At 42.2% G+C, this 144,179-nt stretch overlaps 2 protein-coding genes across 3 annotated transcripts; one reads left to right on the forward strand and one right to left on the reverse strand.

The window, feature by feature from the left end:
• Positions 1–12,875: 12,875 nt before the first annotated feature.
• Positions 12,876–76,988, forward strand: GOLIM4 (golgi integral membrane protein 4). 2 transcript variants are annotated; one of them, XM_084638456.1, is made up of 17 exons: positions 12,876–12,973; positions 13,899–14,136; positions 52,645–52,719; positions 53,775–53,824; positions 54,649–54,702; positions 56,447–56,597; positions 57,063–57,145; positions 57,785–57,868; positions 61,254–61,430; positions 62,926–63,267; positions 64,910–65,133; positions 66,781–66,860; positions 67,302–67,420; positions 68,429–68,596; positions 69,384–69,452; positions 72,805–72,885; positions 74,953–76,988. In XM_084638456.1, exons 2-17 carry the CDS (start codon positions 13,950–13,952, stop codon positions 75,109–75,111), a joined length of 2,103 nt encoding a protein of 700 aa, XP_084494582.1. In that variant the 5' UTR covers positions 12,876–12,973; positions 13,899–13,949; the 3' UTR covers positions 75,112–76,988. The 2 variants fall into 2 exon arrangements, with proteins under 2 accessions (XP_084494582.1, XP_084494583.1); XM_084638457.1 differs by lacking the exon at positions 57,785–57,868.
• Positions 76,989–113,978: 36,990 nt separating this feature from the next.
• Positions 113,979–122,966, reverse strand: LOC311525775 (acidic leucine-rich nuclear phosphoprotein 32 family member B-like; the record flags this gene model as incomplete). The annotated part of the gene is made up of 5 exons (XM_084638114.1): positions 113,979–114,109; positions 116,424–116,621; positions 118,064–118,206; positions 118,582–118,700; positions 122,873–122,966. The coding sequence occupies 5 exons, from the start codon at positions 122,964–122,966 to the stop codon at positions 113,998–114,000; spliced, it is 666 nt and encodes a 221-aa protein (XP_084494240.1). The 3' UTR covers positions 113,979–113,997.
• Positions 122,967–144,179: the final 21,213 nt, after the last annotated feature.

Below are 144,179 nucleotides of genomic sequence, written 5' to 3' on the forward strand. Positions count from 1 at the left end.
GTGCTTAATTTGTGCCAGGGCTTGCCACGGCTGAGCCTTGGCATCTGTGGGCTTGCTACATCAGTTATCAATGTAAAAAAATTGCTTGAGCCCCGGCACATCTTTCATTACAAATTAAGCACTGGCAATGAGACACCGTCCCTAGCACAAGGATTTTCAACCCAGACCAAGGTGACTGACAGGGTCTCCCCAGACAAGAAGGATAGTCTCTGGAGTATTCACAGCTCAGAATTTGCCACTACAGCCAATGCTTACTGGCTGTAGCTTTCAGAGGCTGGCTGGTGAGAAGGAGTAAATGTGCTGGAGCTTGGTGCTAGCAGGCCCCGCAGCTGCACTGTGGCCTTAATACCAGTCATGTATTGAATGATTTGACAAACTAGAGTCGCCCAAATCTCCAAAACCAAACACAGGCAACTGCTACTAGCTCCCATCCCATTGGATATTCAAACCTGGCAAATCGGCCCAGCTGTTGCAGGCCTCCTTTCTCTTCCAGCCTCCGTTAGCCCTTCAGTCTCCAAGCCTATCAGTGCAATCCCTGTATGATCTATTGACTTTCCACTTTAGCCCAGATACAGGATCACAGACCCAAGTCCAAAGTGTTCCCCCAAAGTACCAAACCCTGCATCATCAGATTTGTAGTCCTTACAGTGCCTAGCCCCTACGATTCATTTGGACGTAGTTTTAGTCTTCTGGATCCAATACATAGTACAGACAGGCCTAATCAAAACACCCCGGCCAGGTCTGAGGGCCCTCATCATGGGAGGGGCCTACAATATTTACAATCTTACATTGTGCATACTTATAACATTATGGAGACCATTAGAAACACAGAAGGAAGAAAAAATAAGTAGAGATCACTCCAAGAAGAAGACGCTGGGCTAGGCTTCCTACCCAGTTGTCCCATATCATTGTTCTGATGTCCCAGCTAGGGATGGGGTTGACAACCTTTTATATACCTTTTCCCATTCTACCTACATACATCCAGGACTATATCTGTTCAAGTCAAGTCTCAGCCCCCTATTCATATTTAGTAGTCTTGAAGACCAATTTTAGGATTCCACTTGCCCATAACTACATTTCTGACAGTTAACCCAACCATTTTCATCAGTCCCTTTCCCAATTGTTTTAATATGTCAATGGGGTTAGCTCTTATTGCAAAAAGCTCCTAAGATGCTACCATATGTGGGTTTCTGGTTTACCTATTTAAAACCAAATGTATTACTAAACTGTCACAAGATACATATTGATAAATTTTATACCCTGAAGTCAAACCCTGAGACCTTCTTTGACTAACTACAAATCAAGCCTTCAATCTAGACCTTAACACATAATGCCTAATAGTCAAGCCAATACAGATATGTTGGGTCTTGTACTTGCTTGTTACAACTTTATTAACTTCCCTTATTATTTCTATTTGCATGCTTAGATTATAGTTTGATCAGAGATATACACCTCCCAACATCATGTCAGTGGTCAACGGTAAACAGCACACAATTATTAGCAAGAATAGCCTTAGCCTTTATTTACAATAAGCCATAGTTTACACAGTCCTTTACAAAAATATAAAAAGTTGATTGCTGTGAAGCATTTACAAGCTGAATGGGATTTATAAATAAGAGATAAATATATTTGTGGTCAAATGTAGCTTCATGACATTTCAGAGCATATTTCAATTAGTCTGCATAACATCGCGGGCAATTGTTCCTCAAGCAAAGTGCTCCTCTATAGAGACTGAGCAGTGCTGTTCGGGGTTCCTTTGTTAGCTAAGCAGTTAGTTGACTCAATAAACAACTCAGTTCCTTTATTACAGAGCTACATCAGGGACTTAATTAACCCTAATCCTTTTACCCATACACAACAGCCACACATGCTTTGCCAGCTGTCACCCTCTCTTCTCTCACACTTCCCTCCTTGGCTATTAATGCTGCTTAGCACCCTAAGGCTGCTCAGTGATTCCTCTGTCTCACAACATGTCCCCTACTACTTGCACATCAAAAATGTAAAAGATCGCTTTTCTTGCATGTCTATCTCCAGCGTTCCACTAGGTGGCACTCATCCTCTGGGATTCTCCATGCTGTCCTGCAGGCTGGCTCATATTTCCTTGCTTAAGAAGGTCTCCTCCTCCTTCTTGCATTTTTTCCAGCCACTGAGTTCATCAGTTTTAATATTTGGGGGAAAAAACAAACAGCTTCAGGGTTCTCTTCTCTTCCTGCTCAGACAGTGGTGTGGCCTGGGGAAGCGCAAGGCAAACCAGATTTTTTGAGAACTAAGGGCCAGTTTCTGATGTCAATTAATAGAGCCAATTCAAGCACATCAGGGGTCCTCTCATAAACACTCCATTTGGGACTCCCTTCCTATCAAAGGTCTCTCTGCCCTCTCACACATCCTGTTAGAACAACTGTACAGAAATAATAAACTAAACTTCTATACATACTCCTATGATCCCCAGAGAGAGCTGGCTAAATGGGGAGATGAGGGATGGCTGTGAGGAGAAGGGGTGTGGAGACAAGCTGAAAGCAGAGGGGTTGCAGGCAGGCAGGATTAATGGGAAGGAGGAGATAAAGGCAAGGGTTGGAGGAAGCCTCCTGATGGGTTACAGCATCTGGTATCTGGAAAGAAAACCCCCTGAATGGGTGGGCCCCAGCCCCAGAAAAGTGGATATTTAAAATATTTTGGTTTATAGACCAATAAAACAGCACCTGTTCCCAGGCTCCAGATGCTATTGGCAAGGATTTAACATGCCAGCAAACAAGAGTCAAGATGGTTTGTTTGCAAGCTGAAATGCTGTGTAAATGTAAAGAACCCAAAGCAGCTATAATTAAAAACAGACTGCAACCAGGGCCATTTAAGTTTATTAAAGAAACTGTGTGTGAATCTGTTCTTGTCCTGGAAAATTGTATTTTTAATGTGTTTTAAGTCTGGATCCTACAAATGCTAACCACAGGAGTAGGCTGAGTCCCATGTGTGTAAATGTTGGAAGGTCTGGGGCCATAGTTGGGACCTGAAGGCAGAACTGCCTGTATTCTTGCTCCTGTTTGCAAGCAGCGTTGTGTAATGAGATATGAGGCATTAAAATTATACGATAGATCCATCAACCATTTAATTTATAGGCTACCTTCATATAAAGCTCTTCAGAGCCTTTCACAATACAGGTCATAAAACCAAACAATAAATAAAACACAGCTACTGTGACTGGAATGCATAAACCAGAACACAGATCAGAGCAAACTATCCAAGCCAACATAACGGCAAGAGAAAGCCCAATCCTATTCTCCTTGAAATGAATGGCAAAAAGCTGATCACTGAAGTCACTCGGGTGCCATGTGGGCACTGTGGGGGCCCCACCACGTAGTTTGTGACAGCCCTGCTGACACACATGACACTAGCAGCACTTGTTGTAGAATCATTATACTAAACTCCTGCCCCAGCACATCACAGTCATCAAACTGGACCACTCTCCCAGCACGGCTAGCGATACATTTCTCAGGCCTTGCTCTTAAATGGACCAGCTGCCAGATGTGATTTGTAAAAGCAAATGAATTGTAGTAAGACTGGTAAATTCGTCTTTTTTTTTTCTTGCCAGAACGTAGTTCAGAATATCACCAAAATAACTACATCTATAGAAACTAATTAATAGTGCTTTCAGTCCAACAGTGAGAATAGACTGACGTTTGTCAAGTCTGAACCCAACTACAGGATTGTGATGGCCATCAAAACCCCACATTAGGCAAGGGCAGGCAGAGATTCATGAGCTCACCCGCAGGGTCTGCAGTTGGCTCTGTCCTATAGAGTGGAACAACTGCTTGCAAGTCCAGTGAAGGGGATCTGCAGATCTTCCTGAGGGAAAGGGCCATCCATTCATCTGTGTAGCAACATCTCAATGGCTCATTCATTAGGACTGCTTAAGCTTCTTTCTGAAAACTCGCATGAGTCTCACAATAAAGGAGGGCACCGTGTACATTTCTATCATTCTGTGCTTCAAAGTCATAATATTTGCTAGTCAAAAACAAGCCATAAAGTCGAAAGTCAAACCATAAAGGCTGGGAGAATGTGGGGAATGTCAAAGATTTATGAAACCTAACAAATGTATTGGGTTTTGGGAAGAAAAATAAAACTACTTTTTCAACCAATGTTCAGTTCATTGCCATGCAATGCATTGCAAATTAAGACCCTGATCTTGCAAACACATATTTGTATGAGTTTGTTTATGCATGTAAGTGCCCCATTGATTTCAATAGTGGTACATACATAATGTTATTCAGAAGCCTAGGTGTCTGCAAGAAATTAGCATAAATGACAGGTCTTCCCCAAATACAGCAATTCTCTCCACTCTGCTGTTCTCCTTTATATTTCTGAATAAATCTGTAAAGCTCCTTTGTCTAGAAATATACATTATTTGATTTTATAACTTTAAGCAACTAAAGGTGGTAATTACGACAAATAGTTGCAGTCTGTAAAAGATGTTCTTATGTATTTTGCTCAGCATAGCAGCATGAAAGTTAAAAAAATAAAAATAAACGGTTCTTGCCAGGAATAAACATGAGCTGGATTTAGAAAATTGTTTTGTATTTTTGAGCTGCTTCCTGGCAGGGATAATCTTGCTAACCAGTATGACATTCATGATATTGGATAGCTGAAAGTGATAGTGGACCCACACTAAAGTTGTTAGGCTCATGACCTATATTTTTATCTTGTTTAAAATTGCGGGTTTATCTGCATTCATTTAGATTTTACAGCTGCAGTACTGTGTTTGTTTTTCTAGCCTCAGTTTATTTCATTCTGCAGTTATGTAACCGGTTGTTAGCAAGCTCTGTCTTAAAGTCTCTATTTCAGATGCTTAATGAATTATAGAGATTTTACAAATAAAACATGTTGATGAAGTATTCCTCTGATTTTGCTGTTGAGAATTAAGTATAAAGTGTAATACTAGTGGAGACAATTTTGGGGATGAGATTTCTCTTTCCTGGAAGTTGGATATCAACTCTTCCTGGCTTCTGTTCAGGCATTGTAAAGCCACATGTGGTTTTCTAAAGAGCAAGGCAGTCTGAGGACAGAACTGGAATCAGTGGGGATGGAAACACTCAAAATTCGCTGGTCTACATATTTCTCCATCCGCCAAGGTCTTCATGTAGGATGGCCCACAGTGAGGCACAGCCATGTGGGATTACCTAATTTAACAGAAAATAACATTTGCTATCACCAGTTTCCTGGTTCAACATTTCTCATGTAAGCCTTATAAAATATTAACACCACATTTGGGCCCAGCTTCATGAGGCAATGAGGTGGGGACAGTCTGTATGATTTTCCTTAGTTTCATCTCAAATCCTCTGTCACTGGGGAGTGGGATCTCCCAACCCCTCTGTGATGTTGCACTTCATATGCTTTATGGAAATATGCTTATGAATATGACATAACTGGAATATGGTTTATGCTAACTACCCCTTGTATGGTGTCATTAAAAAGCTTGTAATCTACTAGGTGTGTTCATCCTACTTGTTTGCATGTATTATTTCTATTTCCGGAGTTAGGAGAATAAGATATAAACTTGTATCACTGATGTAAACATATTAAGTGGAGGCCCTTAATGCTGCTCCAGAACAATCAGTTGTAAATGGCCTTAGTTACTTGAAAGCCTTCCTGTGTATGTGTGTGCCAGTCCATGGGGAATGGAGACTAGGGGTCTTACAGTGACATGTGACCATGTCACCTGATAATGAAATCCATCTTAAATCTGGTATTTTTCCATTTAGAAGGAGGAGTAGGGGCCCAGAGAGATAAAAGATTCCCGCCTTGTGCCAAAGCTGTAAAAGGGGGTGGAGCAGGACAAAAGGGGCAGCCAGTCATGAGAAAACCCCTGCTTACCACCTGAGATTTTTCGCTGGAACTAACAAGAACTGTACCGGGGAAAGGATTGGGCCCAGACTAGGAAGGAGTCTAGTCTGTGAAAGAAGCTTATTGGAACATCTCTGAGGGTGAGATATTACCTGTAATCAGTTTCTTTATGTATTTGGCTTAGACTTGATTGTTTTTGCTTTATTTTGCTTGGTGACTTATTTTGTTCTGTCTGTTATTACTTGAAACCACTTAAATCTTACTTTTTATACTTAATAAAATCACTTTTGTTTATTAATAAACCCAGAGTAAGTGATTAATACCCGGGGGAGCAAACAGCGGTGCATATCTCTCTACGGTGTTATAGAGGGCGGACAATTTGTGAATTTACTCTGCATAAGCTTTATACAGAGTAAAACGGATTTATTTGAGGTTTGGATCCCATTTGGAACTGGGTGTCTGGGTGCTGGAGAGGTAACCTGCTGAGCTGGTTTTGGTTAAAGTCTGCAGCTCTGAGGGGCATGGCCCAGACCCTGAGTCTGTGTGGCAGCAGGCTAGCATGTCTGGTTCAACAAGGCAGGGTTCTGGAGCCCCAAGCTGGCAGGGAAAACGGGCTCAGAGGTAATTTCAGCACATCAGGTGACAGTCCCAAGGGGATCCCTTTGACCGAACCCGTCACACCCTCCCCAAAAAAGGGGGGTTCTGCTTCCACGTCAAGTCATCCCCCTGAGATTGGTCTGGAACTCTGGGGTCTGTCATGGGCACAGGGACATCACATAGAGCCATTTCTCTCTACACTGATTCTGGACAGCTATGCTCCCTGCTTTGGCTACCACAGCATAAAAGGAGGAAGGCCACTGTAGGGACAATGATCATCTCGCTACATGCACAGAAAACACAACTCCTTTCTCAAAGTCCAGGGCTAGGTAGATCCATGATTTAGGGGCACGCAACCCAGGTGACTGCCTGGGGTGCCAGGCTTGAGGGGTGCTGGGCTCAGGGTGTTGCTTTTCTTGTTAGCAACAAAAAGGGAAAATAGAATGTTTGAAGTAAAATGTTTCAGGTATTCTGTATGTGGATTCATTTTTCACTAACCTCCTAGAATGTTCTGGACCTTTGTAGAATCTCATGGAAACTTCCAGACTTTCTGAGAACTACATTTTCCTCGAACCTTTACCTGTTTCTGGTCTGTGGAAAAGGCCTAACAGAACAGTTAATGAATGTTGAGAAAGAGAATAATAGCCAAGACTACGACAATGGTGCAAATGTGAAAGGAAGAAACAGTGGCGTGCAAGCAGGGATCCTTGTGCTGAATACGACAGCTTTCTTCATGCCTTGTGGCTGCCATTCCCTCAGCCTGGTTTTGTCAGATGCAGCATCATCTTCTTTAGATTCAGTATCTCTCTTCAGAGTACTGCAAAGGATATAAATCCAGTTTTCAGCATCAGCTATCAGGTGGAAGAGCCTCACGGGCAATCTTACAAATCTGACTATGAAGCCGCTAAGTTACACCTGCTGGGAGAGCTGCATTGACAGCACAAGGCCAGTGAGGTACCATGTGACTGAGGTTTACAACACCCGGATGGAACTGGGCGAGTAAAGCTGAGGCCAGAATCCAACACGAGGCACAAAGCCTTGCAAATTAGATCACTGACTTCAAATTTCTGGTCTCAATTGTGGTTTGGCATGATAGCCTGTTCCAAGTAAACCTTGTAAGTGAGGCATTACAAACTCAGTTGATGGACATTGTGACTGCTACTGCCTTGATTTCATTGTGGCCTATGGAGACAACGGATTTGAACATGCCATCACTGCTGCCAAAGAAATGGTGGAAAACTTAGGAGTTGAGCCTGTCTTCAAGGAAACTTGTAAACATTGGAAGAATAGACAGTTTGGTTACAAAGGCAGAGATGAGGTGAAGCTCGGAAGAAAAATTCAAGAGGGTGTGTTTTTGCTCGCTCATTGACATTGTTCAAATGTCCATCAAAGAAAGGTTCAGACAAATGAAGCACCAAGAAAATACCTGGGGTTTTGGTATGACCTTAGTAAGCTGCCAGCAGACAGAAAAACACTCTTGAACACTTATTTGCTTACATATGGCATGAATAAGTACAGATTTACAGATTCTAGCATGCAAATTTATCACTTTATATGACAGAGATAAATCATGCATCAAAATCATAAAATGGGCTACAAATGCAATAAAAAATAAGGTATTAAAAATTTAACAAATGAAGTGGAGGGCGCTGAAGACGCACCTTGCCGTGGATGCCATTTGTTTTAGGGCTGGCCTTGGCTGTATCTCACTAATTATGTTAATAAGATGTTTTATCCCTCGCTACAAAATAATTGGGGAATCAAGCTTAGGAAAACTGACATTAAAAAAGGGAGGGAAACCACAGGAGACTCACAGTTCATGGAAGAATAATAGCGATAGTTAAAAAAAAATAAAAATGAGTAAACAAACAGGATGTGTCACATTGTGCAATCTCAAAGCATACCTCCTATGGCACTGCACGCACTCTGCCTTCAGTTCCTTCCTGGTTTCCCCAGTAACTCATTCACAGCCCAGAGTACTTAAAGCAATATTCCCCTCTTGGGTTCTTGCAGAATACAATCACTTTTGGTCCATCAAACTCAAACCCTTCCACTGGAAGTCAGTGGGCGGGACAGGAAGTACAAAAGGCAGGTCTGCAAGGTCAGCTGGGCTGCAGCCACTGAAGGAGTCAGATGCCTCCTGCTTGTACCTGAACTGGGAGACTGCCACTGATCCTGGCATCACTGACGACTGGCTGACGCTGCTGGAGCCACTCACTGACCAAGCCGAGGAGGAGTTGCCGGGACTGCTGCTAACCTTCTACCCCGCCGAGGCAAAAGGACCCCTTACAAACCCAGGTATGCCCCAAGGTGGAGATAGGAAGTAGCCCAAGGGAACTAGACAAACTTCTAGTTGAGAGCTGGCCTGTGACCAGGTCAGCGAGTTGCAGGAGGATCCCTGCTGACCCAGTGGCGGACCCCTCTGCCACTTTTAGGGCCCTGGGCTGGGATGCAGTGGAGTTGGGCAGGCCCGCATCCCCCCTTCCGCCCCAACCCTGGGGTGGCAGTACTCTCCTTCCATAGGCCAGAGGGCCTACATCCATCTATGGTCCACCGACTGAGGACGCTAGGCTTAACCCTGCTGGAGCTCCCCTAGACTCTGTGTAGGTGCTCTACCCCGGCCTGAGCCCAGAGGACTTGTTGCCCTGCCCTGACTAAGGGCTTGGGCTCTGAACTGTTGGTTTGCTGCTTGGCCCTGAGTGCAGGCCTGAGACTCAGACTCTGTATTGCCCCGCCCTGATGAAGGGCTCGGTCTACTAACTGTTTATTTGCTGCTCGCCCCTGAGTATAGGTGTGAGCCACCAATCCTTCACTGCCCTGATTGCGGGCTAGGGACCCTGACTGCCTGTCGCTCTACCCAGATTGCTGACCAGAGCTACAAGCCGAGAGTGACTTCTCCAACCGTGAGCAACGCCCCGTGATGTAGTGAGGTGGAGTGGCCTCCCACTGACCCAGAGGGAGAGGGGCTATCACTAACCCACTGCACTAATATCTAAAAGTTTATTTATAAAAAGAAAAGTGATAGTTAAAATTAGCTAAAGGAATCAAATATGTACAATAATTGCAAAGTTCTTGGTTCAGGCTTGTAGCAGCAATGAAATAAACTGCTGGCTTGTTAAGTCTCTGGTTGCTTCCAAATCACCGGAAGGTCCTCAGTCCCTTGTTTAGAATGCTCCCATTAGTATAAGCCTTTTATAGCTTCCGCCAAGTGAATGGAAACGCATTGTTCTCACTGTGGAAAATTACAGGCAACAAGATGGTGGTTGGAGTCACATGGCAAGTCATATGTCCATGCATGATTCGCTTAGTCATAGCAGAATCCATTATCCATACTCCAGTTAGAATGTTCACAGGAAAATTCATTGTGTAGATAGGCATCTTCCATTGTGAGTTATGTGTTCTTTGATGGGCCATTTGACTTGAATGGTTCCTTCACAATGTGCTGACTAAACACCTTGTTGGTGTTTCCACATGAACAAACATTTGAAATACAGGTACTGTTAATATTCATAATTTCAGATACAAAAATGATACATGCATACAAATAGCATAATCACATTCAGCAAATCGCATTTCCATAGACACCTTACTTGACATACTTTGTACAAGATTTGTTGCAATTATATAACAGTAGCAACAATTATCTACATGGTCATATTTTAATCAGATAATGTCACAGTACTCTTCCTCCACTTCAGTGTAACTATTCTTGGAGTAAGGTAATACTCAAGGTGAGTAAGGGTGGCAGAATCATGCTCACAGGTGCCACAACAGAAAGAAACAAAAAGGCCAAATATAAAGCTGCTGAAAGAAATCTGAACCCAAAAATGATGTCGGGGTCAGTTCAAAAAGAGTCTTCAAACAAATCATTTGGGAAAGGGGAGGTGCATTAAACAAAAGAGATGGAAAAAGTTCTTGAAGAACCCAATTCTCCTATGTAGTCTTCAAAGCACAGCACGGTGCCGTTGCTGTACACTTCAGGGTAAAGTACTGAGCCAGCCATTCAAACTAATAGGGACATTGGGGCCCGAGCCTATGAGATGCTGAAGCACACCTGCAAAGAGCATTCGCCACACATCTTCTATGTGAAATCCATGGATACCCAGGACCTCAAAAGGAATCCACTACCTGGTGTGAACCCCTTGATGACCAGCATTTCCAAAACTCTGGGTGCAGAGCTTGATCATGCAGAGTGTTGAGCACTTCCTAACAGCTGCTGAGAGCCCAGTAAGGCTGGCAACACCTGTAGCTGTAGCCCACGAAAGCTCATGCTCAAATAAATGGGTTCGCCTCTAAGGCGCCACAAGTCCCCCTTGTCTTTTTGCGAATACAGACTAACGCGGCTGCTCCTCTGAAACACCCCTACTGAGGTTCTCAGAGAGTTTAAGAGGATCAGACCCTTCGCCATCATGTTAATTGGATGGCTGTATGCATAGCTGGGACTAGTCAGTGATTGTAGTTTATAGCAGTGTTCATCAACCTTTTTGATACCCAGGACCACTGGTCCACGAACCCGTCATTGAGAAACATTAGTTTACAGGATATCCAGTATTCCAGCTTATGTCCGTTCCAGGCTATAGAAGAACAGAGTCCTACAGTATAAGAGAACTTTAAAAATAAAAATATTCAAAAGAAATGTTTTTAAAAATCATATTAAGCAAGCTGCTTCTTCATCCCACATTGCTCCCTCCCTGAATACTGTGTTCCTCCTACTCTGCTCCCTATCCAGGCTTCTCTACTTTGCTCCCTGTCCCGACCACCTTCATTCTGCTCTAGGAGCACTGTGGGTCTTTGGGTAGAGCCCAGTGAGGCTAAGGGCAGCAATTTCTTTGCGGCTTCACTTTCCCAATAAGCATGTGCCGACGCTCTGCTCACACTCCTTTGGGCTTCAGCACAAGTTCCAGCTTGAAACTGTGCAGAAGCAAAGAAGGCACCCAGCACATTTGTGCCTGCAGCTGGCACCTACACACCCATCTATGTATGCAGCTGGCACCTACACACCCATCTATGTATGCAGCTGGCACCTACACACCCATCTATGTATGCAGCTGGCACCTACACACAATACTGCGTATGCAGCTAGCACCTATACACACACGCAACGTCTGTGTATGCAGCTGGAACACACACACCCATCTATGTATGCAGCTGGCACCTACACACCCATCTATGTATGCAGCTGGCACCTACACACAATACTGCGTATGCAGCTAGCACCTATACACACACGCAACGTCTGTGTATGCAGCTGGAACACACACACCCATCTATGTATGCAGCTGGCACCTACACACCCATCTATGTATGCAGCTGGCACCTATACACCCATCTATGTATGCAGCTGGCACCTATACACACACGCAACGTCTGTGTATGCAGCTGGAACACACACACACAAAACATCTGTGTAGACAGCTGGAACACACACACCCATCTATGTATGCAGCTGGCACCTACACACCCATCTATGTATGCAGCTGGCACCTACACACCCATCTATGTATGCAGCTGGCACCTACACACAATACTGCGTATGCAGCTAGCACCTATACACACACGCAACGTCTGTGTATGCAGCTGGAACACACACACACACAAAACATCTGTGTAGACAGCTGGAACACACACACCCATCTATGTATGCAGCTGGCACCTACACACAATACTGCGTATGCAGCTGGCACCTATACACACACGCAACGTCTGTGTATGCAGCTGGAACACACACACACACACAAAACGTCTGTGTAGACAGCTGGAACACACACACACACACAAAACATCTGTGTAGACAGCTGGAACCTACACACCCATCTATGTATGCACCTGGAACTGACACACACAATACAACCATGTATGTACCTGGCACACACACACACACACAATACATCTATGTATGCAGCTGGAACCTACACACCCAGCACCTGGAAAGAAGATACAACAGGAATGTGTGAAGCTGTATGTACTTGGAAGGTACACACACGCCATTTCTTTCTGCAGATGGAGTGTACAATATTCTAACCTTCACAAACTGTCCTGTTGCCACATGCACACACTACGGGTGTGCACAGCTGGAAAGCACACACACAGCCCAGACCAGACGTGTCCCTAGTTGATTTGCACAACATAACAACCTGCAGCTGAAAAGCGTGTGCACCACATACAACCTGTGCCCACAGCTAGGAGCTGTCCACACCGGGTCTGTTTCCGCAGCAAGAGTGTACACACACACACCCCGCTTGTGTGCCAAGCTGGAACGTGTAACACGGCAGGTACACGCACAGCGCTCGTGCGTGCACATGGATCTCCCAGCTCTCAAGCGTCCTGTCTTCCAAGGGGCGGCGATCCAGGAATGGAGAAGGCGGGGAGAGGGAAGGAGAGCGCCCCGTGGGCCGGACGGACACAGCGGGCACCCAATGCGCACAGACACCGCTCCCCGAAGGGAGGGGAGTGGGCAGAGGCTGGGCCCAATGAGGCAGCGCCCGGAGCGGGACTTCCTTCGGGGATTCCACTGCAGAGAGCAGCCGAGGAGCGGAGGTGACACGTAAGTTAAGGGCTGGAAGGTGGCCAGGGCAGGCAGGGAAGTTTCCTTTGTTTCCCGTTCAGGTGGCTGCAGAGTAAGGCGGGCAGGAGGGGAGAGAGCTGATGCACAGAGACCTCCCCCCCCCCCCTAAGGCGGGCAGGAGGGGAGGGAGCTGATGCACAGAGAGCCCCCCCCCCCGTAAGGAGGGCAGGAGGGGAGGGAGCTGATGCACAGAGGCACACACCCACCCCCTCCTCCCCGTAAGGAGGGCAGGAGGGGAGGGAGCTGATGCACAGAGCCCCCCCCCCCGTAAGGAAGGCAGGAGGGGAGGGAGCTGATGCACAGAGACGCCCCCCTTAAAGCGGGCCGGAGGGGAGGGAGCTGAGAGAGAAACACGCTCGCCCTCTGACCCTTCTGCCAAAGCAACCCCGGCAGGAGAACAGGGGAGCTGCTATACAGAGTCCCCGTACCCCAGCACCCACAGACACACTGGTAACCTGGGGCAGGGGCACTGCAGCGCACAGATCCCCCCCCCTCGCCCCCCAAGTCCCGCAGACAGCATGGCAGGGACCAGGAAAGCTGCTGTGTAAAGAAACTCTTCCCCCCCCCCCATCCTCCAGTACGCGCCCCGACACCCCAGCAGATGAGCTGCCGCCCCCACCGCTCCCCGCCCTGGAGTAAGACAGGCGGGGGGGCAGAGATCCCCTCCCCCCACCCACCATCCGTCCCCGGGCGGCCCCCGAGCCCCCTTCCCGCGGCGGAGCGCCCCAGGGCTGCAGCATGCTCCTGGGGCTCCCGCAGCCACGTGGGCCGGACGGCCTGCGGAGAGCGCCCCGGGCTCTAGGGCAGCAGCAGTGGGAGGGGGCTGAACTAAGCGCTCAGGGTCCCCTCCTCCTGGCTCTGTCCCTTGGTGCCCAATGCTGCCTCCTCCTCCTCCTCCCTCCAGCTGCTGCTACCCCGCCTGGGGTGGGGGGGCTCCGGGACCCGAGGAGGGACTATGGGCAACGGGATGTGCTCCCGAAAACAGAAGCGGATTTTCCAGACCTTTTTGCTCCTGACCGTCGCGTTTGGCTTCCTCTACGGGGCCGTGCTGTACTACGAGTTGCAGAGCCAGCTGAGGAAAGCCGAGGCGGTGGCACTCAAGTACCAGCAGCACCAAGAGTCGCTGTCAGCCCAGCTACAAGGTAATGTTGCTTGCAGTGACCTCTGCGGGGGGCTCACACAAACCCTGCCCAGTCCCAGTGGCTCCTGAATGCCTCCCCCCCTGGAGAGCCCTGGGCTGCAGCTCCCTAACTGCTCCCCAAGCTTACTGCCCTCCCCAGCCCCCAGGTTTTGCTAACTACATGCCAGCGTGTTTCCTCTTGTGTCCCTATAACCAAGTGTCCCTGAAATCCTGGCCCCATTGAAGTCAATGGGAGTTTCTCCAGTGACTCTGATGGGGTCTGGATTTCCCCTACCTCTTAATCCGGAGGGATCCCAAAGCACTTTACAACCTCCTAATTTCAAAGGAACACTCCCAGCGTCCCCCTGTTCTTATTCCTGCACACAAAAACACTTCTTACTTTTGCCAGTTGCTTTAAATTGTCTTGCCTGTTTTATTCAGTCTGCTGAGGTGAGACTCAGCTGTGAGATTATGTGGCTGCTGTGCATTACACCTGTCATGCAGCTACACCAGGAGAGGAATATTTTAATAATAATAATAGGTATACTTTTGTAGAACATCCTTACAGGGTTTTTTTTATAAAGATTTTTTAATAGCACTGGGGGGGGGGTCTGAATTTCTTGGCTCAAAGCACCACGTTTTAAAAAGTACCTATTCATCCTGTGTGTTGGTTTTAGGATGCCCCAGACTGAGCTACTTTGTACCTGATGCTGAGAACTCACAGCTCCTATTTACTTCAGCACTTCTGAAAATTAGTTGCAAGGTGTCAAACTTATGCATGAAACATCAATTCAGTGGGAGGTATGGGTCCTCAGTACCACTGAGACTCCAGCCCTAGTGGTTTCAAGACAGGCACACACACATTTGTGGGTGTTTCTGAAAACTTTGGCCTTACTATGTAGGTTTCCTTTCAAAAACTTTTAAAAGTGGCTAGAAAATGAATATTGATCATGTTATGATAATTAAACATCCAATCACATACATCAATATGTAGGATGAATACTATAGATTTACAGCTTTTACACAGCAGCAGGACTGGGCTCACAATGTATTAACTTCAAGAGAATTAGTTCATGAACATGTTTAGCTATGGTCTAAAACCATCACTACTTAGTTTTATTACCTCAAATTGAAATACTGTAATGACATGGAAATTTTTTGACAGAATCTTCACTCTAGTGACCAAGGATGTATAAACATTTGGCTGGGAGATGGGTATGTGGCAGATGGCTAAAGGGTTCCTTTAGCTAGTTTGTATTTTTGCGAACAGTACTTGAAGAGGAAAGAGAGAAACAGGAACAATTATTGTTTAGTGAAATAAAAATTCAGTAAGTTTTCTGCTGCTCTCACTAAACTGAAGAAAAGCAGAACGTGCTACCCAAATAAAGGAGAAGGGATCTGTAGATGGTACTCATTGGGGCTGGTTTATAAACATCCACTTTCTAAACATTTTGTTGAGGACCATTCTCCTATCCAAATAAACAAATACAAATACATAAGAACTCCATTAAAAGGTCATCATCATGGATCATGCAGCATTTTATGTTATATCCCTCTTACCTTTGATTACTTTTAAACAATTAAAATATGAAAGAAAAATCAAATATCAATTATTTTGATTTATAATATTTTTTTTAAAGAAGCACTTATCCAGGACTCTGGGAGCCGTTGCCAGAACATCTGCTATGTAGATAAGATTTCCTACTGAAAGACGCCCTGTTTGGGAGTAATAAACCTTTTACTACAAAACACATATGAACACTTCATACAGAAAAATGAAGCGATCCCATCAGTTTAGAAAACACACAAATAGCATTTTTTTTGGCTTACTATTTTTACAAGTAACACCTAAGACTAATAGAAATGAAAGAGATTAGAAAAAAAAAGTTTACTCTGCCCGCTGTCGCAGTCCTCCCCCCCCCGCTCCCCCATTTTCTCTATCATTTGCATTTGACAGTCCTTAGAGCCTGATTGTGTACTGCCTTGAACCTTCTGTAGTCATTTTTAGGGCCCTACCAAATTCACGGCCATGAAAAACGTGTCACGGACCGTGAAATCTGGTCTCCCCCCCGTGAAATCTGGTCTTTTGAATGCTTTTACCCTATACCATACTGGTTTCACGGGGGAGACCAGAGCTTCTCAAATTGGGGGTCCTGACCCAAAAGGGGGGTTGCAGGGGGTCACAAGGTTATTCTAGAAGGGATCATGGTATTGCCACCCATACTTATGTGCTGTATTCAGAGCCGGTCAGCCAGGGAGCAGCGGCTGTTGGCCAGGCACCCAGGTCTGAAAGCAGCGCCCCGCCAGCAGCAGCACAGAAGTAAGGATGGCCTGGTATGATATTGCAATGCTTACGTCTACACTGCTGCTTGCAGAGAGTCAGCAGCTGACGCTCTCCGGCTGCCCAGCTCTGAAGGCAGCCGTGCAGATGTGAGCATTGCAATACCACACCATGCCATCCTTACTTCTGCGCTGCTGGTGCTGGCAGCAGCTCTACCTTCACAGCTGGACTCCCGGCAAGCGGCCGCTGCTCTCCAGCTGCCTAGCTCTGAAGGCTGCATAGTAGCACCACAAAAGTAAGGGTAGCAGTACCACAACTCTCCCTACAATAACCTTGTGACCCCACCACAACTCCTTTTTGGGTCAGGACCCTTACAATTACAACACTATTGTTGTATAACAAATTTCAGATTTCAATAGCTGAAATAATGAAACTTACTATTTTTAAAAGCCTCTCACCATTAAATTGACCAAAATGGACCGTCAATTTGGAAGAGCCCTAGCCATTTCTACTTATGAAGAGTGAGTGTACAATGCTACCACTTGTATAAATGTGTGGAGAATTCTGATTTGGTGGTATTTTATGACCTCTTAGCACAAATATAAACAACTACACAAGCTGGACAATCCAGTCTTTTGTTTATAGTCCATTTCCCCTGTTGTTAGTCACAAAGCAACAGGGGAGAAGAAAATATTTTTAAAGGAATATATGCTTTGAACAACACAAAACAAAAATATTGGCAGAGAAACTCAAGGGCAGTTTCCATATCTGACCGTACTTTGAACTTTTATTTTTAAGGGACTTATATTTTAAATTGACAGTGTCCTTTTAAAAAGCTGGTGACTACAAATATTTACTTTTCTAGGTTTCCTTTCTTTGGAGCTCTTCCTAATGTACAGAGCCCCAGTTCATCCTGTGGAAGAGTGCTAATTACTTTAATGCTAAAAATAAATAAGACACTATTGCCAATGGCAAAGACTTTTGATTTAGAATAAATAAACCTATTTATGTAGAAACACTTGGTTTTGAATTATTTCATTCACTATTTTTAACTTGGTGAGATAATTGAGAAGGTTATTCTTATTAGAATAGTGACAGAATCTATAATTAGTAAACCACACTATTCCCATGTTTCTTTTGGCATAATCATTTCTCTTAGGATATGGTTGTTGGTGTGATAATTTTGGAAGTATAAGTATGCTGAAATACTCTAAACAGGAGCTAGTGAGGGGTTAAGAAGGGATTGCAAGCCCAAACTGGGTCCAGTAGACATACATTGCATTTGATTCAGAAAAGAAGTTGGGTTGGGTGGGGGTGCGGGTGGGGGTACAGATAGGGGTGGAGGTGGCAGCAGCAGGAGAGAAAGATTCAGGGGAAGGGTGATGGATTTGCTGGCCACTTTTAGTTTTAAATATATGGGAGGATCCTTTTCTGGGAAAAATATTCAAAGCAGAGCCCTATTTTCTTTCTTACCTACATGTCATTCCTTTACTTTTAATATTTGCATAGCTTGCAGAGCAAGGGTTTGAGGGAGGGGGAGCCAGTAGAAATGGTTGACTCCACAACTGTGAGTAGGATAGCTGTTTTGGAAGGAGTGGGGTTCTATGGCCTCTGCTCACATGGGACGAGTCTTTGTATTTGAAAATTAACCTTGGAAACTAGGGAATTGAGAACTGCAGAAATGAACATGTTTGAGTTTTATCTGCTGAGTTTTACCTCATAATATATTCCTATTGGACTTTAGAGGAAGCAGTGCAGCTTTTGTGACCCACAATGTAATTACTGGAAGCAAAATTTAGAGATGACAGGTACTGGCTTATAAAATTATTCAGAGCACATTCAAAAACCTATTACATTACTCTATCCCTATACAGAATATCTAATTGTAAAGTGTTTTATAACTTCTGATCTTCCCAGGAGACTGATGATTTTTAAATCTTATTCTCTTAGCATTACATATTCAAAATTTGGGGATAATCTTATTTAATTTGCCTTAAAGATCTTTCATGTTGTATCATATTGAAGAGTTTAATGCGTAGCTTGACATTGTTTGGCTATTGACTAGATTGGAACAGATTTCAGTAGCTACAACAGGGGTGCATTGACATTTGTAAGAAAACCCAATCTCATCTTTCTGACGGCTTCGAGTCTAAATGGAGCTGGCAGTGGTTTCTAGAGCTTAAAAATTCCCAGTCTCCCCCATCCCAGGCATAAACTAACTTTATTAGAATGTTTATCTATCCTGTTTTAATCCTTTATCCCAATAACCATCCTACTTCTAAATGCCTTTGACTATCTTATTCTTGGTACTCATTATTAGAGAAGAACCCCAATTATCTGAAGGCTTCAAGCATTCTTCTCTTTCCAAGCCTGAAATCTTACTATAATTTGGGGAAGTGACACAGCAGAAGGACTCCTGGCCTTCAGATTTCAACCTTCTGGATGGTTTGCCCTATTATAGACAGTTTGCAAATTTCCCCAAGCCTGTCCGACCCACCAGGACTTTAGCTGCCACATCAGCTAAAATGCAAGCTGATAGTCTACAGAGTCGATTGGTTCTGGGGAAGCCACCAGACATAATTATCTGAAACAGATAATTGCTTGCTTCAGCTGGTGATGTGACCCTGTTCGGAGTAGTCCAGGTGTATTGTGATTAAATATATATAAATACAAACTTAAGATCTATCTACTGATGAAAAGTGATACATAAGAGCTCTGCATTATTACTTTTGTCTGTAATGTGGTCTGTTAAAAATGTTCTTAATAAAATATGTGAACAAAAACATCAATTAATCTGACTCTCTCACACCAAGCAGGCATGCTAGGAGTAAGAACTGAGAGAACTTTGATCCATCTCTTCTCTTCCCAAGCACCATCCAGTTCAACTTCATCTGTGTTGCTGTTGCATAGGGTTTTCCCCTTCCCCCTCCTCACCCCTCACAGCAGCATGGGTCTGAAACAGAACGTTCTGTGATTCCAGTCAGTTTCACACGGCTGCTGCCTATTGCGCAGCATCACAGGTGCACTAGTGCTGAGGGAGGTATTCTTGTACTTAGGGTGAGGGATAATATAAACGTAATATTCCTGGGCTGCATTTAAACTCCTTTTCGTGCTCACTTTGACTATTGAGCAAGGCACGTTGCACCACCCTGAAACAAGTCAGTTTCTGCAATGAGGAAGCAGATATTTCACTGTTTCTACCTCAATTCTCCTTGCAAGTACAAAGAACTTCTAATTTAAAGGGCAACTTGAACCTGGTAGTGAGACATACTGTCACTTTCTCCCTGCCTCCAGCTCTGCACCATCACCACGACTCAGCTTGCGCCATTCCAAGCATTACTGATACTGCTCCACCAGCCTCAGAGCAGGTTCCACAGCAGTCCTTGTGATGGTGCTTCTTGCTATTCATGCTTTCATGAGAAGTTCTGCAAGACCCCTGCTGGTACTGTTACAGATGCATTGGCAGTGCTCTGAACAATCTAGGGCAGCGGGGGTTAGGGAGGTCAGGAGCATTGCGCTAGCGTGCACCAGGCTGAGCTCAGCTGTGGATCTGGAGATATCTTTGGGGTGTTGGCTCTGTTTATGCTGTTTTGAGATTGAGATTTGTTGTTTTATTGACCTGGCTACTTTGTGTGTATTGTACTTCTCTTAAATAGGCATCTAGTTTTCAACTGGAACACCAGGTCAAAAAGGGACCCTGGCGGCTCCGGCCAGCACTGCTGACCGAGCCGTTAAAAGTCCAGTCGGCGGTGCAGCGGGGCCCAGGGCTAAGGCAGGCTCCCTGCCTGCCCTGGCACCACACGACTCCTGGAAGCTGCCTCCAAGTCCTTGTGGCCCCTAGGTGCGTGGGCGGTCACAGAGGCTCCGTGCCTGAGTCCTGGCTAAGCACCTCCCATTGTCCGGGAATCGCAACCAATGGGAGCTGCCGGGGCGGTGCCTGCAGGCCCGAGGACAGTGGGCAGAGCCTCCCTGGCTGCCCATGTGCCTAGGGGCAGCAGGAACCTGGTGGCCACTTCCTGGGAGCTCGCATCCCCAACTCCCTCTCGCACCCCAACCTCCTTCTCTAGCCCAGAGTCCCTTCCTGCATTCAAACTCCCTCCCAAAGCCTGCACCCCACACCCTCCCCAACACCCTGCCCCAGCCCTGAGCCCCCTCTTGTACCCCAAGCCCCTCACCCCCAGCCCCATACTCAGAACCTCTAGGCCCCTGCCTGGAGCCCCCTCCTGCACCCTAAATCCCTCATTCCTGCCCCCACACCACAACCCTCTACCCCAGCCTGTATCCTGAACCCGTCATTTCTGGCCCCACCCAGCTCCTCCACCCACAGCCCAGAGCCTATCTCCACACACACACACACATACCCCCCCTACCCCAGCCCGGAGCCCTCTCCCACACCCCAAACTCCTCATCCCTAGTCCCACCCAGAGCCTTCACCCCCCCTCCCACACCCCAACCCTCTGTCCTGGCCCGGTGAAAGTGAGTGAGGGTGGAGGAGAGTGGGCGATGGAGGGAGGGGGGATGGAGCGAACAGGTGCAGGGCCTCGGAGAAGGGGTGGGGAGGCACGGCGTTCAGTTTTGTGCCATTAGAAAGTTGACAACCCTACTTAAAAGGCACCCACTCAATCACTCCAGAAGTGGCAAAGAACATCATAATGAAGGATAATAAATAGCTACCATATTATGATCAAATTATGAACAGCAAATAAGGCTTCCTAATTTTGCTATCTATATGATATCTTGCAGATTCTCAGCTCACTGAAAGTTATTTAGCCTCATCTGAGAATTTCAGTTCTTTTTTCCACTTATTCCCATGTCTCACCTTGTGTACAAAGATCTTTATTTTAAAAGTTTAGAGTGGAGTTGGCAGAATTCAGTTTAGTGAACACTTTGACCAAATTCCTTTATCCACTGTACATGGGAAGAATTAAATTTTATCATGTGAAACATGACTGTATTCCCATCTAAAGTGTCTGTTTTATTTCTAAATCTGTTGTTTAAGGTAAACTGGTTGCCAGTTTATATATAAATAAGAATTTTTAATAAGATTTCATACTGTAAGTTCAGAAATGGCACTGGGCAATTAGGCCCCAATAGATGAAGGAGCAGGCTTATTACCTTTTATCAGATTTCATATTAAATGAGAGGATCCCTGGTTCTGGCAGCTGAATTCCAACAATGGAAAGAGTTGATTAAGGCAATGCATGCGTTACCTATTTTACAGTATTTGTAATACATGTCCATGTTTGGAGGCACTAACACATCTCCTAATGGGGTATGGTACAGGCACTAATTAATTGATACTTTCAGGAATAATTGTTACCAGTGCTGCAGTCTAGTCCCTGGGTTCCATAGCATGTGCTCTGTCTTTATCCCATTCACCACCACCCGAATCTTAAACTATTTTTTTTTTCTTCTGAGTTTAAAACTGGCCCTGGTCAACGGTCAGGTTTTGTAAAAATGTAGCGCTATAATCCTGAGTCCACCTGTAATTAGGGTGGATTTAGATTCTTTTTAAATTTGTGAACAGTCTGGCCAGGGTCATGAACAGTTCACAGACTTGAGCAGATGCTATTTTGAAATCTCTCAGCCCTCTCAGCCCTCCCGTTCTCACTGTTGTCTATTCTCTGTTGACTATTCTCTGGCTGACCAACCAGCTCTGAGATTGAGTGAGGTGGGAGTTTGGGCCTCCTGACCCAGCCTCTGCTCTCCTTAGAAGACAGGAATAGTGAGTCTGGAGGTTGGGAGCTGCCATGGGACTGCTGTTCCTTTAGGAAGAAATGGTGCCATGGCATGGAAGGAGACGTGTGCACTTGCGGGGTGCCTCTGGAGGTTCAAATTCTGCATACACTGGCAAGCCGACTGTCAGCCTCTGCAGCTGGACCCTGCATCGCATTCACTATTAGCAGTTAACTGAAAGTTCAGTGGCCCAATTGTTTTTTGGTGGATAATTACTACTACCATTACTACAGGTGCTGATGTCGGCGCTCAGGAAAGAGGCTGAGGACGTAATGGATGTGGAGACCAAACCTGGTATCCGTACAGATGGTTCCTCCATACCAGGGGTTTGTCACACATTAGGAATAGGGTGTAGGAAACCTTCTTTACTGCTAATGTTCAAGTTGTACTATAGCTAGTAGCATGTATTATTCTTTTGTGTCCTGGCATTTTGTATTGCAGAGGTGTCAGATAATTAATCTCCATGCAATTAAGAGCATTATCCACAGTGCAGGGGTGAGCATGAAGACAAACCAAGTGGCCTGCCATTAGAATTGGATTGTTTTGAATCCTGGATTGTACCATGCATAGTTTTATGGAACTGGATGCGGTCCTGAGAAAAGAAAGTCCGCAATAGTTTTGCCTGTATAGATTTACAGTAAATTAGCTCTGATTTTCAGTGTATCATTTGGGGTTGGCTTACAAAATAGCTGTTTAATATTTCTGCTAACAGGAAGTACAGTAATCAGTTTTAATCGCTCCTTGTGCTTAGGCAGGTGAGAACTAGTTTTGCATTGTATAGATGTTAACATTTTTATCAATGATAAGTAGACTAGGCTGACTGTGGTGGGCTTGCCCTCTAGGTGTTAGATACTTAAAAAGAAATCAGTGCTATTGCTATGGGAGTTTCTTTCTGAGCACGGTTGCAAAAGATACCTGACTGCGTTTGTATCTGGGGGTTCCAGAAAGGACAGGAACTTCATATAGGTGATTAGTTTGTTGATGAAGCACTTGTGGCACTAAAATAGTACATGCTGGATTGGTTCACGTGTTGATTAAATTTGGAGCAGCTCCCTGGGTTTATGCGGGAGAGGCAGCAGTATAAGTGTGGTGTGTATGTTGTGCCTTCTAGGGGATGAAAAAACTGAAATTATTCCTCTCCCTAAACCGAAGCAATTTACTTATTTTCCCCCCCATCTCTTCCCCCCACCCCGCAATTCCTTTAGGGAGTCTGTCTCTCAGTGGGAAAATACCTCTGTACTACCCCTGCTGCTGAGAGGGAGGAAAAGGTAGCCCTATAGCTGTGATGGGGCCAAAGCGTGGGGCTCTCTCCTCCTTCCACATGGTTATCCAAAGTGGCCAGGGGCAAACATGAGTCCCTTTTCCAGCAAGACAGGTGGGATTGGAGGCTACACCCTCTGCCCCAAACCTCCAGCCGAAGAAATAAGTGAAAAGACAGCTGAGGCTGCTTTAGCATGTTTGACTCCTCCCTCATCACTCCCTCTCATGGAGCTATCCTGGGTGGCTGGGCAGCCACACCTGTTGGTGGGGAAGCTACTGCAGCCCCAGAAGCTCAACACAGGCATCTCCCATGATATTTCAACTGCCCAAACCCTTTGATTACAAAGTAAGTCTGAAGCCCTGTAGTCTATAGCAAGGTGTATTAGAGTGAACTTATTGCTGACACATGCTCCTTGTGGGTGGGCACGGCACACCAGGCTCCTCTTGTCCAGTGCCACCTGCTGACAGCTCATCCAGCCCTGTGGTGGTCTACCTCTACTTGTGATGGCCCTTCAGCCAGATCACTTTATAGTTTCTCTCTGTCCCTTCCGAGATACCAGAACCCCAACAAACAAACAATTTCAAGACTTTGGGTCGGGTCTCCAGCGGTCCTTATGTAAGCCACACACCTCCTGGGTGTGGTGTTCTGTCCCATCTAGTGGCACCGAGACACCTCTCTGTGTGTGTGTGTGTGTGTGTATGTATGTGTGTGTGTGTGTGTGTATATATATATATATAATATGCGCAGTAGAGGCTCATACACTAAGCTCCAGAGGTCCCAGGTTTGATCCCGACAACGACCAGGGTCTGTCTTACATCCCTCATGTGAGGATTCATCACCTTTTTCTCTTCCCAAGATGCATGTTTCTTTCATGACAGGAGCCTGGGGTCCTTCAACAAATCCCAAATGAAAATGCAAATTTCAACAACTTCTCCCTTCCTTGGGTTCAAACTTGTATCCCTCGAGTTTTTCTTTGGCTATGTTCCTCAGTCGAATGCCTCCCTGGAGGTCCAGGTCCTGCCATTTTGTCAGGGCTCACTTGCTCCACCCTAGTGACTTTGCCATCTCTCCTCTGGCCTCTTGCCAGAAATCTTTAATTAGGAGACAATCCCAGGGCTAACGCTCCCACTGGACTTCCTCTTCAACCCTGTTGGTCTCTATTGCTAAAAGCAGCACTGCCGAATTCTTCCCCTCTCTACCTGCAGCCATCTCTGGGATTCCTCTCTTTACAGTGACCATCCAGCTGCTCCCCCAGCTGGGATTTGTCTTTAATTGGGCCTGACTCCCCCTCCAGGTACAATCAGGTGCTCTAACTGAGCTCTCCAGCTCCAGTTAATTCTTTTGGAGACACTGTGGGGTTCATACCCCTTCACACAAAGCTTGTGCTATTATGGTTTTACTAAGCTATTGTATTGTCAAACAAGATTCTGCTTCCAGAATGGGCAGGGTATTAGGACAGTGCCTTTCAACCTTTTTTTTTCATTTGTGAACCCCCTAAAATTTTTTAAATTGAGTTGCAGACCCCTTTGGAAAACTTAGATATAGTCTGCGGACCCCCAGGGAGCCATAGACCACAGGCTGAAAACCACTGCCTTAGGAAGAGAGTCTGTCCTCCTGCACAGAAACAGTTTCTTGATCATGCCAGCAGCTGCTTGAAACTAGCTCTAAAGTGGTTCAGTCTGAAACTGCTGCTCTGATCTCACAGAAGAGTATACACAATTGGTCTGAGTGGAGATTCCTCTGAGTGTATAGAATTACTTCATAATATATTAACTGAACTCTCATGTCAAGATGATAATGTTCCAAATACATTACCTCAACAGGCTGGGTCAGTGACTCTCTTGTTTAATGTTGTGTGTTGTCCCGAGAGAAACCCAGTATTTGGGCATGATACAGGCCATTCACCCTTGTGTGGAGATGGGGAAGCATCATGAACACTATCTCCACACTTACTCTGGAAGTTGAAGTGAGCTGTAGCTCACGAAAGCTTATGCTCAAATAAACTGGTTAGTCTCTAAGGTGCCACAAGTACTCCTTTTCTTTTTGCAAATACAGATTAACACGGCTGCTACTCTGAAACCTGTCTGGAAGTTGAGTACACCCTGTAGCATCTCTTAACAGTGGTGGGTAGAATTCCAGGAGTTTAGGGGTGAGATAAATCTTATGCTTGTTTTGGAATGGGATTATTGTATGGGAAAACTAATTGATTAAATCTGTTATGTTAAAGCAAATTAAGGAGCAGCCTGTTAATATTTATTGGTAACCATAGTAACTAAATAATGCAGCAGTCATGTGCATACTCTCCTGATTAAAGAAGATCTTTTTGGAATGATTTTCTGTTTTTAGATGCCAGGTAGGCCAAATCCTGGTCCCTCTGAAGTCTATGGCAAACTCCTATTGAGTTCAACCTGTTGATTTGACCCTGTTGTTTTTATTTTAAATGAGTGTCTTTCAAAAAGAAAGATGCAAACTGGAGAGAAAAGGTTGTCGCTTTTTGTTGGTGACCTTGCTTAGATTGATAACTTTTTTGTGGTTTTAGAGTTGTCCCTTTTTAAGTTCCCTACAGAAGAACAGAACTTTGTATGAACTGTTTTGAGGAAGTGGTTTAACAGTCTTGGAAGGTGATAACCATAGTTTCCTCCCAGGTTTGGTTTTATCATAGTGGAGTATGCCAAAAGCTGATGTATGTTTGAATTGGGTAAGACCAAAAAATCCCACCCCAAACCAAAACCCCCAATTCAACCCTCACGCACTGCCTTGAACCTTGAGTTTTTACAAAACATTCAGAATCCAATCTCACCTCAGCATCTTGAGGAGGCAGTTGCTGCTATGTCCCATCAAAGGAAAAATTACTCTAAACATTGTTGTTTGCACTGGTGTTGTAGCCGTGTTGGTCCCAGACCTGAAGAAGAGCTCTGTGTAAACTCAAAAGTTGGTCTCTTTCCCCAGCAGAAGTTGGTCCAATAAAAGAGATTGCTTCATCCACCTTGTCTTGCTAAGCAAACTAGGCAAGCAAAGTCCACCATTTAAAAAAACCTTATTTAAAACATAGGGCCAGATTCTGTTTTTAGTTATTGCTGGAGTAAGCCATTCTGGTGTAACAAGAGAATTTGGCCAATAATGCAAAATTTGTTCTGATTTTCTTATATACAACGAGACTCTGGATTTGTTGCTTATTTGCGGTGGAAAGGAAATGTAGGAAGGATGAACAAGCTCTTGGGATGGTGTTCCATGAAGGAGGAGTGCTGGGCAGAGACGGGCTCCACCTTACGAAGAGAGGGAAGAGCATCTTTGCGAGCAGGCTGGCTAACCTAGTGAGGAGGGCTTTAAACTAAGTTCACCGGGGGAAGGAGACCAAAGCCCTGAGGTAAGTGGGAAAGCGGGATACCGGGAGGAAGCACAGGCAGGAATGTCTGTGAGGGGAGGGCTCCTGCTTCATACTGAGAATGAGGGGCGATCAGCAGGTTATCTCAAGTGCTTATATACGAATGCACAAAGCCTTGGAAACAAGCAGGGAGAACTGGAGGTCCTGGTGATGTCAAGGAATTATGACGTGATTGGAATAACAGAGACTTGGTGGGATAACTCACATGACAGGAGTACTGTCATGGATGGTTAGAAAATGTTCAGGAAGGACAGGCAGGGCAGAAAAGGTGGGGGAGTAGCACTGTATGTAAGGGAGCAGTATGACTGCTCAGACCTCCGGTACGAAACTGCAGAAAAACCTGAGTATCTCTGGATTAAGTTTAGAACTGTGAGCAACAAGAGTGATGTAGTGGTGGGAGTCTGCTATAGACCACCGGACCAGGGGGATGAGGTGGATGAGGCTTTCTTCCGGCAGCTCGCGGAAGCTACTAGATCGCATGCCCTGGTTCTCATGGGTGACTTTAATTTTCCTGATATCTGCTGGGAGAGCAATACAGCGGTGCATAGACAATCCAGGAAGTTTTTGGAAAGCATAGGGGACAATTTCCTGGTGCAAGTGCTAGAGGAGCCAACTGGGGGGGAGCTTTTCTTGACCTGCTGCTCACAAACCGGGAAGAATTAGTGGGGGAAGCAAAAGTGGATGGGAATCTGGGAGGCAGTGACCATGAGTTGGTTGAGTTCAGGATCCTGACACAGGGAAGAAAGGTAAGCAGCAGGATACAGACCCTGGACTTCAGGAAAGCAGACTTCGACTCCCTCAGGGAACAGATGGGTAGGATCCCCTGGGGGACTAACATGAAGGGGAAAGGAGTCCAGGAGAGCTGGCTGTATTTCAAGGAATCCCTGTTGAGGTTACAGGGACAAACCATCCCGATGTGTCAAAAGAATAGTAAATATGGCAGGCGACCAGCTTGGCTTAACGGTGAAATCCTAGCGGATCTTAAGCATAAAAAAGAAGCTTACAAGAAGTGGAAGGTTGGACATATGACCAGGGAAGAGTATAAAAATATTGCTTGGGCATGTAGGAATGAAATTAGGAGGGCCAAATCACACCTGGAGCTGCAGCTAGCGAGAGATGTCAAGAGTAACAAGAAGGGTTTCTTCAGGTATGTTGGCAACAAGAAGAAAGCCAAGGAAAGTGTGGGCCCCTTAATGAATGAGGGAGGCAACCTAGTGACAGAGGATGTGGAAAAAGCTAATGTACTCAATGCTTTTTTTGCCTCTGTCTTCACAAACAAGGTCAGCTCCCAGACTGCTGCGCTGGGCATCACAACATGGGGAATAGATGGCCAGCCCTCTGTGGAGAAAGAGGTGGTTAGGGACTATTTAGAAAAGCTGGACGTGCACAAGTCCATGGGGCTGGACGAGTTGCATCCGAGAGTGCTAAAGGAACTGGCGGCTGTGATTGCAGAGCCATTGGCCATTATCTTTGAAAACTCATGGCGATCAGGGGAAATCCCGGATGACTGGAAAAAGGCTAATGTAGTGCCAATCTTTAAAAAAGGGAAGAAGGAGGATTCTGGGAACTACAGGCCAGTGAGCCTCACTTCAGTCCCCAGAAAAATCATGGAGCAGGTCCTCAAAGAATCAATCCTGAAGCACTTATATGAGAGGAAAGTGATCAGGAACAGTCAGCATGGATTCACCAAGGAAAGGTCATGCCTGACTAATCTAATCGCCTTCTATGATGAGATTACTGGTTCTGTGGATGAAGGGAAAGCAATGGATGTATTGTATCTTGACTTTAGCAAAGCTTTTGACACGGTCTCCCACAGTATTCTTGTCAGCTAGTTAAAGAAGTATGGGCTGAATGTATGCACTATAAGGTGGGTAGAAAGTTGGCTAGATTGTCGGGCTCAACAGGTAGTGATCAATGGCTCCATGTCTAGTTGGCAGCTGGTGTCAAGTGGAGTGCCCCAGGGGTCGGTCCTGGGGCCGGTTTTGTTCACTGTCTTCATAAATGATCTGGAGGATGGTGTGGATTGCACTCTCAGCAAATTTGCGGATGATACTAAACTGGGAGGAGTGGTAGATACGCTGGAGGGCAGGAATAGGATACAGAGGGACCTAGACAAATTGGAGGATTGGGCCAAAAGAAATCTGATGAGGTTCAATAAGGATAAGTGCAGGGTCCTGCACTTAGGACGGAAGAACCCAATGCACAGCTACAGACTAGGGACCGAATGGCTAGGCAGCAGTTCTGCGGAAAAGGACCTAGGGGTGACAGTGGACGAGAAGCTGGATATGAGTCAGCAGTGTGCCCTTGTTGCCAAGAAGGCCAATGGCATTTTGGGATGTATAAGTAGGGGCATAGCCAGCAGATCGAGGGACGTGATCGTCCACCTCTATTCGACATTGGTGAGGCCTCATCTGGAGTACTGTGTCCAGTTTTGGGCCCCACACTACAAGAAGGATGTGGATAAATTGGAGAGAGTCCAGCGAAGGGCAACAAAAATGATTAGGGGTCTGGAACACATGACTTATGAGGAGAGGCTGAGGGAACTGGGATTGTTTAGTCTGCAGAAGAGAAGAATGAGGGGGGATTTGATAGCTGCTTTCAACTACCTGAGAGGTAGTTCCAGAGAGGATGATTCTAGACTATTCTCAGTGGTGGAAGAGGACAGGACAAGGAATAATGGTCTCAAGTTGCAGTGGGGGAGGTTTAGGTTGGATATTAGGAAAAACCTTTTCACTAGGAGGGTGGTGAAACACTGGAATGCCTTGCATAGGGAGGTGGTGGAATCTCCTTCCTTAGAAGTTTTTAAGGTCAGGCTTGACAAAGCCCTGGCTGGGATGATTTAATTGGGGATGGGTCCTGCTTTTGAGCAGGGGGTTGGACTAGATGACCTCCTGAGGTCCCTTCCAACCCTGATATTCTATGATTCCTAGAGCTGCTAATGCCACATGGGGGAATTTTAGGGGGGAGAGGTTCTGTTTAGGGACTGTTCTGCTTTTCTTTGAAAACACGTTAACAATTAAACATAATTAATAGGTCTAGATTGTGGTGTTTAGGCGCAGTTTTAAGTGAAGGGTGGCACATGGGTGCGTTGTTGCAGGAGCTATTGTGACTCCATTACCATTCCACCCAGGACATAACTCTTGTGCCAAGAGGGAGAAAAGTGACTTACTGCACCCCTGAAAAGGGTGCAGCCAGCTCCTTGGTCACCGCACAGAGGGAGATGACTAAGCTATTATTGCCTGCTTCCCACACTTTCCCCTCCCACTTGTTGCATGAGAGTCAGGGAAAGTAGCAGCAGTCATGCAGCTGTGCACAGAACCTGGACCTGAGTGGCTCTAACCCAGCTGTTCAGGGGTGAGGTAGGAGCTAGTCCCCTCTACAGCCAGGTGAGGGCTAGGAAATAATATTGCCCTTCATGATAAAATTAGCAAGATGACGAAGAGAAAAAGGACAAAGAAAAAACAAAACTTAAAATGACACCCTCAGTAATTTAAAGAACAGTCTAAGAAACAGCTAGTCAGTTTACCAGCACAGAAATTAAGTAATTATCATAAATATGTTGGCATATAAAATGTCTAATTTATAAAGCAGTTTAAACACAAAACAAAAGTTATTAAAAACCAGGGACTCTGGAATCATAAAGCAAATGTTGATCTGAACCAATGGGATCATCATCATCATCATCTGACAAATCTTTCATCTCGACTGTTGTTTGAACTAAAGAATGTAATATCATCCTACTCCAAGAAATGGCACCAAGTACCCATCATAAGCTGCTGCAGTTTAGTAGGGAACACCCCCTAAGGCAACAACTCTCTTCAAAGCATTATTTTCGGCAAAATATTAAGAAAGACTCTTATTGCTGCACAAGCATAAAAATTCCACTTGTGGCTAGCAGCGTCATTGATTTAAAAACAAACCCTCAAAAAAGGAGGAAAAAAAAAGTGACCTTGAAGGCTAGAAGGCAGGGGCAGCTGCAGCGCTCTCTTCAAGGAGTTTGTGTGCAGGGGACACTGGTCAATCACCCTCTTCATTGATCCCCTCTGGAATGAGGCGATGGGTGGCCCAGGAAGTAGCACCAGCAGTGGCAAGCTCAGCTATAATAAGAGGAGTTAAAAATTGAATGGGCCAGAAGTTGGTGCTCTGAGGAGTAATGAATGTCTAGAATCCTCACAGGTTAGTTCTGACGGGGGGTTGTCACCAAATTGTCCTCAGGAGCCCTGGAAGGAGAAACAGCAGCCTTCTTGTTGTACCTTTCTCTCCCTATTTCTCCAGCTAAACCACTCCAAGAATGGATTAAATATCGTAGCCCCATGGTTCTGTCATAATGAATGTGTCTGGCAATTTGTCAGTTACACTTAACACACAGGGTGACCAGATGTCCCGTTTTTAAAGGGACAGTCCCAATTTTAGGGACTTTTTCTCATATAGGTGCCTATTTACCTCCCCCTCCCCGTCCCGTTTTTTCACAATTGCTATCTGGTCACCCTACCCAAAGTGCTCTGTAATCTTTCACTTTTGAGGGAAGACGAGCAACTTGTGCCACTCTTAAGCAATCCCAGCAAGTTTTCCAAGGATTAGTATCCAAGGGTTCCAAACTCTAGGAGCAACACTGAAGAAAGCTGTGACCCAAAGGTCTGTTTGGTGGGGGGAAATGGGGTGGTCCCAGAAATTTATTTCTCAGAATTCAGCAACTGCCTATTCCTTCCCCCTCTGTCTGTCCCTTCCTGAAATGCTCAGACTCTTTTTGATTGGAGAGTTGATTGCCTTTAAATATATCTAAAGTTACAAACTGGGGTGGGGGCGAGCCTTGAAAGTATAACCACGGTCAGTGCATTGGGAATCATATGGTATAGACTGGGAAGGGTCCTCTCAGCCACATGCAGCTTTGTTTACTTTGTGTTGCTGCTTTACAGTGTTTACTTTGTGGTAGTTCTTTACCTTACTGAGTAAGAGGCCTGTGTTTTTGTAGCCCGACACAGAGATCTGTCCTTGATGCAACATAGTACGATTGGCAGCCTATTGTATCTGTATGTTTGTAGTTATGAAATGGTCTGGCATATGAGAACTGGTAGTGCAAGGCTAGTAGTTTCTGGAACGCTGATGACTTTCCTGCTACGGCTAGTGTATCTTTTACAGAGGGGAAATTAAGCCCTGTTCTGAAGGGTTGTGTGTATTTCTCTCTGGAACTGATCACAGTGCTTGCGTTGGCCACAGGGCTTGCTAACAGTGGGCATAAGCTGCTGAGCACTCTGCATGGAAGAACTACATAAGCTGTGGCTAAGATTTTCAAAAGTGATCAATGATTTTTGGATGCTCAATTTAGGCTGTCTCACTGGGCCTAATTTTCAGACGGGGCCGAGCACCCATCCTGCCATAATCAGACCCCATTGAAGTGTATCATGTAGGGTACCCAAAAATTCAGGCAACCAAACATGAGTCATATTGAAAAATCTTATCCATAATATGCTTGATCCCGAGGAAAAGGAACTGTTTCTGGGGAGGGTTTTTCTTACTGAACATATGCATACATAGGCCTGATTCTGTTCCCACTTATACCAGTGTAAATCCTGATTAATGCTGTTGAAATGACTGGATATACCATGCATAAAACTAGTGAAAGTAAAAAATTAGGCTCTTTATAGGGGAAGCCAGGTCACATACATATATTTGTACCTAAATAATAAAGAAGGAGATACGCCTTGGATTATATGCAGTCAAATACAGAAATGTATTTGAAAGGGTCTGACATGTAGATTCATGGCCAGTTTTTGCAAGTCTTAGCCCGCCAGCCACCCCCAGCCCCCTACAAAATCAGACAGATGCTGCTGTGCCTCATCAAGGATGTTATTGAGTAGATTCACTATTATGTGGAACAATAATGCCCTGTTCTTAAAATAAGCACCTTGTTACCATCTGTTCCATTTTTCAAGGAATGCAGTAATTGTACCTAGAGTATTAATTTTAAAATAATGTTCATCAGAATAATCAGCCTTCTGAAGCTCTGTTGGGGTAAAAGGCCAAACTTCTTTATTGAATGTATATTTTGTACCTTGGAAAAATAATATGTCCATAGTTTGTCTGTTCAACCTTTCTGCCTTCACCCTTGGTATTTAAAGATCCCACTTCTCACAGCTGAAAGAGTCATAAGTGGATGTGCCTACTCCTCCTGTTCTATGACCGTGTGGGTTCCTTGCAAGATATTTTTTGTCTCCTTAGAGAAGTATGTTTTAGCCTGGACTGTTTTGGAGGCTGAAGATGAAAAATGATGTAGCTAAATACAGGCTCCACTCAGGGAACATTTTGATGGTGTACGCTTAGCCAGGCTCAGGATGGTATGCCTGACAGTGTCCCAATCCAACCCTAGAGCCTTGCAGATATTTCCACTGCCCATCCAGCAAGGGGCTGCAGGATCATTGGGCATCCACTAAAATACAGATTGGAGAGCATAGAAAACTAAACAGTAAACTAGAGTTAGAAGAAAAACTAGAGCTGGCTGTTTTTTGCAGGGAAAGATGGTGTTTTGGCTGAAATGAAAATGTTCATTATTTTGAAATTTTCTGGTTTTGATGAAAAACTGAAAAGATGGGATTTGAGGGATTCCCTCCACTCCCTTTTTCTGCCCTTTTTCTGTTTTGTCGAAAAACTGAAAAATGTAAAAGCAAATGTTTCGTTTTGTTCATATTTGTTTTTGTGGAAAACTCCCCTTTTTGAGCCAACTCATTAGAGACAGTAATACTATATCTTCAAAGCCGGATTCACAAGAGTGCTCCCATTGATTTCAATGGAATGATTCTTGAATAAAGGTTTGCAGATATGGGGGAAGGGGAAAACCTGAGTGCAACCTACCTCCTTGTAAGGTACTGAAAAGGGGTCATTCCCCTAAGGCTTCCACTCAGGGGATGATATTTTCCTCCTGTCTTTTACTGCAGTTTTCAGTTGGAAACACTGCTTTTAAAGTAGCGTTTGGCACTGCCCATCTTTCAATACTGATGATATGCAGGGCTGTGTCACAGGAAGGTGACGCTCATGCAGTAATAGCCCATTTTGGATGTACCGGTATGTGTATTTTGTTGCCTCCAGCTTCTGCAGAGCCCTCAAGCTTTTATGATTTCTCTTATCGCTGTAACCGTTTTGTTTTTTGACAAGAGCTATAACTATGTACAATGAATGCATAGCATATACAAGATGATTAGGCTTTCCATGTTCTTATGTGAGTGTGGTTCTTTTTACTTAGTTTTTATTTTTAGTGACTTGTGCCTCCAGCAGGTTTAATTATTGCATCCAGTTGTGTTTTGTGTTTTCTGTTAGTTCAAAGCAAATGTTTCCTTAATAATTTACTACTAACCAAACTTGCAGTATGTCATCTGGCTCTCTCACTTCATCGTGCGATCGAGGTAAAATTTGATAATCTGTTTGCGGTAACGTCTGTAGGCCTTACCAGCTCAATGTGATGTATTGGCTACTACGTGCATACTGAAATAGCCAAGTTAATTAGTTTTTTTAAGCTTTCTAGAACAAGGAGGCTTTTTAGTTTTCAGTAACACTAAATCTCAGTTTAGCAGTTCATATTGTACTAATTCACACTCCTTAAGAATGACTGACATTTATAAATGGGTTAGCAAAGGGCTAACACATAGGCAGTCCCAAAACAAAGCCTCCCAGAATGTTAAAATCAATGGTTATAAACTATTTAGGAAGGCTCAAGGGGGCAAAAGTGGCACTAAAATGGCACTCTAAGTCATAGATAACTCAAAAGAAAATGATTTTCAGTGCATATGGATCAGTGACCTAATAGGTAAAGCATAAGCAGGTTTTAGTTGTATCTACTATAGACCACCAAATCACACAATGGAACAGATGACCGCCTGCTTATGCATCTGTCTGTAACATTTAGAATAAAAACAAAAGCTATGTGATCATGGGACTGCAAATTACGTGACATATGCTGAAGGTCTCATGCTGCCAGTGCTAAAACATCCATGGAATTTCTAAATATTATGGCTGATAATTTCCTAACTCAAAAAATGTTACATATAAGCCAGGGGAATTCTATATTAAACTTCATCTTGCCAGTGAAGAAGAATGGATCACAGAATTAAAATTAATGGTAGGTTAGGTACAAGTGATCATGATTTGATCACATCTATAATGTACAAACAGAATAAAGTCCAGATCATTAATATGTACTTGGTACTTTAAAAGGGCTAATTTCACAAAGCTGAAAATAATTATGAGCCCGGTCAGCTCTAAGAAAGAATTTAATCAGAAAAAGTGAAAGATAATTGGGAATTGTTTAAGAACACTTTACTAGATGTCCCAAAAGCTACTATCAAAGAAGGCTGTATTGGTTAAACAACCTAGTTTAGAGCGGAAGTGAAGGCAACTATAAAAAGTGTGTGTATGTGTACTATCAAATTCCCCTTTCTTCCTTTTTATAAATATATATAAATAAAAATAAATGGAAGAAAGGGGAATTTGATAGCAATGAATATAAATTAGAAGCTAGGAATTGTTGAAAATTGATAAGGGAAGCAAAGGGCCACAAGGAGAAATCTCTGGCCAGCAATGTTATGGACAATAAGAAGGCATTTTAATTATATTAGGAACAAAAAGAATCCTAACAATGGAACTGGTCCATTACTGGATGGAAATGGTAGAATTATCAATAATAATGCAGAAAAGCCACAAGTGATCAGTAAATATTTCTGTTCAGTATTTGGGAAAAAATAGATGATGTCATATTGTATGATAGCATTCCATTCCACTGGTATTTCAGGAGGATATTCAACAGTGGCTACTAATGCTAGGCATTTTTTAATCAGCAGGTCTGGATAACTTATATCCAAGAGTTTTTAAAGAGGTGGCTGAGGTGCTCACTGGACCATTAATGGTAGTTTTCAATACGTTCTGGAACTCTGGGAAGGCTCCAGAAGACAGGAAGAAAGCTAATATTATAGCAATATTTCAAAAGGGTAAATGGGATGATATGGGTAATATAGGCCTGTTAGTCTGACATCAATCTTGGGTAAGATAATGTAGCAGCTGATATGGGACTCAATAAAGAATTAAAGGAGGATAATATAATTAATGCCAATTAATGTGGGTTTATGGAAACTAGATGCTTTCAAACTAACTTGATATCTTTTTTGATGAGATTATAAATATGGTTGATAACTGTAATAGTATTGATGTCATATGCTTGGACTTCTGTAAGGCATTTGATTAGAGACCACAGCTATTTCTTAGCAATAGGGGGATGTGTTTCTGGGATAAGCCTACCAGTTAAGAATAAATAAATAGTAAAAAAGGTTATTTCTGAAAGCCCCAATCTTCTCCCATTTCTAGAACTGGACTCAAACCAAGCTTTAGAATGTGCAACCTTTGGCAGGTTTTTTAATGTTTTGTGGGTTGTTGTTTTTTTGGTGGAACCAGAAGTGGAAGTGCTAAAATACTATGATATGCAAAGCCAAGGGTCCATTAAGCATCTCAGTCGTCAAATGCTTATCTGACCTACACCCAAACTCTGAACCTTATGAAGTTCTTTCATGATTAGCTCCAATATCTTTATCTATTACCGAGCTCTACAAAATTAGACTATGGAATACTCCTAGATGTGGATGGGATAAATTTCACAAAGTGTTTCTGTAACTACCACTATCTTGGCCAACATACCAGGGATTGAACAGGGAAATTGTAGAACTGAAAGAGAAAGTGAGCTAAAGAGCCGGCTGGGGACTGTAACAAATGCTTATCCTCTGGATCCAACACAGAGGGGGATACAGAACACAGACTTCAAACTATTAATATGAGGTTTTTGTACTGACATTCATGTATTGGAGTGCTTCCCCCATACAAAGCTTTGTCGAAAATATATATGAAGGAAGGGAATTTTGCATGGAAGCAGGAAGAATCTGCAATAAAAAAAAAAGTTATACAACCTTGTAGAGGGGACCTTTTATAAGTAAAGTTGGTTGTAGTATGTCTCTGTCCTATCTAATTTATATGAGTCACTGTGGTATTTGGGTGTTAACAGTTATATATAGCAAAAACCAAAAATATGATAGAAGGTCTCATGTTCTCTAGTGTTACTTTCTTGTTCGAATGTTTGAAGAAAAATAATTGTGTGATATGTCCCTTTCTGGTTCCAGGGACAAGTAGGTATCAAGAGACTGATTTGTGAAGGACTTTTATGGCACACGGGCAAGTGATGTATGTCTTGCTTTCTTTTTATGCATCTACTGTCAACAATAACTCTATGACAAATACATCACGAACACTTGATTTTATAAGATAGATATAAATAGTGAGTCTCCTTTAAAGAAAATTAAAACCATATACAACATTTGTGACAAAGGGCTCTCTTATTGTACAGGACATCAAAAGTCAAAGCAGTGTTTACTTTTTGGGAAGCGCTGCTGCCAGCAAGTCATTTTGCTTGTCTTGAAAAGCTTTGTGTTCTTCTTTTGTGATAACTGGTTGTAATTTATTTAACAGATGAGCAATTATCTGAAAATATAAGTCTGTATTGGGACAAATCTGTTTCTCTTATATAAGCAAATCTGATTGTTATAGAATGTAAATGAGGTTCTAAAGAATTACTCTGGGTTTTTTGTTTTTTTTTTTTAGAAAATGTAATTACAACACTGCAGGCAATTCTAGTTTTAAATTAACAAAATAATAGTCTGCCTCTGCACCAAATCTTTCCATGCATAAGCTGTAAAAATGCATATTTTTACACAAAAAGTTTGTCCTTTATGAAGAAAATAAGTGTTGACTATAAAATGAAAAAACTTCAATGTTTTTCAGCATTCTTCTTTCTCTGTAGCACTTCTCTAATGTCACTTCCTGCACTCTAGATAACGAAGTAAAATTTTCCTACTTTCAGTGACTTGAAATACTACTGCTTTTTACAAAATCTGCTTTTCACATACATTTCAAATGTAGTTGTAACTCTGAACTGTGCAGTTGTGGTGCACAGTCTGACCACAAGGAGCTGGATTGCAGGGGAGAGTGATGATTCTTTCCCAGGATCCACTCACAATCTCTGAACGTGGATAGCTGAATGTTTCTGCTAAGACGGTCAGCAGTAAAATAGTGGATCATGCTATTTGAGCCACCAGGACTGGAAAGACGCATAGAGAGCAGTCCCATCAAATTCACAATGAATATTCACAATACATGAAAAACAACAACATAATAGTAAGCAAATGCATAAGGCAGGGGTGGCCAGCCCGTGGCTCCGAAGCCACATGCGGCTCTTCAGGCGTTAATACGCGGCTCCTTGTCTAGGCACCGACTCCAGGGCTGTAGCTACAGGTGCCAACTTTCCAGTGTGCTGGGGGGTGCTCACTGCTCAACCCCTGGCTCTGTTACAGGCCCTGCCACCACTCCACCCCTTCCTGCCCCCTCCTGTGAGCCTGCCATGCCCTCACTCCTCCCCCTGCTCCCCCCCACCCCCACCCCCACCCCGAGCCTCCTGCACGCCACAAAATAGCCAAATTTGCTAATCGGGAGGTGCTGATCAGCGGGGCTGCCAGTGGGTGGGAGGTGCTGGGAACGGGGGGGTGGGAGCTGATGGAGGGCTGCTGACTTATTACTGTGGCTCTTTGGCAATGTACATTGGTAAATTCTGGCTCCTTTTAAGGCTCAGGTTGGCCACCCCAGCATAAGGCTTTGTGATTTGTGGTCTGAAGAGTTACCATTAAGCTTCAAAGTCAATCCCACATTGGTATGAATGGATCTCTTCATGTCTCTTAGAACAATTGTTTCTTTCTGTCTTCAGAATTAAGAAATAAGAGAGCACTGCATTGATTTACATGTGGATGGCTCTCTTTCCAATCAATAGGGTTAGAAACCGATAGGGTTACCAGAGAAGTGCCAGTGTGGCTTACCTCATACTGCTGATTCAGTCCAACTCTGACAGTTTGTGCGAGAATAAATACTGAGTATTGCCAAGATTACTACTGCCTGCTACTTTCAGACCAAAGAAGATTTTTTCTGCAGGCACAGAGAACGTTTGGAAAGTTATGTAGCACAGTAGCCATAATATTCAGTAGGATAATTGATTAGTATTCTGTATGATTTTAATATTTTTCAGCCAAGATGGAAAGTTACTTTTTCAATGCGTAAAGCAGTGTGTTAGGGTGTTCCAAACTTTACATCTCTCAGATCATCTTTCTGGCATACCAAGAAAGTGAGGTACAGTATTGTAGTTGTAAAAGAATTGATAATGTAATATTGAAACCACTGGCTTTTTAAACTACAAGAATGTCTTTAATTGAAAAATTGGATTACGTTTTCATGAGTACACACCAAAGATGAGTGAACTAGTCCATGAATGCCAAGTAAGCTTTCTTTCATCAGATCACTTTCCTCCTCTGTTATAATTAATATTATGTCAGGGGGATTGCAGCAGAGCAGTTTTTTGAGAACTTGTTATTTAGCTAGAATGGTGTGTGGTCCCTTCCCCCCCTCCCCCCCCCGCTTTTTTTTTTGTCACGGCAAATTTTAAATAGAATATTTTCGTCTGAGATGAATTCAAGGAGTATTGAATGCCTCCCGTTCTACCCCCTCCTCCGCCATTGCATTGACAAAACATTTTGACTGTCCATGACAGTCAAAATGCTAGTAAATAAACACAACTATGTCATATAGTTGGCATCACAGAGACTTGGTGGGATATTAGTATGGAAGGGTACAGCTTGCTCAGGAAGGACAGGCAGGGAAAAAGGGAAGGTGTTGTTGCCTTATATATTAAAAACGTATACACTTGGACTGAGGTAGAGATGGAAATAGGAGACAGACTTGTTGAAAGTCTCTGGGTAAGGATAAAAGAGGTAAAAAACAAGGGTGATGTCATGGTAGGGGTCTACTACAGACCACCTAATCAGGAAGAAGAGGTGGATGAGGCTTTCTTTAAACAACTAACAAAATCATCCAAAGTACAGGATTTAGTGGCAATGGGGGACTTCAACTACTCGGACATCTGTTGGGAAAATAACACAGCAGGGCACAGATTATCCAACAAGTTTTTGGAATGTATTAGGAGACAATTTTTTATTTCAGAAGGTGGAGAAAGCTACTAGTGGAGATTTGATTTTGACAAATAGGAAAGAATTGGTTGAGAATTTGACGGTGGAAGGCCCTTGTGGGTGAAAGTGATCATGAAATGGTAGAGTTCATGATTCTAAAGAATGGTAGGAGGGAGAGCAGCAAAATAAAGACCATGGATTTCAAGAAGACAGACTTTAGCAAACACAGGGAGTTGGTAGGTAAGATCCCATAGGAAGCAAGTCTAAGGGAAAAAACAACTGAAGACAGTTGGAAGTTTTTCAGACACATTATTAAGGGCACAACAGCAAACTATCTCACTGCGTAGGAAAATATAGGAAGTATGGCAAGAGACCCCCCCTGGCTTTGCCAGGAGATCTTCAGTAATCTAAAAATCAAGAGAGAGTTCTACGAAAAGTGAAAACTAGGTCAAATGACGAAGGATGAATATAAATAACACAAGTATGTAGGGACAAAATTAGAAAGGCCAAGGCCAAAAAGAGATCAAACTACCTAGAGACCAAAAGGGTAACAAGAAAACATTCTACAAATACATTAGAAGTAAGAGGAAGACCAAGGACAGGGTAAGCCCATTACTCAATGGAGGGGAGCTGTGAAATAATAACAGAAAATGCGGAAATGGCAGAGGTACTTAATGACCTCTTTGTTTCTGTTTTCACCAAGAAGGTTGGTGGTGATTGAACGTTTAACATAGTGAATGCCAGTGAAAATGAGGTAGGATCAGAGACTAAAATAGGAAAAGAACAAGTTAAAAATTACTTAGACAAGTTAGATGTCTTCAAGTCACCAGGGCCTGATATTCAAGTTGCTGACTGAGGAGATATCTGAGCCATTAGCAATTATCTTTGAAAAGTCATGAAAGATGGGAGAGATTCCAGAGGACTGGAAGAGGGCAAATATAGTGTCCATCTATAAAAAGGGATATAAGAACAACCCAGGAAATTACAGACCAGTCAGCTTAACTTCTGTACCCAGAAAGATAATGGAGCAAATAATTAAGCAATCAATGTGCAAAAATCTAAAAGATAATAAGATAAGTGACAGTCAGCATGGATTTGTCAAGAACAAATCATGTCAAACCAACCTGATAGCTTTCTTTGACAGGGTAACAAGCCTTGTGGATAGGGGGGAAGCAGTAGACATGGTATATCTTGAAATTCGTAAAGGTGTTGATACCCTCTCACATGACCTTCTCATAAACAACTAGGGAAATGCAACCTAGATGGAGCTACCATAAGGTGGGTGCATAACTGGTTGGAAAACCATTCCCAGAAAGTAATCAGTGGTTTACAGTCACGCTGGAAGGGCATAATGAGTGGGGTCTCACAGGGATCAGTTCTGGGTCTGGTTCTGTTCAATATCTTCATCAACGATTTAGATAAAAATCTCCTCTCTATGCCATTAAGAGCAGATTAGACAAACACCTGTCAGGAATGGTCTAGATAATACTTAGTCCTGCCATGAGTGCAGGGAACTGGACAAGATGATCTCTCGAGGTCCCTTTCAGTCCTATGATTCTGTGATCATATTGGTTCTGCTTTGGGCTTTTTTCTTTGAGGCTATACTGCTTGCTTCTGTACAGTCATCTGTGGATTCCCGAGGTGCCTTTTTTCAAGCATGCAGGTAATTTTATAGAATTAACAGCTATGCATATACCAACTCCATCTATGTGCAGGCACTTGAGTTAGATGTACAATACAGCAGCCATTAGTGACACCAGCAAAGATGGATAAGGGAGAAAGAATAGTGTAGCCAATTAAAGTAACACAGAATGTAGTTACTAAAAGTTAACACTGGGCCAAGACCGGGTTAGACCCTCTACACACTGTAAGAGCTAGCTTATAACTTTACATACTGCCCTGAGTAAGGGTGTAGCTACATGCCTTCTACCCCAGAAGCAAACCAGACTAGACAACAAATTGTGACTCAGTCACCATTTCTCCTCTGTTTCCCACTTGCTCAAGGGGAGGAGTAAGTTATTTCACGCCTTTTCATGAGGCAGTTTTCCTGACTTTCATCCGAACCTGCCTGTGATTTGACAAAAGTTGATCCAACCACCAATGCTTCTGTGAAACATTTCAGGTTTGACAAAGCAGCAGCTTACACTGAAACTGTTTTGTTGTAACATTCCCGATCAGCTGTCCTAAGGAACTTTGGGTTCAATTCCCTGCTCTGGCACACACTTCCTGAGTTGATCTCAAAGCAGTCAATCTCTCTGGGTCTCAATTCTTCATCTGTTAAAATAGGAATGACAGCACTTAACTACTTCACAGGGGTGTTGTGAGGATAAATATCTAAAGATTGTGAGGTTCTCAGATACTATGGTAATAGGGGCCACTTAAGATCAATAAGATCTCTAGTGTGCTAAGGTGAGGCCGAGGTTTGGAAAGTAAGAGGAAAGCAACCATAGAAATTTGAAAGGCTTAATCTTCGGTTGTGCCAAATTCTGAAAAGAACAGTATGGAAAATGTAGTAACACATTTTACAATTTCTTTCTTAATTGGAGAACTTAGAAAGCCATGGATTTATTTTTCCCTGGAAAAAAATCTGTTACAGTCAATAAACTGGGAGAAAACAAATCTTCTTAACTCTTCTTTCCCTGCTCTTCGCAGTTACATTTTGTGCTTCTGAAACATCTGCTCATCTGAGACACTCAAAACATTACCTCATCTCTGCACTTGCTGTTGCTGATTTATTACCAACAGTTTTGACTGTGAATCTCCTTCGAGCAACTTCTTCATTTTGTCCATATTAACATAATAAACGTTTCTTAATTAAGGCAAACAAACATTCTAATTATCCTTGATTTCTATATTTCAACCCCCTCCCAAGAAATTGTGTGAATCTTTATTGGTGAATGTAAAAAACATATTTTAATGTTCCAAAGGGAAATGAGGTGTCGAGAAGGGCATGCAGTGTGGACTAGTGTTTTTCAAACTTGTTGAGTCCAGATACTATTTACACTTCTGCCTCAGTCACAAATGAGGACTATTAATGAAACCTCTGTCCCTTTATATTTACTGCTAGTATAGCTTTAGACTTTCAGGGCTTTGGGTAGCATCTTCTGACAAGACTACAGAATATAAGTAATTTGTAGATTGTACATAATCAGAATCCAAAACAATTATTGAAATGCCAGTCCTGATTCAGAGGAGAGACTGATCACGTGTTTAAACATGGCATAAGAAGTGGAGTACCATTAGCTTAGTCTCTAGGTAATCTCCTCCTTTCTCTAGAAGGTCCAGATTCAAAAGCTTCTCAGACAAGGCTGGATTTACAGCCTCGGGGCCAGCAAGATTAGAATATAGTGCTGGGTATAGAAGGAGATACCAATTTATGTCAACTGAGTATTTGGATCTAAAAGTTCAGTATCTTATTTAATTACTATCAAAACTGAACATTTTTCCTGTAAAAAGTCAGTTTTTTCCCCATGCATATTTTTTCCTCAACTAAATTGTTTTTTCAAAGGAGCATTGAAGGTATAAAATAGTGTAGTCTAAGAGCCAAACCACTGAGTTCTTTATCTCCTTTCTTTCTGCCCACCTCGTTGTTTTTCACCCTTTAAATCAAAGTTTGCTGAGGAAGTTACAATAGCAGGCAAAGTAGAAGAAGAAGTGAAGTGAAAAATATTTCTGTGGAATCATGTGTTTATGGCTTAGCCTCTGACTGCTGAAAAGCCTACTTCCACTCCTGATAGCATGGAAGGAGAAAAGCATTATGGATTTTAATTTTTCTCATGAGTTGCTATGCTACAAGCACTGTTCCTTTTGCAATGTAATTCTACATTCAAAGTCTTTAGTGCCAAGATGAAACCATTACTACAGTTCTTCCATTTTTTTTCTCTGCTGAAACTTAGTTCGTGGTGACTTTGTGAATATTCATTCTACGATTGTTTTTGTTGCAGTGGCTCTTGATACATTAGTTCATCTTCACTGATGCCCTTGACTTAGGGGATAAATAGCAAAGTAGAGGTAGGTGACAAGGATTGATTAGCAACCCTGCTTCTAAGCAAAAATGTAAACACTTCTATATAAATCACTAGCCAACAAGTCTGCAGAATGCATGTTAGAGGAATTAAGAACAGTTTTTAAGGCTGTAAAGCCCTCTTTTAGAACTGCCAAAATGCAAATCTTTACATGATATTTCTTGTTCATGGTTCACTATGCCATTTGATACCTACTTCACTCTTCGGTAAAATGCATTTTCTATTTTTATGGAAATTCACAATTTTCAGTTATTCGTTTCATAAGTTGCAAGGACCCTTGCAAGTTACGGTTTGGAAAGGGAACAAGAAGTCTTTCAGCACAGTGTGGTCAGTTTGTCTTAAGCACAGCTGTGTAAAACTGCACTTTTACTTCACAGGGGATTTGTGTGAACATTTTCCTTCTATTTCAGATATATCTGGGTTTTCATCATGAGATTATGTTTGAGTTTGGGATTTGTTCATACCTGAAACTCAAAAGAGGAGAGCCCCTCAAAATTGCTATTTTTTTCCCAATCTAATTGTGATGTGAAATCAAAACTGACCTAGTTTGAGCAAACCTGGGACAAGGTTCAAAAACTGTCTAGAATCTTTCAGTGAACTTGCTCTGGATTTGGCTTCACAGATTTGATTTAATTGTAAACATTTTGCACAGCTCTAGTCTTGAGCTTCTAAAAGGGTTAATTATTTCTGATGATGGAGCAATTTTCCCTTACAGGTGTACTGTCTGTACCCAAGGCATTGAGCATATCATCATGATGTATAGATACATAAGATGTATTATCTCACTTGTCTAAATACAATTGGAAGTAGAATTATTACATAGCAAAGGCTCTTAAACTGTGACCTGCAATGCAAAGCTGACTGGTCACATAGTACCGATTCTACTCCTTGTTTCAAACTGCCTTATTGCACCAAGGTAGCTAAATATACACTCATAATACTTCCCTGATGTAACATTTCCATCTAATCAGTTGCTTTAGTAGCCATAGGGATGTCATGCAATCACAAATGCAAGAGGAGAGGGTCCTTGTGATCACCTTTGGAAAGATGTGGTGCACACTATGAAAAGACTTGAATCTAGAGTATATAGAATCTCTTTCGCACAAGATATCCCATAACTGAAAAAGAGAAGTCTTCTATTGACTAAGAAGAATCTTGTTTGTGTCAGAGCAATGCAATATTCTGTTTCTGGCTGCACAAATCCAATAAATGGATGTGGAACTTTTTATTTTTACTTGTAGGAAAATGGGTTGTCAGTAGACCGTAAGCGTTTACTGTAGAGTATGAGGGCAGTAATATCACAAAGCATACATGCTGGCATGCTGGCTGAATTACAAGAACACCAAAACATAATGAATAGGAAAAGTTTGATTCGTAGTTTTTGGTGACCAGACTTGGACTAAGATACTGAAAGAGAAATTAGTTGGTGTGAATTCTGTAGCATTCAGTGAAGCATACCACAAATCACATTGTAATCTATGGAAGCATGCTATGAAGCCTTGGCAAAGACAGCATAGTGGCTTTGCAAAGAAGAATAAGTGATTTAGAGGTAGCCAGTGATTATTCCAGAAGTCCAAAAATGACATGTGACACATGCTTTTGCTACTCAGACTGTTGAGGCTTTTGCAGGATGTTTGCCACATATGTTTATGCTTGAAGAGATTATGGACCTCAGTTGGTTTCAAAGCAATATTAGGTTTTCCTAGGGAAATACAGTCGCACACTCTGCATCAGCTGCTTATTACTCAATGTCAAACTGGCTGGCAAAATGCTTACTGCAAACACTTACAGGGGTATTGGAGAAAAATGAGGGAAGACCCCTGTAACAACATATAGCAAACTTTTTTCATTCAGGTGTGTATCACAAACTATCCTCCAGAACACTCCGAAGAGTTATTTCTTCAACATCAGTTAAGATTGAGAATTCATTATCTTAGCTCAGATTTAACCAAAGAACTAGATGATATAGCACAGAATAAGAAATCCACAACACAAACAATGCCAGATGTTTTTGCCTAGACCAAAAGGTGTGTTGATTTGAAATTACAAGGTCAAAAGTAAATAGCGTTATAATATACTGGGACATATCTGGTTGAGTTAAATGGAGAAGTAAGGAAAATATTGATCAGTTATTAGAATAAAAAGAATGTTTCAGAGAATAAAAAACTGAACACTGGTTATTTCATTTCTCTTAAAGAAAATTATCATCTTTTTTACTGGCCTTGATGATACCACCAGTGAAATGGAGTCTGAAAACGACAGTGATATTTTAGATAACTAATCTGAATATATAGATTAGCAATAATATCCTGACATCACCTCCAGCCTGAATCCAACCAATTTTTATTGTTGAATCTTTTGGAATTCAGTAATATTGTGGTTAACCATTTCTCCATATCTGTCAGATCATGCGCACACATGGCTGACTGCAGATGAATTCAGATAAACCTCAGAGGGCAACAGTTATTTTTCCAGGCTGCCAGTTTCTTTAAGTAGTGTAGGGAAACGTGCATAAATTGCCATCTAGTTGGATGCAATTCCAGGACAGTTATTCGAATGATTGTAACAGTGAGCAATGCAGTAAATTCAATTGATTAATGCAAAATAAATTAACTAGATTAAAAAAATCAGTTGTGATTAATCACTGTTTTAATTGCACTGTTAAATAATAATAGAATACCAGTTTAAATGTATTATAAATATTTTTGAATGTGTTTCTACATTTTCAAATATACTGATTTCAGTTACAACACAGAATATCAAGTATAGTGATCACTTTATATTTTTGCTTATAAATATTTGCACTGTAAAAAACAAAACAAAATATTTTTCAGTTCACCTCATACAAGTACTGTAGTGAGATCTCTTTATTGTGAAAGTGCAACTTACAAATGTAGACTTTATTTTTTTACATAACTGCACTCAAAAACAAAACAATGTAAAACATTAGAGCCTCCAGGTTCACTCAGTCCTACTTCTTGTTCAGCCAATCGCTAAGACAAACAAGTTTGTTTACATTTATGGGAGATACTGCTGCCTGCTTCTTATTTACAATGTCACCTGAAAGTGAGAACAGGCATTCGCATGGCACCCTTGTAGCTGTGGTTGCAAGGTGTTTACATGCCAGATATGCTAAACATTCATATGCCCCTTCATGCTTTGACCACCATTCCAGAGGACATGCTTTCATGCTGATGTCACTCATTAAAAATAATGTGTTAATTAAATTTGTGACTGAACTCCTTAAGGAAGAATTGTATGTCTCCCGCTCCAGGGTTTTACCTGTATTCCATCTTATATTTCATGTTATAGCAGTCTTGGATGATGACCCAGCACATTTTGTTTGATTTAAGAACACTTTCACTGCAGATTTGACAAGATGCAAAGAAGGTACCAATTACTCCTGTGGGATTTCTGCGCCCCTCATACCTATCGTAGATTTCTTGGATTCCCCTCAGAAAAATAAGGGAGCAAGAAATCTGTGGGAAACACAAACCCCTTCTCCAGCAGCCTGGGTGCATCTCCTGGGAGCAGCTGGCAGCAGACAGCAGATTACGATGGGGGGAGGCTGGGCGTGCGTGCATCTGTGAAGAGACATGGGTGTGGGGCTGGGTGCTTGCCTGCGTGCAAACAAGCGAAGGAGACTCATTCTGTCCCTCTCACTTGCAGTTGTACTTGCTGCATCCCAGGTTTGGAGGTGTAGGGCTGAATGAAGTAGGCTCTGTCCCTTTGGCAGAGCAAAATGTAACAACTAAGCAGGCAGGCTGCTAATGTTCCCATTGATAGTTAATTGTTCCCATTCTTAGTCAATTAAGGTTTCAGAGTAGCAGCCCTGTTAGTCTGTATCCGTAAAAAGAAAAGGAATACTTGTGGCACCTTAGAGACTAACAAATTTATTAGAGCATAAGCTTTCGTGAGCTACAGCTCACTTCATCAGATGCATACAGTGGAAAATATAGTGGGGAGATTTTATATACACAGATTTCAGAGTAACAGCCGTGAACAGTCTGTATTCGCAAAAAGAAAAGGAGTACTTGTGAAGTGAGCTATAGTTCACGAAAGCTTATGCTCAAATAAATTGGTTAGTCTCTAAGGTGCCACAAGTACTCCTTTTCTTTTTGTATATACACAGAGAACATGAAGCAATGGGTGTTACCATACAGACTGTAATGAGTGACCAGGAAAGGTGAGCTATTACCAGCAGGAGAGCCGGGCGGGGGACGACCTTTTGTAGTGATAATCAAGGTGGGCCATTTCCAGCTCTTTACAAGAACAGTAGGAGGGGAAATAAACAAGGGGAAATAGTTTTACTTCGTGTAATGACCCATCCACTTCCAGTCTTTATTCGAGCCTAAGATAATTGTATCCAGTTTGCAAATTAATTCCAATTCAGCAATCTCTCCTTGGAGTCTGTTTCTGAAGGTTTTTTGTTGAAGTATTGCCACTTTTAGGTCCGTAATTGAGTGACCAGAGAGATTGAAGTGTTCTCCGACTGGTTTTTGAATGTTATAATTCTTGACGTCTGATTTGTGTCCATTTATTCTTTTACGTAGAGACTGTCGGGTTTGGCCAATATACATGGCAGAGGGGCATTGCTGGCACATGATGGTATATGTCACATTGGTAGATGCGCAGGTGAACGAGCCTCTGATAGTGTGGCTGATGTGATTAGGCCCTATGATGGTGTCCCCTGAATAGATATGTGGACACAGTAGCCAACGGGCTTTGTTGCAAGGATAGGTTCCTGGGTTAGCATTTTTGTTGTGTGGTGTGTGGTTGCTGGTGAGTATTTGCTTCAGGTTGGGGGGCTATCTGTAAGCAAGGACTGGCCTGTCTCCCAAGATCTGTGAGAGTGATGGGTCGTCCTTCAGAATAGGTTGTAGATCCTTGATGATGCATTGGAGAGATTTTAGTTGGGGGCTGATGGTGATGGCTAGTGACGTTCTGTTATTTTCTTTGTTGGGCCTGTCCTGTAGTAGGTAACTTCTGGGTACTCTTCTGGCTCTGTCAATCTGTTTCTTCACTTCAGCAGGTGGGTATTGTAGTTGTAAGAATGCTTGATAGAGATCTTGTAGGTGTTGGTCTCTGTCTGAGGGGTTGGAGCAAATGCGGTTGTATCGTAGAGCTTGGCTGTAGACAATGGATCGTGTGGTGTGGTCTGGGTGAAAGCTGGAGGCATGTAGGTAAGTATAGCCATCAGTAGGTTTCCAGTATAGGGTGGTGTTTATGTGACCATCGCTTACTAGCACCGTAGTGTCCAGGAAGTGGATCTCTTGTGTGGACTGGTCCAGGCTGAGGTTGATGGTGGGATGGAAATTGTTGAAATCATGGTGGAATTCCTCAAGGGCTTCTTTTCCATGGGTCCAGATGATGAAGATGTCATCAATGTAGCACAAGTAGAGTAGGGGCATTAGGGGACGAGAACTGAGGGAGCGTTTTTCTAGTCAGCCATAAAAATGTTGGCATACTGTGGGGCCATGCGGGTACCCATAGCAGTGCCGCTGATTTGAACGTATACATTGTCCCCAAATGTGAAATAGTTATGGGTGGGGACAAAATCACAAAGTTCAGCCACCAGGTTTGCCGTGACATTATCGGGGATACTGACAGCTTGTAGTCCATCTTTGTGTGGAATGTTGGTGTAGAGGGCTTCTACATCCATAGTGGCCAGGATGGTGTTTTCAGGAAAATCACCAATGGATTGTAGTTTCCTCAGGAAGTCAATGGTGTCTCAAAGATAGCTGGGAGTGCTGGTAGTGTAGGGCCTGAGGAGGGAGTCTACATAGCCAGATAATCCTGCTGTCAGGGTGCCAATGCCTGAGATGATGGGGCATCCAGAATTTCCAGGTTTATGGATCTTGGGTAGCAGATAGAATACCCCTGCTCGAGGTTCTAGGGGTGTGTCTTTCCGGATTTGTTCTTGTGCTTTTTCAGGGAGTTTCTTGAGCAGATGGTGTAGTTTCTTTTGGTAACCCTCAGTGGGATCAGAGGGTAATGGCTTGTAGAATGTGGTGTTGGAGAACTGCCTAGCAGCCTCTTGTTCATATTCCGACCTATTCATAATGATGACAGCACCTCCTTTGTCAGCCTTTTTGATTATGTCAGAGTTGTTTAAGGTTCCTTTTCCTTGCTAGAGTGGCATAAAGGAGCCGTATTATAAATTACAGTAATGGAATTTTCAGCTAGGAAGAGCTATGTGCTTTCTCCCTTTTTTTTTGTGTGCCAGAGAGGCACAGTGGGGTTAGATTATAGCTCAGAATCTATTTTACTGATCCATTTAAAAAAAAAATGCAGGACAATTATTAGCAAAGCTGTATAACTTGCATGTGTGAAAGTCTGAGCCATTTAAAGTGACATTCTACTTTACAAAACACCAAAATAAAATTAATGTAATTTAAATGAAAATCCAGGATTACAAATGGAATACAGGGTATTGGTTACCAAATATTTGTAACTTAACCTTCATGTGTTTAGAAAATGCTGAACAGTTATTGTGATTTTTTTTTTCTGTATGGTAGTTTAAATAAATTAAATAAGTGAAGTATTTAAGTATTAAGAATTAAGTATTTAAGTATTAAGAATTAAGTATTTCACCAAATAAGTGAAACTGGTGTGATTATATTGCATTATTTTGACAAATAAAATATGTAGAATTTTTTATTTTTGGCACAGAATTTTGGATTATTTTGGTGCAGAATTTCCCCAGGAGTAACAAATATATGATTTCTAAAGATAGCTACAGCACTCAACCCAAGGTTTTAGAATCTGACATGCCTTTCAAAATCTTGAGAGGTACAAGGTGTGCAATATGTTGTCAGAAGTCTTAAAAGAGCAACACTCCAATGTGGAAACTACAGAGCCCGAACCACCAAAAAAGAAAATCAACCTTCTGTTGGTGGAATCTGACTCAAATTATTTAAATGAATGTGCATCAGTCTGCACTTCTTTGGATCGTTATTGAGCAGTACCCATCATCAGCACTGTATTCTGAGTTGTAACTGAAATCAGTATAGATGAAAACATGCAAAAATATTTAAATAAATGCTATTCTATTATTGTTTAATAGTGCGATTAAAACTGCAATTAATCACAACTATTTTTTTAATCTTGTGATTAATTTTTTAAAATCATTTTATAGCCCCAAACAATACATATATTGATTTGATTTGTCTTGATGCTGGTTTATTGTCACTTGAGGTAAATAAAATTTTGCTGCTGATACCCAAAGCAGTATCTGCTTATTATATATTGTCTTACAGTATTTGTTTATGTAAGCAAGTATGCCTCACTTTTTACAATAACAAGTAACCAGAGGATAAAAAGATAGCATCATTCCTAATGCACTCAATTTAAATAAGTAAAAGTGATTTCAGCGACTACATATATCTGAGACCATGCAACAATTTTTGTGGGTTTTACAAATCATATTTTCCTATTTTAAATATTTTTCTCACCCCAGTTGCTCTGTGCAAGACCCATACAAATAACTGACTGTCCAGAGGAAAAAGCAAAGCTGACTCAAACAAAATGCTGTTAGATATACAAAGTAAACAAACAGGAAAAAATGGAGATAAAATTGTATCTCATTTCCAGTTACAGTAACTGTAGGTATTACTTGTAACAATTGAGGATTGAAAAAAAATTCACACACATGAGATTTGGATTGAAATTATATCTTTAACTAAAGTGCTTAATTGCTACTAGGGCAATAATTAATATAACCTGTGAAAAGCAATTTAGTTTTGAAGTTTTGACCTCTATTCAAGAAAGCACTTAAGGACATGCTTAAATTTAGTCATAGGTTTAAGTCCCATTGAAATCAATGGAGTTTAGACGCCCTTCCTGAACTGAGATGCTCTCCTAAATTAGGGATTTTCACACCTTGGACTGATAATGTGAAAAAAAAAAAGAGATCGCTTCTCTGAGTTAGTGTTACCGTGAAGGACGACAGGGCCCATGTATTCTGCAACAAAGTGGATTCAGACATCAGCACCATGCATTTGCTGAGAGTGGGCACCCAAAAGACAATCAGATTTTATACAAGATGTCCCACTCAGCTGGGGGCTGGGATAGAAAGAAGAGATCACTTGTATCAGACATTGTTTATGTCTGAATCCACTTTGGGGTACTTATATGGCCATATTTGAGTCTCCCCGTATTTGAGTCTTCAATGTAGTTATCCTTACTGAGGTATGGAAGAACTATTATCCTAATTTTACAGATAGGAAACTGAGACACAAAGCAACTAAGTGACTTTCCCAAGGTCATGCAGTACATCTGTGGCAGAGCAGAGAACTGAACCCAAGTTTCCCAACTTCAAGGCTAACCCGCCAACCACTGCACTATTCTGCCTTTCTCATCTGCCCTACTACTTTACCTGCCTATTCCATTCTTGTGAGCAAGTGGAGTGCTGCAAGAATTCGGGTCTTGAGGAATCTAAGCAGGATTTATTTCGTTGTCTTTTTCACAAGCAAGGCCGAAGAGATTGGAAATTCACACATGCTACCAAAGAAATAAAGAAAAACTGGTAGGTCTAATTTTTGGCCTACCAGCATTGACCGTCCCCATAAACAAATCCAGTGTATAACTCGCTTGCCACAGATAGAAAAAGATATAGCACAAACAGAATTTGAGTAATAAATAAAAGATTAAATGGCTAGGACTAAAGTTTAAGGACCAGATTCTCAGTTGGTGTAACTGACTTTGGATTGTCCTTGTGCATTCTGCACCAATACTATTTGTTAAGTATTGTTCCCCTTTCTATTATCTGTGAAGTGAATTACTATGTTCAAATCTTTCTCTTTTCAGTTGTCTATGAGCACAGGTCAAGATTAGAAAAGTCTTTACAGAAGGAAAGGCTTGAACATAAGAAAGCAAAAGAAGGTAAACTCTTGTTTTTCATTTTTCTCAGTTATATATGTTAATTTTATAAATTATGGATCCCTGTAATTCACTGGTAGGTCCAGTGCTATAGACAGGTTGCTAGACACAGCATATTGAATTTCTATGATATAAATATGTGCACAAGTCCTTTTATTGGATATTTAAAAACAAAAACAAAAACAAACCCTCCATTTCATGCATGCCATAAAGTACTCAGCTTTAAACACACAAGTTTCTGAATTGGGGCCTAAGTACATGCTTAAAACGCCTGTCCTGAATAGAGATGATTTGTGAATCTGGATCTTAGTTAAATGTCCTTGAATAACACAGTACTGGACATATGCTGTGTTTGATTATGCAAATAATACATGTTTTTCTTTTTAAAAAGACACCCTCTGCAAAAGTTTTAAGAGTACAATACTTTTGTTAACTTTTCTAACTTATTTTTCATGGTGTAAATTCCTTGGTTGAAATTTTAAGGCATGAGGTCATGAAAGTCCACCCTGTACTCTTCCTAAAAATAGTTCCTGGTAGCTAGGCGATTCATGGCCCTTCAGTTAAAGTAACTTGTTTGATACAAAAAATTAAAAGGCATTAAAAGCTGTTTGGGGTTTTCTTGCCCTAAAATCCTAGATGGTTTTGTGGTGCCATCTAGTGGACAATAAATCGTTAGTTTTGTAAAGGGCAGGCCATCTTTTTCAGAGTTAGAAAATAAATAAATCTAGTACATAAGACTTCTGAAACACATTTTGTTTCCCACCAGTAGTCCCAGGCTTGCCTTGGCATACGTTGTACAGTACTGGTATAAACTGTTTTATATGCAAATACTTTGACAATCAGATATAAAATTCAGAGTATTTCCTTAGTTTTTATAGTTCCTCAGGAAAGCTGTAAATGCAACATTCCCCAACTTTGTAGCTACTTTGTATTCAAAATACCTTCTTGTAAATGGGAATTCCACACACAGAGTACCTACGGACTCTGGTCCCCAAGCTTTTTTGTCAGTGAAATATTTCTTTAATAGTCTCCTTTTTTTTATTATTATTATTTCCTAGACTTTCTTGTTTATAAATTGGAAGCACAAGAAACACTAAATAAAGGAAGGGTAAGTAAAAAAAAAAAAAAAAAAAGACACTATTTATTTACAAAGGAAAGGATAGGGTATGTAATTAAAACCATTCAAAAAGATAAGAGACTTACAAAACCCTATTGAAATAGCCTTGACTTATTCCACTTTTGTTACGTATGTTAAATGCACCCTGTTAGAAAGATCCAAAAGATGTGAGTTCTAGTAAGAGAGGGAGTTTCTTTCTAGGGAATTACTTTGGAAAAACACTCCTCCGCTTATACTATAGTAGCTGAAGTTAATGGTACTCTTTTTATAATAGCTGTCTCCTATCAGCCAATCTTGACTGGAGAAAACTGAATAGGGAGAGAAATAGAGATAAGAAGGTATCATAAATCCTGTTGCTGCTGTACTTTTCTCATTGGACAGAGCCAGAGTCTTGTAACCAGTGGTTTTTTGATTGGCAAGTTAAAATCCCCAAGAAAGTTTGGCTTGTGCAATAGCTGCCAGGAGGAAAGCTGAGACTGTCATTGGAAATATATTTGAGGTCTGTAAAGAGCTCTTTGTAATGATAATAAGTGAAAGCATATTGCTGTTTATTTTGGGTCTAAAGTGGGAAGGAAAGAGCGGGAGGAATAGTAGTGTAATTAAAAAATACATTACTACTGCACCTATTGCAGAATTGCTATCCCTGATATATTTCAGAACCAAAGGGAGACCAGATCAGGTAGGCTCCATGCTGAATTATAATTGCTAGTTTACAGCTTCTGTATAATATCCTTTACAAAGAATAGGAACATGAAAGTGCATCAGGATATGAGATTCTGCTGTCCCTAATTAACGTTAATATTTTAATTTCTCAGCAAGATTCAAATAGCAGATATAGCACACTGAATGTACAACACCAAATGTTGAAGGTAGGTACCAGCGAGATTCTCTTTTGGGGAGTAGCAATATGGGATATAAACATACTAATTTTTCTTGGCCCATCTCTAAGAGTCAGTGTATTGTTTCAAAAAGATATTTTCCTTTCATGAATGTACTTTAAGGATAAACTGATTGCATCATGTATTGAATAGCTGTGTTTTCTGGTGAGTTACGTAATTATTTGAGGAGGCCATTGACATGCATACCACTAGGTAAAATTGGAAAGATTTTGCATATTAGAAATTGTACTCAATATCCAAAGTAATAAATACTTTGACATACATTCTGGAAATAGTTTCAAGAAATTTTTATAGTTGGGATGCAGCAATCAAATAATTACTCCTTTTGCCATTGTTTTGCGTCAAATAGAATGACTTCAGTGCAGATATTATGCACAGATCCATTGAAAAAGGTGGAATGCGTTATTCAGTTATGCTTGTTGCAAATATAATATGTAGTGGGGAACATGTACATTAAAATATGCAGTGGCAAGTAACTTTGTGTACACAATTAATAGCCCTTCTTAAATGGCAGCTAGCTCTGCTTCAGTATATTTTATTAGACGAATATCTTGTAATTTAATAATTATAGTCTTCTGGTGTTTAGTAATTTTTCATCTTAGATGCAGCTATATGCATAGCAAAAGATTCCTGGAAGGTAATGAAAAAGAGAAGCTTAAAAAAATTAAATGGCGTGTTTAGCCAGTGAAAGTGGGTTTATTTGTAGGATTGCAATTTCAATAGCTAGCCAACGTTGCGTGGTTTTTTAAAGTTCTTAATTGAAGAAGAATGAACGCACAATGCAGGTTAGTTTTAAACTTGTACTTTATGACATGAGCCTTTAAGGTTACTACAGCAAAAGAACTAGAGTTAGTGTCATAGACTCATGCCTTTAGGGTGGGATTTTTCAAAAAGTGCTCCACATTGACCTAACTCTGCTCCATTGAAATCAACAGTTAAACTCACCCTGACATCCGTAAGGACAGCGTATTAGTGTTTTTGAAAATCCTGTGCTTGAGGGAAATTTTCAGAAGTACCTACAGGATTTAGGAACACGGTCCCATTGATAATCATGGGAGTTGTGCTCCTAAATCCTTCCAGCATTTTTGAAGTCTTTCCAGCTCCAGTGGGTTTTCTGGTTACTCTTGATGAATACTTATGAGAAACTTTATTCACCATTATAGATTAAAGGGTTCCCTTGGATTTACAGCGATATCTCTGCTATTGCAAGTCTTTTGTATGGAAACTGTTAGCCAGTCCAGCACCACTGAAGTCAATGGGAACTTTTGCCATTGACCTCAGAGGAGCTGGATAATGTATGTAAAGAAACCTTTGGGAGCATGCTGTAAAGAATTTTCTGATGTTTCCAACAGAGGTAATATTCCAGATTGGCTGTAGAAACAGCAGACAAGTCATTGACAATATTGACTTCTAATATTGCTGTGGATCCAGATTATTAATGGAGAGTTTCTGCCTCTGAGAAAGTGTATTCAGCAACTCTCAGAGGGGTATAACAGCTGCCAAGGGGGATGGTAAGTCCCTGGAACAGGGAGCTACAGAGACACAGAGGCAATTTTGTGTTGAGTAGGAACTGTAGTGTACCGGCTTTGAATAATAAACTTCTTGTTATGAATGCTTTCTATTCATCTGGATTTAATTAACAAATTGCCAAAGATGATAATAGCCAGATATGCAGGTGCAGAACTCCTTCCAGTGTTCAATTTGGCATTTGCAGAGTCAACATGAAGAATTAAAAAAACAGCATGCAGACCTCGAGGAGGAACACCGAAAACAAGGAGAAGACTTTAGAAGAACATTCAGCGATCACAAGCAGAAATATGTACAAATACAGGAAGAGAAAGAGCAGGAACTCTCCAAGCTAAAGGGTATATGCAGCCATACTCAGTCATACCACACAGCTTAAAACTCTTCACCTGCCACTGCTTTTTTAAACAGAAATCAGTACCAGTGTGTGTGACCGAGAATGGGGTTGGGCATGCGTGTACATGCTCACTCACGCACACCAAGCATAAGAGGTCATCGTTCATGCTCACTCAGCATTAATGAACTTGGCCTTGAAAATTTAAGGTTGTGTTTTTGTATGGGGGTCAGAGCAACACATTAATGTCCGCACAAGCTCCTTGGATTTCTGTGCACTGATCTCATGTATTTTACTACTGCAGTTATGTGGCATTTTATGCCATTTATATAATAATCCTTTTTTTGTACATCACCTTGAATTAGGCTTTCATGGTATTTAAGAGCAAATACTTTAAAACTTGTGGTATTAAAATTACGATAGCATAAATCTGATTGAGTTCAGTCTTTGCATTCTGTTTTGTTTTTAATAGAATCTCTGTATAATTTGCGTGAGGAGAATAGACACCTGAGAAAAGCACACCAAGATATTCATACCCAGCTACAAGATGTCAAGGTTGGTTTCTGTTCCCTAGAAATAGAACCTCCTCCTAGTGTATGTGAAATTCTTTGCCATTATTTCAACAACTTGGAGGTAGGTTATGAGGGAAATGTTTAACTTTTCTGAAAAAAATGACTAAAATATAGTCATTTGGTTTGTTTACCTGCCGCGTCTGTAGGTTCGGCCAATCGCGGCTCCCACTGGCCACGGTTTGCTGCTCCAGGCCAATGGGAGCTGCTGGAAGTGATGGCCAGTACATCCCTCGGCCCATACCGAGCATGATCCAACATGGTTCTGTCTATAAGACTGTTTTATTTTATTTGCAAAAGGAAAGGTTTCTTCATAAACTTCCATGTGTCTTTTGGTAAATAATGTTAATATTGATGTGCATTCCATTTCAGGTCCTATCTCTCCACATCTGCTCCAACTTTCAACTGTGGTTACAAAACTCAGACTTTAAATTTGGTGTTTGCTGCTACCACTGATATTGAACTCCACATTAAACACACATTAAAAAAATTCAAAGTGTGTGTTATTCCCAGTTAGGATTTTTAAATTTGAAAAATCTGTGGGGATATATTTCAATTGAAGGTTAAGCTGGTGCAACCCAGAACAAACAATATGAAACATGTAACATTCTTCTTTTTTATGTAGCAACAGCATAAGAATTTACTCTCCCAACATGACCAGCTTGTAGTGACGTTGGAAGACCACAAGAGTGCACTAGCTGCTGCACAGGTCAGAAAGGAAAACAGAAATATCAGCTCTCCTTTTTATGAGATCTGTTTAATCTTCCTGGATCTTTTTTATCTTACCTCAGCTGACTATAATCTTATGCATGCAGCTTTTTGCATGGGAATCTGCAGTTAACACCTTGCTACACACTCAGGGAAAAATGCATGCCTTGACGTGCTGCTGCTAAATTTGAAAATTATAGCAAATTAAATAATTTTTTTTGGTCTTTGGCAGCTCCATTATGGGTCCAACTGAGCATATGCATTACTGATAAGAGTGATAGCTTTCCAGTTTGATAGACTGCAGAAGGCTTTCCTTTCTTTCTCTTTCTCCTATAGAACTCTGGTTAACTCAAGGTGTCAAGGCTCTGACACTTGAGGAACATGTCACGTTTAAAGAACTGGTTCACTTAAGCCGATGAGGTCTAGCTTTGTGTATGTTCTAGCATAACAAAGCAGGTGGAATGTAAGTGACTAGCTGGTTCAGTAGAGACAGAGTGTGCATGGAGGAACATAGAACATCACATGGGCTTTGGAGACACTATAAAGGAGGAGCATTAACAAGCTTTAAAAAATTCTATATACACAGCCAGCCAGCTATTCCAGTAGTAGCCACATGTCCCAATAGTGAGGTATAGGTTGTCTGCTTATCTTGGGGAAACTATTACCAAAAGATCAAGGAGGATAATGATGAAAAGAAAAGTTCTGGGGGAAGCTAGGATGGTAGTTAGTATGGTAAGAGAAAGGATCAGGAAGGAAAACAGGAATCTAGTGTAAGTAAAAAAAACACTTATCAAAATCTCTGGAATCATGAGTGGGAGCTATATGATTGTATGTTCCTTTCTAAATTTTGTTTGCTGTTGTAGGTAGGTTATGTACTAATAGGCCAGTGTTTTGATGTTCTTCCATAATTGTATTTCATGGACTGAAAAAAGTAAAAACATGTCATTTCAGATAGCAATATGTGCTGGAGGCCAATTTTTCAAAGTAGCAGGCAATAATTTTTCTTCCACTATCGGCTAAAATCCAGGGGGTCCGTTTGCTAAACTCTTCAAAAATAGGTCTCCTGTAATCCCACCTAGGGCCTTAGCCAAAGTCTACTGAAGCCAATGGGAAACTTTTCATTGATTTTCGCTGGGCTTTGGTTCGTCCCCTTAAACACAAAACCTACACTTGCTTTTCTTTAGACTTTATCTGTCCACGTACATAATGTTACATTCATCTTATTAAACAGAGTACTCATACATCTTGTGAATTCTCTGAAATCAACAGGCGATACTTAACACAGTTTGCATAGCTTTTCTTGCAGACCTGCTGAAGAAAGGATTCACAGCAGTACCACTCAGACAAACCATTCAAAAAGGCACCCCATTATTGTTGGACATATGGTAGATATTTAAAAGGATGGATAATGTCAGCAGTCAACACTACATTGATATTTTGACCTGAATCTTTAAAGTACCACCACTTACCTGGATTTCTATAGCTCAAAGAGCTAGAAAAGTTAATATATATTATAAACTCTATTTTCACACAATATTAATTCTCTTTAGGCTAAGATCTCAGATAACAACTTTTAGCATGGAATGATTTGTATAGTGGGGTGGAGTATAGCATCAATGTTTAAGTCCTGAATTGGAGGAACTGAGAACACTGTTAAGAATATCCTGTATATAGTAATCTCTCTATATGGCCGGTAAGGGGAAAGAAAATTTAGATTCAAGGATAACCTTTTATGTTTAAGACCCTTATTCCAGTTTTATCTAGGGACTGTAGTTAATATTGTCTTTAATCTTTTCTGTAAAATGTATAGTCAGAGACTCCAATGAATCAAGCAGGGGAGGGGGACACAGAGAAAGCAAGAGCTCCCTCCAGAAAAGCCAGACTTGTAATTACTTCACATTCTGCTTTGCTTTTAGGCCTGTCCATTTTAATCGATGCCATAGTGTTTTGAAGATGCTTTGCGGTGCGTCTAACTTCGGAGCTATTATCATATACTGCATCATGTCAATCTGTAGCACTGTGGATTTTGTTTTGTATCAATATTCTACATTGATATATGATGCATCATATCTGTCTGCTGTACTATTGATTGTTATGATATTACATCGAATACTCAAAGGGACCTTACAATCACTGGGTGTGTACTGTAGCCAATTGCTAAACCTTCATTTGGATTTTTTTTTAATCACCAAAGAAAACTTGGAGTTTTTACCAAAATGATAACTTGAAGCATTTCATTTTATTTATTCCCAAATCAGTAGTTCCTCACAAAAGTAACAGAGAATCTGATGCCTTTAGAACCCACTCTTTCCCCTCAAACAATAAAGAATGCTTTGAGCGATTTTTAAGTGTTGTTTAAAGCTGAGTGATTGTGTGGCAAGTTTTAGCTCCAAATAGTGTTAAATGTTTTCCCACAGAGTTATAAACCTTAAAACAAGGAGAGGGGAAGTGGAACAGGAGAAGGTGGAGGGGTTATATGTAAATGGTAAGCCGCAGTGCTAGGCACTACCTTTCGTGTATCTGATAGATGTAATTGGTTATGAAAGATGCCCCTTCTGAAAATATCCTGCTTTCTGAGTTGAATGGTTTTTCTTATACACCTGCTTTATGGGGAGTGGCTTGTGAAAAGTTTCCCAATCCTGCCTGAACGTCCAGCATGGGTAGCTTGCTGAAAATGAATAGATCTTCTATTGGTCAGAAAAACATCAGTGCAGTTGCAAAGAAGTGGATCCCTGACATCTTACTTTGGGGTGTGAAGGGATATTTAACAGCTCTAAATTTATCTTTTCCCTTCCCACTCACTTCCTTCCACCATTGGGAGTGTTGTTACTTTATTTGTTGTGTTCCATTAAAGTTGCTCCAGCTTGATTGATTTTTTTTTTCTCCCATAATATTTTCTCTTGACTCTTATCTATTGGTAACAATTCTCTAAATGTTGAAGATAGCTGAGAATTTTTAATCACTTGTGTCTGTTTGTTTTTTAAACTTGATTACTGTTTCTAAAAAGAATTTCATCTCTTGCTACTGACCAGATGAGAAACAATCCATGGCACTCTGTTTCTTTAATTTTAAAACGTGCAAAGAAAATTTAATCATTCCCTTCAGCTCTTCCTATGCCTGGCATGAAAAACTAATCGCCATCTCTGTACTGTAGGAATTTTCCTGCATGCTTTGTATTTGCATGTTCACTGTGATTGAGGAATATGTATTAAATCACGGCTATCTAATGCATGGAAGCAACCAGTCTTAGAATCTTGATGTCTGATCTGATTTGCACGTTGAGAGATTCTATGTACTATTTTGCCAACAAACTCACTCTGGAGTGAGTGTGTATTTTAATAATAATTCTTGTCTGGCGTAGTACAATGGGTATATTTCAATTTTAGTCCCAGGTAGAAGAATATAAACAACTGAAGGACACACTCAACAAAATGCCAAGTTTTCGACAACCTGAAAAGTTAGAGCAGCCAAACGTTCCACAGGAAGCAGCAGTGGCGGGAGCAACATCTCCAAATAGTGACCTCCCAGCACATGAGAAAAATGCAGCTGACGAGCAAAAAGAGGTGAAAATCACTGACTGCTGCAGCAATTTTTTTCCGTGATGATTTTCCACGAGGGCTTGATGACATTTTTTTGAACAAACAAGTCTTTTCTGGATGAAAAATGCAGATTCAATTTAGTGTTGAATTTGCCAAATTGTTTTGGTTGAAACACAAATTCTGAAGAAATCTGAATATATCTTTTCAATATTTTACAGTTCAAACATTCTTAGCTGCATGCCAAAGAAAAAAAAAAGGGGGCAGGATGAGCTCTTGTTTTACATGTGTCTTTGCAAGCTGAGAATAAATATTTCTGAATCACAACAAATAGGCTCAGAGGAATTAGATTTAAATATCAGTAAATGTTGATTTCATTGTACATACACAAACTGATGAAAAAATATTTCCATAGCTGAAAATCAAAATTTACAGATAGGCAAAGAAAAACGTTGCTTGAGAACTTGTTAGACTTTCATTTAAACATATTTATTTTTGACATATTTTGACGTATGATGTTAACAATTTGTGTTTTAACTGTTCTCCAGCTTTAACTTCTTGAACCTCAGCATCTACTGTCATTAAAAAATTTTGTGAACCCCCACATTTTGTGCAAATGTGAAAATTTAATAAATATTGATAAAAATTGAAAAAATGCTTTAAAATAAACATCAATATTATCCACTGACATGATAAAAAATAAAAATTGAATTCTGCCAAGCCTAAAAATAAAACACTTTTTTTTAAAACTGGAAGATAAATATTTTGGGCTTCATTTTAGATTAAAAGTGGGTTGAGTTATTTCATGTCATTGTCATTTTTTAGTTGCAGAGATCCAAGGAATAGATTCTGATACCCAGACTCACATTAAGTAGTACCTTACTTCAGAAGTAGGCCCATCGGTTCTGGTTATTGAGTGAAATTCTACTCAGCACGAGTAAGTGCATCAGAATCTGGTCCTTAATTTTTATTGTAGAACACAGTTGACTTATGCCGCCTTAACTTGTGGAGTAAAATATTACTCCACATGAGTAATCACTCACTTTAATAAGACTCCACTTTTAGAATAATGTGCTGATCATCCTTAGTAAGGCTGGAAATCTCACCTTTAGCATTTTCTAGAACATAACCAAATCTGAGAAGAGTATAAATTATGAATCAGATATTCAGCAACTTCTACTTTTTGCAGGCACAATTTTGTACCCTAAATAAATTGTATCCTCTTGTGCCAACAATTAATGTGGATGCACATATTAATAAAGATGACTCTGTTTACACGTACAAATAGGTAGACAGATGTCTAGCTGCTACTTCAGATCACGTTGAGGTCTACATGAAAGAGGCCTTGAATAATTTATCAGACCTAATCACTGATCATAATAAACAGGTGGACAGTTTCTTTTATGAACATTATAAAATATTAAGCCTTTATGGAAGTCATGCAAATGTTTTATAGTGTCATGGACTCTAGAAGTAGAGACATCTCTGAAATATCATGGAATTAATATATCATTTTACACAGGTACCCCAGAATGAGGAGAAGCCACAGGAAAGGGAAGAAATAAATTCCAAGAGAAGAGAAGATGAAGATGAAACTTTACTGAGCAGAAAAGCAAATGAGGGTCACCCTCACAAAGAACTGAATATTCAGCAGCAACAAGAAGCAGGAGAAGATGAAGAGCAACACATGGACCAAGTTGAAGAGGAGCACAGAAAAGAACTTGAGGAGGAGGAAATGGAGCAGGCAGGGCAACCTGAGCACTTGGTGGAAGAACAGGATCAAGCACCAGAAGAACATGACTGGAAAGAACGGGAACATAAAGAAGAAGCAGCCAACATGCTGGGTGAACGCATTCACTCAGAGGTGCAAGATTCTCTTCTCAACAACGGCCACCCTTTCTGGCACCTGTCAACTGCAGGCCCTGCTTTGCACCTGTAATTAGTTGCAGCTGTAATTAGTATCATTTGGATTTGCAAGCAGTTGAGGAGTAAGGCAACATTTAAAACACAGCACTTAAATGCCTGGGACTCTAAGCATATGCTTAAAGTTAAGCACACGATTAAGAGCTTTCTGAATTTGGGGGTTAATTTCTAAGTGACATTAATTCCACTTGCAAATAACTGCAGGTGCAAAAGGGAAACCACATTGAATCCAGTCTAAAGCTTGGGGGTTGTGGGAAGGGAAGGTTTGTGTTTGAGTTTTTTGGGGGGGGACTTCCTTTACAATATTAGATTTGAAGTGTCATCCTGTGATAGCAAATGCAGTTACATTTCCCTTTCGGGTATTGGTATAACTTCAGTAAACACTCTTCATTCAAAGTGTTTGCTAATATTTTCACAAAGCATTTTAGTTGTAAGATGAACAGGCCTAGAGGAGTAAAGGGAATTTAATGTATAGTAAGGACAAGGCATATTCTGTTGAGCTTTAAACAGAAACAGTAAGACCTGGAAATACATTCTGGGTCAGGTCTCAAGCACAAAAATTAACTTGTTGGTCTCATCCTAGCCTCCGTGTGCATTTATCGATCTAACAAAACAAGCATAGAATTCAAGCACAATGGAAAAACTTTGGCTGAGGTGCTCTGGACTGGAATCGTAGTAGGCTATGAGGCAATAATTTGGCTGCAATGGCAGAAGATTGCGCAATACCTGCCTCTATTGTGCCTGGTTGCAAACAATGTTTCGTCTCTCATTTAAGACCTAGTCAAGCTCTCGGTTTATAATTTTGTCAGTAATCTCGATATTCTTCCATGGCTATCATTGTTTAGTAATGTACAGGGAAAAAAAGAAAAGACAATTTGGTGATGCGTTCAAGCTGTGTCGTTTACCCAACTGTGCTTGAGTAGTTCAGCACTGTTTGCATTTAGTTCAGATATTACACAGGATGTATTTGGAGTGTGGGTTGGAGGACATGTACTATATGCTGGCATGTATTGGCGATAGCCATAGTATAAACTGCATTTATCACCAACCTTTGATTCTTTCACCTGCACTCTGCCCACATGATCAACCCTACCTCCAGACAGCCTCAGACAGCCAACAGTAGCAGTATCTTTTTAAGTTGCTAAAATATGTCAAGTGCCTGTCAACATTGGATCTTAGTACTGTGGCAGTATCAAATTTCTCGTGCGAAAAACTTTATACCACAACCTCAGGTATTCTGATTCCCCTTTAAAAAAAACCAAAAAGCAGCTGTGATTATAATGAGAACACTTAATGTGTAGCTTGAAGTAAGATGATGAAAGCTTCAAGAGTGAAGTTTGACTTTATGATCACAAAACGGCTATTTATACGTTGTTCTCCATCTCGTCCTTTGCCTGCATAATTCTGCCCCCTCCTCCCAACCTCTCCTTTTCTGGCATCAGTGGTTTTACCATGTCCATTGCTAATAATATGGGTTCTACCAGGAAAATCATTCCGATAGGGATGAGAAATAGGTACCCAAGAAGGCAGGTTCAGAAGTGTATATATTCAAACATGTTTGTTTCTTTCACTTCTTGACACAGAGAGTAACAAAAAGATACAAACTGGCCTATGAAGAACAGTTGGAACAGCAGCATCTGGCTGCCCGAAGAGCTGAAGAAGCCAAACAGCTAAGGGAACATCAGGAATCTCTACACCAGCAGAGGCTGAAAGGGCAGTTATTACGGCAGCAGCAGCTTCAAGAAAAAGAGCTTGCACTACGGAGACAGGCTGAACGAGGAGAAGAGCAGTACAAAAACCAGCTAAGGTTAACAACTTCTCTTACATGTGTGCTGTGATCTGCACTCTGGGTTTCATGGGGCATGTCTGCACTTTGGTGTAAATTGCACCTCGAGGAGACATACCCCGCTAGCTGTCATAGAACTAATGCACTAAAAATAGAGGATAGCTGTTGAGGTGGGAGCAGCAAGAGGGGCTAGCTGCCCTGAGTACATGCCTAGTGTGGTGAACGTTTATACGTATTTTCCCAGTAAAGTTATGTGGCTTGCTTTGTGCTACCTGGTTGTTACTCCATACCCCAGAGGTGGCTGCACGTCAGCAGTGCTGTACATAGACAATTTCAGTTTTTGAAATGTGTTAGGATCTTTTAGGATGAAAAGCACCCCATAAATGGAAGATATTTTGAAATAATTTCATGAAAACTTGATGCTTGTGAACAGGAAGGGCTAATACCACTTGCTTTGTGCAGCCAATAGCATGAGTTTAAGGATGAACTTTTAGCATTAACTTTTTGAATTTTATAAAAAGAAAAAAAATGGTTTGATTCATATCCCTGATGTTCAAACATTTCTGTGGACTATTAAAATAAAGAAAGTGTACATCAGGCTCCTGTAAATGTAACTTACAGTTTATGTACTGTAGATCAGTGGTTCTCAAAGTCGGTCCGCCGCTTGTTCAGGGAAAGCCCCTGGGGCGCCGGACCGGTTTGTTTACCTGCCGCGTCCACAGGTTCGGCCGATCGCGGCTCCCACTGGCTGCAGTTCACCGCTCCAGGCCAATGGGGGCTGCGGGAAGTGGCGCGGGCCAAGAGACATGCTGGCTGCCCTTCCCGCAGCCCCCATTGGCCTGGAGCGGCAAACCGTGGCCAGTGGAAGCCGCGATTGGCCGAACCTGCGGACGCAGCAGGTAAACAAACCGGTCCGGCGCCCCAGGGGCTTTCCCTGAACAAGCAGCAGACCGGCTTTGAGAACCACTGCTGTAGATCATCTTCTCTCCCCTCACTCCTTTCAGTCTCCCATTTAGTGCCTGTCTTCAGTTAATGCTATTTCTGCTCTCCTGCTGAGATAATTTCAAAGCCGTTAGTGGCCTTCACTTATTTTCTGAAGCTCAAACCTATATAATGATCTTTACAGAAATATTTTCTGAAACACACAGTAATAAGGAAATATTAACATGAGTAACATTAAAAAAAAAAAAAAAAAAAGCCTTATTACCAGGAAGTGAATTAGTACTGTCCAAATCCCCAATTCTAGAGGCAGTGCCACGTAAGAAAACTCCTTGCCAGGTCAAAGCCTAAATTGCTCAGGTACAGGTGTATGACTTCTTTGTTTTGGGGCCATTATTAAACGGATTTTTCAATACAAGACTCTTTGATTTCATTTCTTAGCACCCTACATTTTCAAAGCACTGTACCACCACTAACTTGTGTCCTTATAACAGCCCTATGAATAAGCCAGTACGGTACTACCCACCATTTCTGTAGATAGGAAAACAGATGCAAAGGCTAGTAAGGTATCCTACACAAAATTGTCTTGTTCCATAATGTTCATTTCCTTTTAAAAATGCTAATGGAAAAACTTAGCTAACAGGAAAGTAAATCTGGGAATCCTTTAAAAAAGCAAGCCAGAACTGTCTCTGTGAAACTGAAACTGTATTTTTGCATCTAATTTTTTAGCCAACAAGCTCATTATGACAATATGGACCATGATATTGTACAAGGAGAAGAGGGGCAAGGCATCCACGAAGAGGATGGAGGTGAGACTGAATTCTCTTTCCCTCTCCCCCCCCCCCCCCATCTGAAGTGTCTTCAGTGTCTTATCCATTCAGAAATAAATATAGCTGCTTTGGATTCCAATAAGAGAGCACTGTATTTTCTTTACAGTTAAAATCAGTGACTATGTTTCATTGGTGATTTTTGGTGGTTGTATTGCCTAAGATGGGTGCAGTTATGATTATATACAAACGAGAAGAAGGACGGCCTTATGCTGAAGGCAATAGACTGGATCTCAGGAGATTTGGGTTCAGTTGTTGGCTCTGCCACAGATTTCTGGTGTAACTTTGGGCAAATCACATCAGAAGCTCTTCAGGGCAGGGACGACTACGCATATGTACAGCACCTACCACAATGGGGCCTTTTTCTCAGTTGGGGACTCCAGGAGCGGCCGTAATACTCATACTAATAATTAATTTTGTCAGTGTATGAAAGGGACAATCGGCACCAAGATGAAGCTGAAGAAGTAGAAGATCAAATTAATGCAAATGAGCAGCAAGAACCAGAGCATCAAACAGAGAACCAGCAGGCAGATGAGCCAGCGGTAAGACAAATCTGGCTGTTGAAATAAGATCTTTATTTAATTTTATTTGTTTTGTTAGAAATGAGTAGGGTCGTCATTGTTGAAGGCATTCTGTCTTTCAATACACCCCAGAGCTGTGCTTCTGGTCTAACCGTGCATGAGGATTTTGACGCTGTTGGGACTTAAACTGGGAACACTCGGATACAAAAGCAGTAAACGAGCATTTCATCAGCTGTCCGTCACAGCAGATGCCACCTTGGAGGGGGGAGAATCCAATTCTACATAAATACCTCATTATATTTTTTGTTCAGTTTTGTGGTGTATACAGGATCTTGCATACATGCATTTTTATTTAGAAGACTAGATTGTGTGGCAAATATTTGAAGAGAAGAATATTTATTAGCCCAAAGATGTTACTGGTGCCTCGGTAGCTGCAGTATTAAATCTATGGGATAATATCGGATAATAAGCATAAAGGAAAAACAGCATTTATTGAATAGCAAAGGTTGAGGAGATATCAGGCATTTTGTCCCTTAAGTAACTGATACAAATGTGGCTCAGGTCAATATATCGTAGCCTAGGGTAGCATGGAGAACAACTTTTGTGAGCTATGTGGAGTCCGGCCTGATCAGAGTTAACACTTAACTATTCTGACCTGTCTGTTGTTCTGACTGAGCTGTACTTTTATCAGGCGTTATCACTTGCTGTATTATCAATAACCAAAAGCCTTGCAGTATCCTATGTGAAGTGAGTTGGTAGCCTCAGTCTAATTTCTAGTAGACAGATGTGCGCATCGCAGCTGTATCCTTATTCAGGGCCGACGCACTTATTTCCAGTGCTGTAAATCTGGCACTTTTCAGAATCACTGGGGTTTTGATTCAATGCCCACTGAAGGCAATGGAAAAACTCCTATTGGCTTCAACAGGCACTGGATCAGCCCTGAGGTAACTATTACTATAATGATTTTCAAGTGCAATGGAATTGCTGAGACTCATGTACTTATACAATACACCCTTCTAAAAATTACAGAAGGCAGCTGTGGAAGATGTGAACCCAGCTGATGATCCTAACAATCAGGGAGAGGACGAGTTTGAAGAAGCTGAACAAGAGAGAGAAGAGAATCTGCCAGATGAGAATGAGCAGCACAAACAAAATAATCAGAAGCAGGAGAATCCTGAGATGGAGGAACATTTAGTGGTGAGCAGATAAAAGGAAGCATCTGTAGAACATGTGCAATTGTGTGCACATATTTACAGCTATGTTAAGAATGGCTGTTCTAAAGATGCTGTACGAGGAAGGACAGTAACAAACATTCAAACTTTGATACTAAGACACAGACCTTTGTTTTAATTGGGCAGGTTTTATACTCTATACAGTACACGCAGGTAAAATTACAGAACTGCTTCTGGTGATATCTTGATCTTGTCTCTAATCCCATCACCCCCATCCCCACTGCCAGGCTCAATGCCCTGTTTTGCTACCATCCCCATGTCACCTTGTACACTGCTCCCTGCGTGAACAACTTCCCATTATAGTTCTCCCAAGCCACTGCCCTGTCTTCACTCATATCCCTCATTAAGAATTTTACTTCTTCCATGATTCGCACAAGCAACGTTTCCCAATAAACAGCCTGGTCTGTTTTTTCCTCTTTGCTTCCCATTGCATCCTGCCTATTGTATTTGCCGTTCAACTGTGAACTTTGGATGGCAGGGACTGTACTTTTTTGTCTGGATGCTGTGTGTAGTCTGATTTCTGTTGTACAATGATTTCGTTATAATCAGTCCACTGTCTTTTTTTTAATTTGACTTGGTGTAAAGGATGTAACCAGTCTAATATTAATAATATTCAACAAATTACAAATTTGCTACACTATTATTCTGGAATATAGGATATTTTAGTTGCAGTGCAAGTAGCTCTAACCATCTGTATTACTAAAATTAAGAGACATGCATGGTAGAACTGCGTTTCCCTTCTGTTTCTGCAGATGGCAGGAAATCCTGACCAGCAAGAAGATAATGTGGATGAACAGTACCAAGAAGAGGGAGAAGAAGAGGTAATAAAAAGAGTGTAGAGTATATGTGGAACTCAGGTAGCATAACAGATCTCAATTCACTTTGGTGAACGTCAGTTAGTTTTAAAAAGTAAAAAAGTATCATTTTTCCCATAGTAGCTTTTGGGAAGATGGGAAGTAATCATCACTTCTCCCTTGGCCATTGATGTAATACTTCAGTTATAATTTTTTTCTTTTGAGTACTTATGTAGATGTATGGCAGTCCATTAATTTCCTATGTCTTTTTGAGCATTAATTATGCAGTTACTGAAAGGATTAAACTGATCACGATTTAGGAAAAAAACCCACAAACCTCTAACCCTCCAAGTGTCACTGAAAACCTCATTGATACTTCATGCTTTAATCACATACCTCTGTTTCATGCAAGCAGTTTTCCCAGTTAACTACTGTCTCCTTAACTCAGATTAATTTATCCGTGGTTCATTTAAGTAGTTTGAGCTATTTAAGCTCCCAGTATGCATGCAACTGAATAGCCAAGCAGCTGTCAGTACATTGCTTTCACACTGAGAAAACAATGGAAACAACTTTGTTTTTCCTCTTTAGAATTTTGAGTTGCATGCTAATCATGCATGCCTGTATGCTGCTCTGTAGCTCGTCAACACTGAACTAATAATGGCCGTTTCCTGCTTTACCTGTAGTGCTGTACTACAAAGCAGTAGATAGGATTGCTCAACACTCACTTATGAAGTTCTGCTACTTTTTGTTTAGATTAAATGGTATGTATTTAACTTTTGCCAGTTCCTTACAATATGTTGAAATCAACCCAGGTCATTAGCAACAGGTCTTAAGTTGCCTCTCTGGCAGTTATTCAGTGTTGTATGTGAAATGATTTGGTGTCCATAAAAGAACTAAACTGGTACCCTTATTGGAAGTATTTACAGAGTAGTTGAGAATCGAATGGGTACGGAAAATGAGCTACTCTCCCCAGAGGCGGATTACAGTTTGATGGGGCCCTGGGCCAGAACAAGTGGAGGCCCCTCCCCACCCCTTCCACCTGAAGTCCCTCTCCCCCCACGCTCCTGCTGGGGAGCGGGGTCAGGGTAAGGGGGGCTTGCCCCGTTCCGGCCAGCACTCCTGCCAGGGAGCGGGTTCGGGGCACAGGGACATCCAATTGGCCAGGGAACCCTGGGCATGGGCCCTGTTGGCTCAGTGGCTAATTGGCCACTGACTCTCCCATTCCTAGCAATAGTCTTTTCGGCAGATGGATCCAAGTATATCACCAGAGTAGAGTGAGGAACTTTACGCTACTGCTCCTTACAAATATTCTGATAGACAATCAGAAAACATTGCAGTACTGGTGAGCCACTGGAATAACCAGTTTTTTTAAAAAATAATGGGCTGGATTCTAATTTTCACCATTCCCTCTTTATGCTACTCTAGCACTGTAACAGGGCCATAAATCTGTAGTAAATTACGTTTGCATCCAATTTAAGGCCTATTTATATAGCTAGAGTGGTGTAAAAGGACCTTAGTGTGAATGTGAGTTGGGTCCAAGCCTTTTCACTGTGCCTAAACAGTCAGAAACTTAGTCACATTGGAAAAAAAAATTAAAATATAATCTTTAGGTTTCCTGCAACTGGAGTATCCATTTAAAAATCACATCACTTGATCCTACAACTGTTCCATGACCTGACCTCCCATAAAAGGCAATAGGAATCTTGTGGGCAAGACTAGGGCAAAAATAAACCTGCAGAGCTGTGCAAGGAGATTGACATGTAGAATCATAGAAGATTAGGGTTGGAAGAGACTTCAGGATGTCATCTAGTCCAACCCCCTGCTCAAAGCAGGACCAACACCAACTAAATCATCCCAGCCAGGGCTTTGTCAAGCCAGGCCTTAAAAACCTCTAAGGATGGAGATTCCACCACCTCCCTTGGTGACCCATTCCAGTGCTTCACCACCCTCCTAGAGAAATAGTGTTTTTTAATATCCAACCTAGACCTCCCCCACTGCAACTTGAGATCATTGCTCCTTGTTCTGTCATCTGCCACCACTGAGAACAGCCGAGCTTCATCCTCTTTGGAACCCCCCTTCAAGTAGTTGAAGGCTGCTATCAAATCCCCCCCTCACTCTTCTCTTCTGCAGACTAAATAAGCCCAGTTCCCTCAGCCTCTCCTCATAAGTCATATGCCCCAGCCCCCTGATCATTTTCATTGCCCTCCGCTGGACTCTCTCCAATTTGTCCACGTCCTTTCTGTGGTGGGGGGCCCAAAACTGGACACAATATTCCAAATGTGGCCTCACCAGTGCCAAATAGAGGGGAATAATCACTTCCCTTGATCTGCTGGCAATGCTCCTACTAATGCAGCCCAATATGCCGTTAGCCTTCTTGGCAACAAGGGCACACTGCTCAGTCATATCCAGCTTCTCATCCACTGTAATCCCCAGACCCTTTTCTGCAGAACTGCTGCTTAGCCGGTCAGTCCCCAGCCTGTAGCAGCGCATGGGATTCTTTCATCCTAAGTGCAGGACTCTGCACTTGTCCTTGTTGAGCCTCATCAGATTTCTTTTGGCCCAGTTCTCCAATTTGTCTAGGTCACTCTGGACCCTATCAGCCTCGGGATCACTACACATACTAGTGAGAGAATACTAAAAAGATTTAAAGAGGAAATTAGTCTTTTGTATACACACCACTAAATGTCAGTATCAGATGTCTAGCCTGAAATCTAATTATAGGAGCCTCCTGATGGGATTGATTTAATCATAACCACTGTACAGACTTAATACAGTCGTTTGAAATTTGAAGGAGAGGAACAAACTTGATATAGAAATCTCAGGTCAGGTCAAATCTGTGCAGTGTGTGCATGTGTGTTGGCTTGTCGTGGGGAGCACTGTATGACAATTGTACTATAAATTCATACATTTCTTTTCAGAGTAGGTGAACAATGTGCTGGTGATGTTTTTTTAAACTGGGTTTTTATTTTGTTTTTGCATTTTAATACTACAGTAGAACCTCAGAGTTACAAACTAACCAGTCAACCCCACACCTCATTTGGAACCGGAAGTACGCAATCAGGCAGCAACAGAGACAAAAAAGCAAATACAGTACAGTATTGTGTTGAACGTCAACTACTAAAAATAATAAAGAGAAAGCAGCATTTTTCTTCTGCATAGTGAAGTTTCAGAACTGTAATAAGTCAATGTTCAGTTGTAAACTTTTGAAAGAACAACCATAATGTTTTGTTCAGAGTTACGAATGTATCAGAGTTACGAACAACCTCCATTCCCGAGGTGTTCGTAACTCTGAGGTTCTACCGTAGAAGGATTATATTTGCCACCTGCTAATTTTAAAGGAAACCAGAAATTTGCAGAGCTGTATGTTTGTGCCTTTTAGGTCCAGGAAGATTTGACTGAAGAGAAGAAAAAGGAACGGGAACACAATGCTGAAGAGCCATATGGTGAAAATGATGAAAATGTAGGTACAATAAAATAGTAGGTATAATTGTCTTTAACAAAGCTACAGTCATGGTAGACATTACACAATAAAGGTTGTAGCTCACTTTTAAGCATAAATAAACTTTCAAACTCTGCCTCAACTTCCTCCTGCCCTAATTCACTTCCTATTCCTCCCAAAATCCTTTCAACCTGGAGAGCCTCCAGCTCTAGCATCTAGAATTCCTTCATCAACTCTTCCAGCTTCACATGAGAATCACCTCTTTTTCATCTGCGGTTATCTATTTAATTGCATCTCTGAATTTGCTTCCCACCCTCCCACACACACATCTGGGCTGCAAATTCTATGCTGTGCCTGCGAGACACACAGCTCAGAAACTCTCCCTGAATCCGTATTGTGTTGTGTAATGTGCTATTCTGTCATGTATGAGGATTATAGAATTCTGTAAATATTCCATTATAACCGCATTTAATAATGTAACTCACTAAAAGGTATCATCCTGCTCCTGTGAAATCAATGGGACTTTTGACATTAACTTGGGATCAGACTGTAAAGGATGAAATTTTCATCCTCACTACAGCCTCTGTGGCATAATACAGGGCTATAAAACCTCCAGAACTAGATAGGGGACAGTCCCCCCGCCACAGGAATTGTATAGGACAGCTGCAGCCTGCCTTATGTAGGCCACTTTGCAAGCCTCAACATAGTGGATGGAGTTGGGGGCAGGCCTATAGCTCCACCGAGATTTTGGGTTATGACGCGTCAGCTTCCAGAGCATCCCAGAATTCAGAGGTTTAAAGCCACCTTTGCCCTCAATTCCTCAGAACTATAAGTTCTGTCTTGCACCAGAATTTTATCCTAACCCAGCCATGTGTTTTAAGATAAGCTATAACCACCACACAATATATATTTTTAAAAGTTTTATGGGTAAATGTACTTGTGACGTTCCCCTGGTGCTATCTGGACCAGTGATAAGCTAGGCCACTCCAATCCTTGACTCTGGGAGCCAACCTTACCCTGCTCTGCTGTCAGAACCCCCACTCCTGGGCTGTTCACGCACAGCCTCTGGCATGTAAGCTGCTCCTTGGATTGTGCAACCGAATGACACTAGCCAATACCTCCCATTCCAGAGGAACCCAACCCTAGGAACCTCCGTCTTGCAGTGTCCAGTTGTGCCTGCTGGATGCTGCAAGCTTATATGAGTTTGTCATTTTAACAAAGACATTAATATGTAACAGGCTTGCTATCCCAAGGTGAGTCTCTGTCCTGCTTCAAACCAAACGTACTGCTTCAGGTAGAACAAACAAATATCTTTATTAACTATAAAGATAGATTTTAAGTCAAAGCGTAACAAGTCAGATTTAGTCAAATGCAATAAAAGCAAAATGCATTCTAAGATGATCTTAACAATTCCCATGTCCTTACAAACTTAGATGCTTCTCACCACAGGATGGCTGGTTGCTCTTCAACCGGGCTCTCCCCTTTGATCAGTGGTTCAGTCGCTTGGTGTGGTGTCTGTAGATGTAGGTGGAAGAGAGAGGAAGAGCATGGCAAACGTCTCTCCCTTTTATCATGTCCTTTCTTCCCTCTTGGCTTTGCGCCCTGCCCCCCTTCAGAGTCAGGTGAGCATTACCTCATCACAGTTCCAAACTGGCCAAAGGAAGGGGGGTGACTCACTCGAGAGTCCAACAGATTCTTTTGTTACTGCCTACGCCAGTGTCCTTTGTTCCCGTGAGGCTGGGCTGGGTTTGTCCCATACCTGCCCTGATGAGGTGTGAACTGCCTCTCTGCTCTTGGAGAGATTTTGCCTGGGCTTGCATTAAGCCACGAGGATACATTTTCAGCTTCATAACTATATACCTGAAATTATAACCTATGACATTACTGTAACAATTACTATAACATCACTGTAACAACCATGCTCAGTGCATCATGAGCCTTCCGAAGACACCCAACATGACAAACTTTGCATTGGATACCACACAATCATTTTACAAGGATGAACATGGGGGTGCTGGGTGTTCCCCTGAGGTACAGAGCCTCACAGTACTTTCACTGAATCCTTCCGTTTTTGTTTGATCTTTTCAGGCTGATGAAAAAAACAATGAAGGTGCAGACCATGAGCAAGGAGTTCATGAAGAGAACAATGCAAAAGAAGGTCATGAAGAAAATTATGAGGAGGAAGAGGAGGATGAGGAGGAAGGTGGCGCCATTGCAGCAAAAGCCCATAGAAGAGGGGAAATGTAACTCTTTGTTGTTTTATGGGTTATGTTCAACAAAAGGTTCTTGCTTGAAATGAACTTTTTTCTAATGATATTTAATTACAGTAATTCAAACTTTGCCTTTTATGTTTTTTACTTTTCTATTAGATGCTTTCATACGTATATGTGAATACACTATTTTGATATTCTAGATTAGCATCTCTTTTATATTAAGGCAACACAAAGACAGACAGTGGAATAGGTCTCATTCTTGTCATAATTCTGGTAATGTTTTAAAAGAGCATTTTTGGTATAAATTTAAACTTTCCTCTTGTCCAAGTTTGGAAAGAGCATTCAGTCTACACTGTAACTTACATGGGAAGTGATCTCGGGCCTGAAACTACTCAACGTTAGTCACTCAAATAGTTTCATTGCCTTCAGTGATTCATGGGTGAGTAAGGGCTAGCTGAATTACACACTGAAGCCCCCATAAGCATTACAGGATTGGTTTAAAGTTTAGGCCACAAATGAGCGGTCTCATTGGCTTTAATGGGACTATTTGTATGCTTAAAGGTAAACAAACGTGTGTTTGCAGGATCAGGTCTCAGCATGTAGATGCAGTGCAACCTTAAAACATGCAAGCTATAAAAGCTTTAAGAATATGGTGCTGTTAATAGCTGTTAAGGTTAACAGCTGTTTATGTAAAATTATTATAAACTTAATTTTAACGTGTATCAAGGTGTTTCAGTTACAAAAATCACAGCAGATAATAAAAGATGGTCTGTGGGTAAAGTACATGTAGAATGCATTATGTAAAGAATGACTTAGACAATCATAGATGCAAAATCAAAATAGTCCCATCAGTTGAAAACATACTCAGCACAGGAAGAATGAAGGTTTACAGGAAGAATAACTGGGTGATACTTAAACTAGTTCATAAAATATGTGTCTGTCCCACTATCCTCAAAACATTTCAATAATAATTTGTGTGTAAGGCCTGTTGAACATGCATTTTGGAGAGTAAAAGGACTTAAGGCATTTTAAGTGAGTTAATAAGACTAGTACAAAATATCCCCTTCTGAATTTAGGGCCCCACATTTCTTGTGGAGGTCATCCAGAGGGATGTCTATATATACACTGTTGTGCTCAGCTGGTGAATAGCAAACCAGCGACAAAACTTCTGTAAGCACACTGCAGTGTGTTTTGCTTCCCTTTAGCACTGCATGGCCAAATGTTAATACTAACCTACCAGAGGCCCAGTATGTTAAGTATACCAAGTCCTACAATTAATGTAATTGAGGTGCATGAAAATATACAATATTTGTACTGTTACACACCTTTGCTGTTTAATTTAAAGGGGTTAGGCCTAAAGGCTTTAATCTAACCATTGTGTTACTCTTTAATTAACCCCTGGAGAATGGAAATCTGGATTTCCTAGGCTATGTCCCATTGCTGGAAATGAGGCATACCATCGCTACCAGTGTGAAGGTGTTAATATATAAAGGAAAGTGTGTTTCTTTTTCTCTTTACACTTTTTTTGAATGATACCTAAGTAATATTTTTTAGTTTAACTTTTTAATCTGATTGTAATTTAATTCAATTTCTACTAACTCAATTATACTTTTTAAAGATGGTTTTACTATTTCTAATTTTTTTTTAAAGTGCCCTATATATTTCTTACATTGCATAGGAATATTTTGGTCAGAATGTGTTTTTGATTTTCTGGTTACCATATTTACATTATGTATAAAAATGCCTGTTTATGTAATACTGTAAAATGTATATAATATGTACATAATCGTCAGAATACAATTATTTTGATAAATTGGTCTGTTTTTTTAATGTCACTGTTGCAGAATTTAATTATTTGAGGCATAATAAAAACTTGCCTGCAGTCAATAAAGCTAGAATGTGGGTTACCAATCTTTTTGCAGTGTGACATTTTACTATTGTTTTTCTACATGTCCATTCTTATCTTCTGTGAATGTGTTCATGGAGGGGGTGAGGTTGGAGAGAGAATGGCAGCATTGTACAGCAAGGGTGGGGTTTTCCAAAGCACTGCTTGATGGCTTTATTCAGTTTCTAGGGAAGTCAGTGGTAAAACTCCCATTGAATTCAGTCAGAGCAGAGTTTGGTCAATGCTTTGAGCGCATCAAAAATTCCACTGTAATTGTCCAAAGTGTTATAATACGTTGACTGATTTAACTGTTTGTAGTTGGCAGGGCTGGATTAAGGCATAAACTAACTAAACTACATCTTAGGGCCTTGCAGTATGAGCTTGCAATATGAGAGGCCCCTAAAAAAGAAAAAACTGAGAAAAATTATATTCTCTCTAAATATAGACATTTTTGATCAATTATGACAAAAATAGACACATCTGGGTACACTCATATCTTTACCTACCCTTACCCTTCATTAATTGTTCATTACTGGCAGGCCAGAGGCCAGGACTGAGGGAAAAAAAACAATAATTGCACTTGTAAAATTATTATTTCTATGAGTAAGTCTACTATCAGTCTTCTAAGGCAGTGTCTTGTTGGCCAGCTGCTACTGGTAAAATTCTGACCATGCCTTCATAATTTATTTAAATAAATAACTAATCTCACTGCCGATAAAATCAGGAAAAATGTGAGGTCGGAGACGGCAGTGTCATGAAGCCATCTTGCCAAGCTCATACTTGTATGGGACTTGTCCTAGGAATGACGTCATGTAAAGCCCTCCCCCTTGGTTGGTAATAGCCGGAAGGCCGCCACCTTTGTTTACAGTCCAGCATGCTCAGTCGTGTATATATCAAAAACTCCTGTTTTTCTTCATTTTTCTTAATTATTACTGTGTTCTTTCTTCTTTTGATCTGTACATACATGCAATTGTGTATTTTAGTGCGCACGCCACTTTCTGCTTCTTGCGTTATCCATGCTTCACCTGACTAAGTTTGCAGGCGATCGTCTTATGGACTTGGGTCAAGTGGATCTTAAGGAGGATACATTTTGTTGGTCACCCCTGCTCTAATATTTACTGTGAAGGTTCCTGAAACTGACAGAGGGAAGCCAACCTGCGGCTCTTCAGGCGTGAATACGCGGCTCCTCGTCTAGGCACCGACTCCGGGGCTGGAGCTACAGGCGCCAACTTTCCAATGTGCCCGGGGGTGCTCGCTGCTCCACCCCTGGCTCTGCCTCCACTCCACCCCTTCCTGCTCCCTCCCCCGAGCTTGCCATTCCCTTGCTCCCCCACTCCCTCCCAGAGCCTCCTGCATGCCACGAAACAGCTGATCGGGAAGTGCGGGGAGAGAGGGAGAGGCGCTGATCAGCGGGGCTGCTGGTGGGTGGGAGGCACTGGGAGCAGGGTGTGGGAGCTGATGGGGGCTGCTGACTTTTACTGTGGCTCTTTGGCAATGTACATTAGTAAATTCTGGCTCCTTCTCAGGCTCAGGTTGGCCACCCCTGTATTAGAGAGTGCTGACAAAAGAATAACTAGAGGGTTTTGAGAGAAGTGAAGGAAGATATACATATATATCAAAATATTCTGAGTACATGGTGAGCAAGTTATTTCAAACAATGTGCATATGTGATTTATAGGCTATTAAAGCCGATAATATTCATTATATTTGCTTGAATATAGGCTAGTTTTTCTCAGTCTCAATGCCTGGCTAGAGATTAGCAGTGTTTTTTCTGGTAAATTCTTTCTCTTCCACGCATATAGCTTGTCACTGTGTGTGTCCGAGGTGTTTACTCAAGATTAATTAGTGGTCCTGGGGGAGACAGAGGATAGAGAAGCAAATGCGAACAGAGATACCTGCCTAGAAAATGCTGCAAGAAAAGCTATCTGCCCTAAGCATTGTGTGCATCGAAAGTGACAAACTCCATAGCTTATCACTTGAGGACATAATCAATAACTTTGCTCTCCAAAAATCACGTCAGAAAATGTTTTAAATTTCAGTGTTAAAATTAATATGATGCGCAAACAGATATACTGCAGATTGTACTGCTTCCATTAAGTAGGCTGGTCTGTACAACTGTAACTGCTATTGTGTTGCTGAAGATATAACATTTTCATATCTACTAATTAAGAAATCAGATGAAAATATATTAATTTAATTCTATTTTTACAACTTCACCTCTGTATATATATATATGTAAATATAAAGTTTTTGTGTTTATATATTCAATGTCCTTTCTGTGAAAATAATTTTTTTTTATGGTATGGGGCCTCTTACATTTGACAGAATTTAGAGCCTCAAAATGTCATAATCCAGCCCTGGTAACTGGGGTCTTTAAGCCGTACTTGAAAGAGAGACTCCCTTCCCATATCGATCACTGAACTGCTCTACACCTTCCCCGTCTAACACAGAACATATCAAAGAAGAAGTGAGAGCAACAGACATTGCTCCCTTAAGTCTTTTGATTTGTTCCTACCTCAAGAACCAGTTATTCCCCCCATATTTACCTAGCTGGAGGCTCTTGGTATCTCTGGTGGCTGTTCAAACTAGACATTCTTGCTTTTCATGGCAGCAATGCCATTTCCAGTGGGGTGACTACAAGATTGCCAACCACCATGGGAATGGATTTACAATCGTGATAATACTGATTTTTCAGATCAGTCACCAAACCAAAAACATAAATTATTTGCTGAGCTCCATTTAACTGCTTTGTGGAAATTGAGCCACTGTCATTCCAGCTGTTTTATCACATATGTAGTACTATTTGCTAAGGATGTGGTTATATACCCTTTCCTCATAGTGCAGTAGTGCCCCCAAAATGCCAGGGTGTGGTTTCCTGGTGCTTACTGTGGCTTCAGTGGAACCTAAAGCCAACAGCAGGACTGGGGCCAGTGTTGTTTTTTGCTTGAACCATTAATTCTTAGTTCATACAGCCTGCTTCTTTAGAAAGAATAACATGAGTTAATGCCTAATGAGAACAGATCAAGAAAGTCTTCTGTTTTGTAAAAAAACAATGAGTAGATAAATACTGTCCTTCACAAAAGGCTTATTCAGTTCAGAAGAAGGTTTCTCAGATTGAAGATCTAGGGCTTCGGTAAGAATTAAATGTCCCTTTACTGACAATAGTATTAAATAATCACTATAGATTTTCACAGGTGCTGAAAGAGAAATAGGGCATGTTTTGGAAAACATGGTCAATCTGCATAGATGCTAGTTTCAAGATGGATGAATGGTGTTGAGTTTTCTTGCTGTTTGTAAAATGCAGTGGAGTCCCTCCTGTTTAGAAGTTGTACTTTTAACGTCCAACATTTAAAATATAATGTATATAAATGTCTAAGCCAAGGGCCATTTTCTAAAGAATTATGAACACTATTTATGTTTGCATGATAAGGACACAACTTTTATTTAAATTAATGTCCTCATAGGTACTTGTAAATGAAGCGTGAAGAATGCACTTTGCTAAGGATCATATTCTATCACTCTTATGTATATCGTGCGACTTGAACAGTCCAATTGAAATCAATGGCTAGTAGAATCTAGCCCTTACTGCATATAACCGGTAAACAAAGTTCAGGGACTCTGAATATTCAAGTACTTTGTCCAGTATATTCAATTAGTAAATTATACTAAGAGAGTACTAACACAACTGTTTGAAACACCAAAGAGCATGGAAATTCAATTAGGAAACTAATAGAATTGGTATGAAATTTTAAAAATCTTTTCTTTTTGCTCATCTCTAACCAACAAGAAGCTCTGTTCAACCAACTTTACTTCATATCTTCAGAACTTATATGCTGCTGGGTATGTGGGCTTTTAATGGTGTACTTAAATGTCTGAAAAACAGTAGGTTATAATGTAGAATTGACTTATTGATAGCACAATAAGATGGAAGTGTGAACACCACAATTGTATCTGAAGGGTCATAAATTATTTTTCCTATTTTATCAGTAATTTCAATAGTGACTTTGTGTAATCATGGCTCTCTCTTTTCTTTTTTTTTTTTTCTTTTTTTTTTTTTTGCGACTGCTTGGAGTAAAACTCATTCCACATTCATGTAAGGTCCAAGTTAATTAATTGCGGCTTCCACTATTGCAGAACCTGACCAATACCCTCTCACAGCTCCAGCAGAGGTTTCTGCCCTCTAAAATCATGGGAGATTAATGGCCTGCTGTGCCCTCCAGCTTGTAACTAAGACAATGCTGCTCACTAGCTGAAATTTACCCTGTGCAGAGGGCCAGCATGAACACCAGGGATTTCTTAACCCCAGTTTATAACCTCTAAGTAAGTGGTAAATAGGGATTGTGCTAGGCCCTTTGCAGAGATGAATTTCCCGCCATTAAATATGATCACGAATAGAGTGGGCCAGGGGTGGCCAACCCGTGGGTCCAGAGCCACAGAAGTTAATATGCAGCTTCTTGTCTAGGTACCGACTCTGGGGCTGAAACTACAGGTGCCAACTTTCCAGTGTGCTGGGGGGTGCTCACTGCTCAACCCCTGGCTCTGTCACAGGCCCTGCCCCCACTCCATCCTTCCTCTGAGCCTGCCATGCCCTCACTCCTCCGCCCGCCCCCCTCCAACCTCCTGCATGCCACGAAACAGCTGATCGGGAGGTGCTGGGAGGAGCTGATGGGGGGGCTGTTGACGTATTACTGTGGCTCTTTGGCAATGTACATTGGTAAATTCTGGTTCCTTCTCAGGCTCAGGTTGACCACCCCGGAGTAGGCAGTCCAATAAACCGAAGAATTTATACTTTCTTGAACCATGTAGTCACTGTTATTTATAAGGCATATAACTAAACTCCTAGGGACAGTGTTAACAAAAAGTCCCATGGTATCAGTCTTAGAACCATAAATTTCCATCTGACCTAAAGGATGGGAGAGCTTTTAAAACAAAACTCAACCCCAGGAACGGAGCTAATGAGATCCTTGGACATATAAGCAGGGGAATATTGAATAGGAGTAGACAGATGACATTAATTCTGCATTTGGCACGGGTGCAACCACGACTAGATTCATGGTCAGTTCTGCTCGCCATAATTCAAGAAGGCTGTTGAAAAAATGGAGAGGGTTTAGAGGAGAGCCATGAGAATGATCAAAAGATTGGAAAAACCTCCAGTGAGACTCAAGGAAATCAAATTACTTAGCTTATCAAAGTGAAAGTTAAGGGGTGACTTGATCACAGCCTAAAAGTACTTACATGGGGAACAGAAATTTGATAGAGTGTTCCTCAATTTAGTAGACAAAAGGTATAACAAGTTCCAATGGCTGGAAGCTGAAGGTAGGCAAATTCACACAAGAAATAAGGTGAAGCTTTTAACAGTGATAGTAATTAAACACGGGAATGACTTACCAAGTGTTGTAGTGGATTCCCTGTCACTGGCAGTTTTAAAGTCAAGACTGGATGTTTTTCTAAAAGATATGCTCTGGTTCTACCACAGCCAGTGGACTTGAAGCAGGAATTAATACAGGGAAGTGCCTCTCTGCTTAAAGAGACAGCACACGGTCTCTCATACACTTCTCCAGCAGCCAGCACACACACACACACTGTCTGTCTCTCTCACACACACAGTCGCTGTCTCTCTCTCTCACACACACACACAGTCTCTCTCTCTCTCTCTTACACACACACACACACACAGAGTCTCTTTCACACTCACCTCAACACATACTTGTGTTGTTGTTACTTCTTGGTACTTCCTGCAATGCACATATATTCTCTGTAATTTTATTCTTTCAAAGTGCTGTTATTTTAGTTTATTGACTGGTCTATGCATTTCATTATTTTATTTCTCTCTTATGCTTAAATTTAATTCTTTGAGTAGTGAGTTCTAAAATGCCTAACCTGTCCTGGCTGAAGTAATTATCCCTATGGTAACTTTTTAAAAATATACATTATATCTAGGTTTTTGTTTCTACTAGTGGTTCACATCCTCACATTATCTCAATATTGGTGCACATCATAAAATCCATTCCGCACATGGATGGAAAACATTAGCGGGAATACTGAACACCGCAGTATGGGTCTGTGTTTTGAGCATGCTGCCATATGCTGGTGAGACCAGGACCAGGACCATCTATAGAAGGCATGAGGATGACTGACCACCTTTCACCCTCATTTGCAGTATTCTAAATATCAAGTTGGGGGAAAAGGTCCTGACATTGAAGTATTTGAGAAAGCAAAATTACTAAGTCTACTCATTATTTTCAAACACAGTTCGTCTCCCTTGACTGCACCGGATGGACAATGGATGAATTCCAAAGGACCTACTGCATAGAGACCTTGCAGATGCTCCAAGGCCATTGGTCCAACCTTGGCTCAGGTTCAAGGACGTTTACAAGAGGGACAAAATCTTTCAACATTGGCACTACAAGCTGGGAAGATGCAGCAAGCAACAGGCTACACTGGAGGGTTATGCTGCACCAGGGAGTCAAAGGCTACATTTACACTGCAAAAAAAACCCCAAAACAAACAAACAAACAAAAAAACCAGGCAGCGAGTCTCAGAGCCCATGTCAGCTAAGAAGGGCTTGAATGGCTTGTGCTACTGGGCGAAAAGTAGAAGGGCAGACATTCCTGCTTGGGCCTTGCCAGGTTTCAGAGCCTGGGCTCCAGCCCAAATGAGATCATCTACACTGATATTTTTAGTCCTGTAGCATGAGCCTCGTGAGCCCAAGTCATATGACCTGGGCTCTTGAGACGTGCTGCTTCACGTCTTTTTTCTGCAGTGTAGATGTACCCAGAGAGGCTGAAGAGAGTGGGCTGAGGAAGAGGAAAGAAGAGAAAAGTGCAGCAGACCTCAAGCGCTAGTCATGTGCCGGATTCATCTTCCCACCCTGCACCTTACGCCTGCACTATCTGTGGCATGGATGGACTGTTGCTCAAGAATTGGATTTTCAGTCACTCACGGTGCTGCAGAACACATAGGAACTGAACTGCTTTGGTGCTTACACCACCATCTTTCAAGACGGACAGGTGCTAATCGTTCAACTTCACCAATTACAGTTCTGCTACTCACCATCCTATAATAATTAAGGTTTAGTATTTATTTCCTTTTTTACTGGAAATTTGTTTTGGAAATAAATAATCTAAGTGCTAGCTTTGGCTTTTTGAAAATGTATAACCCTTTGGGCCTGATCCAAACTTTACAGACGTCAAGGGAAAGAGTTCAATGCCCTTAATGGCTACATGAGATTCTTCCCCCCCCCCCCCACCAGTTCATTTGTTCCTGTGTTTGAAAATGGGCTTCTATAGGGGTCATCAGTCTTTCTGAGTAGTGAATGCTTAGATTTTTCAGTTTTTGAACAATGCATTAAATTGTGATATACAATGCAAAGCATAGGCAAATCTGTCTGGTTCTGCAGTTACTGACCCTTTATGATTTCCAGGTCTCACTTTAAAAGCAGCTGTTTACAATATTCTATTACCTTTAGGAATGATGCTCAGCTGTAAGGATGAATGATTTTCTCACTAGGCGGCTACTGCTGTAAAATGATGATATTGATTTTCCAGTGAGAGTACAGCAAAGCTGTCATAACTCTTATGTGTTGCTTCATCCTGTTCCAGTCATGAGAATGTAAATGTACTTGCTTCTGAAAAGTTTCTGTAAAAGGACAGCCTTGCAGTACTGCTAACCTCAGGTGTTCAAAAATCATGAGTCAAGCTAACCAAAAACCATGAGATTGGCTTTAAAATCATGATTATGTAAAAAATATATATATTTGTGTTCCTTTTATTTGCCTTCTGCTGTCTGACTTTTAGAGTGCTCTGGGATCATATTTTGAAGCTTTCTCCGCAGCCACAAGGGCCAGAAACTTACTTTTTCTTTAAGAATGAAGGCTGAAATCATCAATAACCACTTGATTCCAGAAGCTGGGGCTTTAAGGAAAACAATAATTATCACAAAAAGAAAAGGAGTACTTGTGGCACCTTAGAGACTAACCAATTTATTTGCGCATAAGCTTTCGTGAGCTACAGCTCACTTCATAGGATGCATGTAGTGGAAAATACAGGGGGGAGATTTTATATACACAGAGAACATGAAACAATGGGTGTTACCATACACACTGTAACAAGAGTGAGCTGGTAAGGTGAACTATTACCAGCAGGAGAGCGGGGTGGGGGTGGGGTGGGGGTGTGGGGGATGGGGGATGATGCAATTAACTTAGGCTTGAATAAAGACAGGGAGTGGATGTTTCATTACACAAAGTAAAACTATTTCTCCATGTTTATTCCCCCCATACACACTGTTCCTCAATGTTCTTGTCAACTGCTGGAAATAGCCCTCCTTGATTATCACTACAAAAGGTCTCCATCCCCCTCCCCCCGCCCCGCTCTCCTGCCGGTAACAGCTCACCTTACCAGATCACTCTCGTTACAGTGTGTATGGTAACACCCATTGTTTCATATTCTCTGGGTATATAAATCTCCCCACTGTATTTTCCACTATATGCATCCAATGAAGTGAGCTGTAGCTCACGAAAGCTTATGCTCAAATAAATTGGTTAGTCTCTAAGGTGCCACAAGTCCTCCTTTTCTTTTTGCGTATACAGACTAACACGGCTGCTACTCTGAAACCAGTAATTATCACGAGACTCATGACAAAATCATGAGCGTTGGCAAGACTCTTGTGACTAAGGCATTGGATTGGGATTCAGGAGATCTGGGCTCAATTCCAGCTCTCTCCCAGATTCTATCTGAAACCTTGAGCAAGTCACTTAATCTCTGTGCCTCAGTTCCCCAACTGTAAAATGGAGATAACTCTCCAGCTCTGTATCTGCTTAGACTATAAGCCCTTTAGGGAAGTTACTGTCTTTTGCCCTATGTCTGCACAGGGTCTAGTACAACCCTCCCCATAATTTTGCTTGCTAATATAAATAATTGGTAATACAAATAATAAATAAAGTAAAACACTTTTATGCCAATGCAGAACTTTATATTCATTTTTATGGTGGCCATTTTACATTTGTCTGGCAGGCATAAGAAGAACCAATTTGCAATTTTTTTGAAGTAGCTTTTAAAAAATGTACTTTTCAATACTAGAGGTAATGAAACCTTATTTCTAGGGAATTGGGGAGAAACCATTTTACACACCGCCTTATTTAACAGCAATAAAGAAGTTGTGCATGTTATTTTGGAGAAGGTGCCATCTTTAATTAATGAACCAATGACATCCAAGTTGTACAACGGTACTTAGCTGCAGACAGTTCTTCTCAGTTCACCAAAAATATAGGATTTTAATGGGCAAAATATCTTTGTGGGGGACTGTGAATGCATGTGAAAATTAACTTAATTCATGAACATTCTAGACAGAGACAAATTATTCCATGAGCAGCAGCAAGTGTGGGACAGAATTCTCCACATACACCATAGAAAAGTCAACCCACAGATCTTTTGTAGCAGGAGCAGTGTTCTGAAGCAGTGACATGGGGGGCTTCCACACCGATACAAATTATCCTTGATGTAGCAGCATTGACCTACACAGACATGAGACAGATTGCTAGTCAGAATGTGAACCTTTCTACCATGTTAATATGAACCCATTTTAAGCCATTTATATGATGAACCAGAAATGTGAAGACCCATATATATGTTGTTTTGTAATGCAGCTTTCCTTCAGGGCCAACCGATTCCTGTATGGGTTTAGAAATTGAAATGGGCTCACACTGTACAATAGAATACAGTATGTGCTTAGCTAACAATTTCAACATATCTGTGGGGACTTGATCAAGGAACTCGTGGTGCTACTTTAAAATTTTGTGCAAAGTGTGAAATAGAGTTGGGTTATATCGGGGACCTTCGACATTTCAGTATTACATATTTAAGGCAATAAGGGCGACAATGAAAATTGCTATATTTAATAGCCACTGTTACCCAGGGGCTAAAGTGGAATGTAGACATTATGTAAGCAAACCATATGTCTAGTTTAAACAGTTTTAAATAATCCATCCTGCTTGAATTTAAGGAGATGGCTGTTAAGGTAGACAGCTTAAGTGTGTCTTACATGTCAGAACTGAGCTTTTCAGGCCAGCATGAGTGTACCGTGCTGAAGTATAGTAAATATAATACCAGTGCTGAAGTGATTGTGGTTTTATAGGATAACACCCTGATATTTCTGCCCTTGAAGTCAACAGCAAAATCCCCTTTAACTTCTGTAGTGCACGATTAGCCCCTGGGAGTCAAGAGTACTGGGTTCTAGGTGCTCAGATACTGTGGCGATGGGGTGATATAAGCAACTAGATAAATCAGTTACAGATTCAGAAACAGAATCTGACCCTTAGCAAATCACTCAGTCTCTCTGTGCCTCAGTGCTCCATTTGTAACAGTCCCAATAATGCTTAGCCGCCTCCATAAAGCTTTCTGAGAGCAGGCAAATTCTTTGTACTCAAATTTTTGCAAATGCATATCCTTACAGTCAGGTCTTTTCACATGCAAAAATGCAGACATAAACAGGTATACGTGAAAAACAGTCATGGAATAGTGTATGTACCACTTTAGAAGCCAGGTCGATGCCCTTCCTTGGAAAATTTGTAAAGGACAGATTGTGTTTCTGGCAGCGAAAGCTTCCAAATTCTTTGTAAGGGAAACTGCGCTCCACATAGCAATACTCAAGCAAGACCTACCAGCTGTTAAAGAATTACTCAGGCACGGTGCTGATGCTGCCAAGGCAAGGACCTCTGGAACTTGTTTTGTACCTGGAGATCCGTGCCAGTGTTACTTCCGTAAGAACCTTAACTTGTGGAGTAATTCAATGACAAGTTGCTATTTTGCAACTGAATACCCCTCATCTTGTACACAGAGACCCTAGTTTAAAAGTGTCTTCAACTTCCTACAATGTTTGCTATTCAGATGATTGCACATAATGTTATCTATGATTGTGCTTAGTTCATCAGTTTGTTATTTCACCCAGGGGAGCTTCCACTGTCTTTTGCAGCATGTGTTGCATATTAAGCAACACAATAAGCAAACTGCTGACGGAATACAATGCATCTTTGGAAGCATATGACTCCCTAGGTAGGTACTGCACCAAATATCACCTGATTTCACATTCTTTTTTTCTCCACTACTGTGACATGAGTTCTTTGATTAAGACACTGTTGCAATTAAATGGTGACTATCAAGACTGACAGACCTACACTATTTTATACTGGACAGACCTGTTCAGTTGTTAATTGTTACAGTTCTTTCTAATGGAAGATATAAGGTAAATTTTTTGGAAGTTCAAGTGGTTAAGGACCCTAAGGCCTGGTCTACACTGGGCGGGGGGGGGAGGGGCGGAATCGATCTAAGTTAAGCAATAACGTAGCTGAAGTCAACGTACTTAGATCTACTTAGATCTACAGTGAAGACACTGTGGTAAGTCGACTGCTGCCGCTCCCCCATTGACTCCACCTTCGCCTCTGGCGGTGGTGGAGTACAGGAGTCGACGGGAGAGCGCTCGGGGGTCGATTTATCACATCTAGACTAGACGCGATAAAATTGACCCCCTGCTGGATCGATTGCTGCCCGCCGATCCGGCGGGTAGTATAGACATACCCTAAGTGTCTAAGGCCTAGTCTACGGTACACAGTTAGGTTGATGCAAGGCAGCTTACCTTGCCCTAACTATGGAAGTGTCTATTCTAAAATTTCATTCCCACCAATGTAACTGCCCCAGTATCCTGACTTAATCACTTCACCTCCTCGAGAGGCGTAGAATCAATGTCGACGTAGTTAGGTTGATGCAGTGTCAGTGTAGACACTACGTTGCTTATGTCAACTGTTACTAACTTTCAGAAGCTGTCCCACAATGCCCCACGCTGACAGTAAAATCAATACAAGCATTCCTAGTGAGGACACGCACTGCCGACACAAGGAGCAAAGTGTAGACACACACAAGTGATGTAATTACTGTGGCAGCTGTATGCCAACGTTAGTTAGGTTGACTTAATTTCGTAGCGTAGACATGCCTTAAGTCACTTTTTGAAATTAAGATGTAGAAGCCTAATTCACTTGGGCACTTTTGAATATTTTCCCCATGAACGCTAACACGCTGACAAACTATTAGAGACTTTTCTTTGCCCTAAGTGCCTACTGGACATTCACCTTTAGATCAAAGAGTCCTGGCTTTTTAGAAAAGGATCCAGGTTTTAATTCCCATGCCACGTGTGTGTGAGTAAACTTATGACCATATACAGTGGTACTGTATGTACACAGCTGAAGATTTGTGTTGCAACTCGATTATGTTTAAACAGGAGCAAAAAACCCTGACATCCCTCACTCTATCCTGTTCCTTTCCAGTGTGATGGGCTGTGCAGGTCATTTGTCAGCCCAGAACTAGTATATAGTGTTGGTACAGCACTTCAGGAGTACAGGATGCAGCCTCAGTGTTTGGGCCTCAATACAGCTTTAAGCTTCATAAACTTCTAGTTCCCTCATGTCACACCAAAAATAACCTTTCCAAAAAATATCCACAAAGGGCCAGATCTGTCACACTTACTCATGCAGAGTAATACCTTACTCTGTGAGTAGCCACATTGATTTTGATACTCTACTACTCAGGAACTTATCTTTTTGAGTAACAGTAACAGAATCAGGCCCAAATTTTTAAAAAATGCTATTTATTTGCAATAATTGGAATGATTTTTTCCCCTTTGCTGTTGTTTCCTAGGGTGCTTTTGGATGAAAGCCAAAATAGTGGCCAGTTCTAGTTTCCACAAGATTCTGTAGAGCATTCCCTGTGTGTCTCTGTTTACAGATAATTCAGCCACCAATTAACACTCCATCTGTACTGCCATTCAGTACCCTTGAGCATTGTCATTGCAAGTCTGGCAGGAACAGCAGAATTTATAACACAACAGAGTTCAGCCCTGCCAAGCACCTTACTTAAAAAAAACTCCATCCTCATATCTCAGTGCACGCATACCATGAAGACACTGAGAAACAAAGGGCCCAATCCTTTGTGGTGGTGCTCAGAGATTCTTGAGAGACTGGGCTGATTTCACTCAGAGCTAAGGACATCCAGTGTCTTGTAGCACTGGGTTCAGCATGTCTACTGGCGGATCCTATAACCCATTCACTCTAGATTAGAACTGCTACGTACATTAGTGTTCTGCGATACAACATATGGATGGAATTCTGAGAGGCTGACTCCTGTAAATTGCAGGTGTTCAGTCCCTTACAGGATTTGGTCCTATCTTTTGTATGATTTATTCACATTAGCATCCATCTATTATCCCTTTCAATGCAGACCACTGTACAATGTTCCCCAGATATGACAGTTGTATTCACTTCAGTAACTGGTTTTACCAACAGGTTACAAACATGTTACCTGCCAAATCAGCGAAAACAAAAAGTAACCTGATACCTAACAAAAGGATTAAGTAGAAAAGGACTTCTACGGCAGGATTTTAATATTGTATTTAGAATAGCTGATTGCCTTGCCGGTCCTTTCTAACTCCCTCCCAAGACAATATCCCCAGAAGTAAATGAATCTTAGTGACATCTGGTATAAACCAATAAATTTGCTTTGTTTTAGGGTTTTTTGTGAACCCAAAAATGTTGTTTCTACATGCTCACGTAGTCTTACTAGTAATATGCCTTCATTAATTAGCCCAGGGAGCGACAACCTTTGGCATATGGCCCGCCATGGTAAGCCCCCTGGCGGGCCGGCAGGTTTGTTTACTTGCCACGTCCGCAGGTTCGGCCGATCGCGGCTCCGACTGGCTGCGGTTCCCCGTCCAATGCCAATGGGGGCTGCGGTAAGTGGCGCGGGCCAAGGGATATGCTGGCCGCTGCTTCCCACAGCTTACCCTGACAGGCCGCATGCCAAAGGTTGCTGATCCCTGAATTAGCCACTAGTTTTATAGCTCTTCAGATCCTAGAATGTGATTTAACTCCCTTATGACTTTCTTTTTTTAAATACTACATCAAGAGAAAAAGGGAAATGGTTTTAAGTTTCATCAAAAAAACAAACAAAAAGCCAGTAATGCCCATTACAGTCATCGGTAACTGGGGCCTGACCCGAAGTCCATTGACATTAATGGAAAGAGTCCCTTAGGAGAGGAAGGATGGTTCAGTGGTTAGCACATTAGCCTAGAGCTACCTGGGTTCCAGTCCCTGCTGTGACATAGACTTCCTGTGCGACATTTAGCAAGTCACTTTGTCTCTCTGGGCCTTAGGTCCAGGCATAATACCACTTCTGTACCTCACCAGGGTATTGTGAAGATAAATACGTTAAAGACTGTGAGGCACTCCGATGCTATGGTGATGGAGGCAAAATAAATATCTTAGACAGATTGACTTCAATGGGATTTGGATTAGCCCCTTAGATACTACTGTGATAGGTGTGTTAGAAACATCCAAGACAGGTAGGGCTGAATTCTGCCCTGAAGTTCCACTAAAGTCAGTGAGCTTACAAGGACGTAAATCAGGGTGGAATGTGAGCATCAGAGAGAGGCTTTCTTTCATGGCTACACAAAGTAAAGTTTATCTCTGATACCCTGTAAGATTCTTGACAGTTCACATCTGGGATTAACTGTCTTCTCAATTCTTATCAATTTACACCTCCATAAAATCCTCCTATTGCTTTAAAAAGGGTGTACACAGCTAGACACTGTGCTGTCAGACTGCATGGAGCAATCATCTTTTAACATTGTAGCATGTGCACATTAGACTAGTGTGTCACATCATCAAAGTGAGAGAGCTTGAAGCAGGCAGACATCACACTGGTAATGCAGATGTCAATAGTCCCCTATATTGATGTCCCTCCAAAGACTGGATTTTTGCACAGCACTGCTATGTATTTATCTCCGATCTTAAAGGTCAAAACTTGCCGACTGTGGTAGGCTACAGAAAGTTTCAAAGCACCATTCCATTGCACAGGGGTTCTGAACCAAGCAGCGGTCATGCAGGAAGGCTCGACTCCCTCTTCCTTCCGCAGAGCAGTGTTTTAGGTGGCTCTCTCCATAATACTGTGAAGGGAATTTGAGAGCAGGTCAGGGTGGGTAAAGGCAGATGCAGGAACACAGCCAATGTATTTGTGACTGCAGGGATCTGCTGACCTAAAGAGGAGAAAGGGCTCTAGATGATATTGCAGCCCATGCATTACTTGCTATGGAATGGCATCAGTTATGTTTTGTGACTTGCCTGGGGATATTTTAATATCATAGTGGTTAAGCCCAGAAGACACAACCAGGTCATCTAGCTGGACCTCCTGTATATCACAGAACACTAAACATCACCCAGCTCCCACACCAAGCCCAACGGCAAGAATTAGACCAAAGGCGTGCAGCCCTGAGGTGACTAACCTATTGTGTGCCACAGGCAGAGAACAGGCAGGACCAAGGGGCACCAACATCCAAGGCCCCTGCAATGATAGGGAATTAAATGAGATATGCCCAGATGATTTTTGCAAGCAACCTGAAGAGCTGCAAGTCCATTTCTCCACCATTCATAAAGAACCCCTGTTCTAAGATTGCTAACCTAGCATCAGGATTTGACCCTTAATCTATTCATGTGACTAGCGTAACAATATTTTAAATCAGAATTTATCATGAGTGCATATTTGGCACGGTACTTGTTGACATTTTGTTGTTCCTATTCAGAGGGGATTATCTAGGGGCTGTTACCATAACAGTGTACTGTTTAGAAAATGTACCTTGTACTGTTTATAAACATAAATCCTATTTCTCAGGCCAAGAAAAATAAATTACTTTGAAGATTTTTCACCCATAAGGTTGATATGGTGCGAACATCATTGACACTCATGATTTACATATTCAATATTTTTCCTGGGGTTTGCTGGTAGAATTGCAAGAAACTTCTGCTTGCCTCCTACTTTTTTCCTAGTCATCCCAAATGCTGCTGTCTCTTATGGGCGTGCAACAACTCTGGTTTTAAATCCTTCCAGGTATGACGGGGTGGCCAACCTGAGCCTGAGAAGGAGTCAGAATTTACCAATGTACATTGCCAAAGAGCCACAGTAATACGTCAGCAGCCCCCCAGCAGCTCCCCCACCTGGCTCCCAGTGCCTCCCGCCCACCAGCAGCACCTCCCCCTCCCTCCCCGAAATCAGCTGTTTCTGGCATGGAGGAGGCTCTGCGGCGGGGCGGGGGAATGGGAGCGAGGGCACGGCAGGCTCAGGGGAAGGGGTGGCGTGGGGGCAGGGCCCGTGGCAGAGCCAGGGGCGGAGCAGTGAGCACCCCGGGCACACTGGAAAGTTGGCACCTGCAGCTCCAGCCCCGGAGTCGGAGCCTAGACGAGGAGCCGCGTATTCACGCCTGAAGAGCCGCATGTGGCTCCGGAGCCGCAGGTTGGCCGCCCCTGAGGTATTACAACCCTATTGAGAGGTGTTGGTCCTCTCTTGTTACAATTCTAATAGCATGTGACTGCAATTCTTTCCAGAGTGTTATTCTCTATAATTTTTCTAGCTCTCTCCACGTCACTAACTCCTCTGACACTCCTCCTAAGTGCAAACAGACTACTTCTTCATAGGAAACACCATGCTCCATATCCTGGTGCTTCAGCCAGATAAAGAGCTTGCCTGTTTCATGTAGGACTTGATCACAATTCTCAAAAACGTTGCCAGAGGGTGGAAAGACTCCCAAATAATGGAGGACTGACCCCAGTCAAGATTGCAGCACACAAGGAGGAAACAGGAGTGAGTGTGCCATCGTCCAGTCATTTGTGTATGTTATTCTTTACATTGCGCTTATTAAGGTTATGCTTTATGCTATTTTCTGAACATAGATAACTGGATATCTCTTTCTTCTTTATGGGATTGTTATTTATATTTTGTATTGACACGGCCACTAAGATCAGGGCCCCATTGTGCCAGGTGCAGTAGACTCATACAGTTTAAGACATTCCATGTTCTAAGGTGGGGTGGCAAACTTTTTGGCCTGAGAGCCACATCGGGGGGGGGGGGGGAATTGCTTGCAGGGCCATGGATGTAGGGCTGGAGCAGGGGGGCTGGGTGCTGGAAGGAGTGCAGGGCATGGCAGGGGGTTGGTGTGAACGCAGGGGGCTCAGGGCAGGGGGTTGGGAATGCAGCAAAGGGTTGGGTACGGGGTGCACGAAGGGTTCACGGTATGGGCTCCGGCCCAGCATCGCTTACCTGGAGCAGCTCTGGAGTGGCAGTGGCGTGCAGCGGGGCCAGGGCAGGCTCCCTGCCTGCCCTGGCCCTGGCCCCGCGCTGGGAAGCGGCCAGCACCACGTCCCTGCGGCCCCTCAGGGAGGGGGGGCAGAGGGCTCCACGCCTATGTGTATCTCCCCCAAAGCTACCATTGGTCACGGTTCCCCGTTCCCAGCCAATGGGAGCTTCGGGGGAGGTACCCACAGGCGAGGGGCAGCATGCAGAGCCCTCTGTCCCCCTCTTCCCGAGGGGCCGCAGAGACGTGGTGCCGGCCACTTCTGGGAGCGGTGCAGGGCCCGCAGTGCCACGGGGGTGGCAATCCTGGGGGCCGGATCCAAAGCCCTGAGGGGCCGGATCCGGCCCGTGAGCAGTAGTTTGTCCACCCCTGTTCTAAGGAGTTTACAGTCTAAACAGACAAGACAGGCAACAGAAGTGTTATCATATCTACTTTACTGTTGAGGAACTGAGGCAAAAAGAGATAAAGTGGCTTGCCCAAGGTCAAACAGAAAATCTCTGGCAGAGCTGGGAACTGAAATGAGATCTCTTGTGTCCCAGTCCAGTGTCTTCACAACCATACTGGAAAAATGCAACATTATCTGGCTGTTTTGGTGTTGCAGTTGTTAACAGTTAACACGTGGCAGCCAGCAAATGTCACTGGTAGCTGCTGCATTTGCACAATATACAGTAGGAGAAAACAAATGTGTACTTTAGAGGGTTTAGCTTTGGTGACTATGCTACACCCCTTTGAGTGGTAGGATGCAGAGTTTGAGGGGAAGCATTTATACAAGATCTGCTGTAAACATCAGATGCTTTGCTGCACCCTTAACTTGTTGGCAGAACATGTTCGTTCAATTGGCTGCCAGAAATCTGCTCCCATAAATGATTTCTCTTTAGATTACAAATACTTTGTTTTGTTGTGCTGTTTCTTTAAGACCTTTAGTATCATCCTCCAGACTTATCAGTCGTATAACCCACGAGGGGACTCTAGAGAAACTAACAGTTTGCCCGAAAAATAAAAGCTAGGTGGGCTATAAATGAAAATAATAAAAAAACCACACAAATCCGCAGTTAAGAATGAAAAAATAGACCTCAATTTAAGAACTGTCATCTCCCCACAGCAAGCAAAACAGGCCTTGCAGGCAGGCAAAATAATCAATGCTTTCCACTACCTGACTCAAAGCCACCTGATGCTGAGAAAAGCTCAAAAGCAGCTAGCAGCAAGCTTTCCTTCCAACTGAGTTCCTAACCTCAGCTCCTTAACTCTCCTTCAAGCCCTGTCCAGGCTCCTCCCTCCAGCTGCCAAATTCCTCCCAGCACCCATGTTCCAGACAAACAGTTCAATTCACTCCTGTCAAACCCTTCAACAGGCTTCCTGCTCTCACAACTGCCCTGTCTCAATACTGTTTTCTTTGTTACCCTCCAAAACAGGGGTGGGCAAACTTTTGGTCCCGAGGGCCACATCTGGGTATAGAAATTGTATGGTGGGCCATGAATGCTCACGAAATTGGGGTTGGGGTGCGTGAGGGGGTGAGGGCTCTGGCTGGGGGTGCAGGCTCCAGGGTGGGGCCAGAAATGAGGAGTTCAGGGTCAGGGAGGGGCCTCCGGGCTGGGGCAAAAGGATGGGGTGGAGGGACAGGGAGGGCTCCAGCTGGGGGTGCGGGCTCTCGGAAGCAGCAGCATGTCCCCACACTGGCTCCTACATACAGGCACAGCCAGGCGGCTCTGCTGTGTGCTGCCCTCTCCGCAGGCGCTGCCCTTGCAGCTCCCATTGGCTGCAGTTCCTGGCCAATGGAAGCTGCTGGGGTGGCACTTGGGGCAGGGGCAGTGTGTGGAGCCCCCTGGCTGCCCCTACGCATAGGAGCTGGAGAGTGGATATGCTGCTGCTTCCGAGAGCCGCATGGAGCAGCCCCAGACACTACTCCCCAGCTGGAGCGGGACAAGCCCCAAACCATGCTCCCCAGCGGGAGCTCGAGGGCTGAATTAAAATGGCTGGTGGGCTGGATCCAGCCCATGGGCTGTCGTTTGCCCACCCCTGCTCCAAAACATGCTTGGATCTGGGTTTCCCAGCCCATGTAACAAAGTCTAAGAGCTCACCGACTTGTTCTTTCAAAAGCTAAATTGCCTTACTGAATTTTACTTTTGGGGGCACTACAAGTTTACTCTTTCACTAGGTTTAGCTCCTTATTATGTACACTAGTCTGTCTTCGGCAGCCAGCCAAGGGACCAACAACAGTCAGTTGCTTAGTACAGATGCAGGTCAAGGGACCAATAACAGTCATTTGCATAGTACAGATGGCTTAACTAAAGGTCAAACAAAAGTGCACCAGAAAACATGAGACTACTTTAAAGTGAAAACAAAAGGAGGACTTGTGGCACCTTAGAGACTAACAAATTTATTTGAGCACACACCTTCGTGAGCTACAGCTCACTTCATCAGATGCATAGTCTCTAAGGTGCCACAAGTACTCCTTTTCTTTTTGCGGATACAGACTAACACGGCTGCTACTCTGAAACCTACTTTAAAGTGGTTGTTTAAGACTCGGTTTGCCTGCTGGAGTTGCTCTTTAGTGCAGGCTTCACTGCCCTTGAAATGTCTTTGCAGTATTTCTGTATGTAATTTGATTTGTTACAAGAGGTGGATTTTTGTGTGGGTGTGGGTGTGTGGGTGTGCGTGTGTGGGTGGGTGGGTGGTGGTGGTGGGGAGGGGGGTTAAGTGAACTTCCTGGTATCTCTCATTATTTAACAAGATTCTTTGCTTTACTGTGGAAGAGTTCTTAAATAATGAATGCTGAATTACCTAACATTAAGGGAACCTCACATCTCTGTTTACATTACAGATGTTTAACTACTACACTGAAAAGCAAAAGAAAGTATACTGCAGACTACGGGGAGCTTTTCTTACTGTATATATGACCTGAACTATAGCGACAGTTGGGCAGATGAAAAATCTACACTAGACATTATCACGTCAAGTAAATATTTTCAGGTGTAAAGTTTCTTGACGGCTTGCCAATTGATTCTTAAGCAAAATATAGTGTCCACGGAATTTGCCATTTCTTGGACATTATTGCTTGCACACTGATTCATAGATACTAAGATCAGAAGGGACCATTATGATCGTCTAGTCCGACCTCCTGCACAACGCAGGCCACAGAATCTCACCCACCCACTCCTGCGAAAAACCTCTCACCTATGTCTGAGCTACTGAAGTCCTGAAATCATGGTTTAAAGACTTCAAGGAGCAGAGAATCCTCCAGCAAGTGACCCATGCCCCATGCTACAGAGGAAGGCAAAAAACCTCCAGGGCCTCTTCCAATCTGTCCTGGAGGAAAATTCCCTCCCGACCCCAAATATGGCGATCAGCTAAACCCTGAGCATATGGGCAAGATTCACCAGCCAGATACCCAGGAAAGAATTTTCTGTAGTAACTCAGATCCCACCCCATCTAACATCCCATCACAGGCCATTAGGCCGATTTACCATGAATATTTAAAGATCAATTAATTACCAAAATCATGTTATCCCATCATACCATCTCTTCCATAAACTTATCGAGTTTAATCTTTAAAGACAGATAGATCTTTTGCCCCCACTGCTTCCCTTGGAAGGCTATTCCAAAACTTCACTCCTCTGATGGTTAGAAACCTTCGTCTAATTTCAAGTCTAAACCTCCCAATGACCAGTTTATATCCATTCGTTCTTGTGTCCATATTGGTACTGAGCTTAAATAATTCCTCTCCAGTATTTTTCCCTCTGATATATTTATAGAGAGCAATCATATCTCCCCTCAACCTTCTTTTAGTTAGGCTAAACAAGTCAAGCTCCTTAAGTCTCCTTTCATAAGACAAGTTTTCCATTCCTTGGATCATCCTAGTAGCCCTTCTCTGTACCTGTTCCAGTTTGAATTCATCCTTCTTAAACATGGGAGACCAGAACTGCACACAGTATTCCAGGTGAGGTCTCACCAGTGCCTTGTATAATGGTACTAAACCCTCCTTATCTCTACTGGAAATACCTCGCCTGATGCATCCCAAGACCGCATTAGCTTTTTTCATGGCCAAATCATATTGGCCGCTCATAGTCATCCTATGATCAACCAATACTCCAAGGTCCTTCTCCTCCTCCGTTACCTCTAATTGATGCGTCTACAGCTTATAACTAAAATTCTTGTTATTAATCCCTAAATGCATAACCTTACACTTCTCACTATTAAATTTCATCCTATTACTATTACTCCAGTTTACAAGGTCATCCAGATCTTCCTGTATGATATCTCGGTCCTTCTCTAAATTGGCAATACCTCCCAGCTTTGTATCATCTGCAAACTTTATAAGCACACTCCCACTTTTTGTGCCAAGGTCAGTAATAAAAAGATTAAATAAGATTGGTCCCAAAACTGATCCTTGAGGAACTCCACTGGTAACCTCCCTCCAGCCTGACAGTTCACCTTTCAGTAGGACCCGTTGTAGTCTCCCCTTTAACCAATTCCTTATCCACCTTTCAATTTTCCTATTGATCCCCATCTTTTCCAAATTTAACTAATAATTCCACATGTGGCACCGTATCAAACGCCTTATTGAAAACTAGGTAAATTAGATCCACTACGTTTCCTTTGTCTAAAAAAAATCTGTTACTTTCTCAAAGAAGGAGATCAGGTTGGTTTGGCACGATCTATCTTTTGTAAAACCATGTTGTATTTTGTCCCATTTGCCATTGACCTCAATGTCCTTAACTACTTTCTCCTTCAAAATTTTTTCCAAGACCTTGCATACTACAGATGTCAAACTAACAGACCTGTAGTTACCCGGATCACTTTTTTTCCCTTTCTTAAAAATAGGAACTATGTTAGCAATTCTCCAATCATACGGTACAACCCCTGAGTTTACAGATTCATTAAAAATTCTTGCTAATAGGCTTGCAATTTTGGGTGCCAATTCCTTTAATATTCTTGGATGAAGATTAACCAGAGCCCCCGATTTAGTCCCATTAAGCTGTCTGAGTTTCGCTTCTACCTCAGATATGGTAACATCTACCTCCATATCCTCATTCCCATTTCTCATGCTACCATTATCCCTAAGATCCTCTTTAGCCTTATTAAAGACAGAGGCAAAGTATTTGTTTAAATATTGGGCTATGCCTAGATTATCCTTGACCTCCACTCCATCCTCAGTGTTTAGCAGTCCCACTTCTTTCTTTGTTTTCTTCTTATTTATCTGGCTATAGAACCTTTTACTATTGGTTTTAATTCCCTTTGCAAGGTCCAACTCTACTTCACTTTTAGCCTGTCTCACTTTATCCCTACATGTTCTGACCTCAATAAGGTAGCTTTCCTTGCTGATCCCTCCCATCTTCCACTCCCTGTATACTTTCTGCTTTTTTTTTCTTAATCACCTCTCTGAGATGCTTGCTCATCCAGCTTGGATTAATCTTTTCCCCTGCCTATGAATCTTTTCCCCTTTCTTGGGATGCAGGTTTCCGATAGCTTCTACAGCTTTGATTTAAAGTAATCCCAGGACTCCTCTGCCTTTAGCATAGATAGTGTCTCATAAATTCTTCAGTCCAATCCACTTCCCTAACTAATTTCCTTAATTTCTGAAAGTCAGCCCTTTTGAAATCAAAAACCCTAGTTGCAGATTTATTTTTGTTAGTCCTTCCGTTCAGTTTTAACTGAATTAGCTCATGATCACTTAAACCAAGATTATCCTCTACAACCATTTCTTCTATGAGGTCCTCACTACTCACCAAAACCAAATCTAAAATGGCATCCCCTCTAGTCAGTTCAGCAACTACTTGATGAAGGAATCCATCAGCTCTCACATCTAGGAAAATCTGAGCCTTATTATTATTACTAGCACTTATCCTCCAGTCTATATCTGGGAAGTTAAAGTCTCCCATGATCATGCGGTTTCCATTAGTATTTACTTCATTAAAAACATTAAAAAGGGCTCTATCCATATCCAAATTAGATCCTGGCGGTCTATAGCACACCCCAAGCACTATCCCGGGGAGGCTCTAATAGTTTTCTTCCCCAATGTAATTTTTGTCCAGACGGACTCTGTCTTATCCATTCCATCGCTTCTTATTTCTTTACATTCTACCTCATCATTGATATACAGTGCTATCTCTAACTGTGGCTTAATGGTTACTGCACTCTGTACAGTTTACCTTCCTAGAGATTTATTAATACGAAGACTATAAGAATCTTAACCAAGGTCCCTGGTATTATTGATGATACCAACTGTTGAATGTTTACCAGGTTCGTAAACTTGTTGATGCCACACAAGTGAGGGAACTCTTGGATGAGAAATGGAGATCCTTTGGGCATAGCATTTCCTGATCTGGATGTTCAGCTACATCCTCTACCCTGCAAGATTTACTGTAAATTGTCAGCACTGTAAATTTAATTCCACCAAGAGATTCAGACAATATTACCCTCAGGAGGCAAAAATCCCTGGCGGTAGGTATTTGAAACTGGCTACATATGTAAGCGTGGGAATAATCCCGCTATTGTGGGGAACTTTCCTGGCTTCTGCACTGCCCCGGTGAAGTGGGCCAGCGAAAGGAAAGGATCTGAGTCCTCGCTCCGATTTCCTTTACCCAGTGGTCTCCCTGCCCTTGAGGACTCTCCTGTCTGGCAGAGTCCTTGTAACCCCAAAAAGGCTGGGCCCAGGATTCCTGAGGGGCTCAACCCCCAACCCTGCTGTGGTCACCTAGGACAGGGGCTAGGGTGTCCCCACTCCGGGGTACTCTCTCTGCACTGGGCACTTCTCTGACCCACTGACCATTACATACAATTTAAAGCAAATGCAAGTTATTTAATCAATAATTAATTTTAAAAAGAATAAGGAAAAATGGGAAAGGTTAAAGGAAACACATCAACCCGCTCTGTGGCTGGGAACATCACAAACAGTGTCTCTGGAATGTCAGGGCAGTTCACAGTCTGGTCCTTGTAAGTCCCGGGTCTTCTTCTCAGGCCCTGGCTGCGCTGCAGGGATGCTGTGGGTTAGACACTCGCTCTGGTGGTGGCCACACGCTCTCAGGCTCTAAGTGGTAGGACCCTTCTTCCCAGTGTCGCCCCCGCCCTGTCGGGGTTACGATCCAAGCCTGGCCTGCAGAGTCCCTTGGCTGAGGTGTCTCCCTGTGCTGGGCCCGCTGCCCAGGGTCCCGCTCGCTCTCCCCAGCGGCTCACCGCACCCAGCTCCGGACTGCTCCAGCCCCAGCTCCACCACTCTGTCTCAGCGCTGCTGCTGCTGCTCTGCCTCCAGCTCCCTGGGCTGCTTCTCTGGCCCCTCTGGCTCTGGTTGCTACAGCTCTGCTCCCAGGACAGGTCTGCTCTCTCTGGGCTGGTCCTCTAGCTTTGGGGCTGCAGCTCTGCTCCCAGGACAGGGTCTGCTCTCTCTGGGCTGTGCCTCTAGCTTTGGGGCTGCAGCTCTGCTCCCAGGACAGGGTCTGCTCTCTCTGGATCTGGCCCAGCTCTGCTCCCCAGCTCAGCTTGGGCCCCTGCCTTCTTCTTAGCTCGGCCCCACTCTGTCTGACCCAGGCAATTCCAGCTCACACGGAGGACGGGACCTCCCTGGCCTCCTGACTCCCTGATTAGCCTGCCCGCCCTGTCATTCAGGCTGACCTGGAGCATTAGCCTCTCCCCATTGTTCCTGGGGACTGTCAGTCTCAGGGTCCTGATTCCCCATCGACCCTTCCCCCTTTTTAGTACTGGGAGCTAGCAACTAGAACACCCCGACTGAATGTTAGTAAAGGGGCAACAGTCCCCTTACATATGCAGGTAAAAGGGACTTCTCTGATCACCTATGGGAGGTAGACACAAATATCCAAGGAAGAAATGGGATGCAATCACTGAGTTCAGTCACTAATGAAAGTTGCACAGACAGTGGCTCTCGCCAGGGACTCTATCCACCTGCCTCTGGGCAAAGGAGCAGTCCTTCATGCAGCAATCCCAAGGGCTTTAAGTAGGGAGACATGCTGGAATCTTGTGAGGGCTCTCCACAAAGATAAATCCAGTACCAGAGGTTAGCATAGATAGTGTCTCATGCTATCTGTAGGCTTTAATCCCCATGGAAAATTGACATGCAGACCAGGACTCATAGTCTGAAGGAACCCACATGCACAAAGTAGGGAGTGAATACACAGAGGTTGGACAGTCCACACTCTATGGCTTTATCTAAGCTGAGAAGGGTGCCGGAAAGCTGAAAGTCAAGAATTGAAGGGAAAGGCTGGTGAAACAAATGCAATAGACACAGACTAAATGCCTGATTTTCAGTGGCACTGAGTATCCGCAGCCACCATTGACTTTACTGGAATTTTTTAGATCCTACAAAGAGTTGAGCACCCTCAATTCCCACCAATTTCAGTGAGAGCTGCAGCCGGATTTGGTCAGCAAGTCCAAGGAAAAAAATCTTTACAGTTAAAAGTTAAGGTAATTTTGAAAACCCGAACTAATGTGGCGATTTTATTTTGTAAGGAATCATATGCTGTAAAGGAGGATTTCTTAAGACTTGCAGAAGAGTTAATTACAAATCTCAAAACCACCATAATGCTTTTCAGTGAGGTCCCACTTTGTGCAATGGAAAAAATAATTGTAAAGAAGAGAAAGATCTCCTTAAACCTGTGGACTGTTGCCGAATGTTCTAGGTAGAACTCTCAGGCATGCTCCACGCTGCAGACTACACCAGGTATGGACTGACTTTCCACATCTTTCACTGCAAAATCAATAGAATGCAGAGGCACAGTAAGTGGCGTAGAGGGGCATTAGCCAAGGGGCTAACAAGTGATTGTCATTTAATGTATTCTAGATTCCTTTTCTCACAAAAATAGGACCAAAACGCAACACTGGAAATGCATCTATGGGAGGATCTTCCCCTTAACTAACATGCAGGGGCACAGGAACAATTTTTGTAGTGGGGGTGCTGATGATAGAAACCAGGTATTTGGTGCTTGTTATTACTACTCCAAGCCAGGGGGTGCTGCAGCGTCCCTAGCACCCCTAGGTCCATCACCATTGCTAATGTGAGTTCTTTCCAGTAGTAATTATGTCTGACCTACTGAGAGATAGCAGTTCCTAATGGACCAAACACAAAACTAGGAACACCTGAGTTCTAATTTTGGTTCTGCTAGTAACTCAAGGCTATGTGGTCTTAGACAAGTCATTTGGGGTAAAATTTTCAAAAGTGACTAAGTCACTTATCTGCTTTTGAAAGTTTAGCCTTGATCTCTTTGTAAAAAAGAGGGATTTAGTTAATATTTGTACTGTGCTTAAAACAATAATAACAACAATATTTGTGCTTAAAAAACAAATTAAAAGCATAACTATTGAAAAGATTAAAATATAGAACAGGCTGGTCAAGTCAGAAGAAAACTGAGTGGAGAATTTTCCTGCTTTGATCCTGGGGAAGGATTAGATTATACAGAAGTGACTAAATGCTATTCTTTGGCATCTCTAATATCTGTATTTTTTTGAGAAAGGCATTTCTATAGTGAAGATAACTAGGCAAATTCATTCCTGGTGAAACTGGATGGGATGAAAGGAAGCTAACAGAGGTGAATGTAGCCAATAGAGCCCCCAACAAGCGCATCTGAAATGTTTCCAAATGACTGTGGCTTTTATTATGAGATGACATTTTAAAAAGTTAAACAATAAAAAGCCAGATAAGGACAATATTTTCAGGATATGAGATTTGTAAGGTCTTGGCATTTGAAATAAAGGCACTCATGTTATGGAAAAAAACCCTTCAAGTAAGTAAAAACCAGCAACAGGAACAGTCAGAAAGGTAAAACAAAAAAACAAAACAAGTTGCAGATCACAGCTAGGTTTTTTTAATGTAGTTTAGTTCAATGTTTTTCTGTGAAGTCTGTATTATTATTGCAAAGCCCCAGGTACATGACATTCAACAGTATATTTATTTTTCTAGGATGATCTATTCCATTTTAATTTTTGTGGCAGTTATACTGCGGATCATTAGCCATGATTTGGAAGCTGTTCCTCTCTCTGATTATTGGATGGTGCAATTCAATTTATTTTGCCAGATGATTTAAAATGCTGGGACAGTTTTCAATTATTATACAGAAGGTAAAGATCATACATCGGACATGCCATTAACATTGTCTAAAAGGGATGTTCTTATTAATAGCCTTTAATCCTTCTGTTACAGACATTGACAAACAAAAAGATATTCTGCAATGACTGTAGCTAGGATAAAAATTAAAGGATTTATTAATCCTCATATTTCAGGAATAAATTGTGTATAAGCTGGGAGGTCAGGCAGACTTTCTTTCCCCAGCCCTAAGGATAGAGCATTGCACAACCAGTGCACACATGTGAATTATGGATTTCAGTATTCTTTTTCAAAAGAAGGCATAGCTCTGCTGTAAAGGATAGGATACTGGGCTAGGTGGATGTTGTGTTTAAGAAGAACATAAGAACACAAAGTTTGAAGTTAAAATATTTGTCTCAAGGTAAATGAGAAAAAAACCTTTCTTTTAGCATAAAATGAATTTATAACATTTTAAACTGTACAAGAAAGTTGGAGAAAGAAGAATTAGTTTAGACCAGTTGGAAATTCATTCCCATCAAAGGTTTCAAGCAGGACATAGTCTACCTCATCAGACCAAATACTCATTGGCTAGGCATTCCCAGAAGACATTGGGAACAGCTGGCTCTACAAATTAACTTCTCCCTGGCTACCACCTGTTGTGGTTCCCAAACACAAAAAGCAACTATGTAGTTTCAGTCCACAATGACTTGTTTCTTGGATTAAGGAAAACAGGAACAGTACACACTACAAATAAAGGGTGCATGAGAGAGCACAGGGTGTATACATTTCTACAGGCTGCAGCAACTCTGAGATTATAGTGGCTGCTTGCTTCTGTAAAGGGATAAATCCTTAAAGAAGTAAAAGGTACAATATGCAGAAAACAAAAGACATACTAATTACAGAGCTGAAAGTGCACCCCAATGGCCAAATGATGTGTTCCAGCTTGACAATCTATATCCCTAAGTATGTCAGTTGACCAATATTTTAGATACTACAAGCAGGCAAAAGTTATGAAATATTTTTACCAAAAGCCTATTTAAAGTGATATTTCATTTGACTTTACTATTTTGTTAATTTCTAATAAACAGTTTATTCTGTATTTAAGAAAAGGGTCTTACTTTTCTGTTAGTTTTCTTCAGGAAGGTCACATTTAGTGACTGTTTTCTCCACAAATTTAGTAACAGATTAAACAGTTTGTAATAGGGGTGATTTACCTTGTCTGGCATCTGATCATCTGTGCATTAATTTTCCCTTGCAGGTCACCAGTCTCCCTCTGACTGGTAGGGTGTGTTGAAGCTTCAACAAGTTGTGATTTACCACTCCAGGCTAACAATAAGCCTTTGTCTTCGGGGTAATCAAAGGAGTCCAAACCCAAACTTGGCCCTCCCCTGTGTTCCCCAGTTTCAGTAGTCCTTCATCCACTATCCCCACCTGCACAATACTCCTTTCTACTTAGTACAGGGTTTTCACACCACCTCTCTAAGTGGTGTTATAGAGGGGGCCAGGCCAGCCCCATTCCTACAGGTGTCTCTGGAGCCCTATGTGGTCAGCTCTCAACAAACACTGCCTTGGTTCATTCTTTCCCATGGCCAGTTCCCCTACTGCCTGTTGCTGATCAGGCCTGCCTTTTTTCTCTTTTCTGACTTCATCCATACAGGCCTTCATGGTCAGCCCCCTCTCATAAGGGAGCCACTACTAATTCTCCCTTTGACCCCAGTTCTTAGAATGTCAGCTAGCTGCTCTTCCTACAATGGACAGACTGCCTCATATTTCCCAGCAGGCCTAGTTCTAATTCACCTCTCATGAAATACTAGGGGAAGGAAAAGCCAAACGTAAGTCAGAACTGGAAACTAAGCCCCTTAAAAGCCCAGCTCACCCAATGACGGACAGGGATATTAGCACAAATATTGAATTATACCGTTCCAAAAGAACCAGCCACAAGGGGAAGATGTCGTCATAAAGGAGACAACTCCTGTTTACACACTAATATGTTGGTAATTAGAAGTAACAGATTTTTGTGGTCAACTTTTTTATATTATAATTTTGATTACAGTTATTTTTGTTAAAGCTCCCACCTTTCTTAGTGCATGGATGTCTGCACATTTACTAGTTACTTTATTAAAAATTAAAGTTATTGGATGTGTTTTTCCATTGTTTTGCTTTTAGTTGCCCTAAGCTTTGTGTTTGTAGAAACTGCACCAAAAATAATTATAGCACTATGGTTTTTTGTGCTACCTATTATACTTTTTTGAAAATGTAGATAATTTTTTGAGATCTTGTGCAGTGGTGCTTTTTACTGTTCAGCTGCATCATTGGCTTTACCTCTGACAAATACAATGGAGAAATGCCTTTTATAAAGAACTTACAATCTGAATCTTCAACATCTCCACATGCTCAGACTGGACATAACAACATGTGAGGTGGATTTTTTGTTTAAAATAGCCATTGATTTTGAATGCTCAAGTTGAGACACCTTTCCCTGCCTTCCTCCTCCAACCCCATCCCAGGCTCCATCTCCCTCCTCTCAAGGACCCATTGCTAGTCTCATCCAGGCACCGGTCCCTGGAAACGCCCCATCAGCAAGCTGTCAATACCACAACTTCCAGGGCTTCCTCTGCAGACAGCCCCGCCCCACCCCACCCCACATCCTACCCCCATCATTGACCAGTTCCCTATTAAAAGGAAGTTTGCTTCTTTATAGCCCTTCCCCCTTGTCCCAGCAGTCCTGGCTCCCTTCCTGCAGTCACATGACATCTCGGGGGACTACAACTCCCAGAATGCCTGGTCTTCAAGCTACTGAGACACCATAACAGAGATGCAGGGTTGGGCTGAGCCCTTAAAGGGCCAGTATGGTCTGTTATGATAGATTTAAGGTGGACTGAATTGTGGCCTTTTTAATAGGTTTTTCATAGAATATCAGGGTTTGAAGGGACCTCAGGAGGCCATCTAGTCCAATCCCCTGCTCAAAGCAGGACCAATCCCCAATTTTTGCCCCAAATCCCTAAATGGCCCCCTCAAGGATTGAACTCACAACCCTGGGTTTAGCAGGCCAATGCTCAAACCACTGAGCTATCCCTCCCCCATATTCATTTGTGGTGTAATTCCACTGGAATCAATAGAGTTACACCAGGCAACCAGTTTGAACCGCTTCAGATCATAGCTTGAGAGCACCACTGGCACAGCAAAAGGTTTAGGGAACTTTTCTCTACTGCTAAGTGACCCAGGAGCCAGTCTCCTGTATGATTTACAATCACTGCTGGAGAGATAATTCTTAGGTAGCATCTGTTATAACATCTGAAGGAAAATTGTAAAGATAACAGGACAAAAAGCAGAAAGAAAAGAGCACTAATAATTTTGGTTAGAACGATAGGCAAAATCTAAACGGTGGGAACAAATGCAATAACACACCCAGTCAGTTTCCAGTCTTTTGGCTTGAAGTCTCCTTATTCTTTGTCCTTTGTTCAGTATGTGTTTTAAATATCCACCAGTTTGAAAGAATACACTTTTTTTTTTATTTCTGGATAGCATTTTATATACTGTTTCAGATACTAGACAAACTACTTGCCTTTTAAAGGCTAAATGTATGCATAGTGGTATTCATGATGGGTTTGATTGATTTACATGTATCTGCAAACTCATCTGCTCCACCAATGATTTATGTTGTCTACATGATATTCAGTGTTGAACACGCTGATTGCTTAAGAAAAAAGCTTTATGCATACACGCTGTCCCTAAATACCTGTGCTACCCACAGCTCCTCTGTTTTCTCTGCTACTCTCCAACATGTATCATCCATCACTGCAATGTAGATGCATATTTTTAAACATTAAAAGGAATGGGCCCTATCTCCTTACGTAGGAAAAAGCCACAGAGGGGGAGAGTAAACACTAGGAGTTCCAGCTTTTAGAGATTCCTAGTAATAATTTGGAGGGCAGGGGAGGGCCCTCTGACAGAAGTTTTGAGTTCAGTTCCCAGAATCTGTGCAGCGCTCTTAGATCCCAGGGGAGCCACAGAAAGCAAGGGCTGTTGACACAGATGCTCCTTGCCTCTGCTGTCTGCTTAGCCCAATTTATTTCCACTGGCTCTCGTGATTCATTGGTCCTGCAAAAGCATGTTTCATGGGGCTCGCCTGACCACAATGTTCCCTACACCTCCACTAAAAGTGGAGGGAAGGGTTTTGCAGCGCAGTAGGATAAGTAGTGCGCATTAATACAGCTTGAAATTGTAATAGTATGCATTTACTGTCCCTGTAGGTTGGTTAGAATTTTAGAAGAGCCCAACTGGTTCCTTTTTCCCACCCCCCATACACTTTCCCCTGGCCATACCCCATGGAACCAGGAGGGGAATGCTGTCAGAGTCACGGAAATCCTTAAGGGGGTATGTCACGGAGTCCCCGGGCGATGCTCTGGAACTGCTCCCTACGAAGCCAGTCAGGACTCTGGTGAAGTCTTCTCTCTGTGAGCAGACTGTCTTCAGGGCAAAAAGCTCACACAGCTTCCACCTTCCTGGGTCTGACCTTGGAGCATTCAGCATCCTCTGCCCCTCCGCCAAGGCGGGGTCCTGGGGAAGCAGAGGGGTCCTGCACCCCAACTTTGCAGTCAGACGTGACTCTTAGCCAGCCAGTAAAACAGAAGGTTTATTAGACGACAGGAACATGGTCTAAAACAGAGCTTGTAGGTACAGAGAATAGGACCCCTCAGCCGGGTCCATTTTGGGGGGCAGTGGGCCAGACAAACACGTCTGCCCCAGCCAGCCCCCAACTGACTCACTCTCCACCCACTCCTCCTCTGGGCTTTGTCCCTTTCCCAGGCCAGGAGGTCACCTGATTCCTTTGTTCTCCAACACCTTTAATTATCACCTTGCAGGGGGGAAGGGCCCAGGCCATCAGTTGCTGGGAGACAGAGTGTTGGCCATTTATGTACGCTGGCCCTTTGCTCTGGAACAATTACACCCCCTTATCCCACCACCTAGAGACTTAAGAAATGCATAGGGACAACTGAGGCACCCCTACAGTATTCAGAGGAAACATTAAGAACAGTCCCACTTTGTCACAGGGTAGTTCTATCAGGATTCAGTATATCTTAGGCTAATATAACTTGCCCAAGGTCACACAAGAAGTCTTTGGTGGAACTGCAGCTAGAACCCTGGATTTCCAAATTTTAGGCTAGTGCCCTAACCACAGGACCATCCTTCCCCTTATTAGGACAGTTTGTGTTGGTGGAGCAGCGCACAGAGGTTGTGCTGGGGCCAAATATTTGGCCTTATATGTTTACATCATATGGCAATTATTTCTGCATACAAATTCTGTTATTTCCCCAAAAATGTGACACACAAAATTGTAATCCATCATGTGAAAAACAGTGCAAAAACTCACTTCTCTACTCTACTGTACACTTAGAACACATGCAAGCCTAAAGCCAACATAGAAAATGTCATATCTGTGTAACGTGCTATTTTTAAAATAATGAATGGGAACTATTTTATTACATAATATAAACATAATACACTGTGGAATTAAAAATGTCCCTTTTATTCCACCCTCTTGGACTGACAGCATCCTTCCTGTGTGACTATTCATGAACTATATGGTCATTGCTAATTTATCACTGTCCCAACCTGCAGCATTCTTGCTACAGTAATTATTATTGTATTACTGTATTATTAGTATTTATTTATATAGCTCTTTTGATCCCTGTTGTCTATGGCCTCTATTCCTTATCTTGAGTGCTTTCAATTATGCAACGTAGCGAAGGGCACCACTTCAAAAACAAATATACCCTGGATGATAAATCGCAAATGAAAAATGATTGTTCTGAAACAACTTAATAGCTTATTTCCACTTATGCTTCCTGCAACTGTGCCTCTGTGTTCTTTATACACAGATCCAAACAGATCCAAACATCAATCAATATATGTACTAAATTCATTTCTTCTTTTGTGCTGATAGCAAGAAAATCACCACAAATGTGGCAGGTGCTTTATTTTGTTGAATGGCACATCTAAATGGCAGAGTGCTGGAAAGCTGCATTATATGGAATAAAAGGGACTTGATTTCACCCATCTGAGAAGGACCTGGTAAAACAAATGGCTATATCCTGCCTTCCCGTGCCATGGGTGGGGTAGAATGATTGGATTTTAAAGGGTTAACCATGCTATTAATACCTTCTTGTAACCTGATCCCTGGCTTATTCAGGTTTCTTCCCTACCGGAACTACGCTCTGATTGCAGCATTGAAGCCACTGGGTGTTTGGCTACTGACTTCAGTATTGCCAACTTCAAGAGAGCAAAAATCATGAGATTTTTAAAAAAGCGTATATTGTTTTTTTAGGTCAGTCTCTTGATTTCTGAACTCCCCTGCCCATCCCCAGAGTGTGTGCATGTGACAGTTAGTGTTGCCCACTCTCCCACATGTAGTGGATACCGTGATTTTGGCCCCTGCTGCTAGAGCTTCCCCCCGGGGTGCCGAAGAGAGAGGGCCAGGGGGCCGTGGCCCAAAAACTTTTAAAAGGGGAGGGCTATGCCCTCCCACCTTTTACCATCCGCCAAGAGAGCGACGGGGTGGAGAAGGCAGAGAGGAGCGAGCAGGGGGTGGAGTCTTGTGGGGAAAGGGCAGTGCAGGGGTGAGGCTTCAGGGGAAAGGGTGGTGCAAGGACAGGGGCTTGGGGAGAAGAGTCAATGCAAGGGCAGAGTCTCAGGAGGGAGAATGGGTGGCACGAGAGTGGGGGCTCAGGGAAAAGGAGCAGGGCAGGGGCAGGGCTTGGGGGAAGGGGCAGTGTGGGGGTGGAGTCTTGGGGGGAAAGGGGCAGTGCGGGGTGGGGCGATGTTTTGGGCACCGGTGCCCCCCCCCACTTTTAGAGAGCTTCTGCCACTCCTGTTTCCCCCCCCCACATTTTCCCATCACTTCATCCTGTCCTCCAGTCCCTCATCAATTCTGACCCCACCCAACCCCCCTCAGTTAAGTTCCCCCTCAGTTCAGTCCACCAATTCCATCATCACCACTGCATCAGTTCAGCCCTCCCACCCCATCGACCCCCACCCCATCATCCCCCACCCTCCTCACTTCCCCTCCCCTGCAGCTCCCAGGCCATAGTTCAGCCGCCCAGCCTCTTCTCTTCTCCAGGGTTCTTCACCCTCCCCGGGCCTGGGGGGGTTGCAGTGGGATCCCCCTCCCACTTCTCAGGCTGGCAGGGGAGTCCCAGCCACCTGGGGCTGACAGCGGGGAGCCCTGGCTGCCCCAGAGCTGGGATTAATTTTACTTAGAAATCATGTCTTTCGCAATTAATTCACGAGAGTTGGCGTGTCTGTGCCTTTAACGTGAGCAGGATCAGGGCACTAACCTGGATTATGAGAGTAGATGCTGATGGCAAGTATTTTTGTACGTCTTTGTTCAGTCAGTCCTATAAATGAACTATGAACACTACAAATGGGGGCAAGAGAGAAAGAATGAACCCTCTGCTTGGCTACAGTGGCATGTGTACAGTAACCAGAGAACAGTAGCCAGATTCTTTCTCACCACAAGACCTAGATCTAGCACATGAGGCCAGCAACCAGCTGGAATATCCCTCCAGTTGATGGCAGGGAGCAGGCAGATTCTCCCACCCAATCCCAGGGCAGGATGGGCAGCAGCAAACACCAGGGTCTAGCTATTCAACCAGAGCCCTGCACTCAGTAGACTCCAAAGTGAAACAGGGGAAGGGCTTCCGGGAGCCCCCAGAGTTAGCTGGTATCAAACCAGGGAGATGTCAGAGCCAAGCAGGACTAGCTTTTTTGCTGGCCCTAAACCTATTCCGTGACCCAGACGTGTCAGGCTGAAATTCTGATCATCTGAACATTTGTTGTATGCAGTATTGTTGTCATTTAGGTATGTGATTAAACGTATTTATACAATATGCAAATTGGGGTGTCGAGTCACCAACCTCCAGATTTCTGCACCTTCTGCCAAAAGTGATATGCCTTGCTCCTGGCTGTAGCACCCTCCCTCAGTCTTTGGAAGCCCAAAGCCGTGGACTTCGGGTAGAAGGTTTTCACAAGGTCAGACTGTAGAGTTGCCACACACTCCTGCCCTCTTCCAGAAACTTCAGCTCACATTACTGGAGAGGAGCATCAGGCCCAAAGTCATTTGTTCCTGAAACTTTTAAGTAGGTTTAACTGATATGAACACAACATCTATGCTTAGTGCTCTGCAATCTGATGCACATAGAGAATATGAGCATGGAACCTTCATTGCAATGTTCATTAGTCTCTGATATTTCTGTGTGGTATCACTATTTTAGGTTACTTACACAATTCTTGGGCTGAAGTGCCAAGCTCCCAGATGCTTTAAAACTTGCTCTGGAGTTCCTGGAAGCTCCCTGGGGTTGGATCATGACAAGAAAAATAAAAGTCCTACTTCTCTTTTCCTCTTCACAACCTCTCTTTAATTTTATGTTGTTAAATTCATAAATGTGCCTTAGGAACAGTTGTGTAACTTTTACCTGGATTTTCAGCCTGCTTATTATAATAAGAAGATTGGACCCCAATTGGGCAAGGTCGGGCTGGGCAAACTTTTTGGCCCGAGAGCCACATCTAAGTGGGGAAATTGCATGCAGGGCCTTAAATGTAGGGCTGGGGCAGGGGGTTGGGGTGCAGAACGGAGTGCGGGATGTAGGAGAGGATGCTATGTGCAGGAAGGGGCTCAGGGCAAGGGGTTGGGGCAGAGGAGAGGTGCGGGGTGTAAGCGGGGGCTCAGGGAAGGGGGTTAGGATGCGGGAGGGGGTGTGGAGTGCGGGAGGGGACTCAGGGCACTGGGTTGGGGTGCAGGAGGGGTGCAGGCTGCAGCGGGGGCTCAGGGCAGGAGGTTGGGGTACAGGAGGGGTGCGGGGTGGGGCAGGGAGATGGGGTGTGGGGTGTAGGAGGGGTTCAGGGTTCAGGGTTCAGGCAGCGCCATGCATCGGAACCCCCAAAACAATTTTCAACAGTCCGTTCAAAAGTTTGCTACCAAACCAAAGCCACGATGGCTGCATGTTATTATTTAAATAGACGTGTCTACAGTTCTGTTATTAACTATATCAAAGTTAAAGTCCTGTTCTACTCTGAAAAGTGGTTAGATTCAACTGGTAGCTTCTCACTCAGCAGATCTGCTCCCTGTGTATATGCAGAGTCAGAGTATATGTGTGAGTAGGCAAAAGAAGTTCTGGCTGCATTTTCACTCCTATTAACCATGCAGCACCACACAGAGGGAAAGTCCCAAATTCTGTTCCCTTTTTGTGTATTTTTAACAGAATTGCTGAAAAGTCTCACTGACCATAAGGAACTTTATATCTGAATTTGACCCATCTGTTCCATCTAGTCTGGCATCTATCCATGCATCAAAAGTGTTGAGTTCCCGGCAGCTCCCAAATATGAATTTAGGAGCCTAACTTTAGGCTCCTATTTTTGAAAATCTTGGCCCAGGACTTTACTGAAGTTAATGGAGTTACGCTGGTGTCAGTAAGAAGAGAGGACAAGGCTCAATAAGCCGAATTTAACTGCAATTTAAATGTAAATCACTGAAATGATAATAAGGAACATGACATATTTCTAGCATTCAGGACCAGATTTTCAAATTTTAGAAGTTTACAATACCATACGTATATTTGCATGCACGAGCTTAAGGACGTGTATGCAGATGTACGTACACGCATGTGTGCTTAACTTTTAAAATCTTTCCCTCAGTTTTCCGTCACTTGCACGTTCAACTGGATCAAATTCTCAAGAAGGACTCTACAGCTGTTTGATCAGAAAAAAAAAGTGTATGTACTGGATTTATTAGTTCTGGTAACTCTGGCAATTCCATTAGCTCCATTATGATACAAAATACAGTGCTACAGTATGGTGCATGTTTTTGAACGAAAACTGATCTCTGGAGGTGGACAATCCTCTGGCAGCTTTGGGACCCCATCCAGCATTCTCAAGTTTGGCAAATCGGAGAACACTCTATGGGAGAAATTAAAGAAAATAGTATTTTGAGGTATTTACTTGGGTAATTTTTAAGATCAAAAGTAAAGAGGGGCCAGAAGGAAACATTGTATCTGAACATACTAGAAATCTGGATTCAGACCCCAAACTGGGTTTGCCACTTGAGACCAGCTCTGACAAAGGATCTGAATGTTTACTGTGTTATACTGGTTTTAAGCCATGGAAGTCAGTGGAGTTATACAAGCGCAAAATACCTGTAGCAGAATAGAGAATCAGGCCCATTGTATAACATATCACAAAGGGGAGGGCTTTGTATCTTAGTCTAAGAATTAGGTTTGAAATTCCTAGGCACCTAGAAACTAAGTTCAAATTGCAAAGTGTTTGACTCAACTTTCATCCTGCTGTGATAGATAAACTCAGTTTTATGCATTTTATGCATGTGAGCTTCTTTCATTATAAGACAGTAAACACTTATGTCCTGTCTGGTCTATGGACCTGATCCCAAACCCTCTGATATCAATGCATCAGGCCTTCTGTGGACATTAAAGCTCCTGGTATATTATTTCAGACGAATAGAGTTTCTTCCTAGTATCTCTAATTTCTGCCATTAATGTCTGCTGCTCTCTTTGCCAGAGGTGACTGTATTCCAGTGGAAGGTGAAGCAATCCTGGCATGTATCTATTTTGGAACGTACTTTTCGACCTTTTGGCATGAGAAGCTCTAGTCTATATCAATGTAATAAGGCAGCATTATTAATTAAAGTTAAGTATTGACTTTTCCTCTCTTTTGGCAACTTTTGGATAAATCTTGTGAAAATGAATAAAGTTTCATGAGATTCCCACTGGCTCACTGTTAGATCTCAGATTTCAGGGTACAATAGAATATAATTCTTTTTATATATTTTTGAAAAACTTCACTTTAAAAAACACAATCATCATCATCATCTCCCAAAGAGGAACTCAAAGGGAAAAAGCCGACTGGAAACTCATCCAGGTTCATATCAAGGAGTCTCCTTTCCTTTCTCCCCTCAAGGGAGAGGGATTTTTGTACTCATGCTGGAGGGATTGGGTTCAGGCGGACAGGAAACCACATGGAGACTTAGGTTCCAGACAGCAAGCTAATAGATCCTGTGTCTGTAATGGGGACAACTGTCCCGCATTAGTTGTTCCCTATGAACATCCTGGCAGCACAGGTCTCTGAGGAACTCTGTAAGAAGGATATTGCAGAGACCGGCTAAAAACCACCTCCCAACTCACCTGCCATTTATTCCCGTGGAAGAGCTATCAGAGTCATAGAATCATAGAATCATAGAATATCAGGGTTGGAAGGGACCCCAGAAGGTCATCTAGTCCAACCCCCTGCTCGAAGCAGGACCAATTCCCAGTTAAATCATCCCAGCCAGGGCTTTGTCAAGCCTGATCTTAAAAACCTCTAAGGAAGGAGATTCTACCACCTCCCTAGGTAACGCATTCCAGTGTTTCACCACCCCCTTAGTGAAAAAGTTTTTCCTAATATCCAATCTAAACCTCCCCCACTGGGGAGTCCTTGGGAAGTGGGGAGAATGGATCACAGAGATGAATCTCCAGAGAGTGTAACTTACATCTTCTTCTGACTCTCCCCATCAGCATTTTACACCCACTCAGACTCCCCCGGATTTACTCCTTTAGACTCACCCCCACTTTCTATCATGTAGCTTTAATCACCTGCTGAATTTGGCCCACTGAGTCTGAGTGTGAGGGAGCCTAAGTCAGTGTAACTCAAACCATGTTGGGATGCAGAAGACTGGAGAGCATCAAGAAAAGCCACTAACAGGGAGGTGCAAGAACTTGTGCCACCTTTCAATTTAGCTTACATCTTCCAACATCTTCATCCAGCTTCTTGCCATGTAATTCAACTTAGACTCCCTAGTACAGTAGCAACATAATGAGAATTGGCTAAGGCAGTTTGAGTGAAAGGGAGTCTAGCTTACACCTACAAATTGCCTCTGAATTTGGCCCATGGATTTCAGTTTAGCTCATGAGCTTACATTCAAGAATTCATTCTTGCTTAGCTGCTGGATTACAGTGTTGTCCAAGCACTTTCTGAAAATTCCACATAGACTACAAATCCATAGGAAACTATTCCTCAGGTGGACAATAGTGACAACTGGCTCGAGTTTGCAAAACTTGTTGAACTATCCCGTGATGACAGGAGAATACAGCAAGAACAAAGCCTGTTTCCTTTACAATCCATGAAAGCTACCGTGTGTCAATTGTGTATTACATTTATGCTTTCATAGGAACAGGTATTTTCTCACTGTACATGTTTTTACTGACAATAATGTAGGACTTACAGCTGCCTGTAGTTTTCTTTAAACTCACAGGGGTTCCTCTTGAGTATAAGGGATTCGAGTGGAGTAGATCTCAAGTCTGATATCCCACTTAGTGTCTCAATGTTGTTATCAGCCAGTGACAAGTGACGAATCTGAGGTATCTTTGGCAGCTGTTTCAAGGATGTAAAATGATTTTTACTGACATTTAATTCTTTGCATCTGTAAAGTACAAAAATGTATGCCATCATTTATCACATATACAGAAGAATATACATCCTTAATTATTGTGAAAAAATATACAGTGTACACACCTGGGGCCAGATCCTCAGCTGGTGTAAATCAGCCTAGCTTTATTGACTTAAAGAGAAATATGCCATTTTACACTGGCTTTAGACCTGGTACATACTTGTTAACTCATTAGAATTAATTTTAGGAGAATCTGAACAGATTGTAGTAGGGTGGTGATCATGTCCCATGCAATATTACCAGTTTAAATGCAGTCTAGGTCAGTGACCAAAAGGTATTACCATCCAATGTGGAGGTTCAGTGGCCAACATGAACTCACTTTGGTGATCTCAGATCAGTTTCCAGAGGACAATTGTCCACATCATAAAAACCACAGCAGCTACAGCTGGCTCTTGCTGGGTCATATTCAGTGGAGATGTATAAGGTGGTGTGATTTGGACCTCAGTATGCTAATTTAGACTCCCTTACAGTCAGAAAGGAAAGGCAGAATGTGGGCTATTTTAACATACACCTTTTGATACCTTCTTCTGACAACTCAGTGTGTAAATCACACCAGCTTAGACTACCTTACAAGTAGGTAGAGTGGTTGTAAGTAGGACTAACTAAGGGAATATGACAAAGTTAGCATAAAGTCTAATTTACACCACTGTACACATCCTCTCTGAATGCAGCCTCAGATCCTACTTTGTTATTAAAGAGAGAGACATGCAGATTGAGATAACTTCTCACCCCTTGTTTGTGCCCTTCTCTGTTAGGGCTGAGGAACACCAAGCAAAGTGTGAGAAAGCTTACAGCCTCTACTTTTACCTGTTCTGTGGATAACAGAGTTAATCTTTCAGGGGCCTGATTCTGATCTCACACAATTTTACACTGATATAACTCTATTGGGCAATGGTGGTTTTTTTGCCTCAACAAGGGCTGCAAGACCAGGGCCTGAAAATTTAGCTTTACAGCTTTCTTTTACATTTTTGGATATCTGGACCATTATTTCCCACTCTAACTATTAACACAACCACAGCTTTCCATATATCTGACCATAGGAAATAACTGTAATGGAAACTCGTGGCTTCTCTCCTTGAGTCAGGTACCATCATCTTTATGTACATTTCCTTCTACTCATCTGATACAACAACTTTTCCTCCTAGCAGAGGATATCATTGACTTTGATGAAACTTCTCATGGAGCTATGGTCTTCTCAGTACGAACAAGGGTGGCAGAATCTGACCCAGAATAGCTTTCAATTCTCTTGTATATCATGAATTTAGACTAATTGGATTTTTCAATAGAATTACATGCACATATTATGCCTTGTTAATCACTAAAGGCCTGATTCTGCTCCCATTGAATTCAATGGCAAAACTCCTTTTGATTTCTATGGTACTAGATAGGACCTGGCAACAGGATTTTTCATCTACCTTGGCAACCTTATGGCACTTAGGTCTGTCAAAGAATTGTCCACCAACCAAAGCCTTTCCACGCGAATTAATCTCCGGAGAATCCTGTTAAAGTTTTCTAGCTGGTAAAGGTCGCCCAAGTCCTGAAATGAAAGGTTCAAATTCTGGGGATGGGAAAAAATGCAAAGAAAATTCTTTAGCTTATTTTTTTCTTTTAAAGTTTAGTTATTAAAATCCTTTGCAACAACAGGGTCTGTTACAATTTGAGTCTATTTTAGTATGCTAGAGTTATACCTAATTTAAAACATGGTGCCAAATTTGGCCTAGAACAATAGAAATATGTTGCTAAATTTGTTCGGTCCACCTACCATGCAAGAGGTGGACAGAACTGAAGTTTTGTCATATGAATAACAAATTACTGGAGGGTAGCTGTTGCCCTTAAATTGTTGGCCCAGTTATTTGTTTGGCTCGTTGGTTATACAGTGCAACATACTCTTATAGAGCAATAGCAATAACAATAATTAATAGTAAGATCTTACTGCACAGTTTTCCCAGTTTTCTTGCAGCTTCTGTTGCCATTTCTCTTTTTCTGTTACTTGTTTTCTTGCTTGCAAGACATCATCTTCTCCTCTGAAAAATAGCTCTTCTTCTGAAGGCCCTGTTCAGAAGTAAATATATTTTCAATAGCTGATGTGATATGGTGGCTGCAGTTAGTTACTTTTTAAGAGAATATATGTAGTTGGGAAGATATTTGAGTTGAAATAATATACACAGTATTATACCAAAGTAGGTTCGCAGACTCCTGAGTGGTAAATTAGTTTGGAGATTTTCACTATATTGTGGGTGCTAATTCAACTCTTTACATTCAATTTACAGTCACTGTGAGTTGGTGGCTTGTTATTAAATGAGATTTCCTGTTCAGTTCAATGCTGAATAAAAGCTTTTATTTAGGTGCCTCACTTAAGACCCCGACCCAGATTTGAAAATGCTGGCATGTGTGTGTGCGTGTGTGTTTATTCATATAATATAAATATAAGTAAGATAATGCCCCACTGAATTGTTTTTCCATTTAGGTCCCAATCCTGTAAACACTTACCTAATTTTAAACAAATTGCCTAATTTCATACTCTGAAGTAGTCCCATTTATTTCAGTGAGGCCACTCATGGTTAAAATTAAGCATGTGTGTTTCCATTTTCAGGATTGGGGTTTTACTCTCTGTCATCTATTATCTCCAAGCATTAATGTTGAAAATATAGAATCTACAGTTTTGACTTTCATTCCTGCTTTTTAACTCTAAATCTTACACCGCTATTGTCTGAATGATTAAAAAAAATGAAATTTCTGCAATGTAGAGGTGAAATCAATGGCAAAACTCCCATTAAGTTCAGAAAGGCCAGGATTTCATCCTGGTATTTAATTCTGTACAGGATAAAATACTTAGGATTTAAAATGAATATGTCTTTTTTTTTCCAAAGGAACAAATTTTCATCTTCACCTTCTCTCACTCGGGGGCAACGAATCTGATTTCCTGGAACATCATGTTCTTTTAACTCGTGCCAAGTGAGATACTTGAAGGAATCTGAGGGAAGCTTAATGGAAGGATGTAAAATAAAAGAAACAAAGAATTAATTAATGGTCTTGGACACTGGGCAATATCTTCACATTTATACAAAATCCTGTGGCATTATTCCAGGAGAAAAAATAGACACAGAATCTTACGAAAGAACAGCCATTCTGGGTCAGACCAATGGTTCATCTAGCCCAGTAATCTGTCTTTGCCAGATGTTTCAGAGTGAATGAACAGAACAGGACACTTTCTAGTGATCCATCCCTTGTCGTTTAGTCCCAGCTCCTGCCACTTGGAGGTTTAGGGACACCTGGAGCCGGGGGTTGCATCTCCGACGGTCTTGGCTAACAGTTATTGATGGACCTATCCTGAATGGACTTATCTGATTATTTTTTGAACCCAGTTATAATTTTGGCCTTCACAACAGTCCATGGCAATGAGTTCCACAGGTTGACCGTGCACGGTGTGAAAAAGCATGTCCTTTTGTTTGTTTTAAACCTGCTGCCTATTAATTTCTTCAGGGGCCCCCTAGTTCTTGTGTTATGTGAAGGGGTAAATAACATGTTCTTCATACCAGTCATGATTTTATAGACCTCTGTCATATCCCTCCATAGTTGTCTCTTTTCTAAACTGAACAGTCCCAGTCTTTTTACTCTCTCCTCAAATGGAAGCTGCACCAGACCCATAATCATTTTGTTGCCCTCTCTGTACTTTCTGCAGTTCTAATATATCTTTCTAATATATTCTAGGTGAATGTTTACAGATGAGTTGTGTTACCTTAACAATGACTTGTTAAATGCTTCATGAAAGTCAGTTATGAAATGGCACATGAATGAGAAGAGAGTATATATATTTAAAAAACAAAATCTGGTTTAGGACACTAGATGGAAGCACAGAAAACCTGCAGCCAGAGTCAGAAATGGAGGCTGGAGCAGAAGCTGTCCGCCACATTTTGTCTTCCCCCCAAAAACTGCTCTATGGGCACTCCCGACCAGCAGTCGCAGTGAGGAATTTCAGGGCAAGCCTCAGAGTCAAATCCGGTCTTCATAGCTATACCAGTCCATTCTTGGCCCAGTAATTGCACCTATGCACAGCCCCACATGTGGATGACTCCTGTATGCTGGGCTAGATACAGAACTACCTGCAATAAGATCTTTTGTAGCATATGGAGTATGCTTTTGTAGCATGTATGTGTACCCATTTGCAGATAGTTTATAGTACTTTCCCTACACTGGCCAAAATTTGGCCCATCATATCCTATCTGGAGGCTAAATGGGGGCATAACACATCCATTAACATGTTGCAGAAAGAGAGTCCAGCCATAAAGTTACTTTCCGTCTGTGTTTTTTTCTATAAACTCATAACCAGACTGATAAACAAAACACTTACTGGTGAAGATATCCCTGAATCAGCTCTCTGCTGGAGTATTCCTCTGTGTCTTGATAAAACTGGCAAAGTAGTATCTGTATCACTTAGAGCAGAACAGTGAGAGGAATAGGATTTACAGAACCTATGGCTGCTTGTATTCAGACCTGAGGAGCTAAAGAGAGAACATTTTAAACCATTCATATGCTCCTGATCTGGTGAATGCGATGCAGGCTGTTTTGTGGACAAGGAAAAAGCAAGATTCCTCTTTAATGCATGTTAACTAGGTCACAAAATGTAAATAAAACCTCGTATGTGACAAGATTGTGCCAACATGATCCTCTGGGATATGCAGGGTGTGACTTCAATAGGACTGCTCACCTGAATAGAATCATAGAATCATAGAATATCAGGGTTGGAAGGGACCTCAGGAGGTCATCTAGTCCAACCCCCTGCTCAAAGCAGGGCCGATCCCCAATTAAATCATCCCAGCCAGGGCTTTGTCAAGCCTGACCTTAAAAACTTCTAAGGAAGGAGATTCCACCACCTCCCTAGGCAATGCATTCCAGTGTTTCACCACCCTCCTAGTGAAAAAGTTTTTCCTAATATCCAACCTAAACGTCCCCCACTGCAACTTGAGACCATTACTCCTTGTCCTGTCCTCTTCCACCACTGAGAATAGTCTAGAACCATCCTCTCTGGAACTACCTCTCAGGTAGTTGAAAGCAGCTATCAAATCCTCCCCAAATACAGTTACTCATGTATAGATGTTTGCAGGATGGGGCCCTAACATTGTAAGGACAGGTCTTGTCGTATCAGCACTTTGAAAGCCAAACTCACAATTGAAATCAATGGGACCTTGCCTTGTGCTTGTTAATCAATAGCATGATATGGCCTACAGAGATTAGCTGTATTTGGGGATACACTATACAGTTTGTGTGAAAAACACCCTACCGTTGTGTTCTGAATCTTCTCCTTTTTTCTCCTAGCAGTAATTTTTAACAATGCATTAAGGTTCCAGGGAAGAACTTAACTTTGTGTGTAACTTCAAGCACATGTATAGTCCAAATGAATTCCCGTACTTATGTGTTTTGCTAGACCAGGGCCCAAGAGAATTTTGAAAGGTACATTTTATTTAACAAAAATGGCATAATTACTCCAATTGTGCTTCAAAGAAAGTGAACATCTCTCAAGCCCGGGGCTGCAATTTAGAAATCTACCATGGAACTCTTGAGAAAAATCATTTTAATTTAGTAACTGTGTGGATACAGCATAATAATTTGCCTGTTACTCTACAAACTCTTCGAACTGTCAAGAAATATCATTAAAATGATTACACAAGGGATCAGAAGTGGAAAATAAAAAGCAGCTTTAAAAGACTCTAGTGGGGATGGTAATGAAAGTTTCATGGTGAGCAAGCGTGTAAAAGACAAATTAAGTAAAACATGGAATAAAATCAAGGTTACATACCTATTTGAAAATAATCATGAATAGATTTACTACTTGCCTAAGATTTTGTTTTGCCTTTTTGAAGTATCATCAAAAATACACACAACATCTTGTCTGATTTTTATCTGGAAGCTCATAATGTTAACTGGTAAACGACAGAATAGAAATATCATTTATAACAGCTCCTCTTATCTTTCTCATTTTGTCTTATTTTTGAGATTGAAAGAACAATAAAAAAAAATCCAGTCATGGGTGACTTGACTCAGAGCTGTGTGGTGTGTAGCATTTCTGAAAACAAGCTTATTTTTTTTAGATGCTTTAAAACGCTCTCTGTCTTTAGGCAAGCAGAAAGGAAAATGTTGGCCTATTTTTATACATGTATAGTGTTAAAAATCAGTAGAAGAGCCATGTAGTAGTCCCATGAAGAGAAGATGGAGTGATTATTTACATTTGGACAGCATGTGTTGGGGACTACTGACTAGACCGTCTGAAATGGTGTTTATATTGCTGCTTCGTAGAGGTCTGATGCCCTCTTGATTCATTGCAGGTTAAATAAAGTGGTATGAGGAAGTGAGATATATAGAAATGGTTTCATAGTTATCGATAGCATCTTCTCCATACTTGTTTGAAAATGTGAATTTATGTTGTAAATGTTAAGGATAAACTTCTATATAATATAAATGATTATATTTTTGGTTCATGTATGTGCTCATACACAAAATGTGACTTTGAAATAAGTCTTTGCTCTTACGTTTTCATTTTGTTTTTGTTTGTTTTTTATATAAATTTAGTTCAGCCAGGTGTGGCCCCGCCCATGCTCCGCCCCCCAGACTCCCTCCTGCCAGTTCCCCTGTCCCTGTGCGGTGGCTCCATTCTGCCATGCTGCCAGCCTGGCACTCTGGGGCTGGGGCTGTGCCACCGACACTCTGGGGATGGGGGGGATGGGGCCATGCTGCCTGCCCTCCCGGTGCTCTGGGGCTGGGGCAGTGCTGCTCGCCCTCCAAGAGCTCCGGGCTGGGGAGGCTGCAGCCGCACTGTCTGTCCTCCAGGCGCTCCAGGGCTAGAGGCACTCGCCTGGGGTTTCAGAGTAACAGCCGTGTTAGTCTGTATTCGCAAAAAGAAAAGGAGTACTAGTGGCACCTTAGAGATTAACCAATTTATTTGAGCATAAGCTTTCGTGAGCTACAGCTCACTTCATCGGATGCCTGGGGTGGGGGCTGGCGGCTGCAGTGGGCTGGGGGGGGGGGAGCCTCTGGGCTCCAGTGCGGGAGGCGTGGAAGGGACAGGGCCTTGGGCAGAAGGGGTGGAGCTGAGGGCTAGCCTCCCCCAGCCGGCAGTTCATGCAGCATCCATGCTGAAGATCTACCTCTAACTTTGGACTTTCTGCAGTCAGCATGATTGCTGCAGCAGAATCCTCTCCAATTTACTATTAAAGTCTTCTCCTACTGCATAAATGGGTATTGAATAAGCACTCAGAATTCTAGAAACGATAACTGAAAGGAGAAATTCAGAACGTCAGGTGGGCTGCAAAAGGAGCAACAGACAGGATGGAGCTTTGGACTCTGCACTGTTTGATTTCAGTATGTTTCAGCTAGACATCTAGCATTATTGTAACACAGATTTTGCTCAGGAAAAAGAACCATAGGGTTAGAAGGGACCACCAGGGTCACCTCCTCTAAACCCCTGCCAAGATACAGGATTTGTTGTGTCTAAACCATCCAAGACAGGTGGCTGTTCAGCCTCCTTTTGAAAACCTCTAGTGAAAGAGCTTCCACAACCTCCCAAGGCAGTCTGCTCCATTGTCCTCCTGTTCTCACAGTTAGGAAGTTTTTTCCTGAGATTTAATCTAAATCTTCTGTGCTGTAGTTTGAACCCATTGCCTCTTGTCCTGCCCAGTGTTCTCTCTCTCTCTCTCTTTTTTTAACTACTGCCTTTTAAAGTTGGTCTAAAGGAAATTACAATGACTGAGGCAGGATGCAATTCAAAACAATTACCGCTTCCAATGTATGAAACTACCAAAACTCTCTGCCTTGATTGCAAGGCCCTTTGGCTGGATATGAATCTCCAGTGACACCTCCGGGAGCAGCACTCTAGATTATGTCAACCATTAAGGGAAAAAAGTGAGATTTATGCTGTCTGTCCTGGCTGAGTCATTTCCCCTCACTTTGCCAGCAGTGAGAAACTGGTTATCATAAATCACAGATCTAAATCCTTACGAGAGAGGAATTAATTTCACTAATGCTCTAATGGAAACCCACTGTGGCTATAACCCTGCTGCATTCTCTCTCTTCTCAGTGGTGATCTATAATATCTTTTAAGCAAGCAGCATTGCCTGTATTTTAGAAATCCTATGAAAGAAAGTTGAGAGAGAAACTCAAAATTGTCAAGTGAAAAACATATAATTGCACATATCTTTTGCACGTATAGCCTTCGATTCTTTTAGCTGGGCATCAACTGAGTCTCTAATGGCATGAGCGTAGTTGTGTACCTGATATTAAATCCGTGAACACAATTTCAGAATCTGACCCAATAAGCAAAAAAAAGTGGCTTAGATGTTGATTTAAAGGGTTAAATATGGTTTGAATCAGTTAGAGCTTTGATCCCATGGGTGGTTTCCCTATGTTTTTTTTCTTTCTTTCTTATGCTATACATATAAAATAGCTGACAGGTTTCAGAGTAGTAGCCGTGTTAGTCTGTATCAGCAAAAAGAACAAGGAGTACGTACTTGTGGCACCTTACAGACTAACCAATTTATTTGAGCATAAGCTTTCGTGGGCTAAAACCCACTTCATCGGATGCTGCTTAATTTAAATAAAAAAACATGCTGACAAATTCTGCTCTTTGTTACACCATTGTAAATCCAGAGTGACTTAAGAGTGACTACATGCTTTGACTGGCATTATCTACCCGGATATAAGAGAGAGCAGAATGATCTTACGATTTAGCTCGTGCAGCCTTGATTGAAGAATTGTGGATTTTATTTTTTAGTGGTGGTGGTGGTAGTAGGGAATAAAACGGAAATATTTGACGTTGCAAACCGGAAGCTGTGCACATACCACAGCTACTGCACCTTTCATAGTATTTTACCTACGCTCCAAACAATGGCTGTGATTCAGTGAGGTACTGAATCATGCCAGGGAACAGATGGCGTAGTCCCGCGGACTTCCCTGACAGCACCTCCCAGACTCAGAACCTTGCAAGATCGGAATGCCCAATGTCAATGGCATAATCGGTGAAATCGAGCTACTCCCATTCTCATTGAAACCAACGGCAAAATTTCCATAGACACTGGGAACAGAATGGGGTATATTTTCCAAGTGGAGTGCAGGACTTCATATGTCTGACTCAACTGACTTTAAAGATCGAAAACATTAAACCCTCATGCAATGCTTTGAAAAGCTATCCCTGTGTTATCTCTGAAGATGGCAGTGAAGATGTTTGGGATGGAAACTTTTCCTATGCAGTATTTGCAATGTTTGACAAGGTCAAAAGCAGTGTTTCAAAACACATCCCCTGACACTGCTGTAAGTCTTCTAATGAAAATGGAAAAGTTCCAGGCTTTGCAATTCCAATTCTGTGTTCTGGTTCATGAGAGAGACAGCACCGAACGCACAGCACAAAAGGAGTGGGAGCAAAGGTGCCTTTATGCCATTCCTTGCATTGCCTCTGGGCTGTTGTTCTGGGGGCTGGAGTGTCTCTGACTATAAGTTACAGTAGCCGTGGGGTCTGGTCTAACTTATAGCAGCTACCTGTGGACTGCTCTGCAGATCAGAATAGCCATAGTGCTTTAAACTACAATTATTCCCCCATCACTCCAAAATGCTCCCTCAGGCCTGAAGTCCTGTCCGCAGCACACCCTTACACTGGGGGATGGAAAGCATGGGCAATGGGTGAACCAATGGCTCATGGAGGTTAGCCCCCAGCCCGGCCCACCCCTTCTGCCTGAGTCACCACCCCTCCTGCCCCTTTCCTCCCTGAAGCCCAGAGCGCCTCCCCCACCTCGTGGCCACCAGCCTCACCCCCCAGCCCCAGGTCACCTGAGTGCCTCTAGCCCCAGAGTGCCTGGCAGGTGGCACATGGCCCATCCTTTCCCCCAGCCCTGGAGTGCTGGGCAGTTCAGCCCCAGTGCCGGGGGCCCCCCAGCGGTGGGCGGTCTCAGCCACCCTATCCCTAGCCGGCTTCAGCAGCCTGCCTGGGCTGGGGCTAACTAGCAGCAGGAGGGTGCCTAGGGGGGGATCATGGGCAGGGCCACGTGGGGACTGTTTGGGGGGGCACAGCCTTCTCCCAGCCTATTAGATGTGCTGCCCATGGTGGGACGGGGGAGAGGACAATAGTGAAGTGGTGTTTATATTGCCCCTATGCAACTCCTATATTAAGAGAATTTCCCTGAGGCCACTGGGGCCCCTTTACAGGCCTTGCATGCTGCTGGAACAGCATTAAGGAGCATCAAGAGCCCTCCACATTTCCATCCTGTTCCTGCTGGCTTCATTGGGAACATGATCTGGCCCATATTTAACATCTCAGTGCTCCAGAGTTATTGTAATGGTGATACAAGGCCACTCCGAAAATACTGATGAATTTCAACAGAAATACTCATTTTAATTGAGTTTTTAGCATCATCGTTAGAAGAAAAATAAACAAAATAAGAATGTTAAACCCCAAAAGGAAAACAGCATAGGTCAAATTTTTAGCCAGTTTCTAGTTGCCACTTTTTGCAAGTGAATAGCAAGATATTTGGTCATTTCCCTCCCCAAACTGCTCCTACAAATAGCAGTTTGTATGCACAAAATGGGAGCTCAGTCACTTTGCTGGATCAGTCAGTTGCACATGCCAAAGCAAATATGCAAAAATGAACTTAAGGTGAACAAATCTAACTTAAACATGTTGTGTAAAAGCCAGGAAATTCAGAATTTAGATTAACCCTCATTCTTCAGTTCACTGCACTGTGCCTAAGTATCGGAACAGGTGAGTGCAGTACAGGTAAGATCAAGCATTATTCTTAGAACTGTCTAAACCCTAGGCACACTGGGGTGACTGACTGAGACTTCCTGTTTATTTTCTTGAATGGGTTTCATGAGACCCTCAGCAATATTTTGATGTAATGCTTTTGAAAATAATTTGGTAACATATACACCCGTACTTTATTGTTACAATGCATCACTACCCTTAACTGTGCCGTAAATTATCTTGCTTTCTGTAAAATAAAACTACTCTGCAAAAGTAATGTAATTAACATAATTAGCCATGACAGACACAACGAGCCGTTACTGGTATATTTATTATTCAAATTCCATGCAGCTTTCCATGAACTTAACTGCAAATTTAGTATCTTAATCAATGAGACTTTTGTGTTTATCATAAATAATCCATTTATATCACTGTATGTCTTGCAGTAATTAAATGACAAGAAAAAGAGACATTTCTTGATTGCTTCTATTGAATAACAGACACTATCAGCAATTCAGGCACAGTAACTGTATGTTTTAAAAAGATATTCAATCTTGTAACACTATCTTGTTTATTCAAAGTGTGTCAAGCCAACAGTACAAAGACTAATGTTACTTTTCCTCTTTCATTCCTCCTACCTTTTGGACATGTCTTGCTATTGCATAAACTTCTCACAACTTGCATAAAGCTATTTGTCCTCAGTAAAATAATTTCTTCCCATCTTCCCCCCAGTGGGGCTGTATTTTGCATCCTTTGGAAAGTTGTAGCCCTGTTCAGAGTCTTGGATGGAACTCCATAATCACTGTTGCCACGGAAACAAGCTGTCACCTCGCAACACACAGTCATGTCAGGAGCTATTGTTACCAATCTCTTATGCACATCAATCGAATTCCTGTGCTGCTCTAGCGGGTAACAATGAACCCTTTTTCCAAGAGTTGTCTGGGGAGTGAGCTGACTGAAGATAGGTTGGTGATACATGTATCAAGATATGTGATCATTCTAATGGATCTCTGAAGAGCTCGCTTGTCTTCACTTCTAGAATTTCTTGAATTGCATTCATATTTTGCCAATTTGAATTTTCATTTGGCCTTACTTAGTGTGTCACCTTTGCAAAAATTCAGTGTGTGGTATCCAGTTATTGAAAAACCCTAACTATAATAATTAAAAATAATACTTTGAATGGAAAGTTATGTTGCTGTTCAAAGAATTTTTATTTTGTTTGGTGTAGGCACCTCTCTTCAATGCGATTTAACATCCTGGCCTCATGTAAGACTGTCAACCATCATATACTCAAATCTTCCCGGGCCCTCTTGTTTCTGAGTATGAATGCAAATAGACATTCTTTGGTGGAAAATGACAGCAGCCAGTGTTGAGTCTGTTTATGTATGGTATTTCCCTTATAGAAAATTCAACAGCCAGTCCAATAAACCCATCCTTATTCAGACCCAAAGAATCACTTAAATTGATGGGATTGTAATGAGCCATCAAGGGCGATATCCTATGGACTCGATCCAATGTCCATTGAAGTCAATGGAAGATTTTCCATTGATGATAGTTGGTGTGGGATCAGGCCCTGTCTCTAAATGGAGTGTTTGATTAAACAGAAGATGATAGCTGTCACAGGGTGGCTGTCCCCCTGTGGTTGAAATAGGTTTGGTTCCCCTGTGCCAGGGAAAATGCCCCCAGTTGAGCCAGTTAAGGGGGCAGGACTGCACATGGGTCGGGGGAGTTCAGTGAGGACAGAGCTGGAAGGGGAACTGCAGAGTGAAACTGCAGGGAGAGAGGGGCTCCTGAAGTGGTCCCTGAAAAAGGGAGTTGGGGCTGGGAAAGAAGACCAAGCTGAAAGTTTAATTGTCCATTGGGAGAAGGCAAAGAAGGCAGGCCAGGCCTTGAACCTTCTCTAGCTGCCCAGACAGCAGGAAGGGACAGTACCTCAGGGAGGAGGGGCTGTGCCCAGCTCAAGGTTGGATGGAAGATTTTTATTTTTTGGTGGGGAGGGGTTTACTTTTGGGGATTTTGTGTCAATAAAGAAACCAGACCCCAACCCCAGAAGACGGGGAAAACAAAGGCAGGGCATTGCAGAGGCATCCCTGACTATGAGGGGGCACTATAATGTTATAGTAACACACGGGCAGATCATGCCCTTTTGATCTGTGTGTGGATTGCCTCCTCCAACACATGGAAAGGAGACAATCAGCCGCCTCTGCAGCAGCATCCTTCCTCTTCCCTTGGGCTCTCCATGGGTCCTGGGATTCATGCTGAGGAGAAAGAAATGGGTGGTTCAAGCCCAGTATTGGGGGAAACATTTATAATCCCCCGTGTCCAGGGGAAAATCCACTGGAAATGTGATACAGCCACTGACTACTACATTTCAGCCTCCTCATGCAGCCCCCTTCCACAGGAGAAATCCTTCCCTTGTACTTCGGATCCTATCTTTCCCCACTCATCCTAGTCATTCTAAAGACCTTCAGACCTTGGTGGTGTGCCTCACAGTGTCTGATAAGAAGATAGATTTCTGCATCTGTGCAGAGACCCATTGAACTCCAAATAAGTGCTGGGGTCTGCACCAGTGCAGAATGGGAGCCTAAAGCCAGCCTTAAAATTTCAGCAGCTGTGTATCAATTTACAAATATTCATGAATTCTTCACTCAGTTCTAAAAGCATATGGGAAATAATAATAATCATCAATTATCTTGTTTTTAGAATATTGTACAGTTAATCTCATATGCTGTCAAGGTTCCTTCCCCACTCTGAACTCTAGGGTACAGATGTGGGGACCTGCATGAAAGACCCCCTAAGCCTATTCTTACCAGCTTAGGTTAAAAACTTCCTCAAGGTACAAACTTTGCCTTGTCCTTGAACCCTATGCTGCCACCACCAAGTGTGTTAACCAAAGAACAGGGAAAGAGCCCACTTGGAGACGCCTTCCCCCCAAAATATCCCCCCAAGCCCCATACCCCCTTTCCTGGGGAAGGCTTGATAAAAACCCTCACCATTTTGCATAGGTGAACACAGACCCAAACCCTTGGATCTCAAGGGCAATGAAAAAGCAATCAGGATCTCAAAAGAAGAATTTTAATTAAAGAAAAAGTAAAAGAATCACCTCTGTAAAATCAGGATGGTAAATACCTTACAGGGTAATCAGATTCAAAACATAGAGAAGCCCTCTAGGCAAAACCTTGAGTTACAAAAACACACAAAAACAGGAATATACATTCCATTCAGCACAGCTTATTTACCAGCCATTTAAACAAAAGGAAATCTAATGCATTTCTAGCTAGATTACTTACTAATTTAACAGAAGTTCTGAAGAGCATTCCTGACCTGGTCCCAGCAAAAGCATCAGACATACAGCCCCTTTGTTTTCCGACCCCTCCAGCTGTGAAAGTAACTTGTCTCCTCATTGGTCATTTTGGTCAGGTGCCAGTGAGGTTATCCTAGCTTCTTAACCCTTTACAGGTGAAAGGGTTTTGCCTCTGACCAGGAGGGATTTTATAGTTCTGTATACAGAAAGGTGGTTACCCTTCCCTTTATATTTAGGACATGTGCGAATTCATGGATATTATGGGATGAGTTCTACTAATGAACACTCAGGTCAGAAGAAAACTGAGTTTGCCACAGGACAGAGAGTGCAGGGGTCATTATAGCTGCTGCAGTACACAAAATTTTCTATACCTTGATCACACCCTAGGAAGTGACCTTTACTATGCCTACAACCCCCACCCCCCAATGTGTTTCTAAATGAAATAAGTCAGTAGGTGGTTGCTTTTTCTCTTTTAGTTTTTCCTCCAAATAAAATGAAAGGCATTAGTTTACATCATGGGCTAATGGGTTGCAGATTTTTTATGGAAAAATTATTTCTCACAAAGGGTATGAAAAATTATCTAAAGTGCCATTTCAATGCAATGACATTTCAGGTGGTGTCAGCATTTCCATTATAAATACTAATATTCAGAGGCGTATAACCAGGCCATAAAAATTTGCTCCTGCTTGAAGTTCAGCAACTTACAGCATGTCTGCCAGGTAGAAAGAACTTCTGTCATTTTGTTAAATATTGAAAAATTATTTTATTTCTGAGATATATAGGTGAAGCAAATATAAGGCATGGACCCTTCTCACGTGCTTCTTAAATGTGCATTTGACTTATGTTACTTGGCATGTAATGCAAACTCAGCTGGTGCACCACTGAACATGCCCGACCTGTACAGAAAACCTCTGATTCTGAATTCTAATCAGGGATGGAAAAAACTTAAAATTTCTGTTATTAGCATCATTACAGTAGTATGAGGAGGCTGCAACCAAGCTGAGGACTCATTGTGCTAGGCACTGGACAAACAGAGTCCCTGCCCTGAAGAGCTTAAAAACCAAATATACAAGACAAAGGACGGAAGGAAGGAAGTATTATCCAAATGTTACAGGTGGATAACCATTGACTTTAATAGGGCTAGGATTTCATGCAGAGAGTTTAAGTGACTTTCCCAAGGTCATATCAGATGAGCATTCTAGGTTTAAACTCTATGAATTTACACCAAACTGCTGAGCTTTTCTGATGTTTATATGTGTTAAGAATGTTCACCAAATACTTAAATGACACCACTTAGCACTTCTCTACTGAAGCAAAAACAAACATCAACAAGTTTTCAGTGAATATTCTGATGTCAGCACAACACAGAAGCTGGTAAAAACCAGTTTTCTGCCCCTAGTTCATGATTTTATGTGGCTTTCCTGGTGGAAAGCCGTTCGTTTGATATTAACAGTAAAAATAATCTCTGAGCACTTACTGGCTATGAATAGCAGAGTCCATTCTTGGGGAGGGATGGTGAGGTTACCTGGTTTGAGTGCATTCTGGAACACAGGGCAATCTCTGATGCTGGCACCACAAATTACACAGTTAGAGAGGTTTTCTGTGAATTCGAATTTGAGTAATTTGCATAGATGCTGGCAGCTTGCAGGAAAGCACTTGGAAAATGAACAAAATGTCACTGCCTTTCTCCCCCTCCCCTCCGGCCCCCAACTCTCACTCATGCACTCTCTCTCTCTCTCACACACACACACACACATGCAAAATGAAGAGGATCACTTTGAACCCAGGCAGTGAATTTTTTCTTCAGTACATTTAGGGTCTCATGACGCAATTCAAATCCCAATGGCAGAGCTTTGAGAACATCTGCGGTGAATGACCAAATAAAAATGCAGGGTTAAGTGCCTTTCATAAGGATTAAGAAAAGTTAAGCAATCACATAAATAATTAAACTGAAAATTATTTACAGCCTAAAGCACAAAGGTGCTGAGCCCGCACAACACCCAAGCCCGTCCTGGAGGTTATACGCATGCTACACCACTAAAGAATAGGGCCTTAGTAATTTTGCTGGAAAAACACTTTGCCTGAATCTTGTAATGCCAAGATCTACTATAGGGACCTGATCCAAAGCGCACTGAAGTCAGTCTTTCCTTTGACTTTAATGAGCTTTGGATTAGACCCTTAAGAGGGATGTTTGTGCTTGTGGAAAGATGAATGGCATCTTCATAGCATTCAGAAGAGGTTTAGTTCACTGTCAGATTTAACTAGGCTAATAAAATTTGTGTCCCTGCTTGATGGGTGAAACAGACATTTGCTGACACTCTGAAGAGAGACTATGTGCAAACTCTGCTTAGGGAATTGTTCTAGGAAGTTTTCCTATTTGATTAACATTGTATATTTGCTGAAAGAAAGTATAATGTATGTAAATTGCCTGAAGGTTAGTTTCACTGTCTGCATGTGTATGAAAAATAGAATGTGAAATCCTGTTCCTAATGAATCAATGGCAAAGTCCCACTGACTTCAGCAGAGTCAGGATTACACCAGAGTATATCTTATTGATATGGGTGAAAGGAAGACATCTGGTATTTAAAGTTCAACACATTTTTTGTCTTTGATCAAAAATATTGGGCAGTATGGGCCTGATCCATCAAAACGCTTAAGCTTATACGTAACTTTAAGCATATAGGAGCAGTGCCATTGGCTTAATAGGAGCAGGATCAAACCCTACATGTGTACAGTTAAAAACAAAAGAGAATTGGATTCTACTAGAGTTTTCTAGATTTTTCACATCAGAGTGAACCAAATACACATATGTGTAGGGCCTGATCCAAAGTCCACTGCAATCAATGGAGAGGCTTCCATTAACACCTCAGCTAAGCATTTATACATGTGCAGAATAATGGAAAATTCTGATTGGGTAACATTTGCACAGATGTAAATAGCCATGCGAGGGACAAGGCAGTGGAGACTCAGGTCCATTGAGGTGCTCCTGATTTGCACCTGCGTAAAAGAGAGGAAGGACTCTCGACACCACAGTTTGTGTAGTGCATCTTTCCCCCGCCCTAGCCCGACTCTGCCTCCAGGCTGATAGTTTTGGTATGCTAGATAATATCCAACTGTTATTCATTTAAATCCTTGTCGTTCCCCAGAGGACCTCTCCTGTTAGTCCCAGAGCATGTGCTCACAGTCACGGATGCGGTGAGTGCACCGCTAGCATACACTGTTTTTTTAGGCCAGCTGATTCATTTTGAATAGGGTCCAACATAGGCCTGAATTGCAATAGTTTTAATTCAGCATTTTTCATGGCTTTGGCTGCTTTCATCCAAACTCCTCTCCAAAAACAAATCTGTTCTCTGACTAGAGCTCAACTTCCTTCGCCTTGCATCCAACTGTAATAAAGCTGAGGTAAAAAAAAAAAAAGGTGTTATGAAAGCGTATCAAGAACAGGAAAGTGAATTAGAGCCAAGCTCTTAGATGCAGCCCAGGATCTGGGTCTGAATGCTGAGCTGGCCTCAGCTCAGCCCTAAAGCAACAGATAGGATCAGAAGAGATAAGATGTCCATAAGCCACTTTTTATATCATCACAGTCCCCAGTCATGGGGCCACGTCTATCTAACCACGTCTTCTAAGGGGTATTCCAGCAGCTAGGAATTGCCAAGACACAGATGTCCTGGCCATACTTCCTCTCCTCCATGTCTTTCATGGGGACCAACCATGTTGGTTTTATTAGGAAATACTTCCTCCCACATACTGGGGCTGCATCCCAACAAAACAATGGCCTCCTTAGAAGGAGATGGTTAGTGTAACTCCACTGAATTGCACTTGTTTTGCTTCTGAGCTGATGCTTCCACCTCTCTGGTCTATTTGTTTTGCAGTGGAACTGTCAAATACCAGAAGATAAGCTAAAGTAATGTTTCCCCTTCATTGTAGATGCCGCCTCTGCTGTTTTGTGCAGCTACAGAAAATGGAATGAAGCAGAGACTGTGAGTTTGCTGTGCAGCTAGTTTGAATCATGAGGTACCCCTTTCTACAGTTGGAGAACACATTTAGAATATTCGTAACTATATTATCTTGCAGAATGTCAGACAAAACAGTTCATGTTGTTGTTTGATACTGCACGATTAATGTTCCAGGCAAAAGATAAGTATTCAAAACATGAACTATTTCCTGAATAGATAAAGATAAACATACATCTGACTGTAAATGTCACTTCTTGACTCTTTGTGGGACCGCAGCTACTGCTCCCAAATGCTGCATAATATTTATCAACTTGTTCTTAAATGCTTTGATTGTTTGCAGGAAGATCACCTATCTTTTTTTTGTCCACCCTTTGCTCCCCAAAAGTTTCAATGATTAGGGCCCTAGTCTGGGACTCAGTAGACATTCACTCAGTCTCTGCTCTGCCAAATGCTTCCTGTGTGACCTTAGTCTCTGTGCCTCATTTCCCCATCTGTGAAATGGGGATAATACAACTTCCCTATCTCAAAGGGCTGTTGTAAGGATAACTACACTAAAGATTGTGAGGGGCTAGATAGACTGGGGGGATACATTTACTTTATACTCTTCTGCTGACAGTGTTAGAGAGAAATTTACCCTAACTCAGCCTTGGTTGAGCTGGATGGGGATAGTGTGGATTGCCTTCTATACAGGGTGCTATTCCCTCATTTTTGGCCGGTTCAGGCTTTGGCCCATAGTTTGTAATGTGATTTCAGATTCTTTTACAGGAAAGATGATGCTATAGAAGTGTAAGTTGGTGTCATTAAAGAAAAAAGTTTTATGGGATGACACCCAAAATCACGGCACAGTCATAGACAGAATGGAAATTAGGAAATTCTGTATTCCACATGCTGGTGCTACACATCCCATCAAACCAATGGTCTGTAAAGTTTATGATTTCTTAATTTCCCTTAGTCCAAAAGAGAAAGTTTCTTTTTTTAGACAATCCAAAGAATAAGCAGGGCTTCTCCCCATTGAAAATATCTAACTGCACATGAAGGAGACATAAAGGTAAAACATTTCTGTGAATTTTCCCATTTGACTTCCTAGTTTGTTACACAGACTTATTTACAGTCATCAGGATATATTTTCAGTGAAAACAATGGAGGCTTTGATCTGTCTTTTACTTGACTATTGTTCAGGCTCTTATACTTACAGAGAAGACAGATAGAAATGAGACTGCCCTATGGCTAATCCCGCTCCCCATTTTTCTGAAAAATGACTTTTTATGAGTGGATTTGATGGCAATTGCTCATCATTTCATAATCTAGGGCATGGCTACACTCACAGCTGTAGAGCGCTTTGAGTTAAACCAGCCTTCGTAGAGTGCAGTAGGGAAAGCGCTGCAGTCTGTCCACACCGACAGCTTCAAGTGCACCGGAGCGGCCACATGTGCAGTGGCACTGGGCGCGGTGCATTATGGGCAGCTATCCCAGCATGCAAGTGACTGCAACGTGCATTTCAAATGGGGGCAGGTGGGGTGGAGTGGAGCGTGTTGTGTGTACGTGGGGGGAGAGAGTGGATTTTCAGGGGGCTGAACATGGCAGCATGCCGTCTTGTAAATTCAGGCACCAATAGATGCCCCCCCCACCAGCATTCCACAGTAATGGTTGCTTTGTCTCGGAGCAGATAAGCAGCCAGCTGTCAGAAACAGAGCTTTCAAAGGGCATATTCGCATTCCTACAGCGATTCAAAAACAATGATAAGAGTGGCCATTTGACTTAAGGGATTATGAGATGTTTCCAGAGGCTGATCAGAGCACAGTAATGCAACACCTCCTCCACACTGGCACCATGGCTCTCCAGTGGGGGAGCGCAGCAAACATTATTCCACTCACTGATGTGGCGTACCAGCAGCACTGTAGCTGTGGAGTCAGAGCGCTCTACGTGCTTTGCCAGCGTGGATAGACAGTGAGCTAGTGCGCTCGGGGATCCTTCATTGTGCTGTAACTCACAAATGTAGCCAAGCCCTTAGGCTCGTAGCAGAGCAAGACTCTCCACCACCTCCTGCTGGCTATTCTGGAATTAGCTCAAGTCCTTCCACAGGGCACCCTCCTTCAGTGGTGTCTCGATCACCATTATTCCCGCTTTGCTGTCTCCACCACTCTGGGACCCATGTCACTCCCCAGACCCCAGCATTCTCTTCTGGGTACAGCCATCTGGCTGTACCCTGCTCCGCTGTCTCTCCCATTGTCAGGGGAACCAGCAGTCTACAGTGCAGCCACTCGCTTCAGTGGCCTACTGCAGTCACCAGTCTCATCCCTTACTCCAGGGGCAAACTGCAGTCTGTTAGCCACTTCTTTCCAGGGCCTCAGTCTGGCAGCAGTCAGCCAAAAGCTGTTTTGTTTTGTTTTGCTCTGCTCTGCTCCCTTGACCACCACTACTCTCACTAGGGTGCTCCTAGGCAGCCAGTCCTTCTCCTTAACAGGCCAGGGAGAGACTCCTGTTGTGCTGTTGAACAGCCCTTTATATATGGCCCCTGCTGGCCCTGATTGGCCACTGCAACAACACACCTCCCAATTGGCTCACTTAGTGAGCCCTCCTCTAATTGGAGGGTCCTGCGCAGGCTCCCTCTGGCCTGCTTTAACCCTTCCTCTTCCTGATATGTGGCAACAGCCCTACTACAAGGCCATACACTCATGTCATTCAGGTAAGTGATCATATTTTAAAATAAGTGTTGTCAAGGTTGAGGCCCCAAAATATCTCACTCTGATGTTATTTTTCAGTGTGTTCCAGATGCATCTACTAACAAGTTGCAAGATAACGTGTTCTAGAAAATGCATTTTGTGTAATGCGTGGTAGCATACTAGATAATGAGTTCTGCCAGCTTCCCTAAACAGGGTTAGTGACTCCCATCTAGGCACTCCAAGTTGACAAAAATTAGGCAGCTACTGAGCTCTGACCACTGCCTATTATGCTAACCACCATTGTCTCACTGCTTCCTTGGTCTCCCCATCTTTCTAGCTACACAAGTTGTCTCTTGTCTTTTTTACTTTGATTGTAAGCTGTTTGGGGCAGGAATTTTCTTTGTTCTCTGTTTGTGCAGCACGTAGCACAGTTAGGCCCTGATCCACGACTGGGACTCCTAAGCACCACCAATAAAAATAATTTAATCAGAATAATAACTCAACTGACAACCAGCCCCAGCTGCTGAGATAGGGCAGATGTGTTGCACGTTTTCATCTCTCCTGATGCTCAGGGACCAATCAAAGCAAAATCCTTGGGATTTACGACCCAGAGTGAGAGAGATCCTAACTAAAGCAGCAAGTCAGATGCAGAAGAATTGCTGGCAGCCAGATGCCTACTGGGTTGGGCTAGGATGCCTTGCTTCGAAGGCTTAATCCACCTCTGTTCTTCCCACGAGGTAGGTAGGTAGGGGATTCATGACTATATTTCAGATTAATTAAAATTAGGACAAAAAGCCACAGCTGAGATCTAGAATTCTGCCTGGATTCTGATTTTTCTGGGCTTTTGTGACTTTTTGTGGTCCCTGGGCACAACAATTTCTTGTTCTGCAGAAAACAGAGACTGTTGCATTGGGAATCCTGGAAAACACTTAGAATTAGAAATTTAAACATCTGCAATAGGTAAATCTAAGTACTTAATGGAGAAAAATAAATGAGTTCACTGGGCACTTAAACCTGTGACATCCACCTTATATGAGCTAACAGGGGTCGACACCTGGGATGATAAACAGTCTGTTTTAGATGTTCTATGCACCAGCAGGAATAAAGCAGTAAGTAATTTCTATGGTATATTTTAAGGTCATTTATGATTGACTGTGTAACACTGGTGAGCTTGTTGAGTTGCTAACAATAAATTTTTTGATGACAGGACCATTTATAACTGAAATCCTAATACTGGTGCGCCTTGAACAGCAGTGTCAAAGAAGCAAAGTCACACTAACAATACTGAAAACAAGTCCTCTGAAATAAGGATTAACTACTTCATAAACAAAAAAGCAGAACTAAATTCTGCCACAAATACGGTACTGTTCTATGAATTAGACAATGGTCTGCTCCTGAGATTCAGCCTCAGAAGCAGGTTAGCAAAGATATGTAGCTACAAGCAAAAATTGTGGCCTAAATCCGGAGCCCAATTTATGCCACATTTGCCCTCCCCTGATCCTGCGGCTGACTGAGCACTGGACTGTTTTCCAGAGTAATAAAGAGCAGTTTCAGATTTACTTTAAATTGTGTCAGCTACCAACATCCCCGTGGAGCTGTTCTGGCAGCCAGGGATCACCAGAACACCCCTAGTCAAACCTCCTTTTCATTGGCCATGCTCCCTTGCTGGCCACAGTGTGGGAGCATGTAATATAGGGGCTATTATGGTAGCTCTTTGCCACCCAAGCTTACCCCATGTAGAGGTTGCTCCTGGGGTCAGTTAACCTTGCTTTAGTGCAGCTTTTTACAGGCAAGGTGATACAAAGTTGCACAAATGCAGGGGAGAACCTGGCCTGCCGCCTTACAACAGAAATGGAATTACTTGTGATTTGTACCAGCATAAGTGAGAGCAAAATCAGACTTGTATTCTGCCTGCTGCAGCCACCAGAGACCCCTGTACAACCCTTCAAGAAGGTAGGCATAATTACAAGACAATGGTGTTGCACAGAGGTAGCTGAAAGTAGAACTTAGCTTGCTGAATCTTTATTACTTGTAATGATATATAGTTGGGAAAGAATCTACCTTGATTCTCAGATCCCAGGGGAAGTTTGTAGGACTCACATGGAACTCCAGCATGCCATTTTTAGAGTGATTATTCATCCTTAAAAACTATTTTAAGAATGATTTTCTAGGATCAAAGGGTGGCAATTTAAACATGTAATTTTATGATGGAAACATTAATGCATTTAACAAAAAGTATATCCACCATTTATGTCTTCTCCATTGTTGAAGGTGCAAGAACTTTTGAAATTGATGCCACTGAAGGAACAGTGGGCAATGATTGGTCCCAAATACTTTCTCTTCTTGACAGTTGTCATAAATATAAAGGGAAGGGTAACCACCTTTCTGTATACAGTGCTATAAAATCCCTTCTGGCCAGAGGCAAAACCCTTTCACCTGTAAAGGTTTAAGACACTAAGGTAACCCCGCTGGCACCTGACCCAAAATGATCAATGAGGGGACAAGATACTTTCAAATCTGGAGGGGGGGACAAAGAGTATGGTCTGTCTGTGTGATGCTTTTGCCGGGAACAGATCAGAAGTGCAAGCCTTCCAACTCCTGTTAAGTTAGTAAGTACTCTAGTTAGCAAATGTGTTAGATTTTCTTTTGTTTAATGGCTGGTAAAATAAGCTGTGCTGGAGGGAATGTATATTCCTGTTTTTGTGTCTTTTTGTAACTTAAGGTTTTGCCTAGAGGGATTCTCTATGTTTTGAATCTGATTGCCCTGTAAAGTATTTACCATCCTGATTTTGCAGAGGTGATTCTTTTACCTTTTCTTTAATTAAAATTCTTCTTTTAAGATCCTGATTGATTTTTCATTGTTCTTAAGATCCAAGGGTTTGGGTCTGTGTTCACCTGTACCAATTGGTGAGGATTATTATCAAACCTTCCCCAGGAAAGGGGGTGTAGGGCTTGGGGGGATATTTTGGGGGAAGAAAACTCCAAGTAGTCTCTTTCCCTGTTCTTTGTTTAAAACGCTTGGTGGCGGCAGCATACGGTTCAGGACAAGGCAAAGTTTGTACCTTGGGGAAGTTTTTAACCTAAGTTGGTAAGAATAAGCTTAGGGGGTCTTTCATGCAGGTCCCCACATCTGTACCCAAAAGGTCAGAGTGGGAAAGGAACCTTGACAACAGTGCTCTATACTTTATATACGCTTGTATTCACAGTATATTGTGTGTATCATTCCCTAAAGCCAGATGTTCTTCGAGGTCAAAACTTAACCGTCATGATGACAAAAATGCTGAGTATAAGACATTTCGATTTCTATTGGTTTTGAAGTGCAGGAATGTTTGAAATAATGTAGACCATAATTCTCTTGTCTACATATTAACTATTTAATGTAAGAGCTCAAACTGATCCACTATAGGTGAGGAGGTTTGCTGGGATTGTATAGCAGCCCACACCAAAACTGACTGATACAGGGCCATCCATGCTTTGGCCAGAAAAAGCGCTTCTCACCAGCTAGGTCATGCTCTGTCTGACTAGGAGGATTAGGCCTGTGAGCTCTAAACAAAACAGTTTGCCTTGGGAGGAGGAGGAGGCGGCTAACCTCACGATAAACCCTAGGAAAGCAGCTGCAGCTCACCTAGAGAAAGAGAGGGTAGGGCAGAGAGAAACAAGTTTGGAATATGTGGGGGAAGGGAAGAGGGACATCAGATTGAAAGAAAAAGAGGAAGGGCAGGAAAGCAAATCAAGCCTTGGGAATTTAGACACATTTTAACGGAAGATATGTACATAAATCCCCTAGACCTCTTTCAAGATCTCAGCCTAAAATAGAAAAGCTTTAGTTAGGCTAGGATCTATTTTCTTTTTCTTTCTTTCTTTCTGTCTATAAAGGTTATAGCTTATATATAATTCATATCACAGTGAAAAATTATGCACAGTAACAAACATGCTGGTATCAGGAGAATTTTCCTGATATTTAGGAATATTATTTGACCCCTGAAGACTTGGTGAATGGCTGGTGAAATAACAACACTTCTGGGAGCAGCCTTTCTCCATTTTATTGAGGTAAGTGGTCAGTTATGTTTGTGATTCATACATTTTTTATGGAAGATGAATTTCTTTTTAAAAGACGATTTAACAATGCCAGACTCTATGTTTCTAAATGATATAATGTACTAAAAGCTTTTCCATCTCTCACTCTGTTGGCTCATGGTTTCATGCTAGCCTGGGACTATCAGGCTTTTCTCACTTATTAATACATATTAACAATAATAATAGCACTCTTGATTTCAACAGCAACTCTACATTTAGTAATATATACGTGCCTTTATTTTTTTTTCTTGATTCCACAGCTCAGCTCATACAGGTACAACTAAAAAGTTCTTTGGAGACACTATAATTGGAGATCCATTTTATATTAGCATGTAAACGACCTGTTTGAAGCGGATTTTGTACTAACTGAATGAAAGAAAAGATCTCATTAATAAACTGAAACTACAGCTATGACGTCCACTTGGCTGTCCATCCTCGTTTTTATAGCTCTCATGCTTTAAGGCACGAGCCAAGCTCTACCGGATGTGGGCTAGAAAGGAATTTCTTTATAGGTTCTTCCATAATGGCTCACTCTGCCATTTCTTGTACTTTGTCTAAACCATGTGCTGCTGACCACTCTCAGAAACAGGATACTGGACTAGATAGCCTAGTGGCCTGAGCTAGCATGGTATTTCCTATGTGATGGCAGTAGCCAGGATGTAAAATCACAGCTATTCATAGTCATAGAGAACCTGGAACTTCTGGAGGTATTTCAAATATTGTTAATCTAGAAGTTTAATGATACAGTCTCTTTTTAAAAATATACACATAATTTTGGGCAAAATTTTCAATTGGGCCTGAACCTTGCTTCTACATTTGTGCATGGAGTTTTGTGTGGACAAGTATCTGCATGTGCAAATGAGGTTGTTACGCATTTTGGCAATAGAGACGTCACACACATACTATTCCTTTTGCCCACTTGAGCTAGTAATAATGCATGTTTATTTTTGGATACTTGACAGAATTTTAACCAATGGAATTTGAGGGGTGGGAAATCCCAAAGGGGGTTTGTGCGTGTGTCTTGAGTTGAGGGGTGGGAAATCCCAAAGGGTTTTTTTTGTTGTTGTGTTTGTGTGTGTGTGTGTTTATTTGATCTGTTTAATAGCGCTGCAGTCACTATGGGTGAAATTGTCACCCGTCTAGAAGACCAGAACAGGTCCCATGTACCACTTTAGTCCCATATTATCCCCTCTGCACATGGATGAATTTCACCCAGTCAGAATCTACTAACATAATTCTTTCTCCAGTGGAATCAAACTAGGTTCTTTCCCAACTATAGATAATTACAAGCAAGAAAGAGAGTCAGAGCAGTAGGGGCTTCCAAAGCTCATTGAAGTCAATGGAAATGATTGCATTGACTCCAGTGAGCTTTGGACCAGGCCCTAAATGAATAAAACCTCAGGCTGAATAGTGACATTGTTATTGGGATACTTATTTTTATTTGTACGTTGTGTGATCATTTGCTTAATTTAAACATTTAACATTTGGAAGGTGACATTCCTAAATTGTGTCCATCTGTAATTGCACTTTCTCCCTTAGGATGATTTATGCTTGCCTTGTTGTACTCATCATGGTATCGAGATTTCTAGCCAGTGAAGGAGGAGCAATGGTAATGTCCTTGGCTCTTGTAAGTGCTTGGTGAATTGTAATCTGTTTTGCTTGTAGATTCAAGCATCTGTGTCCTTTGTGTCTCATGACTCCAAAGGTCAGTAATCAATAGATAATTTCTTCAGTACAGTTTGCTCAGTAGACAAATATACATTAGAATTGGAGGAGAACTGGAAAATAAATGGATAAAAAGGAGATGCAAGATTAGGCAGCTCCATTCCCACTCTATTAAATAGTGACTACAAGACTAATGTTGACATGCTGTAGATACTCGCAAAGTCTTTCTTTAAAAATAATCTGAAACTATTAAGATGTACAATATCACACTGGCCCTGATTCTCTTCTCCTTTAGATGGCTAATTGGGACTAGTGGTAATAGTTAGTGGAAGTACATTACTATAAAACTGGTCTAGCTTGGATTTGAATTGGACACACTGGCCCATTTGCAGGTTCCCTTGAGGACCTTTAATGGCTGTTCAAAGATGGCTCAACTGAATCCCAGGAAATACCTCTGGGATACTGGATTTCCTTGATGGCACAGGACAGGTGGGATGATGAGCCTGTATGGCTTGCCCTTGGAGAGGGAGGCAGAATGGCCCAGAGCGAGCTGTTGATAGAACATGAGATAATGAATTTTAGGATCAAATTATTATTCCAGACTGGTGTAAACCTGGAATAACTCCATTGGATGTTACTCCAGATTTACACCAGAGCAAAGGCAGAATTATAGAAACTAAAATGTAAATTACTATTTGAAAGATAACACTTCCATAGGGTGTACAACAGTGGAAAATGCATCAAGTAAATAGGCTTTCTTTTTGCAGATAATCCTTGTTGACCTGATATTATTTTTGCACTATCTTGATCACTTTCCTAATAGGATCTGGGGAAGGTAGGCTTTTCTGGTCACTTCTCTTTATTGGTGTGTTTGACATATGTTTAGGTGTATAGGCAACAGACATCACATCCTACACTGAAGTACTGTTCACTTATCCAGCTTTGCATTCATTATAGCAGTTTGAGTATCCTGATTTTAAAATCACGTATCTTGAAGAGTGCTAGATATAAAAATGGAGCAGAGGCACGATATTCAGATCTGAGTTGGATCTGAATTTTCCCTAAGTTTTGGATCCGAGACTGTGGATCGAGGTCCTCTCTAATTAGAAGTAAGTAGCATTACATCCAGTCTCAAAGATGTAA

The sequence above is a fragment of the Lepidochelys olivacea genome (genome assembly GCF_965140295.1).
Source record: "Lepidochelys olivacea isolate rLepOli2 genome assembly, chromosome: 9".
In the NCBI taxonomy this organism is placed as follows: Eukaryota; Metazoa; Chordata; order Testudines; family Cheloniidae; genus Lepidochelys; species Lepidochelys olivacea.

Coding starts and splice junctions, on each gene's coding strand:
- GOLIM4 (XM_084638456.1), top strand. CDS start 13,950: ATGGGCAACGGGATGTGCTCCCGAAAACAGAAGCGGATTTTCCAGACC. Junction 63,268..64,909: donor GTGAACGCATTCACTCAGAG/GTGCAAGATTCT, acceptor TTCTTGACACAG/AGAGTAACAAAAAGATACAA. Junction 66,861..67,301: donor CATCCACGAAGAGGATGGAG/GTGAGACTGAAT, acceptor TAATTTTGTCAG/TGTATGAAAGGGACAATCGG.